Source organism: Delphinapterus leucas, chromosome 3 (assembly GCF_059928025.1).
Source record: "Delphinapterus leucas isolate spDelLeu-1000000601 "Yukka" chromosome 3, BTC_Dleu_Yukka2, whole genome shotgun sequence".
Classification (NCBI taxonomy): Eukaryota; Metazoa; Chordata; class Mammalia; order Artiodactyla; family Monodontidae; genus Delphinapterus; species Delphinapterus leucas.
In genome coordinates, this window is record NC_143131.1 from 29,327,580 (window position 1) to 29,471,330 (window position 143,751).

Here is a 143,751-nt window from a genome sequence, read left to right on the forward strand (position 1 = left end):
GATGTGGGCCTTTTTGTCCAGTCACACAGGCCTCCTGGACAAGTCACTCCTCTCTTCTGAATTCCACCTCCACATGACCTGGAACACTGGTCCACAACAGGGACAAAGTCAGGTAAAAATCACATGGTGTCATTTTCAGAGATAAAGGGTAGGGACGTGTCTTTTTTCACTGTATCTTCAGTGCCTGACACTGCACCTGGCAGATGTGAATATTCAGTAGATGCTGAATAAATGTTTACTTTATTTAGAAAAAATACTTGACAGTTCATCTCTAGTTCCACACCCTGTATGTCAACCCATTCCCCCCTAATTATTTAGTAAGAGGGTTCTTTTTTCCTTTTTCAGTTTGGAAATAAAAAAATGAATGTTTCAGGTAAGTCTGGAACAAGAATTTTTTTTCTATGACATATTATTAAGTTACAAAGATATACATGTATATAGTATAAAATATAACCTATCTTTAGAGCAGAAATTCCCATGATTACTGAACAAATATTCATGATTACTGAATATTTCAGGTGGGGATTAAAAAATCAGTTTGGTAATCACTGGTTCAGCATTACTTGAGATAAGGCCTAGCTTATTGCAGTACATCACAAAGTTGGTAGCAAGAGTTAGGCCCAGCTATATTAACTCCAAATCTAGGTAGCTTCGTCTAATCACCAAAACATGTTCCTAGTGTCTGTCTGAATTCACAATCATGTGTATTTAGATGTTTTTCATCAAAGTATGCTAGAATAAAGAATTTAGATTGCCAAAACAGCTATTATTAATTTTTAAATAAAGAACTCAAGACAGAAAAACTCAATAGAATTATGTTTTCTTTAAATGCTTTTACTATTATTTTTGCTGTGCACACTGTTATTAAGAATATGAGTATCTCTATTGGAATCTGGAACATTTGTGCCAGGTTCCTTACAGTGACCACTCTGTCATTTCAAATGACAAAGGTGAAACAAGCCCCAGGACTCAGCCCTTCCACCAGCAGGTAAGCTCCAGACCCGGACCCCACAGGGCCCACTGCCACCCGCACTGGAACCTTGCCCCAACCACCAGTGGGCCAAAAGTAGCTCCAAGATCACCAGGCCATGCAGCTAGCCATGTTATAAGCTGGCCCTTCCCATCAGCATGCCAGCAGCCACCAGATGAGGCAGGGCCTAGGAATCAACCAGATCAGGAAAAAGCCCACCTACCAGAGCTCCTACAGTAGTTGGTCCCACCACAATAGAAGGGCCCATGCAGCCCACATAGGGGGCACCCCTAGAGCACACAGCTCTAGTGACCAGAGGTGAGTGTGCTCTTGCCCCACTGGACATATCGTACATAAGGCCACTTCTGTAAGATTGGGAAATGTAACCAACCTACCTAATACATAGAAATAAACACAGAGAATTAGGCAAAATGAGGAGTCAGAGGAATATGTTCCACATTAAGGAACAAAACAAAATCTCAGAAAAAGAACTAAATGAAGTGAAGGTAAGCAAATCTACCTCATAAAGAGTTCAAGAGTAAAGATCATAAAAATGCTCAACAAACTCAGGAGAAGAATTAATGAATAAGGTGAGAATTTCAACAAAGAGTTAGAAAATATAAAGAAGGACAAGGCAGAGGTAAAGAATACAATAACTGAGATATAAAGTACATTAGAAAGGATCAACAGTAGATTAGATGATACAGAGGAACATAGCAGCGAACTGGAAGAGGAGTGGAAATCACCCAAGCTGAACAGAAAAAGGAAAGAATTTTTAAATATGAGGATAGTTTAAGAGACCTCTGAGAAATGCAAATCAAAACTACAATGAGGTATCACCTCACACTAGTCAGAATGACCATCATCAAAAAATCTACAAACAGTAAAGGCTTGAGAGGATGTGGAGAAAAGGGAACCCTCTTGCACTGTTGGTGGGAATGTAAATTGATACAAGCACTATGGAGAACAGTATGGAGGTTCTTTAAAAAACTAAAAATCGAACTATCATACGACCCAGCAATCCCACTACTGGGCATATACCCTGAGAAAACCATAATTCAAAGAGTCATGTACCACAATGTTCCTTGCAGCTCTCTTTACAATAGCCAAGATATGGAAGCAACCTAAGTGTCCATCGACAGATGAATGGATAAAGAAGATGTGGCACATATACACAATGGAATATTACTCAGCCATAAAAAGAAACGAAATTGAGTTACTTGTAGTGAGGTGGATGGACCTAGAGCCTGTCATACAGAGTGAAGTAAGTCAGAAAGAGAAAAACAAATACCATATGCTAACACATATATATGGAATCTAAATTTTAAAAAAAAGGTTCTAAAGAACCTAGGGGCAGGACAGGAATAAAGATGCAGACATAGAGAATGGACTTGAGGACATGTGGAGGGAGAAGGGTAAGTTGGGACGATGTGAGAGAGTGGCATGGACTTATAAATACTACTAAATGTAAAATAGATAACTAGTAGGAAGCAGCTGCATAGCACAGGGAGATCAGCTTGGTGCTTTGTGACCACCAAGAGGGGTGGGATAGGAAGGGTGGGAGGGAGAAGCAAGAGGGAGGAGATATGGGGATATATGTATATGTATAGTTGATTCATTTTGTTATAAGGCAGAAACTAACACACCATTGTAAAGCAATTATACTCCAATAAAGAAGTTAAATAAAAAAAGAAAATTACAGGGCTTCCCTGGTGGCGCGGTGGTTGAGAGTCCGCCTGCCGATGCAGGGGACGTGGGTTCGTGCCCCAGTCCAGGAGGATCTCACATGCTGCGGAGCGGCTGGGCCCGTGAGCCATGGCCGCTGGGCCTGCGCGTCTGGAGCCTGTGCTCCGCAGTGGGAGGGGCCACAGCAGTGAGAAGCCCACGTACCACAAAAAAAAAAAAAAAAAAAAAGAAAATTACCGACCAATATCACTGATCAACATAGATGCAAAAATTCCCCAAAAAATATTAGAAAAAAATATCTAATGATACATTAAAAGGATCATACACCATGATCAAGTGGGATTTATCCCAGGGATAAAAGGATTGTTTTTGATTCAAAATCAATGTGATATACCACATTAACAAACTGAATAAAAATAATCATGATCACAACAATAGATGCAGAAAAGGCTTTTCACAAAATTCAACGTCCATTTATAATAAAAACTGTCAACAAAGTGGGTACAGGGAACATACCTCAACATAATAAAGGCCGTATATGACAAACCTATAGCAAACATCATACTCAACAGTAAAAAGCTGTAACCATTTCCCCTAAGATCAGGAATAAGACAAGGATGCCCACTCTTGTCACTTTTATTCAACATAGTATTGGAAGTCCTAGCCACAACAATCAGACAAGAAAATAAGAGGAATCCATATTGGAAAGGAAGAAGTAAAACTGTCACTGTTTGCAGATGACATGATACTATACATAGAAAATCCTAAAGATGCCACCAAAAAACTACTAGAGCTCATCAATGAATTTGATAAAGTTGCAGGATATAAAATAAATATACAGAAATCTGTTGCATTTCTGTAACTAAAAATGAACTAGTAGGAAAAGAAATTAAGGAACAATCCAATTTACAACTATATCAAAAAGAATAAAATACCAAGGAATAAGTCTAACCAAGGAGGTAAAAGACTTGTACTTGGAAAACTATAAGACACTGATGAAAGCAACTGAAGATGACACAAACAACTGGAAAGATACACCGTGCTCATGGGTTGGAAGAATTAATATAGTTAAAATGACTATACTACCCAAGGAAATCTACAGATTCAGTGCAATCCCTATCAAAATACCAATGACGTTTTTCGCAGAACTAGAACAAATAAGTCTTAAATTTGTATGGAAACACAAAAGACCTCGAATAGGCAAAACAATCCTGAGAAAGAAGAAAGGTGGAGGTGTCACATGCCCTGATTTCCAACTATACTGCAAGGCTATGGTAATCAAAACAGTATGGTACTGGCACAAAAACAGACACATAGTTCTATGTAACAGGATAGAGAGTCCAGAAGTAAACCCATACTTATATGGTCAACTAATCTATGACAAAGGTGGCAAGAATATACAATGGGGACTAGACAGCCTCTTCAATAAAAGGGGTTGGAAAAACTGGACTACTTTTTCACACCATATACAAAAATAAACTCAAAATGGATTTAAAATTTAAATGTAAGACCTGAAACTATAAAACTTCTTGAAGAAAACATAGGCTGTAGATACACTCTTTGACATTGGTTTTAGTTTTATATATATATATATATTTTTTTTTTTTTGATCTGTATCTTCAGGCAACAGAAAGAAAAGCAAAAATAAACAAATGAGACTACATCAAACTAAAAAGCTTTTGCACAGTGAAGTAAAATATCAACAAAATGAAAAGGCTGCCTACTGAATGGGAGAAGCTATTTGCAAACAATATATTTGATAAGGGGCTAATATACAAAATATACAAAGAACTCATACAAGTCAACATCAAAAAACATACAGCCTGATTAAAAAATGGGCAGAGGATCCAAATAGAAATTTTTCCAAAGAAGACAGACAGATGGCAAACAGCAATGTGAAAAGATGCTCAGCATCAATAATCATCAGGGAAATGCAAATCAAAACCACAATGAGTTATCACCTCACAGCTGGCAGAATGGCTAGCATCAAAAAAGACAACAAATAACAAATCTTGGCCAGGATGTGGAGAAAAGGGAACCCCTGTGCCTTGTTGGTGGGAATTTAAATTGGGGTAGTCATTATGGAAAACTGTATGGAGGTTCCTCCAAGAATTAAAAATAGAACTGCCATATGATCCAGCAATTTCACTCTTGGGTACTTCCTGAAGAAAACAAACACCAATTCAAAGAGATATATGCACCTCAATGTTCACTGCAACATTATTTATAACAGAAGGTATGGAAGCAATGTAAGTGTCCATTGATGAATGGATAAAGAAGACGTGGTGTGTACATGTACACACACACACAAAATGGAATACTACTCAGCCATAAAAAATAAAATCTTGCCACCTAGGACAACATGGATGGATCTAGAAGTGAAATAAGTCAGACAAAGAAAGACAAATACCGCATGATCTCACTTACATGTGGAATGTAAAAACAAAACAAACAGACAAAACAAAATGAAAAGAGACACATAGATACAGAGAACAAATTCTGGTGTTTGACAGAAGGTAGAGGTGTGGGGTAGGGGGGAAAATAGGTGAAGGGGATTAAGAGGTACAAACCTCCTGATGTATAATAAATACGTTATGGGGATGTAATATACAACATAAGGAATATAATCAATAATATTGAAATAACTTATTATGGGGACAGATGGTTACTAGAGTGTGATGATCATTTCATAATGTATGCAAATGTCAAAGCATCATATAGTACACCTGAGATTTACGTATTGTTGTATGTCAACTAAATTTAAGTTAAAAAAGAGTCATCAAGACCTGAATTTAGGGTGGATTATTAGGAACACATTAACTAAACAACCGCCACTACAACAACAACAAAATTCAACCTTTCACACTGCCAAGATACATACCCTGCTAGTATCTTTGCTATGCTTGTTATGGGCTAAATTGTCTTCCCCCCAAATTTGTATTTTGAAGTCCTAACTCCCCAGTACCTCAGAATGTGATGTATTTGGAGGAAGAGTCTTTAAACAGGTAATGAAAGTAAAATGATGTCATTAGGGAGGGCCCTAACCCATTATGACTGGTGTACTTATAGGAAGAGGAGATTAGGACACAGACACACATGGAGGGAAAACGACAGAAGACAAAGGAGAAGACAGCCATCTACAAACCAAGGAGACAGGCCTCTGAAGAAACCAATCCTGCCAACACCTTGATCTCAGACTTTTAGCCTCTAGAACTGTGAGAAAGAAATATTTTTGTTGTTGAAGCCAAAAAGCAATAACAGAAACAAAAACAGTGGTGAAACAAGACTTAAAGAAAGGAGACTGATAAAGGAAATTCTGGGGATAAGAGGAGGGGAAAAAAATCAGAAGATGCTAAATAGTTCAATATGTCAAATGGAAGGAATTCTGGTCTAGAAACCAAAATGTAAAATGTAGATATTTTTATTCTGATTAGTTCTGACAGCCCTAATGGACAGCATACTTCTACAATGCAATTTTGTTCATCTATTAAAACAGGATTCAGCCTTCTTTCCCCACTACATAAAGCTTTAGAATTAAATTTGTCCATCTTTGGAATAGTGATGTTGGTAGGTTTTCTAAAGGTCTGATGAACTGGCTGTAATGCTCACAAAATAAGTCCGAGATGACAAGTTGGATTCCTGAAGGGATATAATTCAAAAACATGTCAAGTTTTTGCTCACTAGAATAATTTTCTAAGTTGTATTGTCTCATTTTCCTGAGGTTTTTAAGAGGAAAGTAAATAATTCACCAAGAATCTTTGAAGAATGCTTTTGAGTACTTGAAAAGTACTTTGAAAGATCTTAGTACTTTGAAAAATCTTAATTATGACATGGTAACAACAAAACAATTATGATTCTCAATATCATGCCCATCACGACAGGCACTGCATGTGTGATGGTAACCATAGAAAAGAGGGAAATTATATACAATTAACATTTTCTGCTCAGTAAAAGAACTAATCTATTGCTTTCACAGTATTCCAACATGGATCTTTTCCCACTTATTCACTGTTTTTAACCCTATATGAGGAGGGAAGGAGAGGAATTCCACACTTGGGATCCTGTTGCATACCTACATTTGTGCATATAGATCCAGGGCCACCTGGCCAAGTAACCTCCAGGAAAGGGGGGATAAAGAAGGTATGAACTAGTGGTTCTTAAAGTGTGGTCCCCAAAGCAGCAACTTCAGCATCTCTGGGTACTTGTTAGAAATGTGAAACTTCAGGCCCTACCCCAGACCTCTGAACTGGACACTGTGGGAGTGAGGTCCAGACATCTGTGTGCTGACAAACCCTCCAGGTGATGCTGAAACATGCTAAAGTTTGTCAAAGTTTGAGAACCAGTGGAGACATTTCTACAGTTGAAATGCATGTTCCATTGCAAGTAGTCTGGACTGGCTGACATTCACTTCAAGGCCCCAGAACATTCCCACGAAGGCATCCATTAGATAGTATGTACAGAGCATCATCATGATGGCTCAGGGAAAGCACCTAAAGGCGTCCAGTCCCTAATAGTCCCTCAACATTCCCAGGGAAATGTTCAACCAACTTCAGCATTTTCTGTCTTTACTGCTCCTTCAGAGGGAAGTCTTCCAACTTTGTGGTTTGCTCAGAACAGAGCAATTTAGAAAGGAGGACGTTGGGAGGCCTTCAGGAAACAGGCTTATGATTGGGCTCCCAGAAGCTACTGAGGAAGCATATAGAATACATCTTTTTCACAACCAGAGAGCATATATGATTGCTCATCTTGGATAACTTGCAAATGCAATTTCTCTGACAAGGCAATCTAAGCGCCTCTGCAAATTCCAGGATTCTGGAAGCTGTCACCAGGCCCAGCAAACATGGAGGCCTAAGTTCAAAGCATGGGAGTAGCAGGTACTTTATGTCCTCCAGAGCTGGACAGGGAAGGAAGCAGAAGAGGGGACAGTGGCGGTTTTTGCCCCAGAAAACACCAGGTATTGACCCAGGGCCTCAGGAATCAACATGGCTGCTTGACCCAGCAGACAGTAAGAAGCTTGAGGGGGCTCAGTCTTCCAGGGTTGAACACTAATTCTGTATCCTACACTTGTGGTTCTTTATCTTCCCTTCCTTGGCATGTGGTAAGTTTTCCCCCAAATACTTATGACTCACTCTTTCTCCTCAGTTCGCTCTTTGCTCCATGTCCACTGGACTAAATTCTACAGTAGAAAGAGTACAGGCATCAGAGTCAGCCTTAAACTTGAATTTAATACTCCACCATTTGTTTTCTAGTTGTGTGACCTCATGTATGCTTCTTAACCTCTGAGTCTCAATTTATTCACCTATAAAGTGGAATTAATAAGGCCTACCATCCAGGTTGTTGTCATAATTAAAACAAGTATTGTAGGTAAAGTGTCCAGTGTATGGACCCACTCAAAACACGCTGCATTCTTTCTTTCCCTCTTCTTTCCACCATGCATGGGTACAGTTGGGAGTATTTTTTTTTTTTAAGCTACTGAGGCCAATAGGCAAATGAAATCATTATATCTCACCAAGGAAGAGTAATTTGTTTTCATGTACTGAAGTAGGACAAAGACGCAGCAGAGCCTCAGCCCTCACAAAACAGGATGGACACACACACACACACACCCCTCTTTTTATTTGTGTAAACGAGGATTTGGGCATTTAACTGAGAGGTGGAACTCTGAAATTAAATACTGTGTGTGGAAAGGATCTGACCATTACCCTCAGCCCCACTGCAGAAGCCTAAGAGGGGCATGTGATGCTCTGTCCTAAATGCCTCTCACCACAGTGGTACACGTACATCTCCCCAGAGGGACCCCAATTCCCCAGTATATCCATTGAGACTAGGTTGTAATAAACCATTGAGCAGTCACAGTTTAAAGCACACAACATAGCCTTCAAGTTGCTGGACCTGCCCAGCCTCCCCACCTGTCACCGAGCAGGACCCTATGGGGCTTTCCCAGAACAGCCTTGCCCCCTCACCCCATCATGTTCTCCACCTGCCTCTTGTCTATAGAAACACTTTAGCCTCCTAGGCCTTCCCCGATCTCCAAAGAGTAAATTTAATCAGCGAGGTGAGAAAACTCAGAAAGGAAAACAGTCAAGCAAGACAACATAATAATAGTTTAGCTATTAAACAAAGTCAAGGACCTTTAGTTCCTCCTCAAGGACTATAGATAATATTCTGAGCCACATCTTTTGAGCTGTTTTGCAGAGACTGAAACACCCACCAGGTGGAAGAAGTTAACTGTATGGCGTCCACAAGCACGTAGACCTCAGACGGGTTGGAACCAGAAGGTTCGTGATGCTGATGTTGTTGACTCCCCATTACCGCACCACCAACCAATCGGAAGAATGTCCACAAGCTGATCACAACCCCCCTCCCTCACCCTGTCTTTAAAAACGTTTCCCTGAAAGCCTTTGAGGAGTTCAGGCCTTTTGAGCACTAGCTGCCCTGGACTCCTTGCTTGGCACCTGCAATAAACGCTGCACTTTCCTTCACCACCACCTGGTGTCAGTAGATTGCCTTTACTGTATATGGACAAGTGACCCAAGTTTGGTTCAGTAACACACCCAGTGGAAGGTGGCTGAGTGGAGGCCTGGCGCTGGATTGATACATGTGTGGTCTTCCCCGACATCTAGACTCACAAGGTAACACAGAGATTCATGGTTGCCAGGTTGTCCGGTTGGTGTACAAGGCACCGTACCTGGCTCCAAGGCTCCACCTGCCACTCCTCGCAGGGCTCCAGGTTACAGCTCATGCTCAGTGGAGGAGGAGGGCCAGCCAGGAACTGGCAGTGAAATGGCCTCAGGCTGCGGTGGTCCCGGCTGTCCACACACCGAATATCCCGGATCTGGAAGCCCCCGCTGCAGTTTCTGGAGCACTGTATGGAGAGCGAGAGAAAAGGGGACACCTGAGTCCTTGGCATCAGACCGTCCACGCCTGGATTCCCAGTGGTTTCACAAAGCATCACGAAGTTCCAGGCTTCCAGTCACGAAGAGGGGTTAGTAAACTGTCTTCCCTCAGAAAGGGAGTCACTTGAGCAGCTCCCCAAGAGGGGCCTCCCAATGTCAGAAAATGCAGGTGTGGAAGGGTGAAAACCAGGTGAAAAGTCCAGTTCTGTCACTCACTCATAGTGAGCCCTTGGGCGAGCTGCAGAAACATTCTGAGCCTCAGCTGTCATATCTGTAAACTGGGATAGTAACCGTTACCTATGGGACTGTTGTGAAGATTACAGCCGCAGGGGTGGGCTTGGGGTGAGGGTGGCGCAGCATCCACTCAGTGGGTGGATGTTCCCTAAGATGCCTGTGTCCATTTGAGGCAAACGGAACCGCTGTTGGGGGAGCCCTCTGCAAAGCCACAGCCAACTGTCCCTCAAAATCCTACTGAAAACCCATTTTCTCCCTGAGTGTGAATGCAGGTTGGGTTACCTTGTTTCAAGGGAAGGGCCTCTATAAGGAAAATAAACTGAATAACTGCTCAGTGGTTTGATTCAGGGAGTGGGCCAACCCTGTCCTTTCCCCTACTGCCAGGTTTCCCCCTACAGCACCATCGCCCACCATCCTTCCTTCTATAGCCTCCATTACCAAGGGTTTTCTCAGCGTGTGCCTGCAGCAAGCCCTTACAGAGGCCCCCCTCACGCCCCCTACCCTGTGCCCGTACCTTGCGCAGCGGCCCCTGCACCCTGCTCTCAGTAAAGGGCACTGTTCACTCGCAGGCTGCTGATTTCCTTAAGATCATGATAAACACGGCTGAGCCTGGGTCACCTAAAACCAGAGTTTACGTGGCCTATTCTGGAGGACTTCTTTGGTTCACTCTCTGACCTCTTGGATTCTGGAAGCTTCTCCATCCCCCACCTAGTTAGATTTTACTTAATTGTAACTTGAGCTTCCAAGACTTGGTCTGTCTGCAGTCTGTGTAGAATGCTGGTGCCATCAGTTTCCCTTCAGCTTGTCTTGCCTGTGCATCCTAGTCTCTCAAGGCCAGTCCTGGCCTGTCTTGTCACTGCCCACACAGGTGGGGACCCGAAGTAGGTGGCATGGGGCCTGATCTCTGTGCTCCTCAGCCCCTCTCCCCCAGATTCTCCGTGGATTAACAATATGTCCTGTGGTCCTTGTGTCCCAAATATTCCTTCCTCCACCCTTCGCATTACTTGCTACTGCCCCTCCTTTAACTTAGCATAAATGTCACATTCTCTGCTGCGCCTTCCTTGAATACCTTCTCCAAAGGATACCTATCCCTCTTGTTATTTATCTCAGATCCTTCCTTGTTTCCATCAAAAGAACTTGAAATGTGAAACAACTTTTATTTATTCTGTCCATCCTTTCTATTAAACTATCACTGCCCTGAAGTTGGAAGCCTATCTGCCCTGGTCACCATTGTGTCTTGAGCATCTAGCATGGGGCTAGGGGCAGCATAGATGTTCCCCACAGCTTGCTGAATGAATATATGAATTCTGAGAAAAGAGCAACTGGGGGCTCCCAGTGGACTAAAGAGATCTGTGGTCGCTATAAAGAGCATCCTTCTTCACTCTCTCAATCCTTCCATTGATGATCTCATTACAGTCTTGGCTGAGAAAATGCACCACCACCAAGGTGTGCGCATTGCTGTAAGGTATATTTTCATCTGGCCCTCTCTCTACATGGTAAAATATCATGCTTTCTGGTTATGGTGGCATAATCATAATTGTAAGGTTGTGGATGGTGAAAGGAAATTCCTCAAAACCTTTCAGTAGAGGTATATCCCAAAATACTGATCCCCATCCTTCTGCCACCAGGCAGATTGCACAAGTCAGCTGACATCAAACCTTGGGCTGTAACATAGAAGATGTGGGCCCATATGACAAGGGGGCAGATTGATGCTCTAATGCTTCCATAAATCAAGTGTGTTTAGCTTCTCAGAAATAAGCAACACTTGCCAGACAGCCCCCACAAAAAATTCAAAATTTCATTTGCCTGCCATGCTGTAAGTACACAGAGAAAAAAGTAACTGCCAATTTAAAATCAGTCACAGAACAGAAGCTTCTGGGTTGGTGAACACATGGAGGTGCTGGGAGAGTGGCGTGCCTAAAGAAGGCATGGGAACTCTGCTCCCATTCCCCGTGCCTTGCCCTATGCATCCCTTTCATCTGGCTGTTCCTGAGTTATATCATTTTATGATCAACTGCAGATCTACCGTGTGGATGACAGGGTCTTGGTGCTCCGACTGGGGGTCAGGCCTGTGCCTCTGAAGTGGGAGAGCCGAGTTCAGGACATTGGTCCACCAGAGCTCCCGGCTCCACGTAATATCAAACGGCGAAAGCTCTCCCAGAGATCTCCACCTCAACGCTAAGACCCAGCTCTACTCAACAACAAGCAAACTACAGTGCTGGACACCCTATGCCAAACAACCAGCAAGAAAGGAACACAACCCCACCCATTAGCAGAGAGGCTGCCTAAAATCATACTCAGTTCACAGACACCCCAAAACACACCACAAGCCCAACAGAAAGACAAGATCCAGACTCATCCACCAGAACACAGGCACTAGTCCCCTCCACCAGGAAGCCTACACAACCCACTGAACCAACCTTAACCACTGGGGTAAGACACCAAAAACAATGGGAAGTACGAACCTGCAGAATGTGAAAAGGAGACCCCAAACACAGTAAGTTAAGCAAAATGAGAAAACAGAGAAACACACAGCAGATAAAGGAGCAACGTAAAAACTCACCAGACCAAACAAATGAAGAGGAAAGAGGCAGTATACCTGAAAAAGAATTCAGAATAGGGAGAGTAAAGATGATCCTAAAATTGGAAATAGAATGGAGAAAATACAAGAAACGTTTAACAAGGACCTAGAAGAACTAAAGAGCAAACAAACAATGATGAACAACACAATAAATGAAATTAAAAATTCTCTAAAAGGGATCAATAGCAGAATAACTGAGGCAGAAGAACGGATAAGTGACTTAGAAGATAAAATAGTGGAAATAACTACTGCAAAGCAGAATAAAGAAAAAAAGAATGAAAAGAATTGAGGAGAATCTCAGAGACATCTGGGACAGCATTAAATGCACCAACATTCGAATTATAGGGGTCCCAGAAGACGAAGAGAAAAAGAAAGGGACTGAGAAAATATCTGAAGCGATTATGGTTGAAAACTTCCCTAATATGGGAAAGGAAATAGTCAATCAAGCACAGAGAGTCCCATACAGGATAAATCCAAGGAGAAACACGCCAATTCACATATTAATCAAACTATCAAAAATTAAATACAAAGAAAAAATATTTAAAGCAGCAAGGGAAAAACAACAAACAACATACAAGGGAATTCCTATAAGCTAACAACTGATCTTTCAGCAGAAACTCTGCAAGCAAGAAGAGAGTGGCAGGACATACTGAAAGTGATGGAAGGGAAAAACCTACAACCAAGATTACTCTACCCAGCAAGGATCTCATTCAGATTCGATGGAGAAATTAAAACCTTTATAGACAAGCAAAAGTTAAGAGAATTCAGCACCACCAAACGAGCTTTACAACAAATGCTAAAAGAACTTCTCTAGGCAGGAAACACAAGAGAAGGAACAGAACTACAATAGCAAACCCAAAACAATTAAGAAAATGGTAATAGGAACATACATATCAAAAATTACCTTAAATGTATATGGATTAAATGCTCCAACCAAAAGACATGGATTGGCTGAATGGATACAGAAACAAGACCCATACATATGCTGTTTACAAGAGACCCACTTCAGACCTAGGGACACATACAGACTGAAAGTGAGGGGATGGAAAAAGATATTCCATGCAAATGGAAATCAAAAGAAAGGTGGAGTAGCAATTGTCATATCAGACAAAATAGACTTTAAAATAAAGACTATTACAAGAGACAAAGAAGGACACTACATAATGATCAAGGGATCGATCCAAGAAGAAGATATAATAATTGTAAATGTTTATGTACCCAACATAGGAGCACCTCAATACATAACGCAAATGCTAAGAGCCATAAAAGGGGAAATCGACAGTAACACAATCATAGTAGGAGACTTTAACACCTCACTTTCACCAATTGACAGATCATCCAAAATGAAAATAAATAAGGAAACACAAGCTTTAAATGATACATTAAACAAGTTGGACTTAATTGACATTTATAGGACATTCCATCCAAAAACAACAGAACACACTTTCTTCTCAAGTGCTCATGGAACATTCTCCAGTATAGATCATACCTTGGGTCACAAATAAAGCCTTGGAAAATTTAAGAAAATTGAAATCATATCAAGTATGTTTTCCAACCACAACGCTATGAGACTAGATATCAATTACAGGAAACAACCTGTAAAAAATACAAACACATGGATGCTAAACAATATACAACTTAATAACCAAGAGATCACTGAAGAAACCAAAGAGGAAATCAAAAAATACCTAGAAACAAATGACAATGAAAACATGCTGACCCAAAACCTATGGGATGCAGCAAAAGCAGTTCTAAGACGGAAGTTTACAGCAATACAATTCTACCTCAAGGTACAAGAAACATCTCAAATAAACACCCTAACCTTACACCTAGAGCAATTAGAGAAAGAACAAAAAAACCCCAAAGTTCGCAAAAGGAAAGAAATCATAAAGATCAGATCAGAAATAAATGAAGGAAACAATAGCAAAGATCAACAAAACTAAAAGCTGGTTCTTTGAGAAGATAAACAAAATTGATAAACCATTAGCCAGACTCATCAAGAAAAAGAGGGAGAAGACTCAAATCAATAGAATTAGAAATGAAAAAGGAGAAGTAACAACTGACACTGCAGAAATACAAAGGATCATGAGAGATTACTACAAGCAACTCTAGGCCAATAAAATGGACAACCTGGAAGAAATGGACAAATTCTTAGAAAAGCACAACCTTCCAAGACTGAGCCAGGAAGAAAGAGAAAATATAAACAGACCAATCAAAAGCACTGAAATTGAAAATGTGAATAAAATTCTTCCAACAAACAAAAGCCCAGGACCAGATGGCTTGCCAGGTGAATTCTATGAAACATTTAGAGAAGAGATAACACCTATCCTTCTCAAACTCTTCCAAAATATGGCAGAGGGAGGAACACTCCCAAACTCATTCTACGAGGCCACCATCACCCTGATACCAAAACCAGACAAAGATGTCACAAAGAAAGAAAACTACAGGCCAATATCACTGATGAACATAGATGAAAAAAACCTCAACAAAATACTAGCAAACAGAATCCAACAGCACATTAAAAGGATCATACGCCATGATCAAGTAGGGTTTATTCCAGGAATGCAAGGATTCTTCAATATATGCAAATCAATCAATGTGATAAACCATATTAACAAATTGGAGAAAAACCATATGACCACCTCATAGATGCAGAAAAAGCTTTTGACAAAATTCAACACCCATTTGTGATTAAAAAAACCCTCCTGAAAGTAGGCATAGAGGGAACTTACCTCAATATAATAAAGGCCATATATGACAAAACCACAGCTAACATCACTCTCAATGATGAAAAATGGAAACCATTTCCACTAAGATCAGGAAGAAGACAAGGTTGTCCACTCTCACCATTATTATTCAACATAGTTTTGGAAGTTTTAGCCACAGCAATCAGAGAAGAAAAAGAAATAAATGGAATCCAAATCGGAAAAGAAGAAGTAAAGCTGTCACTGTTTGCAGATGACATGATACTATACATAGCGAATTGTAAAGATGCTACCAGAAAACTACTAGAGCTAATCAATGAATGTGGTAAAGTAGAAGGATACAAAATTAATGCACAGAAACCTCTTGCATTCCTATACACTAATGATGAAAAATCTGAAAGAGAAATTAAGGAAACACTCTCATTTACCATTGCAACAAAAAGAATAAAATACCTAGGAGAAAACCTACCTAAGGAGACAAAAGACCTGTATGCAGAAAACTATAAGACACTCATGAAAGAAATTAAAGATGATACAAATAGATGGAGAGATATACCATGTTCTTGGATTGGAAGAATCAACATTGTGAAATGTCTATACTACCCTAAGCAATCTACAGAGTCAATGCAATCCCTATCATATGATCAATGGCATTTTTCACAGAACTAGAACAAAAAATTTCACAACTTGTGTGGAAACACAAAGACCCCGAATAGCCAAAGCAATCTTGAGAAAAAAAAACGTAGCTGGAGGAATCAGGCTCCCAGACTTCATACTATACTACAAAGCTACGGTAATAAAGACAGTATGGTACTGGCACAAAAACAGAAATATAGATCAATGGAACAGGATAGAAAGCCCAGAGATAACCCCACACACATATGTCTACCTTATTTTTGATAAAGGAGGCAAGAATATGCAATGGAGAAAAGACAGCCTCTTCAGTAAGTGGTGCTGGGAAAACTGGACAGCTACATGTAAAAGAATGAAATTAGAACACTCCCTAACACCATACACAAAAGTAAACTCCAAATGGATTAAAGACTTAAACGTAAGGCCAGACACTATAAAACTCTTAGAGGAAAACATAGGCAGAATGCTCTATGACATAAATCACAGTAAAATCCTTTTCGAACCACCTCCTAAAGAAATGGATATAGGGCTTCCCTGGTGGCGCAGTGGTTGAGAGTCTGCCTGCCGATGCAGGGGACACGGGTTTGTGCCCTGGTCTGGGAAGATTCCACATGCCACGGAGCGGCTGGGCCCGTGAGCCATAGCCACTGAACCTGTGCGTCGGAGCCTGTGCTCCTCAATGGGAGAGGCCACAACAGTGAGAGGCCCGGGTACAGCAAAAAAAAAAAAAAAAAAAAAAAGAAATGGATATAAAAACAAAAATAAACAAATGGGATCTAATGAAACTTAAAAGCTTTTGCACAGCAAAGGAAACCATAAAAAAGACCAAAAGACAACCCTCAGGATGGGAGAAAATATTTGCAAGTGAAGCAACTGACAAAGGATTAACCTCCAAAACTTACAAGCAGCTCATGCAACCCAATATCAAAAAAACAAACAACCCAATCCAAAAATGGGCAGAAGACCAAAATAGACATTTCTCCAAAGAAGATATACAGATTGCCAACAAACACATGAAAGAATGCTCAACATCACTAATCATTAGAAAAATTCAAATCAAAATTACAATGAGGTATCACCTCATACCAGTCAGAATGGCCATCATCAAAAAATCTAGGAACACTAAATGCTGGAGAGGGTGTGGAGGAAAGGGAACCCTCTTGCACTGTTGGTGGGAATGTAAATTGATACAGCCACTACGGAGAACACTATGGAGGTTCCTTAAAAAACTACAAATAGAACTACCATATGACCCAGCAATCCCACTACTGGGCATATACCCTGAGAAAACCATAATTCAAAAAGAGTCATGGACCAAAATGTTCATTGCAGCTCTATTTACAATAGCCAGGATATGGAAGCAACCTAAGTGTCCATCGGCAGATGAATGGATAAAGAAGATGTGGACATATATACAATGGAATATTACTCAGCCATAAAAAGAAACGAAATTGAGTTATTTGTAGTGAGGTGTATGGACCTAGAGTCTGTCATACAGAGTGAAGTTAAGTCTGAAAGAGAAAAACAAATATCGTATGCTCATACATATATATGGCATCTAAAAAAAAAAAAAGCGTTCTGAAGAACCTAGGGGCAGGACAGGAATAAAGACGCAGACGTAGAGAATGCACTTGAGGACATGGGGAGGGGGAAGGGTAAGCTGTGACAAAGTAAGAGAGCGGCATGGAGTTATATACACTACCAAATGTAAAATAGCTAGTGGGAAGCAGCCGCACTGCACAGGGAGATCATCTTGGTGCTTTGTGACCACCTAGAGGGGTGGGATAGGGAGGGTAGGAGGGAGATGCAAGAGGGAGGAAATATGGGGATATATGTATATGTATAGTTGATTCATTTTGTTATAAGGCAGAAACTAACACACCATTGTAAAGCAATTATACTCCAATAAAGATGTTAAAAAATAAAATAAAATAAAATCAGCCACATAACAAATGCAGAAGCATGCTAATAATTTCCACACAAAGCAGCCATTTGTCTGACAGATTTCCAGGAAATAATCCATGGTTAAAACAAGAGGGGTCTTTATTAGGAAGAGGAATTTTCTAAGACATAAGTGTACAATGGGGTTTTGTTTTCTTATTTTTCATTTGTTGCTACTATCTGTTATTCCTAGATTTTTGAAATTTGCATTACCTTTTTGTCAAAGCGTACATTCACATTCAGTGGGAAATGAAGTTTATTAATATGGTGAAGTAAATAATAAGGGAAGATACTAAATCTGTGACTCTTCTGTTTCATTTTCAGAAGGGCCTCTGATTCAGTTAGCAGGAGTGAAGTGGCAGGATATAACTGTTTTGCCTTTGTTTGCTGAATGCCAATTATCATATTCATTTTCTTATTGCCCTAAAGGAGGGTTATTTGTATTCAAGTTTTCCTAACCTGGAGTCTGTGGACCAGACTGAGGACAGGAGAGCCAGACTGAGGAGAATGGAAAGACTGGCTAATGCCCAGTTGTGTCCAAACAGGCCTAACCATTTTCTGCTTCTCACACCAGTTTGTTTAACTGATGTGATCAGCAAACCAGACTGAGTTAGAAAGAAAATTCCTCTTAGCTTACAGGAGCCCCTGGCAGAGAGAAAATGAAATCACAACCATTTCTTCCTTGTGTTGATTCTGATTTATGGAGTCATCCTGATACAGTTTCCACGTTAGACTGCTACCAAGTGTTCAGATGAGCATAATAAAGTTAACCAACGTGGGATTGGGAGGTCAGCAGGTTGCATTCAAGTACGACCCTGACACCAAGTGGCTACGTGACTTTACCTGTCTAAGCCTCTGTTTCTCCATCGGTATTAAAAGGAGGATAAGCTGGATGGTTAAATTCTCCCAGCATTCTAGAGTGATATGTGTCTGGGATCACTGGACTTGTATTCTGCTTTGATTTCAGAATACTTTCTTGCTCTCCAAGTACTAAACCAGGATATGGAAATAATTCTTTTCTGTTCCTTTCCTTATGTTAAACAGATTCATAAGACCCTTAATATCAAATAATTCATTCCAAAAATTCTGTGTTGAACAGCACCCAAATTCATCTGTCCGTCTTCCCCCCACCCCATTCACACTTCACTTCCTCCCTGTTACTGGGCCCTTAACTATATTCCAGCTCCTGTATCCCAATCTAGCAGAAGGAAGAAGTCATGTAATGAGTAGAAGTCGTAAAGATTGTATGTTCAAAAGTCATTCATGATCTAGTGAGGGAACAAAGGAGGAGGCGGTCAACTTCACCTGAAGAAGCCAGGCAGGGCTTGAATAGAGGAGCCAAAGCTTGAGCTGAATCATGTAAGATGAGCAGATGCTCACTCAGCAGGCAAAATAGCACGGGGGACATTCAAAGTGGGGGTAATGGCATATATGGGCGCAGTGCCATGAAGCAATAAGGCTTGTTCAGGAACATGTCCATCAGAATGCTAGAGCAGCGGGAAGGGGTGGACAAAGAGAGATGGGCAGGGGCCATGATAGGGCCTCACGGTCTGGACATCAGTCCTCAGCTAGAGTCGTCTTGACTTCATGCTTTCTGTGGTCCTAAAGGTTTCCATTTGATTGCTGTTCTTTTCTCTACTTGTGGATTCCTTCATCTAAAACACTTGGGACTTCCAAGAGTGGGTAACAGTTTAGATGTACAACAAAGTATATCAAGAGAAAATAAATGCAGTGGTTTTGAGTGCATTATTCACCTTCCAGCTGGTCAGTTTTTGCTTTCTGGGCACAAAATCTCCCCTATAACATGCAGTTCTGTTTTGACTTTTGCACATCGGGCTTTGATGTATGTTTCTGGGAACACGTTATGTATGAGAGTCAGGGACTGTATTTAGCAAGACGGGGCTCTTTTTCTATCTTATGCATTTGTAAAAGTTCAGATCTAAAAAAAATGTAGCACTGAATATAATGAAACTCAAAGCCATAAGAAAAGGCTGCCACTTTTATTTTCCAAAAAAAGCTACAGGTAATAAGGTCAGCTACTGCTAAAATAAAATTGCAACACTACCTAGGTGGGAAGACAGGGCATTCCAAGGAAACGTAAAAATCTTTGATTCATTTCAGAAATAATCAAGATCTGTCAGACTTAACTACAAAAAGTTATTATCATTCTAAGGAAGATAATAAAGTTTACAAAACTGCAGGAGGTACAGGCAAAATGTTCAATCAGGAAGTGTGTGGGGCTGTGAGGATGCATAGCTTTGGTGTCAAACCCAGGTGAAGGTTTTTCAAGTTCATCTTTGTCACTTACAGCATTTCTTCCAGCACAAGAATCACTTCTTTTCTTATGCAAATTTTAATGTTCTGTAATTGGCATGTGTCTTACAACTGATGTACATATTTACTGTGTAGTGTTTCCTTTCTTTCTGAAAGGCTGTCATTAAATTGATGACCCGTCCCCCAGTTGATGGTTTCTCAGAACTGAGAGTATTAGTACTAGCTGATCATGTGTTAGTGGCTTAAACCCTCCAAACCTTCATTTCCTCAGTGGGAATTATAAAGAAGGTCGTTTATTGGATAAAAATAAAACTGTTTACCTAAAATTCTTGTGCGGTGTCGGGCACTTGGTGATATTTGGCGAGTGCCAGGATGCAAGGTAGGTCAAGTCCTCCAAAGCTCATGGTTCACCTTGTCTGCTTAGTCATGCGGAGTGGAGACCTGATGGATGGACAGGACTTACTCCACTGCCACCTTTCCACAACACCCCTGCCCCAAGTCCAGGAAGCCAGAAGTTAGCAAACGCCTGAGAACTACTCCTAACCTTTACCCAGAGCTCAAAGTTTGCCCAAGGCTTCATCTGAACAGTCTTTTACCATTTACAAAGTTGTTGCACACACACTCTTTTGATCTGTACAACTTTATGAGATTAGTAGATGCCGTAGGATCCACTCCATTTCTTTAGAACACTAAAGCTCCTAAGAGGTTGGAAGAAAGGACCAGTGTTCTATACCGGTGACAAAGTGGAGCTGCCAACCCAGACATGTCTGATCCCAGGCCCAGTGCTGCTTCCAGGATTCAATTCTGCAGAACTACGTTTTCTCAGGTACACTTCTGGGACAAACTTCAGGACTAGGCCCTGGAATTTGTTTCAGACAGATCAATGCATGAAGAAGCAGCAAGCCATTCCAAAAAAAAAAAAAAAAAAACAACTTCTAGACTTTTTAAAGGTAAAGATCTGAATGTACAGGCTCATTGTACTGCCACATGTATGAGAAAATGTCCATAGCGGTTGCATCAGGGCTCCATCATGGAGATGAGTGGTGCTCGAAACAGAAGCCCGTTAAACAGCTACAGTTCAGACAGCACACACAGCAGTGGGGAGTTGTTGATGAGTAACCCAGCGCCTCTGGTGTGATCCCTGCGGGTTCAAGGGAGGCTGCAGAATACCCTTAGTCCTACAAGATTAAAGTGCCTCTGGATCTGGGGTAGTGGTCAGTGGGATAATGCAGAAAGATTCATGATCAAATTAGAATTCTTCCCTCGGAGAAAGTATTTGTGAAAAGGTAAACCATCAAGTTGGCAGAATCTAAACCCTCTGGATAGTTAAAGGCAAAACCAGGGGGTCTATTTTCCTACTCTAGGGTTTGGAGGTTGGCCACTGAATAAGTTTAAGAGTCCCGGTAGAATAGTGAAACTAAGGAGGCCTTCAAATATTTCCTAGTGTATGATTTGGACTTTAGACATGCATATGAACTGGTTAATAACGTGGTAGTCAAAAAGCTGTATCATTCAGTCACCAAAAATTTAAGATAAAATTTAAATCAACATTCCTAGGAAAAATGGAAGTCATGTATTCAATGTCCCTAATGATAGAAAAAACAGAAGTCAGGGCAATTGACTATCAGTAGTTAAATAGTGTCTTTGACATAAGGTTTATCTATTATCCTGAGAGAGGAGATATTTTCCTTACTGATAGGAATGGAGTAACTTTGAGGGTTTGAGTTTAGATGGGTGGTTACCACATTCTGGAAGAACTTGGTGATGTGTCAGAGACAGCTTCTACAAAACACCAGGAGTCTACAGGGGTTAATAAATACATCTACAAACCTCCTGACCATGAGAGAGAAGAGACCCAGAGACAGACACGGAAGGGATGAGCAGGCAGAGCAGGGCTTTCTTTAGGGGGTCTGACCCCAGAGAACAGCTACCAGATCTCCCATGCAGGCTTTTATATCAGCTAGAATTTTACAGTGGAGGGACCTTTTTAAAAGTGTGAGCTATTTCCCACATCTCTCCTTTCTATGAGCCATGTAATTTCCAAGGAAAGGATTAGTCCCAGTGATGGGAAAGTGGAAGTTCAGGACTTGGTCAACATTTGGCAAGGTCAGGGATAGAAATGTTGCTTGAGATTCTTCTGGATATGGAAGAGAACTTGTAGCCAGACATTTAGTCCTTTTTTGATCTTGAGTTTGTTATGAGTTGGAAGAGAAAAAAAAAGAACCAGCATTTGTTCCTGAAAGAAAAATGGTATGAAAACAGAAAAAGGGAGGTTGGCAGGCATCAAAGAAATGCGTGGTGATTTTCTCAGGGACTCGCACTACTTTCTCTCTCTTGCCAAAGATCAGAGCCTTTCTTTGGGAAAAGGGGCCTAATGCAGCTAAATGACATTCCACACTCCTGTCTGTCAGATAAGTCTGCCAGGAGAACCAGAGATGTCCAGTGGGACACCTCATGGCCCTGCTTGTCTGGGGATGTGAGCTTTCTACAAGATGAGGGTGCTAACCATCTAGAGGGGATGCCAGCCTCCCCAAATTTCTGGGTAGCTCTTTTCCCTTCTGTGTCAAGGCCATCAAGGGAAACTGGCTCCCCAGAGAGAAGACAGGAGCCTGCAGGGTGTCTTACAGGTGGGTGTGCTTCACAAACAGAAGGTGTATGCACAGCTCATACCTCTCACCCCTTCTGCCAAGCAGCTCTTAACCCCACCTCTGACCAATGTCTCTACGACCTGACTGCATCTGTATCCCCCAGGGGCTGGCTCAGCCCGCATCAGGGTGACAGGCAGTTTGGGCCTGATTGGTGCCCAGAAGAACCAAGCCTGACTAATCCTAAAACCTGATAAAGCCTTTCATGAGGGACTATGCAGGCAGCACAGAAGAATGAGTAACCACAGCTAGATTAGCAAGGACAGGAAAATTGCACTTCCGAAAGATCAATATAGGACATACACTTTTGTTTGTTTGTGGTTTTTTTTGCGGTACGCGGGCCTCTCACTGTTGTGGCCTCTCCCGTTGCGGAGCACAGGCTCTGGACGCACAGGCTCAGCGGCCGTGGCTCACGGGCCCAGCCGCTCCGCGGCATGTGGGATCTTCCCAGACCGGGACACGAACCCGTGTCCCCTGCATCGGCAGGTGGACTCTCAACCACTGCGCCACCAGGGAAGCCCAGGACACACACTTTTAAAGACCAAATGTGTCTTTATGTTTCCGTTTTCTTTTCATTTTGAGTCTGACAGATTCAATGTTATACTTGCTTTGTGAGCAGCTACTGAAGGATGATTTAATTACACTTGTGCTAATGTATCATTATTAATTATAATGCTAAACTTAAGCAATTTAGAAATAGTGTTGCATGCTGGACAAGCAATTAATTACACAAATTAAATTTTTTTTTCTCAGTTTATCTGGTAAGGGAAGACAGGCAGATAAAAACTTGTGGGCTACTGAAAACTCTGCTTGTTCTCAGGCTATTGTGTAACTTGAAGCAGGCCTATGGTAACACCTGATTTACGCATTCACCAGTTTATCAAAGCAAAGGGCAGAAAGGAGGCAGGAAGGGAGGAAGGAAACCTGCTTTAGCAAATGACCTCGTATAAATCCCTCCCCGCCCCCGACACCCCCAACACTGCTGAGCCTGATCAGTTACCTTGCTCCAGTTTCCCACTTTCCAGCCAGCGCAGGGACGGAGGTGGCACCTCTTAGCAGGGTCAGGCCTCTGCAGGGCAGCGCAGTCGGAATCCACGTGGGTGCTGCACTGCACGCTCCGCCAGTAGGCCCCCAGGCCACACGTGGTGGAACACTGCCGGGGGGGGGGGGGAGTGGAGGGGAGGAGAGAGAAGAGGCTCAGGGCCGCTTTCTCAGACACACCCCACCCCACCCTGGAGTTGGGGGTCCTCAATCTCGGCTACTCACTAAAACGGCCTGCAGAGCTTTTGAACAAACCAGCGCTGAGGCTCCAGCCCCAAACAATCTGAACGCCTGTGGGTAGGGCTCAGGCAGGAGTATTTAAGAAACAAATCCCAGGTGATTCTAATAAGCAGCCAGGCTTGCGAATCCCTGATTTCTCTGTGGGAGGAAAACCCAGTGCAAATGGAGATGTGCTTCCCTTTAAAAAGTATCCTGGTGGATAGACCTAGAGTCTGTCATACAGAGTGAAGTAAGTCAGAAAGAGAAAAACAAATACCGTATGCTAACCCGTACATATGGAATATAAAAAAAAAAAATGGTCATGAAGAACCTAGGGGCAAGCTGGGAATAAAGACACAGACCTACTAGAGAAAGGACTTGAGGATATGGGGAGGGGGAAGGGTAAGCTGGGACAAAGGAAGAGAGAGGCATGGACATACATACACTACCAAATATAAGGTAGAAAGCTAGTGGGAAGCAGCCGCACAGCACAGGGAGATCAGCTCGGTGCTTTGTGACCACCTAGAGGGGTGGGATAGGGAGGGTGGGAGGGAGGGAGACGCAAGAGGGAAAAGATATGGGAACATATGTATACGCATAACTGATTCACTTTGTTATAAAGCAGAAACTAACACACCACTGTAAAGCAATTATACTCCAATAAAGATGTTAAAAAAAAAAGTATCCTGGCGTGAAGGCCTGGGGAAGGGGGTGAGCTGCAGGCACGCTGCCGCATTTCACCAATGCTGCTCATAGAAAGGGAAGAGCAGAAAATAGCCTCGGTCAACATTTTCTCAACTGGCTCATTTATGGAGGTCAATTCTTCTCCTTAAAATTCTTTAGGATTGGATTTGAATCTCTCATAAGTTCCTAGCTTTTCTTCCTCTGTACTATATTATGTGTGTATATATATGATATACATATATACACACATTAGAGATTATAACAGCTGAAGTGAATAATAGACTGATTCCACTAGTGGCCCCATTGTTCACACCCATGCTTTTTTCAATGGACTTCAGAGCTCCTCTCATCATATGGTGGAATGTATTTCCCCAGCTGCTGAATCGGGACTGTTCTTGCAACTTTCTTTTGCCAAGACATTGCAGTGGGTGCTGTTGTGTCAGTTCTCAAGAGGCCTTGCTTGTTCTGGTTCTCTCTTGGACCCTTGTCTCTGCCATGAGAGTAAAACTGGGCTAGCCTGCTAGAGGATGAGAGATCATGTGAAACCCAGCTGGGTGACCCAGCCGAGCCCATCTCAGACCAGCCAGCCTTCAGCTGACCCTTCAGCAAATGCATGACAAGCCAAGCTGAGGTCAGCTAAGCTCAGCCCGGGTCAGCAGATACTCCTAGCTGACCCAGAAACTCATGGACAAAAATTAATGTTTACTGAGATTTTGTGGTTGGTTGTTATATAGCGTTATTGTGGCAATGGACAACTGATACAACTACACAACAGGTACCTTTCCTATATTTTCTCTAACCTCTGAGACTCAGGATACGATTACAATTCTGCAGTTGACTAATTGTGCAATCTTTCTTAGTTTCCTAACGTCCCTAGCATGTGAAACTGGTGATAACACTAAGACCTCATTTATTAAGTTGCTGTGAGAACAACAGAGGTAATTCACACACAAAGTGAGTGCTCTACAAATGTTACCTATTGAACATAGTATACCTGCAAGGTCAGCGTTATGAGTCCCACTTTCCAGATTTCCGGGGCCCAGAGAGCTTAGCAGTCATGCTTAAGGTCACACAGACAGTACAACGTTAATTTCACATTAGGACATGGAGAAAAACATGACATTTGCCCCAAACCCAGGACAGAGCTAGTGAGACCAAATTCCCAGGCTACTGATGACCCTGGTACATCACAAGTGATGTCTACAGTTCTTTGTACCATATTTATGTTGTAAAGAAACACATGTCTCTGGAGCTCTGAATCTAGTCCTGTTAGATTCAGATGTTGTGAGTAGACATTTGTTTAATTCCTTTTTGACAATTTCTATTTAGACAGCAAATGAGTCCAAAGGTGAAGCTGACAGGAGGATGTCCCTGGAAGGCAGTAAGTAAAAGGGGATTCCACTGATTGTCTCTTTAGTTAGTTTCAAATTAGGAGTGTGGCGGGTGGGGGGGGGGGCTGGGGGGGGCTGGTCAGAGAAGAGAGGAGGACCCTAAGGAGGCAGAAGGGACAACTTGCTTGTTCTGGGAACCTTCTCCCTCCTTACAGCTAGTGACCCTGTGACAACCGATTTACCAGGTCAAGGAGCAGGTTTGGGGGTGGTCAGAACTGGAAATGATGTGCAGCGCTACATCAGAATCCTGCGAAAACGGCTGTGAAAGGCTGCGGAAAATTTTACTGTCACTTCCATTTACAGGACTGCACAGCATACATTTCACTGACTGGCCCAAGGGATCCGACTGAATGATGAGGCAATTTGACGAGAGGTGACCTTCCGTCAGAATGCGATCCATACCCATGCATATTGCGAAGCACCTACATTTTCTGTCTTATAAACAGATATCAAAGCCAATGCTTACTGAGTACTCCTATGTGCCTGACACTCTCCTACATAGAGTTATTCCTTTTATCTCGTAACAATCTTATGAATCAGGCATCGTCATCATCCTCATTTTAAAGTTGAGGAAATGGGTGCAGTGAGAACATACAGTTAGTAAATGATGGAGCCAATACTCAAACCCAGAACATCTGCTTTCTAGATTTATGTCTATTTACAGTGTTAACTCGGTTTTTATATCAATTCTTTAGTAATTTTCAAAATCACAGGTAGTTAGAGGAACATGCTGTGTATGCTGGGGGACATGAACACCCCTTCAACACAGGACAGAAAGGGAGGACACAGAGAGAGAAATTTCAGATCCAATGCTAAGGAACTTTAGAAATGACAATGCTTCCAATCTTAAAGAGCAGGAAAGGCTTTATGGAAGAAGAAGCTCAAAGCTTGATACTGAAGAACAGGTAGAACGTAAAGGGACAAAGGAGAAAGAGAAGGAAGTTCCAGGCAGAGGAAACAGCATAAACAAAGGCATTGACCTGAGACGAGCAGAAGGTTTAGTGGAAACTGAGCAGTTTCGATTTGGTGAAGCTTACGATGGATGACGTCATAGGAGGCAGTATGTTGAAGGCGGAATTATTCGAGGACCTGAAGGCTGTTGGATATTAGAGTGGATTTTATCTGGTACGTAATGGAGAGACATTAATGATTTGTGATCAGGAGTTTGGAATGATTAGAAAATTCCGCTCAGAAGAGTAATATGGCAGTCTTACATCTCTCGTGACGAGGTATGGAAAGCATTGGGGAGGGGAGAGATTGGAAGTGCCCAGACCAGTAAAGGTAAAGGGAAGAGTCCTAGGGTTCTCCATTCTCAACTATTGGGGCACTATTGGTATTTTGGACTTCCCTCAATGTCACAGGACCCTCATTGTCTTTGGCTCTCAGACACTGAATGCTGGTAGCAGCCCCCATCCCCCATCATTGTAACAAACAAAAGCATCCCTACTCTTTTCCAGATGCCTCCCACTGTTAGATTGGAAACTCCTGAGCCTAAACTGACAGGAAACGAAGAGGAGATGACAGAAATGATGAGATGACACAGACGTGAAAAACTGGCAGGGTTTTTCTAGTAGGACAAGGGAAGACTGATACCAGTGGTGATCCTGGGGTTCCTAAGGTGTGGTGACTGAGGGGCCAGCGATGCCATTATAGGGAGGGACAATCCTAAAGAAGCAACTTCAGATACGGGTAGAATAAAAAATCAGGGGAGGGTGGGAAACTCAAAACCCAAAGTTTTCATTCTGTATCCTGATCCTCTCAGACAGTTCTGTGTATTAAACATTTTGTCTCAAAAGATGCAGAAAGGGAGCAGGCACCAAGCCCTGTCATGAAGGGGACTCCTGCCAAACGTGGAACTCTGTTCTTGTAATATCCTTGTAGCTTTACAAACCTCTGCAATCTGGGCCAATTCCCCCTTTCCAGCCAAATTGCCTAGAATTAATAGCTCTCAATGACTCCACCACGGTTGCCAAATTTTTGGTGAGCTATGATGTATTCAATAAGAGACTTTATTTCTGTCAAAGTCAAAGATATGACATGAGATAGAATTAATTTTTGTATCTTGATCAAAATCAAAATGCATCAGTTAACCTCTGGGCTCAAACAGTCATCAGGATTGATAGGTACGTTTATTTAGGTTTAGTTTATTTGGATATAGTAACTTCTCAGATCAATTAACATTTATCAATTAATTCACATGTATAAAATATCCTCAGGACAAATGCATTAAAACACATTTACATAAGAGTATGGGAAAGGAAACTAATTTCTGGGTCATCCTAAAGCTACTTTTTTTTTTTTTTTTTTTTTTTTGTGGTACTCGGGCCTCTCACTGCTGTGGCCTCTCCCGTTGCGGAGCACAGGCTCCGGACGCGCAGGGTCAGCGGCCATGGCTCACGGGCCCAGCTGCTCCGCGGCCTGTGGGATCTTCCCGGACCGGGGCACAAACCTGTGTCCCCTGCATCGGCAGGTGGACTCTCAATCACTGCGCCACCAGGGAAGCCCCTAAAGCTACTTTTTAATGAAACTTTTGTATGAATTTGTGGACTGAGAAGAGCTGTCCATCTTTATTAACAGTCCTAATGTGGGGACTGTCCCATCTGAGAACTGTGATAGCCTCCAAAAGGGTCTCTCTTTTGGGCTGCACTTTGGTATCTCCTTCCATCTCAATACTATAAATGTTCTCCCCAAAGTCACCAGTGACCTTCTAATTGTAAGATCCGTTAGGCCCACTGTCAGTCTTCATGTCCCTAGACATCTGTGGCACCACATTTCTTGATTTAAGCCTTAAATATTAGACTGTTCCTTACCAGTCTTTCACATGGAATCTCATTGTCAGCCAGCTCCTTAAAATGTTGGTGTTTTCCAGTGTCCCAACCCTGGACAACTCTTTGCGGCCTACAGGCTGTGCTTGGGTGACCTCATTCACTTCCAAGGTTCTAACTTCTACCTATTGATCATGGCTACCAAATTTTATCTCCAGTTTTCATCTCTCTCAAGAACCTCAGACCCATACACACAAACATCTGCTGGTTATCCGTTGGATATCCCACAGGTCTTACCAACTAAACTTGATCTGTAACTAAACTCATCATCGTTCCTTTCTCTGTCTCTTTTGAAACTTACTCTTTCTATACATTGTACTATATCTCAGTTTATAGGAGCATCACCTAACAGACACCCAAGATTCCAACAGAAGAGTCATGACATGCTCCTCTCCTCTCTCCTCTTCATACCCCACATTCAATTCCCCACAGAGTCCTGCTGATTTTAAGTTCTCAGTGACTCCTGAATTTATCTTCCCTTCTTCATCCCAAGCATTCTTTTTTTTTTAAAGCTTGTCATTTTATTTTATTTATTTATTTTTTTACATCTCTATTGGAGTATAATTGCTTTACAATGGTGTGTTAGTTTCTGCTTTATAACAAAGTGAATCAGTTATACATATACATATGTTCCCATATTTCTTCCCTCTTGCGTCCCCCTCCCTCCCACCCTCCCTATCCCACCCGTCCAGGTGGTAACAAAGCACCGAGCTTATCTTCCTGTGCTATGCGGCTGCTTCCCACTAGCTATCTACCTTACGTTTGGTAGTGTATATATGTCCATGCCTCTCTCTCGCTTTGTCACAGCTTACCCTTCCCCCTCCCAATATCCTCAAGTCCATTCTCTAGTAGGTCTGTGTCTTTATTCCTGTCTTACCCCTAGGTTCTTCATGACATTTTTTTTCTTAAATTCCATATATATGTGTTAGCATACAGTATTTGCCTTTCGCTTTCTGACTTACTTCACTCTGTATGACAGACTCTAGGTCTATCCACCTCATTACAAATAGCTCAATTTCGTTTCTTTTTATGGCTTAGTAATATTCCATTGTATATATGTGCCACATCTTCTTTACCCATTCATCCGATGATGGACACTTAGGTTGTTTCCATCTCCAGGCTATTGTAAACAGAGCTGCAATGAACATTTTGGTACATGACTCTTTTTGAATTATGGTTTTCTCAGGGTATATGCCCAGTAGTGGGATTGCTGGGTCATATGGTAGTTCTATTTGTAGTTTTTAAGGAACCTCCATACTGTCTCTCACCACTCTTATTCAACATAGTTTTGAAAGTTTTAGCCACAGCAATCAGAGAAGAAAAGGAAATAAAAGGAATCCAAATCGGAAAAGAAGTAAAGCTGTCACTGTTTGCAGATGACATGATACTATACATAGAGAATCCTAAAGATGCTACCAGAAAACTACTAGAGCTAATCAATGAATTTGGTAAAGTTGCACGATACAAAATTAATGCACAGAAATCTCTGGCATTCCTATACACTAATGAAAAATCTGAAAGTGAAATCAAGAAAACACTCTCGTTTACCATTGCAACAAAAAGAATAAAATATCTAGGAAAAAACCTACCTAAGGAGACAAAAGAACCTGTATGCAGAAAATTATAAGATGCTGATGAAAGAAATTAAAGATGATACAAATAGATGGAGAGATATACCATGTTCTTGGATTGGAAGAATCAACATTGTGAAAATGACTCTACTACCCAAAGCAATCTAAAGATTCAATGCAATCCCTATCAAACTACCACTGGCATTTTTCACAGAACTAGAACAAAAAATTTCACAATTTGTATGGAAACACAAAAGACCCCGAATAGCCAAAGCAACCTTGAGAACGAAAAACAGAGTTGGAGGAATCAGGCTCCCTGACTTCAGACTATACTACAAAGCTACAGTAATCAAGACAGTGTGGTACTGGCACAAAAACATCCCAAGCATTCTTGTCCTAGTTCTCATTCCTCATCTGGACTACTGCAGTATCCTCCCAACAGGTCAAATCCCTCATCCTCACTGCTTCCAGAATGAGCTACCTAAAACACACAGTGGGCCATGTCATTCAGTGGCAGAGACTGCTAGATACTCACTACAATCCTTTTTCCTCTTCTTCCTGGGTATACAATTAGATTACATTTTCCATCCACCTTGCTATTTGGTTTGGTCATATGACTGAGTTCTAGACAATGGAATGTGAGCAGAATTGATAAGTGCCCCTTCTAGGCTTGGCCCATAAAACCTCCCATGGGAGTGCCTCTGTGCTCTTTTCCCTTTCTGACTGTGACTAGGATGGTGACCCCAGGGCAAATTTGAAGACAGGAGGATGGCAGAGCCATTTTCAGACTGGATTCCCAGCATCATTTTCTACTACCACCATTGTAGACATGGAATCACCTTGTATTATTATGCTGAGTGAGAAATCAATTTCTGGCGAACCATAACTTGTTTGGCTCTATTTGTTAACAACAGCCTAGCCTCTGCGTGTGTGTGTGATTTCTAATTACATAGACATACTGTACACATGTCATTCATACTTTATTCTGATACTGATCCCATATATATGCCTTTTATCATCTACACTTTCACACTCTGTTTGACCTAGCTTGTATTCTTCTCAAGGCCCACAGTGTCTTTAATGGTAGGTACTTTCAGATTTCATCTCCATTGGCTAATTAACAAAATCCTACAAATTAACTAAGTAGCCTCAGTTTCCATAACTTGTTCTCTTTGTCTTTCAGTATGGACACACTGTCCAGACTGCTTTCTTGGGTGCAGAACAATAAGCCTATTTATCTGTCCTTAAGGGATGCCCCAAGCTTTTGGAAAGAAAGATACCTTTGGGTGGTACTACTTAAAAGGATATCATTCATAAAACCTAAATGGAACATTTTTATTTCAAAATATCTAGTCTGAACCCACTGCAGTGACATTATAGGCACCATTTGCCCCTGTGAACTCAAAAGTAACCATGGAGCCCTCAATGTTATTTTAAGTACCTTCTTGAGAACTATGTGATTTTCTCATCTGTCTACCCAGGGTCACCACATAAATGGCATTGTTTTTATGTCATATGACCAAAGAAGAAACAAAAATAGCAGAAGGTAGAGAGAGTGGTGATGTTTTCTGATTTGCAAAGCAATGGATCATAGGCTATGAAGTCTGTCTGCTTGGGTTCAAATCCCTGCTGTGTCACTCATGAGTATGTGTGATTCTGGCTAGCTACTTCACCTTTCAGCTCCAGTTTCCTTATCTCTACAATGGGAGGCAATATTACCAGTCTCCTTGGGCTGTGGTGAGGATTCACGCATTCACATGAATGCATGTGAATTAGCATAAAATCATGCTGTAAAGCATGGCACACACTTGATCGATGTTCATTGTCAACATCCTCCTCACCATTAAGAGCCCATTAGGACTTTCCCAATGGAAAGAAACCTGACTAAAATGTCAGGGACCATGAGACCCACTCCTCTCCTTTTTTTCAACAAATTGGATTACTCTTAAGCATGAAAATCTTTTCTCCTCCTGAACCTGGATTCTTTACTTCCAAATGGGGATAATAAGATGCCCCTCCATTGACAGAAAATGGAATGAATGTGATTTCACTTTAGAACTTAAAGTAAATCAATGTGAAACATAGTTCAAATGCAAACAAAAAATTTTGGAAGTTTGAATATACCTATTTTTTTTGGCCACTATAGTCAATTTCAGGACCAATGATGCTGATTAATTCATACAAAAGAATTTTATATAGCTAAATTGTCGATTGGTACTGAAATTCACTAGAGAGACAGCAGATAAGAGCAGAAAGTTTTAGAAGATTCATCATCCAACGGACATGTCCATAGACAAGTTACTTACCTGTTAAAAATCTTAGTTTTTCTCTACATAAATTGGTATAAACAAGACCCTACCTACTCCCCAGGACTGTCAAAAAGATAAAGTAGTAGACTACATATGGAAGTGGTTTGGAAATTAACATGCTTCATAAATGAAATATATTGTTATTTTATATTAGCTGTTAACACTTCTTTTTAGCTAGAGAGATGAGTCATGCATTGTCATCAAAAATGCTGAATGACATCAACATGTGATCATTTTGCCACAAAGTCCTCTTTTGCATTGTCAAGTTATTTTTAACAAGTTCAAATACTGTGCATTTGAAATTCAAGTGGGTGAGAAATGATTTTGATGCTTCGGAGGACGTAATTAGTTCTAGAAATGAACAAACAAATATCTAGCCAAATTCCTCAGACCTGAAAACAGGGACCAACACTTTGTCATCATGTTTATTTTCTTCTTCCTCTATCTTCTAATCCTTCTAATAAGCCAAAAAGATTTTTTTTTTAACGCAGGCAAACACTGAGTCCAAAAAGAAAAGAAATGCTTGATACAGTGAGCTATAGAATTCTTTTAAAGAAATTTGTCTTAAATTTCCATTCCAATTGTGATTGCTTGACAGGTTTAAACCAGAGTCTCAACACTGGCTTTCTGAATGAAATATGAACCCATGTCCTTCCAGTGGTCCCTCTTCACAACATCATTACAGTCTGTAGCTGGAAGGGACACTGGAGAGGAGCGGTGATCTACACTAGTTCCACTGTTCTGTAGATTAAAAGCAGGCTCAGAGAGACAGACTGAATTCTCCACTGTCACACAGCTGGCTGACCCAGGTCTCCTGATTTAGTTCTAGGTTCTTTTCACTGTATCTCACTACATTTTTTCTCCTTCCCTGGATTTTTTTTTTCTTTCATTTTTGGAGTTAAGGAGGTGAAGTGGGAGGTGGGGGCATGGACCTGATTGCTTCACTTTTTTGTACATTAGACTATGTTTTACACAAGTCCATTTTGAAATTTGCACAGGAATGCAACACCCCTAGCTAATTTCCATATAGAATCAGGCCTGGGTAAGAAACAGAACTCTTACCTCGCTCCAGTTTCCAACAGTCCAGTACACAGGGCTGCGGCCCGTGGAGAGCTGCTTGTAATCCGAGGCATTCAGCAAAAACCCTTCAGCAATCAGACTTGTTGCGTCTTCCTCGGTCAGGACTGGTCCGGAACTCTGTGTTAGATTCATGTTGCTTGGAAGTTCTTGGGGGTGATGGTTTACTGGCTTTTCTGAGTATGCTGGCTGGTGGTCTCCTCCCGGAGGGAGTGGAGTGTTAGCTGGCTTTTCGGTGACCATCCCCTCAGCTCTGGGTGCACCATTTTTGAGAGTGGTGGGCCTTTGGCTGGGCACCAGTCCTTCCGACACTGTGCTGAAGGGTGGCCACAGGGATGCCCCTCTAAGATAAGGTGTTGGTGGAGGTCCAAGGGGCATTTCTGTACTTCTTTCCACGGGAGCATCACTTCCAGGTACTCTGATCTGGGTCCATGTCACAGAGTTGCTCTCATCTTTGTTCTCAGGTTGTTCACCGTCTTCCCCTGAGCCACTATGAATCTCCATTTCTGGCTCTTTGGTCAAGGGATTATGAAATGGAGTCACCTGCCATGCCACAGGATTGCTGGAGGCTGACAAATCAGAACCACTCATTGTTGTGACTACAAAGTCTCCCTCTGAGATAGGACCAGTGTCTGGACTGGAAACATTCTCTTCATTTGGCTGGGTACTCAAAGACCAGGAATTGAGGATGGGCTGGGAAGTACTTCCAGTGGAAATGACATAATGGGAGTCCAGTTCAGTTTGGGTTGAACTATTCTGCCACTGTTTCCCATCCAGGTCTCCTTCTTTGGAGGCTGTGGTAGGACCAGGGCTGTGAATCGTCAGAGCACTTGTGCTCATAGGCTCAGGCACTGTGGGCGTAGTCAGCACCCTAGGACTAGGTGTAGTTGGAGGGATGGGCTTGAAGGGGTCAGTTGTTGGTAGCTTTTTCCCATTGGAAATTGTGCCTTTGTTGGGTTTTAGAATTCTCCGGCTAGATGGGCACTGCTGGAGACCACATAGAGCTCGGCTATTGGGTTTCCTTGTCACGTTGCAGGGCTCATTGTGGTTCTTGGCACACGTGACACTGCGAATCCGCACTCCGCCACCACAGGAAACAGAACACTGGGAAAGAGAGGCGGCTGTTAGTCTAGTTTGGTGGAAAGATGTGTTGGTTCTCATGCTAAGGTTTATGGCAAATCAGGACAGGCCCAGTAGAAACTGAACTGTGCAGCTAAAATCGTTCTCTATCTTTGTATAAGGTTTCTGTGCAATTTTAGTTTCCCATGGAAATATGTATCTCCGGGAGACCACCTAAGGCTCAGGACTAACCATTTACCCTTCACAAACTGAAAATGCAAACCACGAAATAGTAAAACTGAAGTCTCCCTGGGCTATGACCGTTGGATAGTAGTTCCACAAAGAGTGCAATGATTTAAATGGATCACCTAATTTTTTAAAAAAGATAGTAATATTATCTTCCCTAGGGTTTGATGCTATTAAATTAATGTAAACTGTTTACGTTTTTTTGGGAATCTATTAATTTAATGATATGAGCCTTTCCCTTTATATCCATATAGCCACATAGCCTCACTCAGGCATCCTAAGCTCCATTTTCTTGCCTGTGTCAGATGGACTCAGATTAAAAACTAGACAATAACATACTCACACATGTATACAGATCCAGGACCTTTTATGAAATTTAAAGATGGGTAGTTAACCAAAGGTGGGGAGATACCATTTCCAAAGAGTTAGGGGAGTCCTGTAGCATGGCACTGATACACACGTGGACGCCGTGGCAGGTCCCCCTCCCTAGTGGTCTCTCCAGGCTCTGTAGGGCACAGGCAGCTAGATTGCCTTCCGGGGAAACCTAACAGGACAGTTATTTCTCAGGATTCATGGTAAAGACTATGTCATCAGTCTTAGCAGCTGCAAACCACACATAGTTGCTACATAACACTAAATTTCTTGATATTTTGAAAAAAATCTGTAGTTTTACCAAACTGCTGCATTTTTAGCCTTCCTTTCCAATGACATTTTAAGTTAACCACCAAATATTGGTTCTTGAACATGGACTGTCCAGGAGTCTGTGCTGACTGTTTCGCATTCGTCTGTCTTACATCTCTGACCCTAAAGTAGGTTTCTTGAAGATGGGGACTACATAATGTTTCCTGGATTTCAAAGGGCTTCAAAGCCATTATTCTGTGTGATACCCTGTGAATATGAGCCCTGCGAGATTTATAGGGCTGTGAGATTTACAAGGTTGGAATTATTATTCCATCTCTTACAAGAGAGGAAGCTGACACCCAGGAACCTGCCTGAAAGGCTGTAAGTCAGTGGCAGAGTAAGAATTAGATTAATTCCATGCCCCTCCCCACCGACCAAAAAAAAACCTAGCACAGCACAGTGGAAAGCGGTTTGTCTACTGAATTTACTTATTGACTTAACCAAACTTTTGATTTCTGAAAACGTACCCAAAGGCAGAAACTGTTTCTTATCCATAACTGAATTCCAGGATAGTTCTTGGGATACAATGATCACTTACTACATATTTATTACATGACTGTTCTACTTGGAAAATAATCAGGAATGGGAAAATTCTTCTCCCTGTGAACTTATGCATTTTTCAGCTTGAATTTCTTGCCTTCTCAAGTCCTGTTTTCAATTTCCTTTCTATTGGAGAATAACTTCCCCCTTTATTTTGCTCCAATCCAGCATAATCACTCACTGATGTATGATAGCTCTGTTGAAATCAGCATCTTTGAAAAGCAGGAGAGACACGTGAGCACAGAAGACTGTGCAGCTCAGGGAATGTTCAACTGCAGGTTTGGGGTCAACCAATAAAGCTGTGAGTTTAAGATGTCAACAAACACTCAAATGCCCAGCTCTAAGACTGAACTTCCAAGTTCTGATATAATAATATTAATCTTTGGTGGGAACAGTGCTTCACGGACCAAGAAATGCACACTTATTTCCAACCAAGTGGAGACTACCAGCTAAAGCTCTCAGAGCCCAGCAGTGAGGAGATGGTTTCTTCCAGCACTTTCCATGACTCACTTCACTTTGGAGCCTGGGACAGGCAGGCTGGGGGTATTTATTTTCCTGGTTTACTACAATATTTCTGCTCTTCTTGTGTATGGAGACACTTTATACTCCATCCATTTCAGTCATCCTGAGTCACTTCTCCACTTGTTACATTCTGATCCCATCTCCTAGGGTTTTCAAATCTCCACTTTGTAAAAATGTATCAGTCTAACCAAATAATCTTCCATGTATGTCTGAACATATTTCCACGATGGCAACCTCAGGTAGGCTCTGATCCAGAGGTGATTCATAAATGAGGACCCTGCTAGCACTAACGCCAGTTATTCTCAAGCTGCAGATGTATTCTGCTTTGGGTTTTCTTTACAAGAAATGTCAGATTAGACAAAGCTCGTAGTAGGAGACTCTTTGATTTTTCTTTTCTTTCTTTTCATTGCCTTTTTTTTGGTTTATTTTGATTTGCAATACCCACAGACTTTCCTGTACAACTTTACAAGCATTTCTAAAAATCCAAAAATATATGGGTGTGTGCTCTCCCCCCCACATTGAACTATGAAGTTAAAGAGCTATAAAACCTGTAAGAAATAGCTTAAAGCCCTCAAGCCCATTATGAACTCCATGCATGGTGCAGGGACTAAGCCTCAGAGCTTCCTCATCTAGAAACTGAAAGTAATACTCATCTTTCAAGGCTGCTGTGAATATTATATAAGAAAACAACCTTAACATAGTACATAATATATAGAAGAAATTGGGAATTGGAAGTTATTATTATCACTGTTATAATATTGGTGCTGATAATAACAATAGTAATAATAATAACAAAGGGCATGGGGGTCCCCAATTTCTACTATCCTCGTGAAGCACAGAGTGGCGCATGGACCTGTCTTAGGGCATGCTGTGAAGTGAGCAGGTGTCTGAGTAAAGCAGTTGTTGGCACAAGTCTAGAAGACACCTGTAAAGGCCCATATATCCCACGGGTTTATTGCTGGATTTTCTTTTAGATTCAGGTTTCCTAGGACTAATAGATGGATAAGTTTTTTATTTTTAATTTACAAATTACAAGTATTCAATAATCTTATTCACTGTGAACTTGTTCAGCCTAAAAGAATAAAGCAGGAGTAAATAATCACTATCTAGGTGGTTGCTTAATTAAAATACATTAGCTTTCGATCTTTCAAAACAGAAGGTTATTCTAGAACAGAAACGCCAAAGTGGCAGCCTAAGGGCTACATGTGGCCCATTGGCGTGTATTCTTTGGTCTGCTCAACCTCAAAACAAACAAGCAAACAAACAAAATACAAACACCAAATTAGTGGCCAACGTTTAAAGATGAGCAGATATCATTTGAAAACTCCAGGTTTTTAGCTTCTCTTGAAAAAGAAGATGATCTGTAACTAGCGCCCCATTCCCAGCTGGCAGTTCAAAACTTCATGAATGGATACCTGGGTCTGGGAGAGTTTATATGTTTTCCACCTACCATTCATCCCCATCTGCTTTCCTTACTCAGGAGACAAAGAATCTTTCACATAATCGGTGGATGCCATTCCTTCACATTGGGGCATATTGTGCCCAGTGAGAGAGTCAGTGTCAACTATCTACCAAGTATATTGGGCCTAAAAACTCAGTTGCCTTTTCTCATGGTCACAGCAGAACAAGCAGTGTTGTTGTGCCTTCAGCCATGCTTCTTCCAGTACATCTTCCAACTGTGTTTATCTCCTTAGAAGCTGTCAAACCCTTCAGATGAGATAAATGCAGGACACAAAGCCACACTTAGAACTCATCTCAACGGGTAGTTTCAGGATTCTCAAAACCAATTTCTGCTATGATTACCTTACCCCCTTACCTTATAATTTTGACCCCGGTACCAGGCAAATAGCTTGTCAATCTGTTAATGTCCTCCCTGGGAGTTATCTTTCCCTCATTTGCCATCAGTCTTAGATTAAGGTCTCTGGGGGGAGCCCGCTGAGAAAGAGGTCTGCTGCTAAATTAGTCAACTCCACCCATCCGAGGTGCACTGTGCAGTGGGGGGGGACCCCCAGTTGGCTCAGAGCTGTAGTGCTAAGAGAGAGTTTATTCAAAACTACAGTTGAGGTTTCTCAGAGAGCTTGGGCTAAAGGGATGAGCAGGGAAACAGCTAATGCTTTGGGCATAAAAACATTTAATGCATAGTCTCAGGAATTTATAAATGAATGATTGGACCTCATACTAAAACCATTTTGAAAGTAAGCTAAAACCCTTAGGTACCTGTTATTGGCTGAATTGTGTCCCCTCCAAACAAGATATACTAGAGTTCTAACTCCTGCTCACCCTCTTCACTCGTACGTCAGAATGTGGTCTTATTTGGAGATGGGGTCTTTACAGAGGTAATCAAGTTAAAATGAGGTCACTAGGTTGGGCCCTAATCCAAACTGACCATTGTCCTCATGGAAAGGGTAAATTTGGATACAGAGACACACATATAAAGACAATGCCACGTGAAGATGAAAGCAGAGATGAAGGTGATGCATCTACAAGCCAAGAAACACCAAAGATTCTGAGCAAAGCACTGGGGGTTAGGAGAAAAGCATGGAAAAGATTCTCCCTCACAGCCCTCAGAAGGAGCAAACTCTGCCCACACCTTGATCTTGGACTGCTGGTTGCTGTGAATGAAAAATGTTGCCTGCCATATCGGTAAACAAAGGATGTTGCAGCCGTCAAGCCACTACAGCCCCCGATGGTGAGCCCTGAGGGGACTCAGGATGGGGAAGAATAGGATCCTGGCCTGATAGCTAAGGTGCACATCAAAGGCATGATTTCAGTGAGCCCAGACTCTTGCATCTTCCCATGCATAGAAAAGTGCTAAATTCCTTAACTTGAGATATCTGGTTTTCTTTAATTAACGGTAATCTTTAGATGTTCCAACTACCTGGTCTTTGTCACAAAAACCCCTATATATGTCAATCCCAGTCTCCCAGTTTATCCCTCCCCCTCTCCCCCTTGGTAACCATAAGTTTGTTTTCTACATCTGTGACTCTATTTCTGTTTTGTACAACATCATAAATCAACTATACTCCAATAAAAATTAAAAGAAACAAACAAACCCTATATATCCTGGCTCATCCCTTACCTCTTTGGAGCAGTCCCTCAGAGCTATCTGAGAGGCCGTGTCCCAGGCTTAATGCCTCAGTTTTGTCCACCAAATAAAACATAACTCTCGACTTTTAGGTTGTGCATTATTTTTAGTCAACATTACAAAAATGGTGAGACAATACATTTCTACTGCTTAAGATACCCAGTTTGTAGTACTTTGTTATGGCAGCCCTAGCAAACGAATACAGTACTCTAGATAATTAAAAACAAATCAGACATGATGTAGAGAAGCAGCATGGCTCCAGATTGGTTTTCTGTGAGCAGCTGTTTCAGACAAGGGTGCTCACATGTGTTTTCCAGGAAACCTGGCAAAGCATGGGCTGCTGACATCTGGCAAGGACTGAGATGTTGGCACTTGCAGAGGTCCCATGCTAAAAGAGCAGGCGATGGAGGCTAAAGCATCAGGTGTCCAGCCTCACAAGAGTGTCCTGGACCTTGAATGAAACTAGGAAATACTGAGGGTAAGCGACTCAGCGATGTCTCCTCACCTTCCATGCTCTGTCTCCCTTCAGTTTGCAGGAATTCCTAAGGCCTTCACATGAATTTTGTTTGCCTGTTTGTTTTGCTTTTCATTTAGCTATAGATAAGCCATTGGCACTTGCTGCAATGCCTTCTGTTTGAAGAGCCAGGAGAGCTTGTTTGTGAAACATTTAACCTATCTGGTCACTTGTGCAAGCCAACACCCGAGTGAACAGCTTTGCACTTAATACATTCTTAGTAGCTGGGCAAATTAATTGCTTTGTTCATTTGTTTGATTGTGTGCTTTGGTCAGGCACAAAAAGGGTGGATTAAAGATCTTTGCAGACCCTGGGCAGGTCTGCTTTCGGGGGTCCCACCCTACAGCCCATCAGATATATTAAAAAGCATCTCTAGTTTCAAGTGAAATATAATCTTCTTCTGTAAAAACAATTTGAAAGGCTTCTTATTCTTTTGCTTTTGAAAATAAATATTTGGTGAGGCCAACTCATTTAATTTATGAGTGGCTCTCATTTCTCAGGAATCATTAACGCATAGTCTGGAATTCCAGCAAAGTGAGAAAAGCTGATCTACAAATTGTTTCCAAACATAATACATTTTTTATGAACTGAGAGCTGTCAAATTGTTACATTTTGCAGACTTCTGAGATGCTTTATGCCATAGTGTTCAGAGTAAAAGCTCTGCTGCCTGCCTTCAAACCCTAGCTTCAACACTTGGAGGCTGTGCGACCTTGGACAAATTTCTAAATATCTCTAATGCCTCAGTTCCTTCACCAGTAAAATGGGGCTAATCAGGCCATTGTGAGATATTGTGCTAATACCCATAAAGGTGCTTAATATACATACTAAATGTTTTATAATTCTTTGCTTTTAATATGTAATTTAATAATGATTTCTGATTTTGCAGTGTCCTTTGCTTTACTAGAACAATACATTAGTTTTGTTTTTTTTTTCCCCCTCAGGTCTCAAACATTTTTGTAGGCCCATGAAAAACTTGCAGGCTCTAAGCCCTGTGCTTACAATGCTCCCCACCTAAAATGGCCCTGAGCTCAGGGAGGGAGTTAGATGAAAATGCAGGGGCCACCGATCAATTCTGTCAGGGGACTTGGGTGTCACTGACTGGACAAGACTTGCAAAATTAGAGTAGTGTGGAAAACAGACCATTGTCTTCTCGCCTGATAATAAAGTTTCAATTTAGTGAACGCTTACTATTTGCTAGGCACTATGTGAAGGGCTCACATGGATTATCATCAAACCTTACAATAACTCTGTCTTTCTAAATGAGTAAAGGCTGGGAGAGGTTTAACACTAGCTCAGTTAGGGCTTGCCAGAGCTGGAAAACCTTGACAGGGAAGGGCAGGTCATGGATTCCCCTCTTCTGCTTTCCACCTTGGTCAGCCCAGGGAGGACAATTCTACAGGATTCTAGGAGCCTCACAGTTCTTGGGTCTTTTGACCCAGTTACATGATAGCTTTAGACTCATCCAGAGTGACCCAAATAGCCCAGTACAGACCAAGTGATCAGGTATTGCTGGAACACTACTTTTCATCAATTAATGTTGATCTCAAGACAAAATCCAGACCATAAATACTATGTGTAGCAAGAATCACTATATCATCTCTTAAAAAAGTATCCCAGCATAGAATGTCAAAGACATTCAGCATATTTCAGCAAAGCTCATTAGAGGGCTAATGTGTACAGACATTAGCAAGACAGCAAAGGGAAGAAAGGAAGACCCATTCAATGAATATTTTGATGCTGATTTAACTAAAAGCACCTCTCTTGACAACATCTCTTGAATGAAGGCAGCGGTTCAGCCTCTCTGTGGACGCTGGAAACTGTATTCCATGTCTGCTGCCACTATACCATGCAGTGGCCTCTATTTGGAACAACAGACTTGAGTACTTGTCACATCGTGCCAACTTTTCAGGCCCTTGTTCTCCAGTTAGGCACATCATTTTGCTCCCCAGAAACACAAACACAATGAAAAGAATTCCTCAGCCAAATGTGAATTGCAGTCCTTTGAAAATACATGAAGATTCTGGGAATTAGTAAATTCTACATGACAAAAATTATTAACTGCTTTGGATACAGCTAAAGCACTTTGGGTAAACAGATTTGATGGACCAGTCACAATACCCCATTCAGCCTTATCTTGACAACACTGTAATTTACGGCAGTCGAGGTTGGCAGTGGACTAATAGGTCAGGCCAGCCACAGGCTGTGACTGTACCTTCCAGGAACAGCAGGGGGAGATATTCTGGCCTATTAGTGATGTGTGCACATGCATCAGTAACACGCCTGTATTAGGTTGTAGGTATGTTTTCTTTACATGTATACCTTTGTCTTTTCTTTCTTGGGGTCTTAGCTCTCCCATTTGATAAGTTCTTACAATAAAGGGACCATATCTTTTTTATTTTCACCCAGGTGCTCCAGAGAATATTCTGTACAGAATTAGAAACTAAATAAACCTAAACTGTGACTCTGAGCTAATGAAATAGTTTTGGAAATGACGTTATCAAAATGGCTGTATTCAAATGAGTGTTTTCTGCTTTCAAATAGTTATCTTCAGAAATGGAACCTTTGCTTATACAAAATTTTGAATTCTTCTTTAGATAATACTTTATAATCTATGAAAAGCAATTGCATTTATTTATAATCAAGTATCACTTTAAACACAAAGGTTTTATCCATATGGATCAGATTACTCCTTTGTCCATCAGACTTAATTCTAATTTCTGTGGCATTCTCCTGAATCAAATATTCTCCATTTCTCTGAAGGTGAGTCTAAGAAGAATTCCTAAGACTCTGGTCAATGGTAGCATTATTGTGGAGACCATGTGGCTTCCCAAGGAAGCTCATAAGAAGTCAGCAACCATCAATAAATTCTGGCCTGTTGGTTTTACAAAATCATTTATTTTCTAGTCATTCCTTAGGTAACTGACTGAAATATGCATAGGGAAGCAGAGCAAGGCCCCTGGAGACTCCAGCACCCTTGGAGAAAGCAGATGTCTACTTCTACTACAGACTCTGGGAGCACAAGGCCTGATAGTTCCGGGTCCCATGGTGACCCAAAGAAAATTAAAGCCTGGGAGTCTTTTGTGACCTCCTAGCCCATGAATTTCTAATTATATGCAGAAAATTAGATCAGATTAATCTTGGGGAAATGCAACACTATTTGAATTTATGTGGCTAATACTATTACATGTCCTAAGCCTTGATCAGGATTGAATAGATGGATGATGTGAGGGGCTTCTCCAAGTGACAAGTAAACTTACTGTCTATCATGCCAAGTAGAGTGACCCACCTTTAGTGTTTTTTTTTTTTTTTTTTTTTTTGCGGTATGTGGGCCTCTCACTGTTGTGGCCTCTCCCGTTTGCGGAGCACAGGCTCTGGACGTGCAGGCTCAGCGGCCATGGCTCACGGGCCCAGCTGCTCCACGGCATGTGGGATCTTCCCGGACCGGGGCACGAACCCGTGTTCCCTGCATCGGCAGGCGGACTCTCAACCACTGAGCCACCAGGGAAGCCCCACCTTTGGTTTTCTAGTATGAAGCATAACTACCAGTAAATGTTTGACAAACCAACTCTTGGGGTAGGTTGGGGAGCCCTGATTTGCTACCAATGGTTTAATAATGGGCCAGCAAAAATCCTGAGGGTTTTTCAATTATCTGTCGTGAGTCTGAGCGAGCAAGATCCAGCTCATCCCTGGCGGGTATTTGACCACTGGGCAGGTGAGAGGAAGATCTTGTGAGAACGGAAAACAAGCACGATAGGATACTGGGAGGTGGGAAATGCAGGAAGTAGGCCAGAGGTTATAAACTCTGGCCATCGTGCACTTTTACCCCGGGTCACTTTGGATTAGTTAATACAGAGGACTGGGTGGGGGGCTGACGAAGCATGAGTAACGCTGGCCTTCCTTTTGACCCCTGAGCTCACCTGACTCCAGTTGCCCACTGTCCAGTCTGATGGACACAAGACGTCTCTGTTGCAGGAGGTGAGGGTCTTGGGCTTCAGCAGGTGCTGGCAGTCTTGAGCCGGGAGAGCCTGCTGCTCATCAGAGCCCATGGTCTGGATGCACAGCACTGTTCGCTTCTTCTCTCCGTGGGGCCCACATGTCGCCGAACATGCTTCCCACTCCCCTGCCCACCACCTGCAGACACATATGGATATGTCAGAGAAGATCACCTGGAGGAGACACACATTCAGTTCAGCCACTGGCAAGAAACTGGGAGCAGACGCTCTGATTACAGAACTGGGAGGTCCCTGAAGATGCTCCAGCCCAGCAGAGGGAGCTCTGCGGACAGGGCCACAGCTAGCTTGTTCAATCACAGCTCCGGAAGCCAGCAGACTACTTGGCATAAGTAGATGCTAAGTAATAATGTCTGTAAATGGAAAAAAGAAAAAAAAAATCCCTCTCTTTTCAGTCAAGAAAACTGAGGTCCAGTTTTCTGTTGTGCAACCTCAGGAAAGTTTAGGCCTTACTCTCCACATCTGTTAAATGGATGTAACGGCACTGAATTTAGATGAGTGATGTGGATGCAACAAAACAGTAGTTTATGTACAGTGCATAGTACAGAGTCTGACATAATACAAACTCAGTCATTTGTAATTATTGTTCTTTGGACTTCTGCTTTTGACCAAAAGAATCCAATCAGAATCTAAGTCTCCTGGCTCTTAATTGAATGTTTTTCTATTTCAGTGTGAAGCAGGTACTTAAACACTTACTAATTTTCCATTATTTAGGAGATGATCAATCAGGGGCATGGCCTTCATTGACCCCCCTCCCCCATCTCCTTCAGTCTACCTGTTAACATTCTCACTGGTCCCTTTAATAAGAAAGGAGTAGAAAAACAAGAAACTTATGAAATAATTTCGTTTTTTGTCAGCTGTTCTTGATAAGTTGAATAGTTGAAACTGTTGGCTAAATTAATATTCTGGATTCTCCATGGAAAAATGAAGATGTGTGCTCTTCCTCTACCTGTTATCATGGAAGACTGGCTCAAGATTCTGGGATGTGTGCCCAGTGGTTTCACAGAAGTTGCTTTTGAAAGTGGCGAGGAGCCCTCTTTGGGGCCCCCTCTTTTCTTCCTTCCCCATCATTGTGCAAATCTTCCTTAACACAAAATACAGAACAGGTGTCTTGACCCAGTGTGGTTTGGGTCCACCGTTGCTATAGACGTATGGTCTGTTTATTCATCCCTCTATGCAGGAATAAAATGGAATATTTGTTTTTCATGGGAAAACAGTACCACATGTGAATTCCTTCATTCCTAATTTTAAGGAAACCTTCTGACCTTGAGACAGTATTGAATTTTGAAGAAGATTAAACTTCGTACTATTACTTATGTTTACAAAATATTGGATTTATTTAGGTAGAACTTCTTTGATTCTTATACTTTTTTTTTTTTTTTTTTTTTGCGGTACGCGGGCCTCTCACTGTTGTGGCCTCTCCCGTTGCAGAGCACAGGCTCCGGACGCGCAGGGTCAGTGGCCATGGCTCACCGGCCCAGCTGCTCCGCGGCATGTGGGATCTTCCCGGACCGGGGCACAAACCCGCATCCCCTGCATTGGCAGGCGGACTCTCAACAACTGCACCACCAGGGAAGCCCTGATTCTTATACTTTTAATCTCTGGTTAAAAATATTAGAAGAAAGCTCTTCCTCAAGTCTGTTATACTCTTCAGTTAATAAGTAAGATTACTTATTGATTCTTTGGTGCTTAACATCTGGGCATCTGGTGCGGATAAAGAGCTAATATTGGAACCATATGATATGACACCAAATAAATGCCCACTCTATTATTCTAATTACTCTGTCCTACCTCTGACCTTTCTAAGGGAGGCCAGACACACTATCAAATAGATCAAATGTCATTCTGGAAGGGCCTTAATGTGAGCTGACTGAAAGTCTAATTTATCTAGTTACTTGCTACAAGGCTTTCTGCTATGTCACCACAAGGTGATAACAGACTTCCTTGGTTCTCTTTCTGAAATTTCCTCCACAGTCTCCTGAGGACATCTTGCATATGTTTGTCCCTAGTTTAAAGTGAAACCCATCCTCTTTATTTTCCAGGCCCAGGACTCAGGAGCTATTGCCAGATTGTTCTCTGTTGTCCATCTCATTGTTTTCAGTGTCTGCCATAACCACACCTCTTCTAGGAGATTTATAACAGAAGACTGTTTACATGCTCTGAGTGATTGGTGAGAAGGACAATATAACATGCAAAGAACTCAGCAGGACAAAAGGCCAAGTGCACCCATTTATTCACCCCCAATAAGACAACCTTTCTGGCTTCATCAGCATAGAATCAACAACAACTTAATAGGACTTTTTCCATTTTTGCCATTGATTTTTCTCTTGCCAAAAAGTCCATGACACCTGTCAAACCTAACGTACAATTGGATAATTGATCATGCATTGTCTTGGATTGTTCGTTAGTCTCTATAATTAGTCAATCTTATCATTCCATTTACTTTGTAAAAGTCCTAAGGACTGGGGCTCTATCAGTGATTCTCACTGTACCATCACCTGGAGAGCTTTAAAAAAGTTATCAGTGTTCAGGCCCCATTGCTATATTGGATGGCCAGAATCTCTTGGGCATAGGGCCAAGGTATCAGTGTTTTTTAAGGGTTTTTCAATGACTTTCATATGAAGTCAGGACTAGAAACCACTGGTGTTATGATACCAAATAAATGGATTTGATTGTTTATCTTTAAATTTTCCCACCCCCAAAAATGGACACTGTGGTTTTAGTATGAATTATGTGTAATACAGAAGTGTGTGTATGTGTGTGTCGAGACCCTCAAAGAACATGTAGTTGCCCTAGAAACGTTTACTATAGTTTGGAAATCAAGTACAAAGATCTGTATCTTCTACCCACACCCATACCAGTGCTTGCTCAGGAAGCTCTGACTACCAATAAACCAATAAGCTACAAAAATTAACTCTTTCTAACTCTCATTACTCAGAAAACTGAAAGTCCTAATCTGAATTTGTTAAACTCTTGCTCAGAATAGTAATTTCCTTAAAAATATCAATTTTTATAATTACTATCTTTGTACTAATCTTTTCCCTAATAGCACTTACGTACATCCCCAAATCCAATTCAATTGGCATTCCACATTCCAACATAACAATCCTTATTACAATATAGGCACTATTGCTTCCTTGATCTTTATACACAGTGTATCCACATTCTCACTGTATCCTGTTCATTCCACCTCATTTTCTCTAGCTTTCTTGTTGTCTCCCATGCACACCATGCTCATTCCTCCCCCACCTCTCATGGACTTTTCCCAGTCTCAGTGACCCCATTCCTTTCATTTAGATGCGTGGTTCTCAACCAATGGAGATTCCCACAGCCACCTCCCCAGGGGACATTTGGGAATGTCTGAAGACATTTTTGGCTGTCACAAATGAGGGTGGAGGTGTGCTCTTGGCACACCTCTAGTGGGCAGAGAACAGGGATGCTGCAAAATATCCTACAATGCACAGGACACCCCCCACGGCAAAGAATTATCCAGCCCAGAGTGGCTCTAGCGCTGAGGCTGAGAAACCTGGATTTAAATCATGAGCCATTCTTTTGGCATTGAAACCTACATGAAGCTTCAGGGTGGAAAGAGTTTATGGAGTTGGAGTTTATGGAGCATTTGGATATGCTGGGCACCATCATAGCTGTAGGCTAGCAGAGCTTTACTTTGTTGTAAACCAAAGTTCAGAGAGAGGTCCATATAAAGAAGAGACTCAAATGACCTCTTTCTGGAGTCAGATACACTTTCAATTCCAAAGAATTTCTTTATGACAGGCTATCCCATCCTGGAGTGTGCTGCACAAGACTTTCATTCTGAAAGCCATTGACCGTATAACACTTATTTCTTTACATATATATATTTTAATTTTTTAATTTTAATTTTTTGGCTACGTTGGGTCTTTGCTGCCGTGCGTGGGCTTTCTCTAGTTGCAGGGAGCGGGGGCTACTCTTCGCTGCGGTGTGCGGGCTTCTCATTGCCATGGCTTCTCTTGTTGCAGAGCCTGGGCTCTAGGCACACAGGCTTCAGTAGTTGCAGCACGCGGGCTTGGTAGTTGCGGCACGCAGACCATACTAGTTGTGGCGCGCGGGCTCTAGGGCATGCTGGCTTCAGTAGTTGTGGCGCATGGGCTCAGTAGTTGTGGCTCACAGGCTTAGTTGCTCCGCGGCACGTGGGATCTTCCTGGACCAGGGATCGAACCCGTGTCCCCTGCATTGGCAGGTGGATTCTTAACCACTGCACCAACAGGGAAGTTCCCAACACATATTTCTTATGTTTAGATTACCAGAAGCGTTTATTAAATCTTTAAAATCTGTCTTAAGTACCCATTTGGGAAAGAACACAGAATGTCCAAATTGGATGTAGAGACAAATTATTACTGAAGGACAATAAACCAGAAATAAAAGATTAAATCTTACACATGAAATCATTTTAGGAGGGGGAAATGACAGCTCTGAATGATGGGTATGAACTTTTCAGATAGCATGAAAGTTAGGTGATAGAGGAAGATATTTCAACTTGAAATTCATATCCAAGGAAACTACTGGACTAAGCTTTCAAAGACAAATAATATTAACACAGCCATCGACATTTATTATTTATTCTTTAAAAAAGCAAATTAACTTAATTTCCATTCTTTAATCCCCTTGTGAGTTTGCAGGCACGATTTAGCTTTGAAGTTAGAACTTTCTGCTTGTTTATAACATTTTCATTGTGTTTTAATGTGTGAGAAATATTGTAAATTTTGGGAATCTGATTTTACCAAAACCTGTTCATCCTGAGATCCTGGACAGCAACATGGTGTACTAGCACCAGCATAGAATTCTCAGTAGACCAATCTAGGTTCAAATCTAGACTCTACCACTTATTGTTAAGTGACTTGGGAAAATTTTTGTGAAGACTTTAGTGTCCTCATCTGTACAATGACATAAAAGTATCTACCGATCAGGATTGCTAACGTGAATAAATTGTTTGGTAATATGGAAAGAGCTTGAAACAGAATGGGTTCTCAATCCAGAAATCACGCTCCTTGGTATTTACCCAGAGGAGCTGAAAACTTTTTGTTCACACGAAAACCTGCATATGGATATTTACAGTAGCTTTACTCATAATTGCCAAAGCTTGGAAGCAACCAAGATGTCCTTCAGAAAGTGAATGGATATTCCATCCAGACAATGGAATACTATTCACACTAGAAAGCAATGAGCTATCAAGCCATCAAAAGACACAGCGAGGGCTTCCCTGGAGGCGCGGTGGTTGAGAGTCCGCCTGCTGTAGTGCGGGATGCGGGTTCGTGCCCCGGTCCGGGAAGATCCCACATGCCGTGGATCGGCTGGGCCCGTGAGCCATGGCCGCTGAGCCTGCGCGTCCGGGGCCTGTGCTCCACAACGGGAGAGGCCACAACAGTGAGAGGCCCGCGTACCGCAAAAAAAAAAAAAAAAAAAAAAAAAGACACGGCGAAAACTTAAATGCATATTACTCAGTGAAAGAAGACAATTTGAAAGGTTATATACTGTATGATTCCCACTATATGGCATTCTGGAAAAGGCAAAACTATGGAGACAGTAAAACGATCAGTGGTGGCCAAAGGAGGGAAGTAGAGATGAATAGGCAAAGCACAGAGGAGTTTTAGGTAGTGAAAATACTCTGTATGATAAAATAATGATGGGTACATGTCATTATATATTTGGCAAAACCCATAGAATGTACACCACCAAGAGTGAGAACCCTATGGTAAACTATAGACTTTGGGTAATTATGATACGTCAATGTAGGTTCATCAATAAAAAAGTAAATAAATAAAGCAAAAGAAAAAAGTAAAAATAGTGGGTTCTTAAAAATTGTTAGTTACCTCTGTACCACCTGGGAATACTAACCACCCTCTACCCCCTGACTTTATCATGAATCTTTTGGGAAGCTGAAATGCAATCATAAGTAAGAAGGACTTCTGTAAATTAACCATTATGTGGGAATATTTCATGGCATTCTACTTAGCTTATCATATGCTACTTCAGAATGCATTTTCAGAAATTGTACCTGTTATGTGCTGTATTTACTTAATATTTTCAGGAGTCAAATATCTCTAACCAAGTTACAGAGCCTTATCTATTTCAACAGAAATGAACTACCTAAGAGAAGCACCATAGGTGAATTTGCCAGTTGTTATTTTGGTAAAGATTTAGTCCAGATGCATTAAATAAACAAATACAGATTCAGGGAAAAGAACACATATACAACACTAGGACAAATAAATATTAAAGATGAAATTTCAATAAAATTACCTAGCTGGGGTCAAGTACAGGTACCATAAATTTTAAACATAAATGTATGTATGTATGCATGTAATTTTGTGTGTGTGGTGTGTGTATCACCTTCAGTATTTAAAAAAAACAAAACAAGGGCATACATTTTACTTTCCAGTTTTAAAAAACCACTACTGGGGGACTTCCCTGGTGGTCCAGTGGTTGAGAATCCACCTGTCAATGCAGGGGGCATGAGTTCAATCCCTGGTCCAGGAAGATACCACACGCTGTGGAACAACTAAGCCCGTGTGCCACAACTACTAAGCCTGTGCTCTGAAGCCCGCGAGCCACAACTACTGAGCCCACGTGCCACGACTACTGAAGACCGCATGCCTAGAGCCCGTGCTCCGCAACAAGGGAAGCCACTGCAGTGAGAAGCCCATGCACCGCAACGAAGATTAGCCCACGCACAGCAATGAAGACCCAACACAGCCAAAAATAAAAATATAATAATAAAAAAATAATAATAATAAAAATAAATTATTTATTAATAAAAAATAAAATTAAAAAAAACACAACACCACTATTGGGATCATTAATATCCCTCTCTGAAGGCTGTGCCTTTAGCCTGAGGTCTGAACTGAGTAAATTCAGGCTTGATCTGCTAATTTGTTGATCTTGAAGTATCACAAGCTGGAGCCCACGCATTAATCATGTACAGAAACTCAAGAAACTCAGAACTTGGGAAATAGATACCAGACAGAGAGAAATCAAAACAAAAATGCTACCAAATAATAAGGATTTTAAAAACTTGTCAAATTGCATGTACTTCGTTCTTCTTCCATAAGTATAATCTTCAAATTGTTTAGAGAGAATTGGAGGAAATTATGTTTCCGACACAACAGCAGAAACTGGAAATAGGATGGATTGTTTTCCTCCCTTGAAGTACAGTGGTGTAGAACGGCAGAGGCAGCAGCTGCAGAAATGATCACCAGCTCACCAAGAAAACCTGGGCACCGGATGCCACATTTGTGCTGATTGGGACAGCACAGTGACTGCCTGGTAACCTGGTTCCAGGTATTTGTGGCCAGCAGCACTTCCATTCTAACTGCCGGGGCTTCATTACTGATTTTGTGGGAAGGGGTTGTGTAATTGGTCCATTCCAAAATTTTGCTCTGAATCAACAAACTGCATCCATGCACTCAGCTTAGGAAGCCTTCCAGGAAAACAAAAACCCAAAGTATCGTTTACCTTGTTCTAACAATGCCGCTCTTAGAACTGAGAGATAAAGAGATGTGAGGTAACCACAAAGCCCCAGGGAGGACAGGGACCATAGACAGCGAGGAGGGAAGTCGTTAGGAAGTCATCCAGGTGCCTGCCTGCTGAGCCCTGACAGCAACAGCTCCGTCTTGCTGGCGTGCGTGTATCTCACGTAGCCCTCCTGGCTGTTAGCTTCCTTAGGAAGTGACATATTTGTGTTACTTCAGAAAATCCTTTGCCACATCCTCTGAGGAAACCCTAATCACATGGTTTTCCAAGTTTTGGTGCTTCTATGACTTGGTGGAAGGATTGCCTCTGCTCTCCCCCTGCTTTTACATTATGCTTACATTAATTAGTATGCTGCCTGTGTTAGTTTCCTAGGGCTGCTGTAACAAATCACCACCAACCTGGTGGCTGAAAACAACAGAAATCTAGTTTCTTATAGTTCTGGAGGCCAGACATCCAATTCAGTATTACTGGGATGAAGTCAAGGTTTTGGCAGGGCTGTACTCCCTTCGAAGGCTCTAGGGAAGATCCATTCCTTGTCTCTTTTCAATCTCTGTTAGCCGCCAGCACTCCCTGGCTTGTGGCCCATCACTCCAATCTTTAGGCCAGTGTCTTCAAATCTTTCTGCTCCAACTTCATATTGTTTCTCGTGTGTGTGTGTGTGTGTGTGTGTGTGTGAGAGAGAGAGAGAGAGAGAGAGAGAGAGAGAAAGTTCCCTCTGACTCTCCTATAAGGACACTGTGATGGAATTTAGGGCCCAAGTGGGTAATCCAGCATAATCTCATTTCAAGACACTTTAACTTAATCACACATGCAAAGACCCTTTTTCTAAATAAGGTAACACTTGCAGGTTCTAGGGACCAGGATGTGGATATCTTGGGGGCTAGATTTTAGCCACCATATGACTACACTCAGGGCCAACTTCAAGTCCCCAGAGCTCAGCCTGTATCACTTAAGAATTCCTCTATCAAGGCTCCTCCTCTGTGTCTACCAGGCTTCAGCCTCAGCTCATCTCCTGTCTGCCAGCCTCTGGACTCTTGCCCCAGTATCTGTCTCCTTCTAGTGCTGGTTGTATCTTTTTTTTTTTTTAAATAAATTTATTTATTTATTTATTTTTGGCTGCATTGGGTCTTCATTGTTGTGCGTGGGCTTTCTCCAGTTGCAGTGAACGGGGGCTACTCTTCGTTGCAGTGCATGGGCTTCTCATTGTGGTGGATTCTCTTGCTGCGGAGCATGGGCTCTAGGCACATGGGCTTCAGTAGTTGTGGCGCAAGGGCTTAGTTGCTCCGCAGCATGGAGGATCTTCCCGGACCAGGGCTCAAACCTGTGTACCCTGCATTGGCAGGCGGCTTCTTAACCACTGCGCCACCAGGGAAGTCCCTAGCACTGGTTGTACCTTATTATAGAGTCACCTTCAACTAGAAAGTTCTGTAATTAGAGCGCAGAGGTACGTAAAGATAACCACCCTCTGGCAACTGAATTCTGAAAATAGTGAAGCCAAGATTTTAGCTACAGGTGAATAAGAAAATGTCAGATACCGATTGATGTCTCTTCTAAAATAGAGAGCTGCTACAATCTTCAATCCACAATCTTCTTTGACCGTGTTTCTTTTATGGACACGGCTAATATCCCCAGCTATACCTTGGCCCCAGCAAGTGAGTGCCCACATCAAAATCTTCTGGTGCCCACCACACCTAGCAGAGTGCTTGCTTTTCCTCAGACACAGATTGAGAAAGGAGTGAGGTGCATGCCTCTTTGAGGAGTCTGCTGTACGTCGACCTGCTGCAGGCTTAGAGCTAGTTAGCCTTGAGTATTAGGAGGTCTGCCTGGAACCAGGTACCCAGACACGTATCTCTTATTTTTTTTTTGCGGTACGCGGGCCTCTCACCGTTGTGGCCTCTCCCGTTGCGGGGCACAGGCTCCGGACGCGCAGGCTCAACGACCATGGCTCACGGGCCCAGCCGCTCTGTGGCATGTGGGATCTTCCCGGACCAGGGCACGATCCTGTGTCCCCTGCATCGGCAGGCGGACTCTCAACCACTGCGCCGCCAGGGAAGCCCCATATCTCTTATTATATCACAATATCACAGTGCTCAGTAAATGGTAACTGTTACATGGTTATTATCACTGTCGTATCTCTCATGGAAAATAATGAATGCTTAACAAATATTTGCTGGTAATATTAAGGCCCAGGCAGACTAAGTAAAGTAATAAAAATGAGAACCTGAACCCCAGGGATAAAATTAGCTTCAAGAAATAAACAGCTGTGGTTTTAAAAAGGTAGCCACTCACCAGGGAGGGTGGCTTTGAAAAGTGAGGTGAGAATCCCAGGCGTGTATGTACTGGTAGTCAGCTGGTGAGGGCAAAAGGAAGTGATTGATGACAGCCTTTAACTCTGAGGGAGAATAAGTATGCTGGGAGCCCATAAGCTCTGTGGCGTGATAGGCTATCGATTAGATAAGGCTAGCGATAGGAAACGTTCCTCTTTCCTGGCTCGTTCTTCCCTAAGAAGGATTTATAGAAACTGCAATTACATACAAAACCTAGAGGGGCCAAATCCTGTGCTCAAGTCCCTAGTTCTTCCCAGCAAGAGAGTTACAGGGAAGAGCAGCAGCTCTGTCCTGCCTCAGTGGAGGTGGGGTCCAGCTCTGGACCTCACAGTCCACTCTGTACCTGGAAGAAACCACAGAACTGGGTAGAGAATCAACTTGACTCTGAGATGAGAACTCCCTGGCCTCTGGGACCTCGCTGTTTGGGCCTATAAGAGACTGACACTGTTTGACTTAACTGACTTGTCTAGACACTTCTTTTTGACCTAGTTCTCTGGCATTTATCCCATTCTTCCAGCTCTTCTTTAGAATTCAGCCTGTCACTTGGTAGATTGATTATGCCAACTGGCTCCCTCCTGTTAAACTAAACTCTTCTTAATATGTCTTCTCGGGACTGGAATGAATGCCTGATGGAATCTGCAACCGAACTACATCCTGTTTAAGGACAAGAGAGAATGAAGACACTCCCCAGAATTAATTCTTTCTTTCCTTTCCTCTCTCTTTCCTTTCTCTCTCTCTCTCTCTCTTTCTTCCTCTTCCCCAGCTAACATCCCAGCTACCTTCTAGAATCTTGAACCAATACGATTAGGAGCAAGTGAATACCTGTATAACAGTGGTTCTCAACCAAGGGTGATTGTGCCCCCAGGAGACATTTAGCAAAAAATGTTTGGAGACATTTATGGTTGTCACAACCTGGGTGGGGAAGATGGAGTGCTACAAACACCTAAATAGACACAGGCCAGGGATGTTGCTAAGCATTCTGCAATGCACAGGACAGCCCCCTACAACAAAGAATTATCCAGCCCCAAATGCAGCAGTGCTGAGTTGGAGAAAGCCTGGTCTGTAAGTCCACTCTTCCAGGCAGCGACCTGAACGTGTCAGCATGTTATCTAGAAGCTTCTGTTGCACTGGTTGGTAAGTGCTCTTGGAAGAGCCAAGCCCAATTAGCTAAAGAATTTTTGGATGATTTACATACCATTCTCTTCAACAGCGCTTTGGGACTTAAGTCTTACCAAATAATTAAACACAGATCACACAAGCTTTGTAAGAAATACTGCTCTCTGGGGAGAAAATGTCCCCTTCACAGCTTGTCACAGGTTCCAACAGCATAGCCACAGAAACTTGTGACAGCTTTCCCGTATTTATTCTAATAACAAAGCCACACAGTCCTCTTGCAGCACAGAGCCCTGGATTACTGTTAAACCAGCCACCACTGCAGGTAGACACACAGATCTCCAGCTGTTACCGACGCTTACCTGGGTGGACAATCCTTTTCATGGCACTTCTTCTGTCTCCCATTGGGTTGTGTTTCTGGGTCACAGAACGTAGCTTTCACCATCCCGCGACCCTTCTTCACGCAATGGGCAGTCTGGCGGCGTATACCTGGGGGTCGGGCAGAACGGTTCACATATATTAAATCCCGAGCCTACATTCTCAGTGTCAGGTGAGGCCCCTGGTCATGCCTACAGCTGATGGGAAGGTTGTCCATAAAGTATTTGGTTTTAACATAGGGGTGAGGAATGGGGACCTCTTATTCTCTCTACTCATGCTGCAGGAGGCAATGGGTGGAAAAGATCTTGCTTAGGAAGGATCATGGATAATATAGGCAGATTAATATATAGTCTAATATAAAGATTACAATCTAGCTGTGGAGACTAGACTAACACACATATGCCCACCCCCCAAAAAAAAACAGAAAAAAACAAGGTGAGATTTATATAGTGAAAGCAGATACCATCACCAGTTGTTATAACACAATCATACATTACTATTTTAATGAAGGAATGGAGGAGCTGGGAGCTTTATATTAGTTGTTTATAAACTCTGAAAGACAGGAATAAAATTCAAAATAATGTTGTGAAGTTTGAGAGGTGATGTTTTTTAAAGTAGAGGGTTTTGATAGCAGGGATTGATAATACTGCTGCTTTCTGAAATCGGGTTGGTAAGTAAGTAAGTAGGAGAAGCACACGGGAATGGCCAGGTCCACAGGAAAACAAAGCACATGTGTGGGCTGGATGTGACTTTGGATATATAACAGTAGTTAACACATGTGGTGCTTGCCTTGCCCAGGGCACTATTCAAAATTGTGTATGTGTATGTGTATGTGTGACTACCTATATATGTCCCCGACAAATATATATACATATGTAAGTGTGTGTGTGTGTGTGTGTGTGTGTGTGTGTGTAATGTAGTACCTATTATCCACCATGATAATATAATGACTGAAACCTCACAACAGCTCAATGAAGTCAACACTGTCATTACTGCTATTAGATGAGGAAATGGAGGCAAAATGAAGTCACATAGGTTGAGAAAGAAGAAAGGACCAGTGGCTTTGCTAGCAGCTAGGATATCATTAGCAAGAGAACGCAGAGGAGTGGCCAGAACCCCACGGACTAGGAGGTAAAGGGCAGTGGGAAAGAGAGTCATCAGCTCTCCGGAGAGGACTAATGCTTCTTTCCATGAGAAGTGTGCAAGGCTGGGTGAGAAGACTGAAGACGGAGGCCCCGGGGATGGAGCCATCAGTCTGCACGGAGTGGGGGCGCCCTGAGCTCTCAGGGCATCCAGGACTCGAGTAGGCTCACTGGTGAAGCCCAGAATTGGAAAGGCCATGAGTGCACCAATAAGCTAGTCACCTCCTCACTTTAGCGCCCATGACCTGGAGGGGCTTCCCCACAACCACAAGGCTGGCGGGACCTGAACTTGGGCGGCTCCCCTACCACCTACTGCCTCACACTCCCTCACGCGGACTCCTCCAGTCTCCCGGGCTGGCTGCATACTCAGGTGCCGGACGCTGCATCTCGCCATTTAAAAATGTCAGAGGGAGTTGCAGAACAGTAAGTGAAGCCTTTAAAATAAATCAACAATATTTTACTGTTAAATTAATGTTATTTTATTCTTGTAAAGAGATAGGTAATCTTTCAACCACTCAGGCTTTCTCAACTGATAGACTACATGTTCTTTTTCTTTTGTCATATAAATAAAGCACTACGAACAGCTGGAAGCAACATTATGAAAGAAGCTTTCATGGCACAATGAGTGAGTCATTGTCTGGAAAGACATGAACACCTACAGAGAAGTCTTAGACAATATGAGTGGAGTGGAGACCAAAATGGTTGAAGCCAGAAAAGCTGACATGTATCTGCCATCATAGAAGAGAAAAAAGAAAAAGCTTAGCTCTTAGACGTTTCATTAAAACTTCAGGTAGTTTGGCAAATGCTTGATGTCAAAAATAAAAGGCAACTCTCAGGTGACTCTCAAAGGTTGGAAACATCCCCCAAAAGCCTTGTTTCTGCGCATGGATAGCAAAGATAAGCATACTCAGGGCTTGACTCCAGAAGTAGTAGGAGGGCACAGAACATTATAAAAAGTCTCCGCCAGGAAGTTAATAACATTTCATGGGTCGATCTGCTGGACCAGCAGCCAGATGAACAGATGGAGGGGCCAGGCAGATGCTGCCAAGTGCACGGAGGAAAATTAATAGCAAAGCGTCAGTGTTTTTCTGTTGGGATTAACGGTCGTGGTGACCACTAATCTTCTATTCTTCTAGCTCTTGAGTTCTCACTTGACACATACAAAGCTAAGCCCAAACCCTCCATTGAGGGGCTCCAGCTCAGAAGATTGATTTCTCCCGTGTTATAGGAACACAATACCTGGCCAGGTGCTTCTGCCTCTACTTTGATGCTTGTGGGTTCATTTGGTAAAATTTAATCTATAATTTCATTCCTTATCAAATTCTGGTTAAATAAATAAAATCCAAGGGTCCTGGGTTCTAGTGTCTACTTTTCCTTCTACCCAATCACTTGGCTAACTGCAGGAAAATGAGAATAATGACATTCAGACTGGTTAAGGGCAGGATGCTGAGCTAGTTGATTTCTGGGAGTGTCTTCCACATTTAAAAATCTATAATCCATGAAGGGAAGATAAAGTTTAATCACTGAAAACATTGGCTAATAAGAGGATTCTGGTTAATGTAATTTTACCATTAACTTGGAAAATAGTTTGTTGCAACTATTGTCAGAAAGTTTCAAAATTATTAGTTCATATTGCCTTAGTAAATGTGAATATGACAAGTTGTATTTTCCAAAGATGGCTGCAACAATAATCTCTCATCTGGCATGTTCTTCTACAACGTGACCATGATATCACTCCATCATGACACGGAGTCTAGTTACCGTGGCCTGGGACTGAATGCAGAAATGAAGTTGTGTGAATTCAGAGGCTAGGTCATAAAAGACCATGCAGCTTCTATCCGATTCTTTCGGAACTGTCACTCTCAGGAGCCTCCACTGCCATGGGATAAGAAGCCTACACCCTTGGAGAGGCCAGGTGTAGGTGCTCCAGTTGACAGTCCCCAGTGAGCCATCCAGGCCAGGTGCCAGTCATCTGAGCACAGAAGCCTACAGATGACTCCAGCTCCCAGGCATCTGAGTCATTCTTAACCATCTAGGTCTTCCTAGGTGAGATGCCAAACACTGTGAAGCTAAGACACACCATCCCCATTGCATTCTGTCTAAATTTCTGACCAGGAGCATAGTAAAATGATGGTTGTTTTACTATACTAAATTTAGGTTGATATGTTATATAGCAGTAGTAAGTGGAACAGTACTCAATAAATGCTAGCTTTCTTCCTTTCTCAAGACAAGACCCAGAGCTACCATCCAGCTTGGCTTGCTAGGATACTAACCACTACTGATTTTATTGACTTTTCATTTCATCATCTCCTGTGTTACACTTTTTCTGTTTCCACTCCAGATCCCTTCTGCAGCTGCTCGGAACCCTGGGAAGCTGATGCTATAGATTGCTGTGGCTTCCAGTTGGATTCGGGGAATGGAGGCGCTGTCTCTTAGGATAACTGCTCCTTCTTTTACTTCTTCAGGCCTAGGATGGTAGCCTTGTTCCCCCAATCCTCTACTATTAATGGACAGAGGTAATGAATCATCTTTCTTGGTTTCCCTAAGTCCAACTCACACCTTTGAAAGTAGTCAAGGTATTCTGTTTGGGTGTGCAGGGCACCCTAACTGATAATGTCTCCTTTGTAGTAAAAAAAAAATCAAACCATCAATCTCGAGTGACATAGTCATTAATTAACTCTGTAAACCAACTGCTGGAATAACAGAATCTTTCTTTGACATAGCATATTGTAATACCTCTTGTGGAGGGGGTTAGAATGAGGTCATCCTATTAAGAGCAGTGATCATGATGTAACACTGCAAATACAGAAAGTAGAAGAGCTTAAGGCTGAATCTGTATGACCTTGAAATTTCCCTGGAATTCAAAAAAGACAAATGATATTGGCTTTTAATCTGGCTTTGCCTTTGGCCCCTTTCTCTTACACATTGAACACAGCCCCCAAAGAAATTCTAGTTAATTAAGGATGCCAATCAATATATTGGCCCAGAACTAAGTTAGCTGCTTATCTAGAAGTATTTACTTGAAAAGGGCATTAAGTGGAAATCAATCACATTCTAAAATATATGACAATCAAATTCAAAATGTTATTTATAGAGGATTCTGAGTTGCTTTCTCCACATAGCAATGAGAGTGTCACCATGTACCTGTAAATATTTGGTAAATCTTATTAGATACTAGCAGTGAGAGATCAGTTAAAACCTTCTACTTTTTAAGAATTATCTTCAGGAATTAATCACCAATGCCTAAGAATTTAATCAACCATGGCTGTGTAGTGAATCCACCATTAAAATACAAAAGGAGGGGTTTCAGAGAGCTTCCAAGTTGGTGAAGCAGAATGCCTCCACGTGCCACCGTGCTGGGCTCCAAACTCCAAGAGGATTGAAGTTTCTTTGTTCTCGACCTAATGCTATGAATCTCTTCATCCGGCTATTGGTACCTGTGCTTTAAAATTCTCGGTAATAAACGACTCATCTGCCGCGTGGCTAACAGGGTCTTGGCTCTCTGGCCGAGTGTCAGACCTATGCCTCTGAGGTGGGAGAGTCGAGATCAGGACACTGGTCCACCAGAGACCTCCCAGCTCCACATAGTATCAAATGGCAAAAGCTCTCCCAGAGATCTCCATCTCAGTGCTAAGACCTAGCTCCACTCAACAACAAGCAAGCTACAGTACTAGACACCCTATGCCAAACAACTAGCAAGATAGGAACACAACCCTACCAATTAGCAGAGAGCCTGCCTAAAATCACAATATGGTCACAGACACCCTAAAACACACCACCAGATGCAGTCCTGCCCACAAGAAAGACAAGATCCAACCTCACCCACCAGAACACAGGCACTAGTCCCCTCCACCGGGAAGCCTACACAGCCCACTGAATCAACCTTTGCCACTGGGGGCAGACACCAAAAACAACGGGAAGTACGAACATGCAGAATGTGAAAAGGAGACCCCAAACACAGTAAGTTAGGCAAAATGAGAAGACAGAGAAACACACAGCAGATGAAGGAGCAAGGTAAAAACCCACCAGACCAAACAAATGAAAAAGAAATAGGCAGACTACCTGAAAAAGAATTCAGAATAGTGATAGTATAGATGATCCAAAATCTTGGAAATAGAATGGAGAAAGTACAAGAAATGTTTAACAAGGGCCCAGAAAAACTAAAGAGCAAACAAACAATGATGAACAACACAATAAATGAAATTAAAAATTCTCTAGAAGGAATCAAGAGCAGAATAACTGAGGCAGAAGAACGGATAAATGACTTGGAAGATAAAAGAGTGGAAATAACTATTACAGAGCAGAGTAAAGAAAAAAGAGTGAAAAGAATTGAGGACAGTCTTTGAGACCTCTGGGACAACATTAAATGAAAAAACATTTGAATTACAGGGGTCCCAGAAGAAGAAGAGAAAAAGAAAGGGACTGAGAAAATATTTGAAGAGATCATAGTTGAAAACTTCCCTAATATGGGAAAGAAAATAGTCAATCAAGTCCAGGAAGTGCAGAGAGTCCATACAGGATAAATCCAAGGAGAAACATGCCAAGACACATATTAATCAAACTATCAAAAATTAAATACAAAGAAAAAAATATTAAAATTAACAAGGGAAAAACAACAAATAACATACAAAGGAATCCCCATAAGGTTAACAGCTTATCTTTTAGCAGAAACTCTGCAAGCCAGAAGGGAGTGGCAAGACATATTTAAAGTGATGAAAAGGAAAAACGTACAACAAAGATTACTCTACCCAGCAAGGATCTCATTCAGATTTGACAGAGAAATTGAAACCTTTACAGACAAGCAAAAACTAAGAGAATTCAGCAAACCAGCTTTACAACAAATGTTAAAGGAACTTCTCTAGGCAGGAAACACAACGAAGGAAAAGACCTGCAATAACAAACACAAAACAATTAAGAAAACGGTAATAGGAACATACATATCGATAATTACCTAAATGTAAATGGATTAAATGCTCCCACCAAAAGACATAGACTGGCTGAATGGATACAAAAACATGACCCATATATATACTGTCTACAAGAGACCCACTTCAGACCTAGGAACACATACAGACTGAAAGCGAGGGGACGGAAAAAGATATACCATGCAAATGGAAATCAAAAGAAAGCTGGAGTAGCAATTCTCATATCAGACACAATAGACTTTAAAATAAAGACTATTACAAGAGACAAAGAAGGACACTACATAATGATCAAGGGATCAATTCAAGAAGAAAATATAACAACTGTAAATATTTATGTACCCAACAGAGGAGCACCTGAATACATAAGGTAAACACTAACAGCTATAAAAGGGGAAATCAACAGTAACACATGCATAGTAGGGGAATTTAACACCTCACTTTCGCCAATGGAGGGATCATCCAAAATGAAAATAAATAAGGAAACACAAGCTTTAAATGATACATTAAACAAGATGGACTTAATTGATATTTATGGGACATTCCATCCAAAAACAACAGAATACACATTTTTCTCAAGTGCTCATGGAACATTCTCCAGGATAGATCATATCTTTGGTCACAAATAAAGCCTTGGTAAATTTAAGAAAACTGAAATTGTATCAGGTATCTTTTCTGACCACAATGCTATGAGACTAGATATCAATTACAGGAAAAAATCTGTAAAAAATACAAACACATGGAGGCTAAACAACACATTACTTAATAACCAAGAGATCAATGAAGAAATCAAAGAGGAAAACAAAAAATACCTAGAAACAAATGACAATGAAAACATGCTGACCCAAAACCTATGGGATGTAGCAAAAGCAGTTCTAAGAGGGAAGTTTATAGCAATACAATCCTACCTCAAGAAACAAGAAACAGCTCAAATAAACAACCTAACCTTACACCTAGAGCAATTAGAGAAAGAAGAACAAAAAAACCCCAAAGTTACCAGAAGGAAAGAAATCATAAAGATCAGATCAGAAATAAATGAAAAAGAAATGAAGGAAACAATAGCAAATACCAATAAAACTAAAAGCTGGTCCTTTGAGAAGATAAACAAAATTGATAAACCATTAGCCAGACTCATCAAGAAAAAAAGGGAGAAGACTCAAATCAATAGAATTAGAAATGAAAAAGGAGAAGTAACAACTGACACTGCAGAAATACAAAGGATCATGAGAGATTACTACAAACAACTCTATGCCAATAAAATGGACAACCTGGAAGAAATGGACAAATTCTTAGAAAAGCACAACCTTCCAAGACTGAACCAGGAAGAAACAGAAAATATAAACAGACCAATCACAAGCACTGAAATTGAGACTATGATTAAAAATCTTCCAACAAACAAAAGCCCAGGACCAGATGGCTTCACAGGCGAATTCTATCAAACATTTAGAGAAGAGCTAACACCTATCCTTCTCAAACTCTTCCAAAATATAGCAGAGGGAGGAACACTCCCAAACTCATTCTACGAGGCCACCATCACCACGATACCAAAACCAAACAAAGATACCACAAGAAAGAAAACTACAGGCCAATATCTCTGATGAACATAAATGCAAAAATCCTCAATAAAATACCAGCAAACAGAATCCAACAGCACATTAAAATGATCATACACCATGATCAAGTGGGGTTTCTCCCAGGAATGCAAGGATTCTTCAATATATGAAAATCAATCAATGTGATAAACTATATTAACAAATTGAAGGAGAAAAAACATATGATCATCTCAATAGATGCAGAAAAAGCTTTCAACAAAATTCAACGCCCATTTATGCTAAATACCCTCCAGAAAGTAGGCATAGAGGGAACTTACCTCAACACAATAAAGGCCATATACGACAAACCCATAGCCAACATTGTTCTCAATGGTGAAAAAATGAAACTATTTCCTCTAAGATCAGGAACAAGACAAGGTTGTCCACTCTCACCACTATTATTCAACATAGTTTTGGAAGTTTTAGCCACAGCAGTCAGAGAAGAAAAAGAAATAAAAGGAATCCAAATTGGAAAAGAAGAAATAAAACTGTCACTGCTTGCAGATGACATGATACTATACATAAAGAATCCTGGGCTTCCCTGGTGGCACTGTAGTTGAGAGTCCGCCTGCTGGTGCAGGGGACGTGGGTTCGTGCCCTGGTCCAGGAAGATCCCACATGCCGTGAATCGGCTGGGCCCATGAGCCATGGCCGCTGAGCCTGCGCGTCCAGAGCCTGTGCTCTGTAATGGAGAAGCCACAGCAGTGAGAGGCCCGCGTACCGCAAAAAAAAAAAAAAAAAAAAAAAAAGAATCCTAAAGATGCTACCAGAAAACTACTTGAGCTAATCAATGGATTTGGTAAAGTAGCAGGAGACAAAAATTAATTCACAGAAATCTCTTGCATCCCTATACACTACTGATGAAAAATCTGAAAGAGAAATTAAGGAAACACTCCCATTTACCACTGCAACAAAAAGAATAAAATACCTAGGAATAAACCTACCTAAGGAGACAAAAGACCTGTATGCAGAAAACTATTAGACACTGATGAAAGAATTTAAAGATAATACAAACAGATGGAGAGATATACCATGTTCTTGGATTGGAAGAATCAAAATTGTGAAAATGACTATACTACCCAAAGCAATCTATGGATTCAATGCAATCCCTATCAAATGACCAATGACATTTTTCAGAGAACTAGAACAAAAAGTTTCACAATTTATATGGAGACACAAAAGACCCCGAATAGCAAAGCAATCTTGAGAAAGAAAAACTAAGCTGCAGAAATCAGGCTCCTGGACTTCAAACTATACTACAAAGCTACAGTAATAAAGACAGTATGGTACTGGCACAAAAACAGAAATATAGATCAATGGAACAGGATAGAAAGCCCAGAGATAACCCCACACACATATGTTTACCTTATTTTTGATAAAGGAGGCAAGAATATACAATGCAGAAAAGACAGCCTCTTCAATAAGTGGTGCTGCGAAAACTGGAGAGCTACATATAAAAGAATGAAATTAGAACACTCCCTAACACCATACACAAAAATAAACTCTAAATGGATTAAAGACCTAAATGAAGGCCAGACACTATAAAACTCTTAGAGGAAAACATAGGCAGAACACTCTATGACATAAATCACAGCAAGCTCCTTTTTGACCCACCTCCTAGAGAAATGGAAATAAAAACAAAAATAAACAAATGGGACCTAATGAAACTTAAAAGCTTTTGCACAGCAAAGGAAACCATAAACAAGACAAAAAGACAGCCCTCAGAATGGGAGAAAATATTTGCAAATGTAGCAACTGACAAAGGATTAATTTCCAAAATTTACAAGCAGCTCATGCAGCTCAATATCAAGAAAACAAATAACCCAACCCAAAAATGGGCAGAAGACCAAAATAGACATTTCTCCAAAGAAGATATACAGATTGCCAACAAACACATTAAAGGATGCTCAACATCACTAATTATTAGAGAAATGGAAGTCAAAACTACAATGAGGTACCACCTCACACCAGTCAGAATGGCCATCACTGGAAAATCTACAAACACTAAATGCTGGAGAGGGTGTGGAGAAAAGGGAACCCTCTTGCACTGCTGGTGGGAATGTAAATTGATACAGCCACTATGGAGAACAGTATGGAGGTTCCTTAAAAAACTAAAAATAGAACTACCATATGACCCAGCAATCCCACTACTGGGCATATACCCTGAGAAAACCATAATTCACAAAGAGTCATGTACCACAATGTTCACTGCTGCTCTAATTACAATAGCCAGGACATGGAAGCAACCTAAGTGTCCATCGACAGATGAATGGATAAAGAAGATGTGGCACATATATATAATGGAATATTACTCAGCCATAAAAAGAAATGAAATTGAGTTATTTGTAGTGAGGTGGATGGACCTAGAGACTGTCATACAGAGTGAAGTAAGTCAGAAAGAGAAAAATAAATATTGTATGCTAACACATATATATGGAATCTAAAAAAAAAAAAATGGTTCTAGAGGCATGACAGGAATAAAGACGGAGACGTAGAGAATGGACTTGAGGAGACAGGGAGGGGGAAGGGTAAGTTGGGATGAAGTGAGAGAGTGGCATGAATTTATATATACTACCAAATGTAAAATAGATAGCTAGTGGGAAGCAGCCGCATAGCACAGGGAGAGCAGCTCGGTGCTTTGTGACCCCCTAGAGCGGTGGGATAGGGAGGGAGGGAGGGAGACGCAAGAGAGAGGAGATATGGGGATATATGTATATGTAGAGCTGATTCAATTTGTTATAAAGCAGAGACTAACACACCACTGTAAAGCAATTATACTCCAATAAAGATGTTAAAAAAAAGAATTATCTTCATATACCCCTGAACCTGATCATCTCAAGTGGAAATTATATCTTGATATAAGAGCAAGTAAAGTTTCTTATGTCTAAAACCAAAACGAAATAAAACAGTTACATAGCTCATCGTATTCTCAATTCAATACTGAGATTGTAAAATAAAGGGAGCCTGTTATATGGTTAATTTAGTTCATATAAGATTTTCCTTGCTCAAAAATTCAAGTTAGGAAGGGTATAGAGAAAGCAAGTAAAGACAACTTATTGTAACCACCTACAGCAGAAAATGCAATATTTCCTACTATATCAAAATTTAAGATCAAAGGTACTCAAGCACTGAATATTTAATCACATCACCTGAAAGAGATTCACAGTACTGTATACCTGGTTTTTAAAATACTGACAAATACCAAGATCTCTTTTTATAACCACTTGAGTACAAGTTAAGCAGTATAAGTTAAATTTTACACTAGGACATAATCTATAATTCTCCTAAAATGGGATATAATATTGATTTTAATAATGTGAGATGATAAAAATTCTATGACTCAGTAGAGGGCACTGCCACAATTCCCTTACAATATACAGAAATAACATGTAACTTCATAGAAGATGGCAAGGGTAGGAACTGTATAACCATATATCTTGTTGACAAGTCCATCCTAAATCTACCAACTTTCAATTTCAGTTCCCACTAAATATTTACTTTGTATTTTCTGGCTCTTTGACCCCCTTCATCTCTGATTTCCTTGATCAATGAGTTCAGATCTATCCTTCATAATGAAGGCTCAGTCAAGAAGAACTTGAGTCCCATCACTGCAAGAGCTCAAACACATTGATTCTCTTATCCATTGCTGAAACCCATACTTCTCACAACATTGGTAAGACTCAAAGCCGATAGTTTTTTCCTCCCTGAAATCCCAATGAACTGATTACAGACATTGACTGTCATGGTCAGAAAGAAATTATATAAGAAATACGTAAGAAATGCTCAAACAGGAGCATCGCTGGTGCTTGAAGAATGCTTAATGGAACCAGGTAGGAGCCATTTTCAAAATTTACCACGATCAAGAAGTATTCTTTCCTGCTTATAACTCCTCTTCTGCAGCCACTGTGTACAAATCAGGCAAAGCACACACTTAAAGAAAGTCAGAGGCCTGCAACATCTCACAAAATTCACAGGGTTAACAAGAAAAGCAAACATTCAGCATTTTGCAGGGTACATTGAGCAAAGCAAGCCTTCAGAGAAACCAACTGAGAAATCCCCAGCAAGTGCACTGTTAGGGAACAAAACTAAGGCCCTGGAAACAGGGGAGGGACTAATCTCTGCTGGCTGCATGTGATAAAAGTGGGATGGGATGGAAGTAAGATGACCAGTAGAATAAGAGAATATTAGATTAGCCACCTTGGAAAGAATTCCGGTTAAAGGTTCCACATATAAGGAACTTGGAAGTTGCCACTCTGTTGTAATGACAAGTAAATAGGTGAACAGACTGAAAAATCAACAATGCTTCTTGGATATGAGAGAGGAAAGGGCACAGGGCAAACTGCTGCTCCCAAGACTGGAGAGACAGACGAGTGAATAGAGGGAGTCAGAACTTCCCAACTTTCCAGAGTAGAGACTCATAAGCTGACTATCACAGGAACCTGAATTTCGGCAACTTAATATCAGATACCAAACCGTGGATCCAGGATACCCCAAAACAGCAAGTATAATAAATGCCCCCCCAAAACCCCAAAAAACTACACCTAGGCATATCACTTTCAAATCACAGAAAATCAAAGACAAAGAAAAAGTCCTGAAAGAAGCCAGAGGGAAAAAACACCTTACCTACAGAGGCACAAAGAAAGAACTGCATGCGACTTCTCAGAACTCACGCAAGCAAGAAGAGAGCAGAGTGAAATATTTAAAGTGTTGAGAGAAAAAAACCCACCAACTTAGAATTCCACACCCTGTGAAATTACCATTCAAAAGTGAAGGAGAAATAATTTCTCAGACAAACAAAAACTGAAGGAATTCGTTGCCAATAGACCTGCAGGAAAGAAATGTTAAAAGAAATTCTTTAGAAAAAAGGAAAATATTAAAAATCAGAAACTTGGATCTATATAAAGAAAGGAAAAACACTAAAGAAGCAATAAATGAAGGTTATATAAAATCTTCCCTTTTTCCTATTCTGAGTTGATCTAACAGAAAACAGTTTGTTCAAAATAATAATATCAATAATGTATTCAATTATTTTGATTATGATGCTTATGTATATATAATATATATATATGTGTGTGTGTGTATGTGCTTAGGTACACATACAGAAATGAAATGAATGACAAAAATGATACAAGGGATGAGAGGCAGGAACCAGGATTATTTTGTTATTATAAGGTACTCATACTGCCTATAATTTTGTTATTATAAAGTACTCATAACACTGAAGTGGTACAGTGTTATCTGAAAGTGGATTTGGTTAGCTGCAAACATATATTGCAAACTCTAGGGCAATCACTAAAAAAAAAGCAGATTAGCTACTCTGGGCTAAGAGTTTCCATTAGTTTATTAGTGAAGTACAACTGGAAGGTTGTCAGGTCTCCACTGTGTATTACTTGTAGTTTATTTTATATATTTATGCATGTGGTAAACTATATAATCCTCATTCCATAGCATATGTTAAAATGCATCTCAATAAATCCTACTATTTTTATGAAGTCCTACATATTAAAAAAAATCCTCCAGGGCTTCCCTGATGGCACAGTGGTTGGGAGTCCGCCTGCCGATGCAGGGGACACGGGTTCGTGCCCCGGTCCGGGAAGATCCCACATGCCGCGGAGCGGCTGGGCCCGTGAGCCATGGCCGCTGAGCCTGCGCGTCCGGAGCCTGTGCTCCGCAACGGGAGAGGCCACAACAGTGAGAGGCCCGCGTCCCACACACACACACACACAAAATCCTCCAGATAATTTTAGAGATCAATATCTGGACTTGGTTGATCCTACCTGACAGTTACAGAGGACAAAGTCAGACGGATTAGCGCCGAGTGCGATTTTAAAAAGTCAAGGAAGTATCTGATTCTGATTTTCTGTCCTCTAAACATCACTATATGGTCACTCATCAGGATGACCATCAGGATGAAATATGTGCCCTTATTATTCTCACGCTTTATCAAGGATATGTGGACATATCTCAAATGCACGTGATTATTTTGAGCCTTACTAGGAATACTGTCAGACTCTGTAAGAACTAGTTTCAGTGATGTAAGTATCTGTTCTACATGTACTTATTTCTAATGAACATGATCTAGTTTCTAAGGCAGCTTAGAACAGTTCAAGCAATCTCCAGGAGCTTCGCATGGTCTTTGGAGTTTTCTTTTTTTTTCTTATAATTGGGGTATAGTTGTTTTATGATGTTGTGTTAGTTTCTACTGTACAGCGAAGTGGAGTTCCCTGTGCTATACAGCAGGTTCTCATTAGTTATCTATTTTATACATGTTAGTGTATATATGTCAGTGGGGTTTTCAGTATTTGCCTTTTCCTATCAGAATGTGACATTCCTTAAACAAAGGAACAATGACTACGCTCCAAAGAGAATTCAGCCAAGCAGGGTGACGTCCAGGATGGGGCAGGAGAAAATGTTCTCCCTTTTGTGCAAGCCATTGTTGTGCTTCTAGACCAAAAACACAGCACAGAGGAGACAACAGAGCACACAACTGGCAAAGGTCACATTCAGAAGTGATGATAGTCTGACAGTAGTGCCATTGCTGTAAGTTTTATAAGACACATGGGAATTCTGGTTAGAATATATTACAACTGACAGATTCCTGCAGTACTAGGGTTGCCATGGGGCAAAACTATGATTTTTAGGAAAGTGATCTTGAGGTTTTGTCAAAATATTTTTTTTGTTTAATAAGGAGTCCTGAAGCTTCCTATTGAGACCAGCATCTGTGTCAAGCCATTTCTGCAGCTGTTCCTTCACAGATAATCCATTGGCTGCACTTTCATGGTTGATCTTTGGATGGGTGACTGGGGTAAATTTTCTTCAACAAGCCTCTTGTAATGAATGGTAGCACTTGCTATTCCATTCCCTTCCAACCTTTCCCAAGGGACAGCTAGTCCTAAATTCTCCCAGAGTCACCCCAAAGTCATGCCCCACAGATAAGGCAGGAGTGAAAGCAAATATGGTGGAGAGGACAGAAGAACGAACACTAGTGGAGAGGGAGGCCCGTTGCTGGTATACTCTGAGCCCTCTTTGCCTTGGAAAAGCGGGCTGTGGAAAATAAGTGGGCTGGCTTTGATGACAGTTAGCTAAATTTATAAAATACTCTTGCCAATTTTTCATATGGATTTCTGCTCTTGAACAAAGATGATAAAAATGTTTAAATAGTCAAACTAAGGAAATAACATCTTGGTGAATTTTTTTTGAATCATAAATTTTATTTTATTTTAAATAACTTTAACTACCTCAGCTGTTAATAAAATAAAAGCAGAAAGAACAGGCTGCCTTTTTTCCAGATTTAATCACAAAATTGTGTCTACAATAATCGACATAACTCGCTTCTTGTCCTTCACCCATCTCATCAAAAATTATTGCATTTTCCCTCAAATTGTAATTTTTGGATTCTTCTGTAAATATACTCATTTTGTCCTCATTCCTGAAGGCATCTTCATTTAAATCCATGCTTTAAAAAAGGAGAAGGGGTGCATATGTGGAGGCAAAATATTCTCTTGAAGCAAACAGATACAAAGTTGCTAGAAGAAGCTGATTGTAAACACAAGCTGCCTGGTTGGGAAGGGGAGGGCTGTTGACTTAGAGACGTGTGACAGCCTTGGGTGGACGGGCACAGGCAAAGCCCCACCGGGCCCTTCTTCTTTGGCAGGGTCAGGACTGAGCCAGCGGAGGCAGAGCTTCATCTTCCCCTTGGAACTCATTGTTTTGATTCTCCTCCAAAAGCCTTCATCTAGATAAGAAGCCAATGACTGATTACATCTTTTTTTTTTTTTTTTTTTTTTTGCGGTACGTGAGCCTCTCACTGTTGTGGCCTCTCCCGTTGCGGAGCACAGGCTCCGGATGTGCAGGCTCAGCGGCCATGGCTCACGGGCCCAGCCGCTCCGCGGCATGTGGTATCTTCCTGGACCGGGGCACAAACCCATGTCCCCTGCATCGGAGGTGGACTCTGAACCACTGCGCCACCAGGGAAGCCCCATCTTCTTGAATTTATACGTACGCAGCTCTTTGCTCCAAATGCACAATGTAAATTATAAATTATAAAAGATATTAAATTATAACTATATAAAAAGGGAAGACCAAAATGTCACAATGCTTAAATGTAGGTAAACATCCCAGCAAAAGGGTGAGCAGGACTTAGGTGAAGGGTTTGCCGGGCTCTCAGCCAGAAGCTGTTGGTGGGTGGTGGCCATGTGCGCAGCCCCCATGAAATATGAGGGCTTTAACTGCTCCGCCTGAGATGGGAAGGAGACCACCATCACCACAAACTTCTTAGAGCCTTAACTCTTGATGACTTTCAGGCCTAGGAAGGTTGCAAAGTAAGGACTCAGCTTCTCAATCTGCCAGACTGGCTCTGTGATAATTCCTAATGTATTTTCAATGTTACTAGGAGAGGCAATTTTGAAGCACCTTAGCAAGTCCTGTCCTGAAATGAGGTCCCATGGTGTGGTCATGAAAAAACTGCAAAAACTAGAAAGAGTGGGTGCACACAGAGAGAAAAAGGGAGGAAAGGGACAGGAAAGAGAAAAATAAAAGAAACTAAAAGGAAATCACGCTCAAATCAGGCCTGTAAATTACTATTCCAAAATCCATAAAGAAATATAATACCAAGAAAGACAACAAAATAATTACAACAGGAGTTCACTCTGGATAAAATAAGTTTGTTAGGACAGTGCTATGGAATGAATGTGTCCCCTTAAAATTCATATGTTGAAGCCCTAACCCCCCAGTGTCATGGTATTTGGAGGTGGCACATTTGGGAGGTAATTACGTCGTGAAGGTAAGGTCCTCATGACGGAACTGATGCCTTTATAAAAAGAAAAAGACCCATGAGATGCGAGGATACAGAGAGAGGGTAGCCATCTACAAGCCAGGAAGAAGATTCTCACTAAGAACCGAATCTTCCAGCACCTTGATCTTGGACTTCCCAGCCTCCAGAACTGTGAGAAATACATGTTTGTCGTTGAAGCTACCCAGCCTATGGTATTTTGTGATAGCAGCCAAACTGACAAAGGTAGGCAGTCTGACCTACTTTTTAAAATAAGCATGTTACTTACTGCCTTTGGGCATTTTCACCTGGAAATCTCATAGGCACTTTAATTGAACTCATATAATCATAAACTCCTCTTGGGATCTGTTTCTTGTCACATGTTCCCTGTTTCAGTGAGTGACAGTACCATTTAGCCAGTTATGTGAAGGAGAACACGGGGGGGGGGTCACCCTTCAACCCTTCCTCATGCACAAACCACTCTCTATCAAAAGATAACTGGAATCAACCATTAAGTTCAGTCTGGTACAGCTCCTAAATATGTCCACATTTTCATGGTTTTTCCATCTGTACCACCTTAGCTTTAGTTCAAGCCACTATTATTACTGTCCTAGACCACTGCCAAGATCTTCTATCTCTTTTCCTTCCCTTCCAGTGTTTCTCCCACATGGAAATAAAACATTGACCCTAGTTAACTCCGGGGGAAAAGGAAAGGGAGTGGAGTTAGGCAGTGCTCTTCAAGTGTATTTGTGCAACTTCTTACTCTTTAAAAATGAAGATTGAAACAAACATGACATAATAAGATCTGATGAAGTTGAGTGGTTGATTTACAGGAATTTGTTATTGCATCCTCCTCTTTGCTGGGGCCTCTGTAATATTTTCCCGTGAAAAAGTGTAAAACTAGAATAACATGATAACAAAATAAAATAAAGTAAAATAAAATAAAATGATTGCTACTACCTGTTTGTAACCTTGGGAATCAATGGGAATCAACTGATGGGAATCAACGTGGTAATAAGTTTCTTAACATTTGGTATAAGTATGTTACTTTTTGAACCTAGAAATTCCATCTACAAATTAAAATTTAATGAGATCATTCTTTACACGGGCCCAAAGATGCTCATCAGAGGATGATCAATAAGGAACCGGCTAAGGGAATTTTGTTTTGTCTTGCCAGTGAAATATAATGTATCCACAAAAATGATAGCTATGGAGACTGAATAACACATGGAATGGTACCCACGTTATGATGTTAAGTGAAAACATGTGTATATGTATATAAATACATCCATATGCACACAACTATATACATCTATGATGAGAGAAAAGAATATTGAAAGGCAATAAAGCAAAGTACCAAAGTGCATGTATGTTAGGGTGGTGACTTCAATTTTTCAGTAACATATTTAACTTAGTTTTATAATATAGAAAGTTTTAACTTAAAGGAAATAAAAATACATCATTGAATGATTCAGTGTTTCGGGCAGTCTTCCATCTTTATATTTAGCGGTGGGTGTCTTATGTGAATATTAACATTTCATTCTCTATGTCTGAGAGCGTGAAGGTAGATATGCTGTCATCTTTCTCTGCCAGAATTAAGAGAGCTCACTGCCACTCCAATAGATAGCACGGCTGAAATTCAAGTAAGCACATGGGCACTATGATAGCTTCTGTTAAGGTTTAATAACCAGAGTGACATTTGCCCAAGTCAGGCAGAGATGCTCCTGAAGGATCAGGTTGTATCAAAGCCAAACGCCCGCTGTTTGGTAAGGCTGTTTCATTTCCTTGCTAAATACGAATATATCTTTATGATCACTGCACAAATCAGCCATTTATATTGTATTTCCCACGCTCTGAAATACTACACAAGCAATGCAAAGGGTCCGGCCCATGCTGAAATAGAAGGGGGTGTAGGGTGAATAATCTCGTGTTTCTCTGAGAAGGCCCTGCTCAGGCAGGACTGGCTGAGTTTCTCTCCGTGGTGTCCTGGAATAAATGATTTAAACTTAAAGCTTAAACCTGTATGTCACTGCAAAAAAGAGAACAAAAGGGATGCAAAATCGTAAAAGTATTTGTGAACTACAGTCCCGATGACCTCATTTTCCTCCCAACTTCTCCTCAGGGAAATATTTTTCACCTACTTATTTTCTGCTTAAATTGCTTTTGCTTCTCAGCAAAAAGATCCCAGCCCTCCTGGGCAGCAGTGGGAAGAGCAGGGCTGACTCTTACTGATGCCCTTTACGGCTGCTGCCAGATTTGACCTAGACAGATTTCCAGAGGTTCAGGATTTTCAAGATGTCACACAGTTTGAAATGAACATAGGATTCCTGTGATTTCTAAAAGGGAGCTGTTGGTTTTCTATACTGAAGGAGGGAAAGAAAGAAATCAGTAATACGAAAATTGTTCACAAGGCTGATGGGCCACGACTCAATGTCTGTCCCTGGATCTCTTTCCACGGCTACTTCCTGGGGGGTGGGGGTGGGCGGGTGGAAGGAGCAAGTGAACAAATGGAGCAAAGTACATGAGAGGGAAGCCAGGGAGGTGGAGGCTGTGCTCTCCTGACCCCTTCTCTCCATCACTTTGATTCCCTTTGCTACATTGCTGATTCTGGCACTTCAGCCAATAGCTGTCCTAGTTTTATAGGCAGCAGTAACAATAGAGGCAGAAAGTTCCCGAACAGACTTGGACAGGATCCAAAAGGAGAAAGAGAGGCCGAGTCTACTATTAAAGCCCCCAAATGAGTGAAGAGCCCCAAGTACCAGAACAGCCCTGACTCCTGCCCCCAGAGGCCCCAGAAATGTTCATCTAGCACTGCAGCCACAAGAGTCCGCACTCTACAAGCACATACTCCTTTACAGTTCCCAGCCTCTCTCTGCAGTTGGATTGTGCCCGCAGGGCTGAGGCCAACCAATGAAACATGAGCAGAAGTGGTTGGCGTCACTCCAGGCCAAGGCCGTTATTAAGGGCCAGTCAGCCTCTTCAATTTCTCCCTTCCCCTGTGGGGCAATTTCAGATGTCTCAGCTACAAGACGAAGCAGGGCCATCTAATCTGTGCCAGATTTAGACTGGGTTAAAAATAAACCTTCATTGTGGTCTTAAGATTTTGTTTTCTTTGTTACCATAGCAGAACTTGTCCCATCCTGACACACTTGACAGCAAAGGAACCTCTCCAGTGCTTGATTTATGAGAGAAAACTGTTTTTCTTGTAGCTATGAAAAACTGGTAAATTGGAGACAGAAGAACACTGGGCTAGGAATTAGGAGAGACAGTTATGGTCTGGATTTGGCCGTGATTTAAAGGATACCTCTGGTGGGTGGTTTGACTTCTGTGGTCTTCAGGTCCTCAACCAGAGAAGTTATAAACCTTTCTGGTCTGCTTTTTTTAAAAAGACATGTAACCCTTTCTGCAAACAAAACCTTTCACGAAGCACAGCATGTAAAACTGATAAAAGAAAAAGGGCCTCTTTCCTTAGACCATGACCAACACATTTACTCCCCATAGAGGCCCCTGGGCCATCTTTGTGGAACCCTGCAGACCTAGGGGCGAGAGTGCAAACTGCTGGCTTAAACTTCCTCCATGGCCTATTCTGAAGCTGACGTGGATTCATAGAGAGAGGAGCTGTTCTCACCCGTCCCACACGTTACACTGCACTCTGTCCAGCGGCCATACTGCCAGAAATACACCAGCTTTTCCACGTCATTGTCAAGGCCATCTTTCCGGATTGTGTACTCATACTTGATGCCAGGGTTAGTCACCTGGAACAGAAGCTAAAGGACAAGAGCGGGGTCATGTCAAAGTCTGTTGTGACTTTATACCGCAAACCACAGTCATATAAAAATATTGTACAATGTCCATCATCTTAAAGTAGTCATGGAGGTGTGCACTGGAATACATACCATTACAGAAATACCTCTACTTCCACCTGCATGTCTACATATGTCTATAGTTAATCTGCTCCTATTCTATTATTGCTTGACTGAATTCTCATGGGTATTCATGGGAGGCCTAATCATACGGGAATTACTCTGAGGGAATGACCAGAGTGCCCTTTCCAACAATAGGCTGGTAAGTCACCTTGTGCCCTTGCGTACGTACTAACTTTGTGGTTATGGGTAAGTTACTTAATCTCTTTGTGCCTTACTTTCCCCATCTACAAAGTGAGGATAATCACAGCATGAGTAATAGGGTGCTTTTAAGGGTTAAACAAACGAAAGTAATGTGACTAGATATGATTAGATCGGTGTTGGCATATAGCTAGCACTCAGTAAACAGTAACTTTTGTTGCCGTTGTTGCTGCTTTATGGTGCCCTTCTCTAGCTCTCAGGCTGATTAGTTTTCTTAAAAGCATATAGTTCTGGGATTAAAATGGTCATGGGTTTTAGCCGAGGCATAAAATTGGAGACAGAATTTGGGACCCTCCCCTCACTTCCCTCTCATGCAGGCAATCTACTTACCACATGTTTGAAATGGATTAATTTCACACTTAGAGGTGGTAGACTGGTTGCTCCATGGGGCGGGCCTATAAGATGTAAGGTCTCCTGACATTTACGGATCATAGCTGTCAAGCATTGACCTCCAGCTTCTGTGAATGCTCTGATCTCTGGCTCTGAAATGACTTCCTTCTAACTGCTGAATTATAGCTAGATGTGACTGTCTTGGGCCATCCATCAGCCCCAACCTGCCTTGCTCTGCTGCTATAATTACCCCGCTCCTTTTCTACAGTTCTTTGCTAGTATGAAAGACAAATCACTTGTGCCTTTGAAGAGCACATGCTACATCTTTACCCCTCTCTTCTCCAGGAGTTTCACGAAGTCAAACCTTTTGCCTGAGGACAACCGCATGATAACATGTGAAAGAACCATGTCAGTTCATCACCACTGCTGGAAAGCTGTTTGGAAACTCATGCCAGGCTGACATAGACTGGTAGCATCCCTTTTATACCTGAGGAACACACACTCTGAAATAAATAGCCTGTCAACTATACTGAAAACTAAATTCAACAGATGATTTTAGGGCCCGTGGCATTTCATCACAAGGGTTTTGCCAATTTTAGGCAATAAAGGATTAGCAGCATAAACTAATATCTCACTTCCCTCCCTGTTCCTTGCTAAGAGAAGGTTTAAGGATTCTTTTTTTTTTTTTTTTTTTTTGTGGTACACGGGCCTCTCAGTGTTGTGGCCTCTCCCGTTGTGGAGCACAGGCTCCGGATGCACAGGCTCAGCGGCCATGGCTCACGGGACCAGCCGCTCCGCGGCATGTGGGATCTTCCCGGACCGGGGCACGAACCCGCGTCCCCTGCATCGGCAGGCAGACTCTCAACCACTGCGCCACCAGGGAAGCCCCTAAGGATTCTTAATGAATATCCCCTAGCAAACACCTTGGTAAAGAAAATTAGAAAGATCCTAACTAGTGCACACATCAGCAGTTTCCTTTGCTTCTGCGTTACCTGGATCCACACTGACTCATTGGTGGGACCTGTGGCCATCAGTTTCTCCAGGTCTCCTTTCCTGTCGTATTGAAAGACGGTCCCTGCCAGCTTGTAGTTCCCATTCCACTGGATAATAAATCCTCCATTGAGGTAATATTTTTCAGGGTCTTCACTCCTGATGGCCAGAAAGTTTCCAGCTCCCTCAACCTCCATTACCCGTATGTCCCTGGCTCCTTTTGGAATTATTCCGATGTCAACATAACCTAAGGAGAGAAGAGAGGCATGCAAGCTTAGCTGAACAAACACAGTCTGTTTCTGACTCATCATCCATCCCCTTCCCAGCATCTCCATCAGTTAGTGCCCTTGTCTTCCTGCTGGGTGGTTACTAGGACTGGCAGATGCACTAATTACGGGGAACTTTAAAAGCTTGGCCATGAGTAGAATTCTCAGGAGCCTTGTGACTCATTACGTAATCAGTTTCATGAGAGGAGAGGCGAAATAAATGCAGATTGAACTCTGAACCTTTTGTGGTTGATCCAGCATTTATTTTTCTGTGATTTTCTGTTGACAGTTCAAACTGTTACAGCCCCTAGCCAGCTTTCCATTAGCATTTCTGCTTCTGCATTTGTTGCTATCGGATTAATCTCCCTAAACATTGCAGTGGCTACATCCTTTTGCTCACCCTCATTGCCTGAAAATTAAAGACAGACTCTTAGAAGTAATTTAATCATAGCTTAAATTCATTAAGAGAATTCTGGAGGGAATCTTGGATTGATTGCCACCTGGCGCTCTTGAATACAGCTTGTGATGAGAAACTCAGCTCTGAGCACAGCTTTTTATATTGCTGGACAATTATATTCATTAGAAAGGGTTTTTTTCACATTTTTTCTTACGTTTTGATGAAACATAAACTTATGTTGTTCTCATGTGTTCTAATCCAACATTCTGAAAAAGCACAGAGGACATCTACTTAAAGACCATGATCAATTCTAGCTACAGTCTTATACTTGCTTATTGGTTGTTATGGTAGGAGACCTACTGGGGAGAAATGGAATGAACACATAATGGCTTCCTCTCTTTGCCAGGCTCTAGGCTAAATCCTTTATGCATTCATCCTGTTTATGCTTCAAAAGAACCGTCATCTCATAGCTGTGATAGAATGGAAAGACGCTGGGGCTGGCATTGGGCAAGGAGTACTGGGGCATGGGAGTCAGGCATCCAATTCTAGTTTCTACACTGCCACGAATGAGCTCCATGATGTCCATTGACTTATCTAACTTCTTTGAATGTCATCTGCACAATGAAGGACGTTGAATGAGATGAGAGCTTGAATGAGATGATGTCTGACATCCCTCCCAGCTAAATTTTCTCTGTTCCTTTACCTTTTCCATACAAAACTTGATTTTAAGACCTCGATCATTTTCCACTGGATATACACTAAGGTTTTTTTTGACTAACAAACACACCCTCATCTCTGTCACCTAAAAGTGCCCTGACTGCCCTCTTTCCCTCAGACATTAACATAGCATGGGATCCTAGGAGTTAAAACCCACGTCTGGCCAGCAGGAACGATTTACTCAGAAGCTGGGTACAGGCCACAACCTCAGCTCTATTTTTTCGAACTGGCAGCTCCCATCCAAAGGAGTGATGTATGGGGCCTGAAGTACTTGATTAAATTCCACTGGGCCCTCACACACTTGCCTGAGACAGCTCATTGAAACTATTAAGTTACAACTAGCTCAGGGAAAATATTTAATCACATGTAATTGAGGGTGATGCAATTGTTTAAAATGCCTTTGGAGCATTGCCCCTGCAGCATAGCAGAGCTTCTCATAGCAGAGCTCACGCATAAAGTCAACTAGCATTAAAGAATATGGCAACCACCATATGCCTTGTTTAAAAACAAACAAAAAACCAAGCCAAAACAAAAAACAGTGAGAACTAGATGAGGAAAAAACCCAAAAGAGTTTGCCTTTTATCTTCCACTTAAGAAAATCTAAAATTAGAAATATTTTGTGTAGATTCTGTCTTATCAAAAGGCGAAGTATATCAAATTTAAAATAAAAGCTTTCATTGAATATAATTGCTGCTTCCGAACAGTTTGTAGAAAGAAGATGTAAACGGAGGCAGATTTAGCCATGAGCAAAAGCAATACATATTTGTAATATATTTTTGCAAAAGAATACCTAAGAGGAACCCAAAAGATAAAATTGTGGTGTTTGGAGTCGAAAAGAACCATAACATAGCCACCAGACTCCTTTACACATGACAAAATAACCCACAATAGAGAGGAGTATAAAATGAAAAGTAAAAGTTTCCATTTCCCTCCACCCAGAGTCCTATGTCCCAAAGATAATTACAGTTAACAGTTTCTTGGATTCTCTTCCAAAACCTTTCTTTGCATGTATAAACACACATACACATACTTTTTTAAACAAGTGAGATCATACTATGTGAACTATTTTAACTATTGCTTTTTAAATTTAATATACCTTCCATATCTTTCCACATTTTTTTAGCATTTCAACAACTGCCAAAATGACATAAACCCATCTATTTAATAAGCCAACTGTTAATGGACGTTTAGGTGGAAGGGAATGACCATCAATCTCTTTATCTATAAAATGAGGAAACTGAGTTCCCAAGAGAGGAAGAAATCTATGCCATCACACGGCCACACACACACACGCACAACACACGCACACGCGCACACACACACACACACACACACACCTCTATAACCAGGCTTTGCTAACCAACTCCTAATACAGCATTTTTAATGAAAAAATGTGATTGGTAGAACAGAGATGAAAAAAAATCCCCTTGAATGTCTCATCCTCATGGGTCTTCTTTACAGAAATGAGAATCATATTAAAAAGTTTTAGGGGGTGAAGGGTTATTGAGACATTCATTCTATGTCAAGGTCAGATTTTCAGGGTTGGTAAGAATATCTCCAAAGTATTAAGAACGATGAATATATTCATTCAGTAAATCAGTTTTCTTCCATTTTCCTCAGTAAACACGATTCTTTTGCACCAGTGTTGGGGGGAGTGGAAAACATAATCTTGACCTCAAAGAAGGAGCCTCTAGGCCCATGGAGACCACCTGGAGAAACCATCCCATTACTTAGTCTTGAACACCTTGAGCTAAAAGAATATTCAGGGCCTTTGAGGATGGAGCAGAAGACTGGTCTCACTTCTGAAGACATATCATAAGAGTGACAATGGATTATTGGTGCTAATGTGCATCTTATTCAACTATTCTAAAAAAAGGATTTACCCACTGGCATATTTGGTTTCTAGTCTGTCACTTCAAATAAAAATGTGTTTATAAAGAGGTCATACTATTAATCCAGGCAATTTAACTACAACTACCAGCTTGTCTTTTTTTTTTACGATTTGTGCCGCTACCGTGTGGCAAGCAAGACAAGCCTCACTGCAGGCCAAGATGCCATGGTTTCTGTGAGGGGGCTCCTGGGAAAGACAGATCCATCTTCTGAAGCCTGGCTTGACAGCAGTGACACATTGCTGTCTGGTTCAGACCCAAAACTGCATTTGACCTGCTCACAAATCACAGTGAGGAAGAGCTACGTACAGATACATTCGCCAGGCAGATGTACTGAGAATTAAACTGCCCTGGATTTGGAGTTTTAGCCTCAAAATTATTTCAAAAGAGGGTTGTAAGGGGTCTGGAGTCTTGGAACACATTGTGAGCAACCATAATCCTCTTGCTGGAAACTAGTGGAGACATAGCAGAGGGAATAGACACCGACAGGGGCTTCCTGACCCTAAATGCTTCCTCACAGCCCTGAGCCCTGGAGGTCTTTCAGCTCTTTTGATGGGAAAACTCCCGTGTAAAGTGTCCAGTCACTCTCCCTACCCCTTCCAACTCAAGGTTTCCTGGACGCATGACATAGGACAGTCTCCAAGTAAGGTGGTATTTTGGTAAACATGGTTTCAAGAAAGCCATGTCCTCTCTTATCATTATGTCCTACCTTCTGCCTCTGATTCTGTCTCTGGAATGTTTTCTTATATGATTCTCATCCCCTTTACATGAACTTCTTTAGTCCAGGCCCTTATCTCCTGAACCTGGGTTAATGTTTGGGTTCCCAGCACTGGGCTCTCCTATTCTGGGCAACTTTGTATGTTGCTGGCAAACTAGTCTTTCTATGACACTGACCTCCTCAGGTCATTCACCCTCCCTAAAATCTTAGAAAGGTCCCTATTTTCTCTTGAATCTACAGCAAAGGAATTGAACCTTACGGAACAGCCTAGGAGCAACTCTGAGTCATGAAGTCGTATCATTTCTTCCTAAAAGGGTCTCATGTCCCACCGCCCAGACTTGTATAGACCCTACACCCACACTGCGGCCACAGCCCTCCAACCTGTGCTGTGAGTGTTCTTAATGGATTCCATTCGTTCATGATCATTTTCATTTTGTCACAGAGCCTAGGGAGCCGCAAGCAAAAGTCCAGAACATGCCTCATTATGGGATTAAGATGGTAATTTTAGCATAATTTGTAATTGTTGTCAATTCCTAACTCTATATGAATTTAATCTTTTGACCATAAAGATCAGTGGCAGAGTCTAGGGAGCTACAGCCGGAAGAACTAAGCACATAAACACACAGAATCAATAAGTAGATGGGATCCAGGTGGTCAGGTACACACATAATTCCAGGCAGCTGCTGCTTTTACTCCATTTCAGGGATCTCCTATTCTAAAGATATGGATACTGGCAGCAAGAGTTGAAAAACAGGGACATTGTGTCTTTCCTCTGCTTTTTAGATTATAGACTTTTTTTTTCAACATGCTGAATTGTAAAAGTGAAAAATTGTACGTGAGATATATCAGACAGTGGAAATTAAATTAACTTCTTGTGCCAAAAGACTTAAAATTACTATGTGCATCAAATCTACTCAATAGATATAAAAATGTAAAAATTACTATGTGCATCAAATCTACTCAATAGATATACAAACGTATCATTTAAAATATAAAATTAAAGGTGAATTTTATATGGTAACTGTTCTAGTTCCATAAAAAGATTTCAAACAAAAGTTGTGCACATTCTGGTTATGATTAAATAAAAGAGGTAGGAATCAAGGCTGGTGGTTTGGGCACTGAGTTAAGTGACACAATTAGTCGTAGGAGAGTCCCAGAATGCTCAGAGAATGTGGTCTCTTGTTCCCAGCATCAAAACAAAGCAGGCCAGTGTGAATAAGACCAGGACTTGATTCAGTGGTCAGAGGGCCTGGCATTGGTGAGGTCTAGAGAAGCCAATTAAGGCCAGAGGAGTCTAGAGTGGTAGTTTTAGGAAGTCAATGGATTAAGTCCAAATTTTGGTGATGTGTGCTAGGGAAAAATAGGTCATTTAATGACCACACCTGATACTCAGGGGCATACTCAGTAACTTCATCCCGGGTGTTAAGCAAGTCTAGAAGGGAGGTGCCCCACTATATCTGACTTCCACCCTAGGCATCACCCCAGCCCCAGTGTGGGATACTGCCCCATCCCCTCTGGCTCTACCTGGGTGGTGCCCCCTGGCCACCCTATTTCCAGTACCTCCATTCCTTGGAATTTAGAGAATTAACAACCAGATCCCCCCACCTCCCCAAAGCAGCGTGAAGCAATGGCTAGTGGGAGCTGGTGTGTATTCTCAACGCCTTCCCTCCTGGGCGGGAAAACTTTGGAAGCATAACTTCTACACTGGCTCCTATATAATAACTGGCTTAATGACACTCCCTTTCTGGCTGCCTCCCTTTCTCTGTTTCACTGCCTCCAATGCCCTACTGGTGTTTCCCAGGTTTCTCCGACCTCCATACAAACTAATGGTACCTGAATTCTTGTCTCAGGGTATCTCTTGGGGAGGAGGGGACGAGGGAGACTAAAGTAAGATGCTCTCAGTTGTCTTCATCATCTCCAGGCCTAACTTAGCCTCCTCCCAAGATGCCTTCAGCAACTGCTGGTGCCAAGGGATCATGGGAACTGTCTTTACTGAAGACAGTCTGCGGGGTCACAGCTGATTTGGGATGAAGATGGGCTCTCCATGCCCCGAGGATTATCAACAGCCCAAAGATGCACAAGGAAGAAACCTCGAAAAAGGTAATCATGGGAAAGGAATAGTGCGATGTGAGTAAGGAGGGCATGTTAGGTGGGAGAAGCCACCTGGAGAGCCTTAAGGCACCACTGGCTGGGACTCCCTTACAGGGAGGAACTGGGAATAAGAGCAAATTGAAGCAACCCTGCCTCGCCTCTCCTCTGGTCCTGAAGCTACACCCCAACTCTTCTGCCTTTAAACCCACTGTTGGCTTCTCTGCCCTCAGTTACAGAACCTGCTCCTAGGTCTGCACCCTCCTCAGCCAGCTCTTCATCCCTTCTCTCCCCCAGGTCTCGGTCCATTGGCCTTCAGCCCTGGATCCTCTCCAGCGATCACACTTTTTTTTTTTTTTTGCGGTACGTGGGCCTCTCACTGTTGTGGCCTCTTCCGTTGCAGAGCACAGGCTCTGGATGCGCAGGCTCAGCGGCCATGGCTCATGGGCCCAGCCGCTCTGCGGCACGTGGGATCTTCCCGGACCGGGGCACGAACCCGTGTCCCCTGCATCGGCAGGCTGACTCTCAACCACTGCGCCACCAGGGAAGCCCGGACCACACTCTTAAACCTGGTCCTGTGCACAGCCACTAAGCCATCTTAGATCCCTAGTGCAACGTGATGCTTCCTGTAATTGCTTAGCATTCAACCCCTTTCCTAAAACTGCCAAGGAACCTTTATCTCTTTGTAGTGAAGGCTATACCCATTTTGAATTCTGTGAAAGTCACAATCTGCTTAAAAAGAGTAACACTCCATCTTGACCTTCATTCTCAGTCCCCTGCCACCTCAATTATTTATGTGTTTATTACCAGATCCTTCTTTCTGTTGAAACACCTTCTTCACGGTCTGACAGGCTGAGCCATCCCCAAGGCACACACCACAGCGATCCTCCGTGGCGTTGGAATCGATCTCATAGTCACAGCCGACCATCTGCGGGGAAGAGAGGTTGAGGACGAATGACTCAGGCGGGAGAGGCCACACCTACCCTGGACTTTTGACTCCTCCTTCCCCCCACTTTGCTCTGGATGAGACTGTGGCGGGGGCAGATACAAGATAAATGTTTCCTCTTCCTGGTGGTGGCCAGAAGAATACCCAAAGCACCCACTGATGCTAAAGGAAATACTTGCTTTGAGGGGAAAGAGGTACACACTGAATGCATCTGCAATTTTCCCTGAGTGAGAAGCAGAATTGAACACACTTCCAAAAGTGGAACCATGAAAATGTCTTGGAATCATTGTCGGTGGAGCAGCAAAATCCCTTTCAGATGTGCAAACCTCATGCCCCCTCCTCTCTAATGAGATTCCCAGGGATGACGGAATGACTCCACCTATACTTAGTCGTTCATTCCCTTTACATTCCTCACTGGGGATATTCTCTCTGGTTCCTGTCTGAACTGGCAGCCCTGGGGGAAAACCTGGCTTCATGCTGAGACCATTCCAGTCCCGTGAGGGATGAGATCTCAGATCTGCAGGCCCATCAGCAGGTGCTTTGGAGCCTCCTATGACCCCAGCCCACCGCCTGTCACATGTAGCCGTATCCCAGCCATGCTGACCTCCTTCCCTCCAGCTGCAGAGGAGGAACCGCTCATTTCTCCCCTGAGCCAGGCCTAATCATGTCCTTGTGCTCTGGACCTGACCACTTCTCCGTGTTCTGTCCATTGGTCCTCCCAAGTCATCATCCTTCCCTCTCCACTGGTTCCTTCTCCTCCACCCCCCAATATGGCCAAGCCTTTCCCATCCAATTCCCATTCTGGAAAAGGAGAGTAATTAAACTTGGGGTGTTTGGTAGCATCAAATACCAGAGAATCGTTAACGCTCAGATGGAAAGTCATGGAAAACACGTGAACATCCACTGAAGTCTTTTGTTCCTTGCTCTCTTCTACGGCCTATATTCCTTAACCACATTTCAGTGGTAGAATAAAGAGGAAAGACTACACCATATTATATATTTTTTAAAATTTCTATTTATCTATTTATGTATTTATTTATTTATGGCTGTGTTGGGTCTTCGTTGCTGCGTGGAGGCTTTCTCTAGTTGCGGCAAGCAGGAGCTACTCTCCTTTGCAGTGTGCGGGCTTTTCACTGTGGTGGCTTCTCTTGTTGCGAAGCACGGGCTCTAGGCGCGTGGGCTTCAGTAGTTGTGGCGTGTGGGCTCAGCAGTTGTGGATCACGGGCTCTAGAGTTCAGGCTCAGTAGTTGTGCCACACGGGCTTAGTTGCTCTGCGGCATGTGGGATCTTTCCAGACCAGGGCTCGAACTTGTGTCCCCTGCATTGGCAGGTGGATCCTTAACCACTGTACTACCAGCAAAGTCCCTACACCATTTTATATTAATTGGATTTTTCTTTTCTGTTTGGGAAGAAGAGTTGTGCCCAGGTAGTTTTTTCTCTCTCAAAGATAATTTCCTTTCTTATTTTAAAGCCACCTCAGATCGACTGAAAGGAAGAACCATTTAGGTCTTTAAATACACCCTCCCTCCACCTTAATTCTAAACAGAGAATTAAGGCCCACAGACAAAAATAGCGCCTTTACTCAGGTTAACCATGTCTAACTTCCTTTAGATCCAAAGACGGTGCTACTTGACCCAGTTGGGAAAAATAAACTGCTAAGAGATTAAAAAAAACTAAACAACACTAATCACAATGGAAAAGAAAGAAATTGTCTGGATGTGTGCCTTCACTGGTTATAAGCAAAATGTCAACCCGTCACAAGTGATATGTTTACATCAAGCTTGAGCATCCTCTAATAAGGTGACCTTTACAAATCCTATTCTCAGTGACCATCATTCCTTCACTGATTTGGAACCAGCCAGGGAAACATACTTTGCAACATACTGAAGTGTTTAAAAACAATCTCTACCAGGAGGGGATGGATAAAACATGTGAAGGAAAAAGGAAAGAAAGACAGAAAAACAAATACCTTGAGCCCATCTTTCTCCTCCATCAATATTTGCCTGCATCCCTGGGGGGCAGGGGCAGGGAGGGAAACACACACACCTCAGTAGGCTGGCCCACAGTATAGTGTGTGGTTCTTGTGGAGACTTCACCCTTCTGTTCCTCCATCAGCTGTGCACAGCACACTCAATACCAAACTGAGTACATAACCGAAGGCGGCAGAAGCCCGTCCTCCTTGCTATACATAAAATGTAAGGCTCTCAGGGGAAAATGAACAGACATTCCTCTCTTCCACGTCCTGTGCTCTGGCAACAGGGCCACAGCAATACTGTCTTTCTGCCTTCAGCCGGATCAGAGGGGCTCTGATCCAGTATGGCTCTCCTCCGATGCGCCTCTAAGGCAGCCAGATAGCCTCCCAACAGGCTGCATTTCTTTTTAAAAAAAGAAAATCCCTTTAATTTCCTATCATTATTTCTTTCTTTAAAAAACAGCTTTCTTGGGGGTGTAGCTGATATATAAAATACTACACATATTTAATTTTATAATTTGATGAGTTTGGACTCATACAAACACCTGTGAAACCATTGCCACAATCAAGACAATAGACATATCTATCAGCTCCAAAAGTTTCCTTGTGTCCCTTTTGTGTATGTGTGTGGTAAGAACACTTACCATGAGACCTACCCTTGCCACAAAATTTTAAGGGCACAATATACTGTTGTTAACCACAGGCAATGCGTTGTACAGCAGAGCTCTAGGACTCATTCATCTTGCGTAAATGAAACTTTATACCCGTTGAACAGCAACTCTCCACTGTTCCCTTGACAACTACCATCCTCTTCTCTGCCTCGATGAGTTAGACTATTTTAGATTCTCATATAAGTGGGATCCTGTAGCATTTATCCTTCTGCGACTGACTTGTTTCACTTAACATAACGTTCTCCAGGCTCACCCATGTTGTCAAAATGTCAAGATTTCCTTCTTTTTTAAAGTTGAGCAATATTCTATGGTATGTATATACCACATTTTCTTTATCCACTTGTTGATGAACATCTGGATTGTTTCCATCCGTATCTTGGCTAGTGAATAATGTTGTTATGGACACGGGCGTACAGATGTCACTTCAAGATCCTGATTTCATTCTCTTGGATACATACCCCAGAACTGACATTGCTGGGCCATAGGGTAAAAATTAAATATTTTAAATTTAATTAAAAAATAAATATTTTAATTTAATTAAAATAAATATTTTTATTTTTTTGAGGAATCTCCATACTCTTTTCCATAGTGGCTGCACCATTGTACATTCCCACCAACAGTGCACAGGTTTTCAATTTCTCCACATCCACACCAATACTTGTTATCTTTTGTGTTTTGGTGATGGCCATCCTAACAGGTATGAGGTGATATCTCATGAGTTTCACTTGTATTTCTCTATGTTTAATGATGTTGAGCGCCTTTTCATATACCTGTTGGCCATCTGTATATCTTCTTTGGAGAAACGTCTATTCAAGTCCTTGGCTCATTTTTTAAATCAGGTTATTTGTATTTCTGCTGTTGAGCTGTAGGAGTTTCTCATACATTTTAGATATTAACCTCTTATTGTATATATGGTCTGCAAATATTGTCCCCCATTCTGTAGGTTGCCTCTTTATTCCGATGACTGTTTCCTTTCCCATGCAGAAGTGTATCATCAATTCTTGACCCTGTCATTTGAACTGAAGAGCATCCTATCTTGAGTATTACTTAGAGAAGTCAGGTCCCAGTCTTTCACTAGGCTTTCAGCCCTACGTGAGTGAATGAGTAATACGTATTCTTACCAATTCTCATTTCTTCTTTATGAGTTTTACTGTTTTACTTAGTAAATTCTCAAGTAACTGAGGACTGAAATACCAACTGGCGCCTTGACCTAAGCCACTTAGAATGTCGTCATTTCTTTCTACAGTCTGTTGGCAAAGGTAGAGACTGGAAAGATGCCTGATTCCAAGAGGAGATTCAGTCCCAGCTAATGAAACTTTAGTGTGAAGATAATGCCAGTTATGTTTAACTGAGAACAGGTAAATGATATTGTCCTTTAATAAATGGGACAGCAGCAATAATGCTTTCCTCACCATAATTTTAAGGGCCAAGAGATAGGATGTGGCCTTCTAGAAAGACATCTGGCCCAGAGAAATTGATTCTGGGGTGTTCAGTCAATCACTGAGATGGCCAAAATGGCCTTGAGAGAGAACAAAGAAGGTTCAGGAGAGTTTCTGAGAGCAACGAGAAGGGGAGCTAACTTAGGGCAGGTAGGAAGATTGTTGAGTAAGGTTAAGGACTCAGCTGGGGTTGAAGACACTGACTTTGTAAGGGCATAAATTCATAAAGTTGAATTATTATTTTAAGAAGTGTATAGTAGACTGCTTGTCAGAACAAAAAAATCAATGTGGTTGGGTTGGTCAGAATCAGGGTCCTGGGAAAAGAGGTTGATGGAAGGCTGAGAGGAGAAATCTAGGGGATGGCTGATGTGCAAGTTCAGGGCATCCAGGCTGCTTGGGGAAGCAATGAAGCCAAAGCTTTGCTGACTGGGAGAAAAGGGACGAGTGAAGGAACTGAAAGTCAAAGAACTGGTTACCAAGAGAAAGGCGTGAGCAAGTTGGATGGTTAGCAGCCTGTCTTAAGACAGCAGGTAAGACTGCAGAGCTGGGACAGGTGGAAGAGGGGTGGGAATATCTGCTCATATATTTAAAAGCTTACCGCATGTTGTACTTGTGATTAAAAAAGGAAAGGAGAAAATAATTTAACTGTAAATACCACTTTACTTAAAAACCTTGGCCTTGTGTAGATGCAGTTAATAAACGAAATAGTAGAAAAAAATTCAATAAATAGAAAAAAGCAGCTTAGGGGTTCAGTACCAGTTAAAAAATTGGGGGAGGGGCACAGACAGATACTTCCTAAAACAAATTCAGTTCTGATCAACGTTCGATAATTTCCTCGATAACAAAATCTACAAATCTAAGATGCCAAAATGTTGGCAAGTATCATAATTTCCAAATAGACAGCTAAGTATATGAGTATAAGCAAATACAAGTATTTATATGAATATAAGCAAATATTTTCATATCCACAAAGAAGATGAATTAGGCACATATATATCTTTTTCTGATGGTGTAACTTTTTATTTCAATACACGTTCAATTCCCTTTGAAAAAACTGTGGTAAATGAATAAGAAGACTAACAAAAGCTGAAAATAACTACAATCTGGATCTTTAAAAGATAAACTGTATTTAGGCTATTAAGGTAAACTTGATTTGACATATTTTTTTCTGCTTAAAAACTTAACTCAGTGTGGTGTAGACAGAAAGTAATTAAAGCTTCTAAAAGGCCTTAACTGGTTTCCAGAAAGAAAAAGGCAAGCTGAGAGAATTTGGCTTATTCTATTAAGCTGATTTAACTGGTTTCAAGAGAGATACCCAAGACCCCTTATGTTTTGTTCAAAATATCTGTTTTTTCCATCACAAGCTAAAGATACTGTCTCTATGCATGCAAAGGTATTTAGGTCTAAAAGATAATTTTAGCATCACATTGATTTTTTGATGACTAAAGTTCTCAGCCCTAGCAGCATATGGCAATCACCTGAGGAGTTTTAGAAATACCAATGCTCAGGACCAAATCACATCTATTCTGAATTAATAGGGTGGAGATAGAGCCAGGCATCAGTAGGTTTTAAAAGCTTTCCAGGGCTTCCATGGTGGTGCAGTGGTTGAGGGTCCACCTGCCGATACGGAGGACGCGGGTTCGTGCCCCGGTCCGGGAAGATCCCACATGCCGCGGAGCGGCTGGGCCCGTGAGCCATGGCCGCTGAGCCTGCGCGTATGGAGCCTGTGCTCTGCAACGGGAGGGGCCACAACAGTGAGAGGCCCGCGTACTGCAAAAAAAGCTTTCCAGCTGATTCTAATAGGCAGCCAGGCCTGAGAACCACTGTATTAAATGGCAATGGGGCTAAATAAACTTTTTCCTGCTCTAGGGAACAGGTCTAACCTAAAATATATTAATTATTTTTGGCTCTTTGTAGCTACAGTGGTAATTAGCGTGTCAGGAAGAGAATTCTGCCTGAGCCCTTTCCAATTTAGAGTCTGATTATGGCTTGTTGTTAGCTCACTCAGTCCGGGGAATCATCATGTTGCCTCCTGTGCCTTGGTCGCTACTGGAATAAGTCCATCAGTAACTGCAAGGTGATAAATTCACCTTCCCAGCGTGCTAACAGTTTATGGGCAGGAGCTTTTCATGGCAACAATTCGGTCCAGTGGAAAAAATTGTGATAATTATTTGCAAAAACAAATAAAATATATTAAGAGTTTATTGTGTGCCAGGGGCTCTGTTAAGGGCTTAACCTATATGACCTTATTTAATCTAAAATGTTAATATCTCAATTTTATGAAAGATAACTGAGTCTTAGAAAGATGTATAGAGTTATCCAGCTAGGAAATAGTGGTATTGGGTTCATATTCTAGAGCCTGAGCACTAAGCCATTATGCTTTACTAATAGTTAATTGAGTATTTTTATGTAGTTTCTTTTTCCACTGATTAAAAACACCTTCTCTTTAAACTGAGATTTATGCCTGAGTGTTGGATCACAAAACTTGTTCATCAGTTTCTTGCAAAGCAGACTGTGAGCAATGGGGATAAATTCTTCAATGTTTGTACACATAAAAGCATTTAAAAATCAGATCTAAGTACTTTATATAAAGGCAGAATTTTTTTTTTTTTTTTTTTTTTTTTTGCGGTACGTGGGCCTCTCACTGCTGTGGCCTCTCCCGTTGCGGAGCACAGGCTCCGGACGCGCAGGCTCAGCGGCCATGGCTCACGGGCCCAGCCGCTCCGCGGCATGTGGGATCTTCCCGGACCCGGGCACGAACCCATGTCCCCTGCATCGGCAGGCAGACTCTCAACCACTGCGCCACCAGGGAAGCCCTAGGCAGAATTTTTTAATGGAGTCAATGTGAAAAAGTTAAATCGAAATCAGAAGACCTGGTTTATAACTACCTGCCATGCCATCTCTCTTCCTAAGGAGCTCATGTTGGTGATCAATGGAGAATGAAATGTCAAAATGCTCTGTGAAAAACACTATACAATTATTAATTTCAGTTTTTCCTCGAATTTAACTAACTCTGTTGGCAAGCAACCAACAAACAATTCAATATCACTGAAATAATCCGAGTTGCCTTTTCCTAGTAATTCCTCCTTTAATTTGGTTCTTCTTCAACTTGACCCAGCTTCATGCCTAAAATAATATCACAGAGCACATCAACAGATCAAGAAACGAAGACGACAGCAGGAGGACATTCAGCTCCTAACTGTGATTTTGATGAACACTGAAAAGTCTTGTCTCACAGACCATATAAAAATACCAGACCACATGCAAATACCGTGAAAGCAAAAGATTAGCACATCTGACTTCCCGAATTAATAAAGATCATGGTTTTATAAAGTTGTAGATTAAGGAAACATACCCAATACCTTACATATGCCATTAATACAGACATTTCTGCTGTTGCCGCCTTCAAAGCAAGGGGTACCATCAGTGACAGCATCCAGCATTTTCTCGGAAAACTGGCCATCTATGGGTCGGCAGTAGAGCTCACATGGACGTGCTGAAGTGAAAAAGAGAAAAATCCTTGCAAGTTAGCTTTCTTGCTCAGCACCCTTCCCCCAGGATTTTGTATGTATGAATCCCCAAGTGTCATTCATCTGGAGAGTCCCATCTTCTCCCTTTCTGTGACACATGCTGTAATGCAGGCTTCTTTCTTTTAAAGCGTTTTACAACAAATTAAACTGGGAAGATTGCTTTAAAATGCTACGCCTTTTGTTACAAATGATGAGACCTTTCAATCCCATGTTGAACTGTGCTTATAAAAATAGGGCAGTGAGCATCTGGGGTTAACCTAGAAAATAAGTCATAGCAACCAGTGATGCAGGACTCCAGACAAGCATCATGTTTGCCTGGTATTTTGCAGCAAAGTAAGCAGACCACCAGGGGAGATGCTCCCATGGGGCCAGCTCATTACTAACACCACTGCTACTATCATAAACCACCCCCAACAAATATTCTCCCTTGTTCTCAAGTCCAAGAAGTCCTTGGACATAGGTTTACAACCACAAAGAAACAAAAGATCTGCTGTTTTGCTAAAGCAGAAGCCACCTTGCTTATCATAGTGGTCCATCCCATCATGCTGGGTCCTGCACTGAATCCATTCTAAGGTTCAATTTTCTGTTCCCAGGTAAGTGATCTCCTGCACAGAATCGTTCTAAAGATTTACTTAATAAAATGTGTATCTATACGTAGGTACTTCGAATAACCAGAAAAAGAGGTAACTTTTAAAACAAATTGTCCTAAAAATTTTAATAGGTAATATCTGTATATGATAAGAATTCAAATAGTTAATTTTCTTTGAATGTTACGTCGTCTTCTCTTTAAGTGAAAAATTTGAGAGTATCCTCTTCAGAAAAATCCTTTTGGGGTCTCTTCTGGGTCTGTTTACTGGGGGAAGGGCTGTTAGTTTCTTGGTGGTGTGACCAGCTGAGGGCTCAATGAGACCACCCGTAAGGCCGTTTGCCTTGGACCCACCTCAGTGTGGATGGGCCCCAAATGCAAGGCCAACGTGCACAGCTCTAGGTAGGGCTGCTCAAGGATGCAATGGTCCATGTGGTAAAGAAACAAAAGTGTACAACTTACACAAATATAACTTAGAGTAAAACTCAAACACTGAAACTCTGGAGGAACTTGAGACAATTTCTAAAGCATCTGTTTAAAACTTAAAGGAGAAAGGTAAAAGCAAATAAAGAATGACAACCGATTTTATATAAACTGCAGTGGATAAGTTGTCTGAGAAAATGAATAAAGTTAAAATGAGCTGGAGAGATCACAAAGTGCCGTCGGAAAAGGGCCAGCAGACCCCGGAGACAAGGCGTAATTCAGTACTACTGTAAATCTTCATTCCCGGCAGCATGATTAGCTCTGTGACTGCCTGAACTTGAATAGAAGTGCTTAGAGGGAGCCACCTGGGAGCAATTCTGCTCTCTGAGAGATGAGAGCATCCATCCAGGTGTGCTGAGTCCAGGGAATCACTTCAGGAAACAACAAGTCGAAGGATGGAGGCAGGGGAAACACTTTTTCAAAAGCTTTGATTTGAGCTTTAGAATTTAGATTTGAGATTTTCTATTTGGACACATGAAGCACAAAGATGAAGCAGCCCTGAATTAGTCTGGAGCTTTTCTAAAGGAATTACCTGTTCCAGCCTGCTGGGGAGGGCTGGGACTAGAGGTGCCTGAGGGTGAGAATTCTAAGAAGGCATTCACTCTCAGGGTTGTAAAAACGGGTCCTCACAGCAAGTAAACCCCCATCCAAAGGCAAGCATTGCACTGAATTCCAGAATGATCAAGTTCCAGTGTCTGCCTTAGTTTTACTCCCTCTGGGCTTGTGCTGTTTGACTCCCTCCCTGAAGGATGAAACTACCCAGAGGCTTTTGCTAGTCTTGTCTATTTAGTGAGCTAAGGGAAAGTTGCTTTGTTAAAATAACAGCCAATGTATTACTTGAACGTTATTTTCCAGATCTTCTTGTGCTTTGCAGTGGTTATCTGATTTCATTTTAACCATCACAACTACCCTATGATGTTAGTTCTTTTATTATCCCCATTTAGAAGAGAAGATTTAGGCGCAGAGAGATTAAGTTTTCCAAGATCTCACAGTATGGGTGGTGCAGTAGAAGCTGATGGTTTAGCTTAGAGCTCACGCTATTAACCCCTAACGTACAGGCACAGAATTATTTTTAACAAAAAACAAATGCTTTGATGAGATATTTAAAGTAACCACTCTTCGTGTTATTAGACAATGCATTTATTCATGGATCATATCTGAGAAGCAAACTTGGTAGAATACCCACTGGACTCCATTTTAATAATCTTTCATGGGTCTTAAATATGGTGAGAATCATTAGCCTCTGGAGCCATTACTTCTACAGAGAGCAGATGTAGCAGATTCTAGCTCATGAAAGTCTAATATTACCTTGAGAAAGTTACTTAACCTTTCTGTGACTCAGTTTCCTTGTCTGAAAAATGAGGATAATAATACCTACCTTGCAGGGTAATTAATAGTGAGGATTAAGACAGAGACTGTATGTCAAGCACTCAGCGTGGTACCTGGTATACAGTAAGTGCTTGACAAATGACAGTGGTTATGGTTGCTGATTTCACCTCCTTATCATGACCTGGTGAATTCTAAAGGTCCTTGCAGTTACCCCATAAGCTGTGCTTCTATCATTCCAATCTTCTTTCAGAGCAGTCAAAAGCTGGCTCAATTCTTTTTCCCACACATATACCAACCTTTCCTGAAATATCCTCTTCTCCTTCAGATTATCCCATTGTGCCATTTCTAATCAATTCTGCACTGATTTCATGCTTTGTTTTACCATTTTCTAAATAATCGCTGTCTTGTCAGTTTAGCAGAAAGAATTCTATATCCTGCTAGGTCAGTAGGTGGTTCCATGACTTTCCTTTTCTGTGACTATGAACCTAGTTCAAAGCTGGTACGATGCCTACTGAGGTCCTCCCGGCTCTATGCTTCCAAGACTATGGATTTTACAAGCTCCTCAACCAAACTGCGATGTCCTCAAGGGCACCCCAGTCATCTGCGCATTGATCAGCTGCTACTGGCGCCCACAGTGTGAGAAGGAGGAAACAGACACACAGTGGTGAGGACTGAAAAGCACAGGAGGAGGCTCTCCTTCACATGAGCGTTGGCGTTAGATGCATAGGGGTTCAGATCCCAGCCCTGACTCTTACATCTTGCCCAAGGCCTTCTTGGTCTCTGCACAGAGGGGGCTGTCAGAGGATAGCACACTGAAACCTCTAATAAGGTATCTGGTTGTTTTAATGTGGTAGTTATTACCATTAACCTTTCCTTACACTCAGCAAAGGCTCTTAACCCATGTTTACTAATGAACTGACATGGCAGTGATCCATACTGTTAGGTAGAAACCTTTGGACCAAATGGCATAGAGATCAACTCGATCCTAAGAGGTTATCAACTCATTCATAAAAATGAACCTTGACCTCAGTGACAGAGGTCAAGGATGTTCATTGCAGCAGTTAACTTTTTATCCCGGAAGAAACGGACAAATGACTTAAATTGCGTTTACATAATGGAAGGCTATGCAGTCACTAAGAGGAGCGAGGTGAGCCGTAATGCCATGGTGTTCTGCTCGTGAGTCAAAAAGTTGCAGAACTGGCAAAGTATGAGCCCGCTCGTGCGCAAAAGGAAAACTGCAGTTAACAACGCTCGCCTCTGAGGGATAAGTGTGGCTGGGCTAAGAAGAATCTATTTTTATTTCATTCTGTTGTATACGCTTGCATTTTTATAAGAAGCATATATTCATTTTATAAATAATGTCTTGGCCCTCAAACAAGAAAACTGGAAAGGTCTCCTTTCCCCTGTGATAATCATGACACATCTCTATGAGGAGAGGCCCTTATTTTGAGACTTCCCTTCTAGGGAATGTAATTACAGTGGTCTATGGAGCCTTAGGGACACCTAGTAAATAATCTGTGCTGAAAACAACAGCAGCACACACACCTGCTGCTGTGACCCCCAGCGCCTGCACACCTACGACCCACAGGCGCGCCCAAGGCCAGAAGGAACGCTGTGCTCGAAAGCGGCCATTGTGAGTTGAAGGTTCAGGGCTACTGAAGAAGTTTACAAGGTGGACTCTGAAGTCCTGCTTCCCTGCCCTTTTGTCTGGCCTCTCTGTCTTTCCTGGCGCTCTGGGTATGTCATTAGGTGGGCCTGTGGGACACAGGGCGCTGCCCCAAGAGGCAGGAGGAGCAACGGATGGTCAGTCCTCAAAGGTCAACCCGACTATCAGAGAGTCTCTCTCCCAGATACCAACCTCATCGGCTCCATAACATCCACAGAGTTGAGTGTTTCACCGTCTCACGTACACCCATCTGCCTAGACACATCCTTTCGTCGGGCTCGCGTGATTTTTTTCTTCTAGCTTTTCAATCCAGTTTTTCAGCTGAGTGAAAATTCTAAAACTAATGGAGTGGTGAACTCTCCCCTCACACTGCCTGATTAATCCTCTCAAAGGAAGCTTAGGGAACTGAATGAACTCACTGAATCAAAGGCTGAATTTTCAATTCTGCTAAAATAGGGCGGCCCAACATTTTTGGATAATGATCTTACGAAGTGATCGTTAGAAGCGAAAGCTAAAACTTGCTAAGAAGGATAAAAATTATTTCTTAGGTCAAGGAAAAATTTGGGTGCATTTCATGTTCTGTGAGTAGATTGCAATTTGAGTTTCACCATTTAAAAATATCTAGTTTCTAAAATCCATTTACATGCAGGACTCCTTGGGTGTGAGTCCTGTGCAGTCACCCTGGGCCTCACACTTGGTTGAATGCTCTGTTGTCACTGTCTTAAGACTCTTAATAATTTTACGTCTGAACTTGTGCCTTATAAGTGAAGTCTGATTGGACAATGGAACACGTGCATGAGCAGAAGAGATTTGTGATGTGCATGTGTGCGGTTCCTTGCCAGATTTTAAGAAATACTAAACCTTAAGCAAAAGGCATAACTTAAAAATGTTTTATTGCTTTAATAAGTAACATTTAACTTAAAAAAGAAGCCCAGTTTAATGACCAGGCTCAGATCAGCTTGAGGGAAAACAAACAAACAAAAACAAAACCAAACAAGAAGTCCTGACCGAAAACCCAACCAAAAATCAGTCAAATAATTACCAAAACTCTGTAACTTCGGCTGGTCTAAAATAGTATGTTTTTTACTTTCTGATAAGGTAATATTGCAATCTCCAAATATATCAAAATACACATCAAACATAAGAAGGCATTAAAATTAATATATTCTACCATAACTATAGAAAGGTATGAAAACAGGAATAGAATTGTTAAAAATGAATTAAACCCACTTCATTGATGTTTTAGACTACGCTAAATGTAGCAATGTTGGCTATTTACTGTACGTTTATGTTCTGTCTTTTAGTTAAAATGGTTAGGAACTGTGACACTAAATTTGGAATTGCAACTTATTATAAATTGTTTACTAAACGTAATAATTTCGTCAGAATGCTTAAATGTTTAAAAAATTGATTTCCAAAGGCAAGATACATAAGTTTAATAAACCTAGCATTTGTCATAATACAAACAGTTTTTGGGGCTCTTCTCCTCCCACCAGAGCTCCTTGGCCATAAAATCATCTATTTTTTTAAAAAAAACATGAACATCATCTTAGGTAAAATTCAAAATTCAATGCATTTGTTCTTAAGGTAATGGGCCTATCCCAGTCTCTGTTTCTATGGTTAATATTTAGTCTGCAGAGTCAGGCCAGGGCTAACTCCTGGCTTTATTGTACAGTCTGAGTTTAAGAAGTTACTCATTCTCTAAATCTATTAGCATACCCATAAGAATTAGATCAAAACCTTAAATTTCCATGTAGGATTTTCTTGTGGAGATAAAATTAGGGAAATGCATACAAAGTGTTGAGTGTAAGTACCTACACGGAACAGATACTGATATAAGTTTAATATAACCTATTCTCGTTATCAGTTAGAAGTGAATTTCGTTGCAAGTAGCAAAAAAAAAAGAAAAAGAAAAGAAAAAAAACAGAAAAAAAATGTCGCTTCCCTGTTTTAAACGGACAGGAATTTATTTTTCCCACATAACAAGAAATCCAGGGGCTATACTCCTTCTGTCTTCCTCTCAGCCGTCTCAGCATGGTTGCGATAGGACTGGTGTACCCCAGGCAGCACGAGGGCAGAGTGAAAGGCAGAAAGGCAGGGGGCCGAGGGCAGCTTGGTCAGTACCAATTAAAATCCTTCCCAGAAGCCTGACCCAGTGAAGCTGCCATCTTTATCTCTTTGGTTGGAACTGGGGCTCCCTGGAATACAGTTTAGCAAGTCTTCTAGCTTTCCCTCTTCTCTTGTAGAGGATAGTGAAGGGGTTGTGAATGGCTTTGGGGTGTCTGCAAACATCATCCTTATTATTCCGTCATTTTCCCTCCTGAAGCCACAGATTCCTAGTCTGTGAAATGAGAGGCTTCTGGCTAGAAGATCTCCCAGGTTGCTCCCCGCAATGACACTCTCTTTAAAGGCTGTTTCTTTCTAAACACCAAGTACTCTTGTAATAAACTATGCACGGCGCCCAGGTCCTCCCAGGTGTCCAGCTCCTGGGAGTGCTGCCAGCACTGGCCCTCAGTTGTCACCTTGGCCTAAGAGAGCTTCCTTCCCCAAGGACACTCACTCCTTCCTGAGGCAGACCACACCCAACGTCTGGGCCACGTGGGGCCTCAAGGACTGGCTGCCCCACCTCAACTGCAGCAACTCTGAAGGTCCTTTGAGCTGTAGAGCTTCCCGAGGGGTAGAGAAGCCCTCTGCTGAGACTGTGCTCTGCACCCCAGCTTCTCCCCCCGCCCAACCCCTCTTCCTTCCCTCTCCTTCCGCACCTGTTGAACTTCCCACACACTAGCATCTGTCTTAGAGTCTGTTTCCTAGGGAATGCAATTGCAACAATTCCTTACAGATGTCCCTGAAGGATCCTATCCCAGGAGGAGCAGACTGTTGTCTGACCTCAGGTCAGACCTTCCACATATGCTGCAAACCTCACTGGCAGCAAGCATTGATAGGGCTGAAATATTCAGAAGCAACAACTAAAAAATTAGCCTTAATGAGGTGTTATTTGGGGGTTCTGAGAAAAACATCTAAAAAGGAAGAGAGATTCCAAGAAAGTGATGGCACCAAGATCAGGTTCTGGCCATTTCCTAATAGACGATGCAGGATGTAAACATATTTCTATTCACATAGGCTAATCAAGTCCCTAGGAATATAAGTTAGTATAAGTATCTCAGCTTCTTAATCAAACAGACTGTATTCTTCAATTCCAGCTCCATTATATAAGACACTATAACCCTGAATAAGTTACTGTCCTCCCTGAGACTACGTTTCTTCATCTCTGAAGGATGGGGATGGGGGTGAGAAAATGTATAGACTCAGCTCTTCACACTGGTGCTTCCATGAATATGATCAAGTGGAGTTTGGATGCCTTTTTTTTTTTTTTTGCCAGGAGCGTTGGTAAATGGAATGCCTATATTGGAAAGTAAGTTGATTTAAATTAGTAGTTTTCAAACACTTTAGGCAGAAGAATTATTTTTCTTTCATCAAGATATTGCAAATAAAGCAGATAAAAATCAGGATTTTATTAAGCAGAAATTTTATAAGTTCAAGTATAGAATGCTTAAAAATAGTTCAGTGGGATCAAAAGAGACTATTAAGATGAACAGAAAATTTTGAAATCAAGTTTACAGATGGCAGTTACAGACATATGGCTGCAGCACCTAATTTTTTTCTGTGGGTTTTTTCGTTTGTACAGCATTGAAAAATCTTGACTCACACAAACAGCTATAAATGATAACAGTTTAGAACAACTTGACCTGTAACCTCAGGATATTTCTCAGTTAAATTGTGTTGATGGGAGACTTTTATTCTAAGGTCTGTAGAAAACCAATTAATTTGTGTAAGTTAATGTACTGGTGTTTTTTGATATGTTAAAACTCATATACTGTTTTTGAGTGTAAGCATTGTTCTTTATTGCACTTTTAAAAATAGTTTAAATAATTTCTTTTGGAAAATGAAATTATAATAGAATCAAACATTTTTGGAAGCCCTGGAACAGAGTTTGAAAACTACAAAGTTTGATGGAGATTCTATGCTTATTCCAAATGTTTGAATCTATGATTCTTCTTCTATCATTGGCTACTTAGCAAATCTGCCAAAGGTCACTTACTAAGACACTTCACACTGTCTACTGAGTGGGTAGAAAGCTCTGCTGTAAGTTAGTTTATCCTCTGGTGGCTTCTAAGGAAAGGCTGGGAGGGTGTAAAGTGCTCAATGCCTCGCACAGATTAAGCGTTCTGCACAGAGTTATTGCCATGAGTGCCACATTGCTGTCACCCGGGACGCCCAGAACTAAGAAAATAGCAGCTCTGTAGGATAGAGGTTGATGGGGGAAAGAAATCAGTGTGTTGGTCAAGGTGGTAGTTACTTGGGTTAGCAGGTAAGTCATTATGCTCAAATAATAGCACAGGAGCCTGTAAGAAAACCCCTGGGATGGAGAATGGAGGCTTACAGCCCAGGCAGACGGTGAGTTAAGCAGATGGCACTCAGCTAAATTCCCTCACATGGTTTATACAGCCTCAATGCAGAGGCAAACTGATCACTCCAAAGTGAGTGAAATCTGTGTCTACTTTTATAGCTCTCATTTCTTTAATACCTATTGCTAGGCTATGCAGAAAGTGGGCACACGATAAATGTTTGTAAATCAATGAAAAGTCAAGCTGAACCAAATCTTTTAATTATAAGTATAGCTACTTGGGCCATCAGAGTGCAGCAGACACAAATTCAACCCTGACTCTGGCAGGTGTGGGTATCCCAAACTAAGCACCTGTCACAACACTGAGGCAGCTATGCCATTTTACTCCTGGAAGAGTGCTCATTCAGAGTCTACAGTACTACTGACTCAACTAGTTCCAACAAAACAGAATGTCCAAAATACAGGTATAGGTAGTACCAACTGGCTATACCTTTCATAACTATCTTTTTTTTTTTTTTGCACCCATATGAGTATATACACGAGCTTTCCTGTATTCGAGTGCTTGGATCATAAAGTAAAATTGCACCAAAAACCAAATGACTCACTCCCCTAGAGCATGAATGATGCTAAACAATGGGCGACAAGGAGCAGACGTTGCCCATGACAACCAACAGCCATCAGGGTATTTTGGAGACACAAAGAAGAAAAAGCACTATTTTTTCCAAAAGCAATTGACTATATCATTTTCCTAACAGTCCAAATATGTAATTTTCATTCATTGGCTGACATCTACAAGTCCTCTTCTGTTCTATCATGCTGCATTTCAGAAACTGAATAATCACAAAAAACGTGGTTACTTTTCACTACCTTGTCTCAAATCTCCTTAACTCAGGAAAATCTTTCTTTCATTCTCTATTTGAATAACAAATAGCACAGATACTCTCTGAGGCTAATCTATAGCTGACAGTCAATGATTCTTCCTCATTTTCAGTAGAGAATGTGTCACTGGTGCTGATTCAAGGGAAGCACTGCCAAAGCTGCTGCTCCATTCTCCAACTCTGTTTGGAGAGCCCCCATCCTCTGATATGCATTCTTTAGATGCTTGATTTTACTTTTTACCCTTCTTATACTGTCCTATACATTAAAAAATATTGATTTCTGGCCCAGAGCTGGCTTTTACTCATTTCTGATCAAGTTTCTCATTCATTTTCTACCATCTTGTCTTTCCTTGTGCTTTTCTCCTCTCACTTGGAATTGATGACTCTATTTTGAATGCCTTCCCCTTCCCTTATGCCAAGAGAAAGACTACTCATGCTTAAGAATCATCAACTACTTCCTTGGAAGACTTCTTTGAAATAACTCCAAAACCATAATGATCTTCTTTTCTGAATTTCTGCCAAAATTACATTCATTTCCACATGCTCATCAACAAGCACTTTCATCAGTGATTAGTTTCTGAATCCCTACAAGCTCCACTTATTGCTTAGTTGCACCTCAGCTGTTTTGAAGTGAGCCATCATGTTTGATAAACTTCTCTTTTATCTCCAATATAGCTCAGCATGGAGTTGGAATATTCACCTTCAACATTTACTGATCCACTTAACCAGGTCAGTGTCTCCACCTCCTAAAATATAAAACTCTTGATGGCACAATTCTCTTTTTGTTGAACTTTGCAAGGCATCACAGGTACCCTGACAGATAAATGCTTTCTGATAATGGCTGTAGTCTTAGATCTGGAATATACTCTCATAGCTCCTTACCTGGATTAAAAACTGGAAACCAGTGGTAGAATTCATTCTTGTAGGGAACAGTGTCAAACTCACTGCACTGCATCTGCCGAAATGTTGGTGTATCCAGGCGACAGGGGTGAATGTTGCACAAGCGATAGCGTTTTCTTTCTCCAGTGCAGTACTTCCCTCCAAACTTTGGTCTACACATGAAATACACAAACTCTTCTTTAATTTCCTTAAAGGCCAGTATTTTCTTTTAAAAATCCTCTGGCATCTGGCCATGCCCCTTCCTTGCCAAACCTTGTCCCTCTCTAGCCTCAAAACTCACCGTTTGAATAAATTCTTCAAATTTCCCACATTTTTTGCTGTTGCCCATGAACATTCAGTCCCAAGTATATAGTTGCCTGTTTTGAAATAGTTTGACTCCATGGTCGATTAGTTGCCTGGTCATCAGTTGTGACTTTAGTTTTGTTTCCTCCTTTTCATTCCCACAATCACCAAACTAGTTCACCCCTTATCTCCATTCCTGTCTGCCCTCTTTTTCCTCATGTAACCTGCTGTACACACCCTTCTCTGGCTAATTTTTATGATTGCCTTAATTATTTTAGTTTCCTGTTTAAAAATCTTTAATGGCACCCCATGGCCACAGAATCCAGTCCAGCCTCTTGAGCTTGGCATCCAAGGCCCTCATGATACTGACTTACCTCACCTGAATAACATTTCTTCCCACACTCCTCCTTATTTGCACACTGCTCCCATGATACAGGCTGACTTATTTGCTATTATTTTTTCTGTGCTTCTAGAAAGATTTCTGCTCTCTTAAGTCTCTAAACATCTACATACTGCCTGTGATTTAAGGACCAATAAATGCTATCTCCATTTCTATCATGAATTCTTCCTGAAGTCCTGTCAGAAGTAATCTCCTTCTCCTCTTAAATGACACTTTATTATCCTACTGGCACTTCCTGCATTTATCACACCCAAAGATAATTCTTTGACCAAGGCAGTTCACATTCATTAACTCCCTTTAGGCGGGACTAAGAATTGTCCTTGAGAGTTGAGGGTAGGCTGGCTTCCTATCTGTGATGATGGAGTGACACTCTATGACTTGGCACCTCTCCAAGTCATTTCCATCCAAGAGCCTTTTGTGAGCCAAGCCCTGCTGGATTCTCACTAGACAGCTGACTGATACATATCAAGGACGCACTGACCTGAGTCTGTGACCTGAATCACAGAACTGAATCTGTTACTGTGTTTCCATTGTTATGGTTCTCAATGAACTTAAGCAAACCAGCTACTGAGATCAGACATGGTCACTCATCCAAGGAGACTCTAAGACAAACTGTAGCCTCTGAGATGGGAGTTGGGACCATTTTTTCCCCCTGAAGCCAAGTTAGAGGATCATCTTTCATTTCCTCAACAAGGATGTCCCTTTTCTGACAACCATGGATCACTGACCATCCTCCCAGGAAGGCTACGGACTGGTAGTGGCTGATACAGAACACTGACAATAGGTCCTAGAACTAATCACCTGTATTCCCTGATCTCTGAAATGGAAATCACTTTTCTGATCACATTGAAACAAACTATAAAGATATTCTGTAAAAATACTTTTTAAGGGATTTCTGGTTTTGAATTTTTGAAGTCACAGGAACTTTGTATTTAAACAAAAAGGTAAGATTTAAAAACAATTTTGCCCAAATTCCTCAAATGTACACTTACTTATATGCATGGGAGATGGTAAAGATAGCATAATAACTACCATTTACTGACAATTTTATGTAGTAGATATTATGTTAAACTCTTCATAGATGTTAATTTATTAACCCCTAGGATAAATTTTATATATATATAGTTTATATGTATCTATCTATATATATATATACATGCAGATATATATAGAAATATATTTATTATATAAAGGAGAAGTAAGATTTGGAACTGAAACACTGAGAGAATTATAACCATATTTATCACTTTTAAAAAATGTGACTGACTCTTACTCTTTAATGCAGACTAATGTAAATCTAGGTAAAAGAAGTTTAATACATTTTCTACTTACAGGAGGCATTGTATGTACACTTTTTAAAAATTATACTTGGGAACTAGTATACTGAGAAATAATGAAATTAAGAATGTAATATATATTTGGAAATCAAGGAAATATATAATATCATTATACAAACTTAAAATATGAAAAAATTAAGCAATTTGATTAAAAAATTGAAAGCCACTTGTGAAATAACGTCTATGGAATCCTTGACAGGCTAATATGGAACTCTGAGGTTTACAAAATCCTAATCTAAAACATTAAAAATAATTATCCTCAAAAAATGTGCCTAGCTATTTAATTAGTCACCTAAGGGAAGAAGAATATTTTTATAAAATTATACATTCATTACGATGGAAAGAAAGCTGTCATCTTATCAGCAAAATTGGGTATAACTAATCCCCACTGATAGAATGGGGTTATTTAGAAGGATTTAATTGTGTAATCTCCTAAAGTCTTTCACATAGATTGTATTTTTTTTAAAAATTTGCTTATTTCTCCAAATGATGGAATCAGCTTACTTACCCAAGTTCTAGTAAGAATCCAGTGCCAAGCCAAAATGAAACAAAGCAAAAAAGAACCACCTTTTTTTCACACTCTGTGAATCTTCCTCCTGGCTCCCTTTCATCTTTGGGAACATATCTGATTTCCCTCAGGAGGCCTGGGGTCACTGAAGTCATGCTGTCCACGACTAGTCTCCCGGTGCTCATGGAAGGAAGGGAAATATCTTTGGCTGGACTTACTCGGGGTTGTTGCAGAGCCTCTCTGCACTCTGGGCTCCAGCTCCACAGGTTCTGGAACAGTGGGACCAGGGTGACCAGCGGCCCCAGCCTCCGGGAATACTCTCTGGTTTCTTGCCCACTGTGATACACTTGCCAGCCATACACCACTGGAAAGGGAAAAGGCAGGAGATGCATAAGTCAGGAAGGTTCCCATAGTAAGCTGAGTCAGGAAACCTAGCAGTCTAAACCCAGTTCTCCCAGAGCAAGCAGACTTCCTACAAGTCACACATCAGATGTAGCACAAAGAGAACCTCATAAAAGAAATTCCCCCAAGAGTCTTGGGTTTTAGAATCAGAGTCTTTCAGGAATTAAAGGGAACTTTACAGTGCCTAGTTGCAGTGAATGCAGGAGTGTTACTCAAAGTGTGACTGACAGATTGCACCCCAGAAGTAAATCAACACACCGCTTCCTTCACTGAGAAAGTCTCGCCATGAAAAGCATGTCAGCTGAATAAGCTTAGTAATATAGCTGTTCAGTAACGTGATTGACTTCCTTTCTGGTGCAAGCTTCTTATCTTGTTGAAGACCGTAACAAACATTTTGCAGACTGGCACTGTGATAACACTTCCCTTTAGCCTCTATGGGTATTTAATGTTTGCAACAGATAACATCCTCCTGCAAAATGTCCACTCATTGCCGGAAAACACAAGTTGTTAAGAAGCTGAAGTTAGGCATCAAGAAAAATTTCTGCTTTCCTATAACTCTACCCATTCTTTCCAGTTCTGGTGTCTCAAGTGGCTCAGGAAAAAGTCCACTCTCTCCCTCTTCAAGGGAATCCTTCAACAACTACCAGTTTAGGAGGGTGAACACAGGAAAAGGGAAACAAGAAATGCAAGTTGGTTGTTAGAAATGGCCACATTTCCTGGAGGATCTGGGCATGTTTCATCTGCTGGCCTCCTCTTTCTCATTATTTCTGGTCACTGTGTATTCTGATTAAGTTCTGTAATCTCAGTGATGGGTCATGCCACACTCAAGCTGTGTAAAGACACCCACTAAACACATAAATCCTAGGCCCACAACGAACCCAAATGGTGTTGTTGAGCAGCACGTATTACCCTGTTCTTAGGTAGTCTGGAGGATATCTAACATCTCTGAGTTCTTGGGTATATGGCTTTCCTGCTTAGTAAGGTGCGTAGGACTTCAAGAAATGCAGGTCAGATGATGAGAAAGAAGATAACAAGTGGTCCAAATTCAGCATCTTTGGAAAGAAGAAGCCACTGGCTTGTCCTTCCCAATGTTCAATATGGAGGGGGGAAAAATGTCAAAACGAAGGTTGATGATAAGCCCAGCAGATGTTACTGACCACAAACTCCACGGAAAGTCATCAGGAAAAGATGGGCCAGATGTTTTATAATTGGAGCGTGGCCCTCTCTCCCTGACTACTTGTTTCCAGTGAAGGCTCAAAAGGAGTCGCAGAAGTGGAATCCTTTCCTTTGGCAAGTCTGACTGCGTGATGATCTGCCTTCACCCAGAGGCAGCTGCTCTCCAGGGCCTTCTCCTCCGCTCTCTCTAAGAACGCTAAGCCCTTCACCCACCACCTTCCTTCCACGCATCACTGACACGTCACGGACACGTCACCTTCTTCTCGCCACATCGCGTCCCGTCTGCAGCAGCGTCCAGCTTGGAGCGACAAAAGCCTTTCACAGAGCACCACAGTGTCTGGCAAACATTCTGAAAAAAAAAACACGAGATCGTACTTTTTTTACATTCAAAACTTGCACAAATACCGCAACAAACAAACAAACAAACAAAAAAACCAAAAAAAACCTTGCACAAAAGCATTTCTACAGTGATGGTAAAATATACACACACTCACCACATACCCACAATAAATGCTGCTGTTGTTAGTGAGTAACGTGATGCAAAGAAATCACACAAGAACCCTCAGTTTAAACTTAACTTGGACTTTGTCATCATTCATAAACAGTGGTCTGTAGGCCAGTCTAGGCAATATGAAAATGGGAGGTAAAACACATTTCCCAAGAGTTGAATTTCTATACCTGTGGCACAATATCCAGTACTCACTGCCCTTAGGCAGGGCAACCGGTGACAGTAGTCATCAAAGAGCACTCCGGACTGTGATGGAAGGTGATCTGATTACAAACAGCTGGGCGGTTATAACTTGAGCCTGCTCATTGAAGGAAAGTGAAACTATTCCATCCAGAAAACCTCAGCTTATTTACTTATTACCCAAAACAGCCAGCTTGTTTTAGCTGCCAGGGAGTGAACTGAATCTTCCCTCACATTCCTCCTCCTGCAGTAGGAACAAGGGAAGGTTGACAAGATTCTTACATAGCATCTGAAATGGCCCAGCTGATTCCATCCACCTTTTAGTCTTGCTTCTATCCACCCATCTGCCATCATTCCATCTACTTACTGTACTCTATATTCAATATGCTCCTTCATCATAAGATCTTGTATTTTTAACTACTTTAAAAAATTCTTAATTTTTATCTTTCTAACTCTTGCCTCTCCATGATTACAACTTTTGCAACTATTCTCTCCCTTTGCAACTCACAATTATTGCTGATAGATCTTCCTATTCCACCCTTCACGTTTCAACTTTACTTTCGTATTTTTTAGCTCTCAATTTTCTTATACATAAAAGTTGAAAAAGCCTGGATTTCTATCAGGAAAAGGCCAGTCTCTCCTCCATCACACAACTCTGAGAAACACTCAAGTGGGATGGGAAGTAATTTTCTCAACTCTAAACTTCAACTGACTGATTTTCTCTTCAGCTCTGTCAAGTCTGCTGTGTAACTCGTCCACTAAATTTATAGTCAATCACGATATTTTTCATTTCTAGAGGTTGTAACTGTTCTTCACATCTACTTTAAATATATCATATAGTGCTTTTTCTTCCCTTTTCTTATATAAAACTTCTCTTTTATGCATCTATTTTATTATCCCTACCTAAAAAATTCAATTATCCAAAGCTCTTGAAGGTTTATTGTCTTTCTTCATTTAGTTGAAGATAGACCGTCTTACATTTTTAATTAGGTGCTGAATTGTGAACTCAACTGAACAAAGCTTTATCTATTGGAGTTTTGTGCATCCTTAGCTGAGTGTTGGCTCCTCCAGGGCAGTTTTTCAACCTTTGTTTCTACCAGGCAGCCCATGGTATTATCAGGTCAGAAATATTTTCATGTGGATTTTTTTGAGGGGTTCTCAAACCATGCAAGAGTATAAATATGAACTCTAAATTGGCATGAGGCTGGCCCATGGTAGGAAGTTTCTAGTGAGGAAGTTATCCACCAGCACTCTTCTCCCTCAAAACTCAGGCTGAGATAAAAGATGCTTCTCTGTCATCTCCCTTTGTTGGTGGTGGATTTCTTCTAATCTGCTCTGTCATGGAGGCGTAGCTCTTAAAGGCTCCCAGCTTCAGATAGGGGTCTCAGTCCTAACTCACTGTGCTGCTCAAGGTGAACATCTCATTGTCTGTTGCCATTCAGAGGTTAAAATCAAAGCCCTTTAGTTATTTGATGCTTATCACTCCTTCTTTGTCCCACCGCCCCCCTGCCCCCCCGGGATAGTTTTAAACTTTCTTATAAGTTCATAATGCATTTATAAAGAGTGATATTCTGGGTGAGGATACACAAGAACTCTCTGCACTATTTTTGCAGCTTCTTTTGTGATGTAAACTATTTCAAGATAAACAAAAGTTATAATAAAGAAGGATGATGCTACATTCTCTAGTATTTTTGGTTTTTTTTTTAAGTATTGAAAATGATTAGGTTATCTTGGCTGCAATATGCAGGGATTTGAAGACTTTATTCACTTATTGATTGAGTGCCTACTATGTGCTAGGTATTGCTGAATGTCAGGAATAAAAATTTCCTCAGAAAACTTACAATATAGTAGGGGAGGGTATAAACAAGTGAGAAGCAACTATAATATAGTCTAGTAAAAGCTGTGTCAGAAATTACATAGATGTGAACAATAGGATGTGAAGTGATATTTAAGCTCAGACTCAAATGATGAGTAGGAGGGATGGTCCAAAGGAACCAGAGCATGTAAAGTTCTGGAGGTAGTGGAGAACCCAGCATGTACAGGGAATGAGGTTGTTCAGTACAGATAAACAGAATATAAAATAAGATTTGACCAGAGATAACCAGAAAAATCCTTACCTCTATAAAACATCTACAATCCTGGATAAAATATTCTAAATGTTTTAAACACATTCCTGAATTGGTAAGGAAGTAAGGGAAATCCTCAGAGGCTAAAAATGTAGGAGAAATTGTTAATCTGAAGATACAAACCTAGTAACTTAGATTTTAGTTTTGATGGTCACTTGGGCACTGGAGAAAATGCCTCACGTCTATGTAGGGTAGGAAGTTGGATTTGATACCTCATATAAGGCCATAACCCCAAAGGACTACCCCCTGACTGAAAGAAACCTCAGAACACAGCTGGGAAATTGTCTGGTTTGACTTTAACTCTAGAAGGAGTGGTAAAATGTTACCCCTGAGAGTTTGTATCCATACTGGCCCTGATCTCACTCATGTAGGTAGTGAAACAACACCCAACCAATAATTTATTTTAAATGGACCCAGGGATGGCAGTGAAATTTCTCTCTGAAAGAATGTGCCTTCCATCTAAACCCTAAAGAATAGCCTGACATGAAGCTTCACAACCGAGAGTTCACAATAAAAGCAGAAATTGACAAAAGGAAATAATACATAATAAGCGAGACCCAGAAGAAACGCCAAATAGGAGAAGCAGACCCACACAGACTCTGGACATCAGAATTGTCCATTATAATTTGCAACAAATGTGTCTTATATGATTAAAGAAGGAGATCATATTGAAAGTCTGAATTAGAAATAAGATCATAAAAAAAGCAGAGAAAATCTAGAAAAATAACAAAAGAAACTGTTCTAAGTTAAAAAAAGTACCATAAATGAGATTAAAAAGTCAATAGGTTAAACAAAGGACTGGACATATCTGAAAAGAGAACTAGTGAGTTGGAAGGGAAAGAGGAAGAAATTACACAAAATGCAGAGATGTGAAGAGATGAAAAATATGAAGGATATGAAGTGATAAAATCCAACATACATATACTTAGAATTCCAGGTTAGAGAGTAGAGGGTTAAAATAATATTTTAAGAGATAAGGCCAAAGAGTGAGAGAGAGGATGAATCCTGAAGCCCCTTTAAACCATTTTAGAGAATTTGAATTTTCTTGTAGGGGCATAGGGAGGCTGTGAAATATTTTAATAAGAGAGGAACACAATCAGATTTCCTTCATAAAGGTCGATTTGGCTGTGTTTTGGAGAGTGGAGCAGAGTTGAGGGGAGGTGGTCAGAGTCTTAGAAAGGAGACCAGTCAGGGGACTACTGAAATCATAGGAACAGGTGGTCTTTAGAGATATTTTGGAGGCAGAATTAGCATAACTTGGCAACCAGTTCGAAGTAAGGTGAGGGATTTTTGCGACAACCTTACCTTCTCTGTTGTCTTGCTTGTTCTGTCTGAGCAGTTACTTCCTCTTCAGCATTCTCTCTATATGTCTCTTTTTGTATTTATCTGACTGCATTGAAATTTCTCTGTCTGCCTCCCCAACCAGAGAATGAGCTCCTCAAGGTCAGAGAATTTACTTTATTCGTTCTTGAGGTCTCATCTTTTTCACCCTGTTTGGTACACAGCACAGAATCTGGCAGGGGTCAATGAGACCTGCCTTGTTCATGTCTGTGTATTAACACAGACACTTGTGCACTAAAAGGCATGAGTTCAGAGAATAGGCAAGATCCAGATCACAAAGGGATGCCATACAAAGGAGTTGGGACTTTATCCTGTGGTCAGTGAAGACCCTAAGAGCAGAGAAGAGCCACAGTTGATTTGTGTCTTTTTGAAATAACTTAAGCAAGAGTGTGAAAGAGGGAGAGGTTGGGTAGGAGGTAATTACAATAGAAGGAGAGGTGATGAGAAACTGAATCAGGAGAAGAGTAGTGAGAATGAAGATGACAGGTTAGAGCCACAAATGCCATCAGAGGCTAAATGTCAGGGCTTGACTTATCACTTGGATGTTGAAGAAAATAAAGGAGAAGAATGAATTAGGGATAAATCTTAATCCTACCTTGGCATCTGGAGGTGCTCTTCAATCAGAGAGGAAATTCAGGAAAGGGAGCAACTTTAGGGATTAAGTTGATTGCTATGGAGCCTGCAGGTGTGAATAACTGTGATTCTTGAAAATCACTGTAGAATTTTCTTTACCACCACTCAGTTGCAAAGGATACCAAGGAGGCGGGTCAAGGAATATAAATGACCTCAACTTCAGTCCTTCTGCCTTACAGACATCTTGCCATGAATAGAAAGTTTCCATTTCTGGATCTTCGGATTTCCAAATATTTCCCTGGCCCTTCCTTTACCATGCTGGATCTCAAGCCCTGCCCATACCCACCAGAGGCACCAATATATCCAACACTTACTTCTACTTCCTGGCAGAAGGTAGCATTGGGGCCATACTGCAACTGGCATTGGTGGTGAACATCATAGATCACTCCAGGGGCAATGACGTTGGACTTCAAGCCTTTCTTTTTGGGGTTGTCATCAAGACAGAACCCCCAGCCTCGGCTGAAAATGAGTTAATAGAAATGAGAGCAGTTGCTTATGATCTCCTCCTAAATGAAAGGTTTAGTCTTTCATTCAAGAGAAACTTCCATTCCTCTAGTGTACTCTGTCCTTCAAGACAACTTTATTTCTATCAGGCCCAAGGTGAGAGTTGTCTAAAAGGAAATGCAAATCGCACCTCACACCATTTGTTCAGATGTGATCTAAGAAATACAAGCAGTGGTAAAGTGAGAAAATCACCATCTTACCCCAAATGGGGTACAATGACCACTGACTTGTCTGGGTTGCTTCTGCCAGTCCCCAGGGACTTAACCCACGATCAGGTCATAAAGAGCCACCTTCAGACAGAAGCAAGCTGAAGGGGGAGTCGGGGGGAGACGGAGTATTCACCTGGCTGAGGCTGGAGGCAAAACCCACCTAGATCTCAGGGTCAGAAAGCAGCAGTGAGGTCCACCCCTTCTGTTGCCACCCTCATACTGTGACCTGTGAGAGGAACCGAGACTTTTCCGGGCCTCGGGTAGAACTCAAAGTGACTTCCGGTTTACAGAGAGCCAAGTGAGGCTGTCCTGAGATGTGCGGTCACTTACTCCAGGAAGCGGGTGATGTACTCCTTGCTGCACTTGGACCACGTCAGTGGGGTGGGATTGTACTGGAGCTGGCGGGACATGATGGACGGGTGCCTGCCCACAGGCTCACAGTCATTCTCCTTCCCGTCATGCTGGATGCCGAAGCTGCAGGGGGCAGAGACACAAGGATATCAAGGAGGCAGGCGTGAAACAAGGAGAAAAGCACAGTTTCTCCAAGGTGAAAATAACCCACAGAGAGCCACCTCTGTACAGAAGGCATCTGATTAAAAAGCAGTCCTTTGAAGTTGGAGGGGTCTAGCTAATTTTCAACTCAAAAGCACAGGAAACATTTCAGGCATGGCTTTGTTTCAAATATGCAACCCTGGGAGCCATGTGGCTAATTCAAAAACTTCTGTTTGGCAGAAAGCTAAAAGCTTCCACTTTGGCTTTGGCTTCTGTGAGACTAGAGTCGGGGGGCAAATCTTGCGTCCAGCTGTCCTCTTTCTCCTGCTGTAGCAACCGTAGCACAAAAGAGCAAAACTTCCTCTTCCCTTTTCATCATAATTTAAGGGAGAGCATGAGAGGGGAAGCCTATGGAAGACTTTGTCAAAGGCCACAAGCTTGGAGGAGATGGATTTCTTTCTAGTATTGTTATGAGTCCTCCAACATCAGACATTAGGGAGACCTTACAGTACAAGGGTTAAGAGTGGGGTATCTGAAGACAGATGAGTTGGATTTGAATTCCAGCTCTGCTACTTAAGGATCTGTGAGTTACTGAAACTTGCTGAGTTTCACTGAGCAGAAAATGGAGTCATCATCATAGTCCTGGGATGAGATTTGAGTGGAATAAAGTTTGAAAATCACTGAGCAAGGTGCCTGGCATATATATATATGTTGTGTAAATGACAGAAATTTTTTATTGCTGTTTTTATCATTGTCTATCTAGCTCATTTTCCTTTTCTAGATAAGTAAGTTGAGACTTTGAGATCTGTCAAAAGTCATGAGCTAGTTTGGGGCAAAACTAGGTCTTCTGCAGATCTTTGTGCTCCTAAATCAGTGCTCTTGTCTGTGTCTTGCTTGGTTGGCTCCCTGACCTCCCACTGCCAGGGATGACCAGGTGAAGCAGTCTTGAAAGGCCCTAAAGTGCTTAAGTGACTCCCATGGCAAGGAGGTGCCTGGGAAACAGGCAGACTGAGAAGTGTCAGTTTATAAGCCAAATCCTCAGGATCACCATCAAGATGACTTCTGAGTCCCCACAAGACCCCTCTCCGCTGGAATCTGCTTATTGGACACTTACAGCCTAGAGATGTTGGCTCAACTTTCCAAATCTGAACACAGGAAAGTATGACCTCTTACACTGCTAGTGAAATTCAATCCCTCTGACAGGGAAGCTCATATCTAACTTTAATAAAATCTCCTGATCAACATTAGCAACTCTTGCAGAAAATAGTCTTTGGGGGATTTAGGGATTTTCTTGTATTATTTTTAATGCATTAAGATGTTATCAACTTACTTACAGACTCTGATCACATTCCACATGAATACAAAACTCACAAAGGAGTCAGGGAATTAATCTACAGAGCTCTCACCACCCAACCACAAAGAATTTAATTCAGTGAAAGTTGTTTCCCCCCACCCCCCGAGCAAGCCTTCCCCAGCCTGTTGCAAATCCAGTCCTACCCAGTTCATAAAGTATTCCACAAGTTCACCTGTTCAATAATTAGGAAAAATCCTAAACAAGCATGGTTCTAAAAATCTCTATGAATAATTGTTTTTCTAGCATTGGCTATTCCAATAAGACAAGTTGGACTTCCCTAGGGGTCCAGCGGTTAAGACTTCACCTTCTAGTGCGTGGGGTGCAGGTTCAATCCCTGGTCAGGGAACTAGGATCCCACATGCCTCGTGGCCAAAAAACCAAAAAGACAAGCCATATGGCTGGATCCTATATACTGGGTGGCTTCAAACCTATACTCTAAATATATTAGTTCCCCAAAAGGAACTGATTTTGTTCCCTCTAAAGTTTTTAATTCACTAAAGCATTCCCCCTCCAGCTTTATCACTCCTCTGTGCTCCCATCCAACAAAAGAAAAGCAGTGCTGCTAAACAAAGGTCCCTCTGGACATGTCTACTTTCTCTATATAGGGGGAACACTCCTGTCACATGGGATCAGTGGGTCAATGAATAATGAGAGACAAGGAAAGCACCTGGGGTCAAAGGGATGGAAGGTGTTTCCAGGAAGCTACTTTCCAGCAGGCGGGATGAACCTCAAGAGCAGCTTGGAGTAAGGAGCCTACTACAGTCTGAAACAACTAACTGGGCTGTTGGATTAGCCTGCTTTACTACATCTTTGTTTTGTAATTCCTGTTAGATGGGTTTATGAAATTATAGACATGAAACAGTAAGCTAAGTCACTGCCTGGGTTTCAGGGTATCACTTGGTGAGACATTCCCTGCCTTTTACTGTTTATTTTATGGTGGAGAAGAACCAGCAGAGAACAAGAATCATCAAAGTATGAATGTGAGCTTTTATAACGCATTCAGAAAATATCAATTTGGTATATGCAACAAGCAAAGCTCTATAAATGAAATAAATGGAATATCACAATCCAGAAGAGTGGGATATATCGGGTGGATACTGCATTTTAAGTGTTCATCTCTATCGTGACATTTTCATTACTTAAAGGAAAAGGATGCTACGTCTCAGAGAGACATTTTAAATTTCCTGCTGGAATTCCATCTTCATTTTTGGTAACTCACCCAATAAGGGATGAGAGCTTAGGTATGGATGATGGATGTAATCCAGGCTTCTCATAAACGGAATTTAAAATTTTCTCAGAATAAAAATCAAACTATTTATTTAGGCCATAGCACAAGTTAGTTAACTTCACTTTCTCTTTTGCATCCTATGCAATCAGTGATGAAACAACTACGTTTTCAAGAACAATGGGGTATCTTTGTCATTGAACTGTAATGAGTATCTTCTTAGGATCGTAGCTTATCGTGTTTTTCTTTTCCGGGCAGCTTCAGGCCATTTCATTGATCTGCCCAGGGTTTCTCGGTTTGGTTCACAGCTAGTTAGAACTTTACACCTAAAGAAGGAACTAAATATCTCAGACGCATCTTTAGCTATGAACAAGTTTCTCAGGACACTCCAAGACACTCCTAATGTCTTCTTCAGGTTTGTGTCTTACCAAAGTATTTTTTTCTATCACCCAAACTCAAGGTTATATGTCTTCCTTCAACTTTGCCTTTCTTATCAGTGACCCAAAACTTTTTTTTTTTTGCCATTTAGAAGACAGTGTTCTATTTAGGTCATCTGTACATGGCCCAAGGTCCTCTTTCAAAAATTAAACTTTTAATTTATTATATTTATATATTAATTTTATAATATTATATCATTATAGATTCAGATGCAAGTTGTAAGAAATAATACAAAGAGGTCCCATGTACCCTTTACCCACTTTCCCCTCATGGTAACATCTTGCAAAACTGTAATACAATATCACAGCTAGGATACTGATGTTGATACAGTCAAGACAGAACATTTTCACCATCACAAGGATTCCACACGTTGCACTTTATAGCCACACTCACTTCTTTCCCTCCCCCATTCCCTCCTCAAACCCTGGCAGCCATTAACATGTTCTCTATTTAGATAATTTTGTTATTTCAATAATGCTGCGTAAATGGAATCTTACAGTATGTAACCTTTCGGGATTGGCTTTTTTCACTGAGCGTAATTGTTCAAAGATTCATCAAGGTCATTGCATGTATCAATAGTTGGTTCCTTTTTCTTGCTGAGTAGTATTCCATGGTATGGATCCATCACATTTTATTTAACCATTCACCATATTGAGTTGAAACAACCCCTGGGTTTCTTCCATTTTTTGGCTATTAAGACTAAGCCTCTATAAACATTCATGCAGAAACTAACACAACATCGTAAAGCAATTATACTCCAATAAAGATGTGCAAAAAAAAAATTCACGTATAGGCTTTTTGGTATGAACATAAATCTTCATTTCTCCAGGATAAATGCCCAGGGGTACAAGTGCTCGATCATATGGCAATATTACCACTAGTTTACTTTTTAAAAACTGCCAAATTGAATTGAGTATATAAAGGATCCATTCTTGACACAAGTGGTGAGCATTTGAGAATGTCTTCTCCACTTTTCCTTAGCTTGGGCATACCGTCGCTGGGAATGTCTTGAGCAATCATTTCTCAGTTTGACCTAGTTGTATGCACTTGACATTCCTCGGTCAGCAGACGCTGCTGATACCAATGACTTTACTGGAAGTTACAAGGGACAGTCCTTCCACATATCAGGATTGAGGATGCCTATCCATTTGCACATACTGATAATTTTCATTTTGCCAACTTATTATCAACATGCCAACAACTATGGCCTGGTCTTTTCAAGACCTAGCATTCTGTCCTCAATCATTATTTAATCATAAGCTAGTCCCTTAACCTCTTCGTATTTGAATTTTTGATAATTAAGGATACTAGAATATATCACATTTATCTCCCAGGGCTTTTTGGTAAGGATCAAAGAAATCACAGTACCTAATTCAACCTACTCACTTCAGAGATAAGGAAATAAGCACAAAGAGGTGAAGGGAATTCTCTAAGGTCATAATACTGGTTGATGGAAAATCCAGAATAAGCACTAAGCCCATACTCTGGTTTTGTACTTCAGGTAAAAGTATTTTGAAAAGTTCCAATATTATATGAGAAAAATGGTGGGGAAGCTCAGGCCAGAGAGGCTGGGCCTTGAATAATCCAGTGAACAGGGCTATTCCTAAACAGGCAGGGGGTATAGTTGAGCCATTTATAATGACTCCCCACTCTGAGTTTCCAATGAGTGTGCTGTTCTCTTATTTGTGGTTAATATATACCCCAATAAATTATGAATAAGCTAAGATCTTTCCTCCATGGGAACTTCTGATACCTAGAGAATCCAGAATCCTCAATATTCCTTTATTCAACCTTTCTGAAACCTGCCTTCAGTCAATTCACCTAATCAAATTCACACATTTGTGTGACAACTTGGACCTTCTGTTAACTGGTGTTTGTCTGCTGGGCTTTCCAAGTTTATAGCAGTTTTCCTTTATTCAGTGTTCTCCTTTAATACATATAAGTAAAATGGGACCAACAATAGTATCTACTTCATAATGTCATTGAGTGGATTCAGTGACACAATGCAAAGCGTCTGGCATAAAGTAAGGACACAAAATGGTAAGGTTTATGACTTTTTAGTGATATTAACAATATTACCATTTCATAAGAAATAATTAGGGATTGTTACTCCTGAATTAATCAATTAAGTTAAAGCTTATCTCCTTGTTTCTGCTCGCTTCATCCTAACTCAGAGAATTGCAGTGGCCTCTTTGATTCTGTGATGTCGATGGTACAAGGGGTCAGAGCAGAGAAGACAGTGGAATCTTTGTCAGGTGTGATTCCCCATTCCCCCCTTCACAGATGAGATTCTCAAGCCACAATGCAATCAGATTCTCCTGACACCCTGTTTAAGTTTCCCTCCATTCCCACTACTGATACTGATGCATGGACATGAGGAAGAGATCTCAGTTTCCTTGGCCCTTTACCTGTGTCCAAGCTCATGGGCAATTGTGAAAGCCAAGGGGAGTCCAGAATCTTCATTGATGTTACAACTCCGGTGAGGCTGGCACATTCCCGACAGGTGGGACAGACCCAGAGTCTCACAGGGGCGATTGACACCAGCACAGATGTCTTTTCTGAAAGTAGAGAACAGAGATGAGTAGGTACATCTGGAAAAAAGAAAAACAACCCTCCTGGAAGAAAACTGGGTATTAATTCACATTCAGTATGGTCTGTAAAGCATGATTAAAATTGTTTTAATAGTCCATACGAATGAGGGAGCAATTTTGAATTCACTAGAATTATTCTGATTTCACCACTTGATGACTGAATCTCACTAACACCTGAAAAAGGTAGGAAAATATGGCAAATGTTTTACTTTGAGTTGTTTTTGCTCTTAATCTCAGGAGGCCAAATTATATTATTTGACCCATAAGGGAAGGATTTGATTGAAAACTGGAATTAATTTGAACTTTTAAATAGGGAAGGGAGAACCATCAGTGGCTGAGGTTTTTTCAGACATGAAACACCTTTTTGGTCGTTCTGAGGTCTGTCATCAAAACTCATCTGAGAATTTTTAGTCATTCATGAAAAAGGGAATTGGTGCAATAAACCCATCCAGAGATCAAATTAATGGTCTCTCCGGTTCCACCACCCTAACAATACTGCATATGGGAGGGGATGGACACACAAACACTCCTAGGATCTTACAAAATACTAGTTACAGCTTTTAAATATAAAAATGTGCTCCCATATCCTAGAAGGGCTCATTTCAATCAGTGACAAGAGTTTTGAAGAGTCGTTAATTAGTCGTTTGGTTTTCTTTAGTTCAAGAAGTCTTTGCCAAGAAAGACTAGCACAAACGCCAACAAGGTTCTGAGCTTTAGCTGGTTGCAGACCTTCAGATCACGGGGTTTGTGTGGGTGTGATTTCTGGCAATAAATGGTCTGCTTTTTGTGTCCATTGGGCCATAGAAAAGGTTCAGGCTCTGAGAACCCCCATAAGTTCTCAGGTCTCCAAGAGGCAATGGCTGGGACAATGGAACAGGAGAAAGCAACTCCCAGCATGAGCAGCAGACGTGAGTCCACACCCCTACTAGCAGTGGTAGTTCCGTGTTGGAGAGCTAGATTGGATCATATAGCCCAAGCATTTCAAATAATTTCTGAGTCTGTGGGAGGACCGACCAAATGCTTTTCCACCCCTACTGTTAGATTTACTTTTTATTATTTCATTAAAAAAAAAAAGTCTAGGTCTGCATGGAGCTGCTGGGAAAAGATGAATGATGCTTTTTGGTAATCTACCAACTTTCTGAAAGTGCAGGAAGTTGGGTCCCTTAAATAACTGTTCATTGAGTGCCTATTAAGTATCCAGCACTAAAGAAGATAAAAGCAGGTAACAAAAGGATTGTAAGATAGGGGTGGTCTTGCAGGCAAAGAGCTCCAGGAGGAGATCAGCTCCACCTCCACCATGCACTGAGGATAGTAAAAGAGAAAACATGCCTTGGCATGCAGCCACCAGCCCCATTTCACAAGGCGTGTTCACACCAAAACCACCTTCTACTGAATGCACCTCTATAGTGAGCTCTGTTGAAGTGGATCTCAGCGTAGTCCTCCAGAAGCAAGTTCAGTCTTATACTTCCCTCCCTTCCTGAGCCTACCTATTTGTTCAGAGCAGAGGTTCTCAACAGGGGTTGATTTTTGTTCCCCGCACCCTCCTAGGGAACATCTGGCAACGTCTGGAGACAATTTTAGCTGTCACAACTTCGAGGAGGGTGCTACTGCCATCTCATGGATAGAGGCCAGGGATACTGTGTTTTGTTTTGTTTTTTTCTGATATTTATTTATTTTTGGCTACGTTGGGTCTTAGCTGTGGCATGCAGGATCTTTTCTTGTGGCCCGTGGGGTTCTCTCTAGTTGTGGTGTGTGGGCTCCCGAGTGCGTGGGGTCTGTAGCTGTGGCACACAGGCTTAGTGGCCCCGTGGCGTGTGGGATCTTGGTTCCCAGACCAGGGATCGAACCCACGTCCCCTGCATTGGAAGGTGGATTCTTAACCACTGGACCACCAGGGAAACCCCCAGGGATACTGTTAAATACACTTCAATGCACAGCCCCTCACAGCAAAGAATTAGCCAACCCAAAATGTCAATGGTGTTGATACTGAGAAATCCTGCTTCAGAACTTGAAATTCTCTCTACTGTCTAGGAGTTGGTGAGGTTCATCAAAGCTTGAAACCTGACCCCTGTTCTAAGGAAGAAAAATTATCACAGTAAGAAAAAAAGGAGAACAGATCCTTCGTATTCTTACTGAGTAATAGTATGGCTATTGGGGTCAAGCTACCGGGATTTAAGTCTCTACTGTACCTGTTAAAAGCAGTGAGATTTTGGGCAAGTGACATAATTAAGCCTCAGTTTCCCCATCTGTACAATAGGAATGATTGACAGTAATGAACTACCAGGGTTGTTGTGGGGATTAAATGGAATGATGATTGTTCTAACAGATGTAGCATAGGGCCTGGCCCGTGTCAAATACTCCCTAAATGCCAACTCTCATTAACTCACTGATTTATGCATGTGAGAATGAGAGGAGAAACTATTTCTGCTTTCAGGGAAAGAAAGGAGACAGTGCTGAGACACAGCTGCCAGGTGGCCAATGCTGGTCTCATGATCCAGGGTTCTTCCCTACAGCCGGGTCCTAGTCTAGACCGAAGTCTTCCCCTGGCCACTTGCCTGGGTCCTCATGTTCCCTGGCTGCCTGCTGGCTCCCCAAAGCCTCTGTGCTTACATTCTACACCTACATCAACCTATTTCCCAGGGCAGCTATGATCAACCCAGGTGTCATAAGACCTAATGAACCTAATGTAATAGGTTTATGCCACGGACTTATTTTGGAACGTATTTGCATTCAACCGAAGTTTTGATACTATCACTCAAAAGAGTGATTCTGATGATTGGAATTTTGGGTCAGGGTAAGACAGAAATTTGGATAGGGTGGGGGCTGCTTATCATCCCTTGCACATAACCTATGCACTGGGATAGCCCTGTCAAAGGGACAGATGACAAGCCAAGATGTTCAGGGGCAGCCTGTCCTCCCCAGGGACAACAAACAAGACACCCAGGGCCTTTCCGCTTATGAGGGTCTCTTCAGCTGGAGGGCCAGGCTGAAAGGCCTCTTCCACTACACATCTCTGGATTTCAGGATGTCTCTGAATGTACATAGGAGTGCCCAGTGAAAACTTACTTTCCCCCCACTAAGAGCTTCATTTGTCTAGATTAAAATAGTGTCTGTTACCTAGTAGGTACTCAAAAAATATTTAATGAATCAATGAGCAAACATAGCATCCCAAGAGCCTAGGTTGATCAGGTAAATTCACTAGTTTTTCAGCTATGAGTCCTAGAAGGTCTGACGGTTCTTCTTCAGCACCATACGGTCACTCTGTAGTCAGAACAAATAGTATCCTCATGAGGGTAAAAGGGAGAAAGGTGCAAGCAAACCACTCTGCCTATTCAGGGGAGGACCTTCTCCCCATATTCTGTCTTCAACATCGGTCAGAGATGGGTTACAAGGAGGACTGATTTCTGTAGTGATAGTTGCAGCTTTCTAAATTGGAGGAAATTTTTAAAAAGAAAGTTAAAGGATGAGAAATTCCATGGTTAAGAGTTAAAGGAGCCTTTAATGAGGATCTGCTAACAAGCTTCCCGATTGTTTATAGAACTGCACCGAAAAGCCAGTTTTAAAGATGAAATCATCACTGGGATAGGAAAGAGCAGATGCGGTTTATTAACACAGAGAGCTGTGCGCATTTAGCAAGTTTGCTGACTGCTCCCTTACTGGTATGGGAGTCAGGAAGTGTCTAGTTGATAGATGCTGCCTTTTAAATGACAAGAGCAGCAAAGAGCAGAAGAATCTCATGAGGTTGAATACCTGGCAACCCTTTCACCTGCCAGCCCTCCCTGCCTTGCAGCCCCTGGCTCTGGGGTACCTGGTGAGAAGGACGGCCACATCATGATGGGCAGGGTTGAGGTCACTCTTGGGATTGATGCTCTTCTGCCACTTACAGAAGCTGGACAGTGTCTTCTCTGCATGGTGAACTATTTTCAGTCCTTGCTGGAGAAAGAAGAGGAAGAGATTGGCATGGGTGATATTTCTGGTCAGAGCCCATCATTTTAGTCTTCAGAAGCAGCTAGGTGAGATGAGCTCTGGGTGGGTGTCCCAGACATCTGGCAAGAATTCGGGGAGGCCAATGTACTCCTCTGGGCCAAACCCCTGCTCTAAACACTATCATTCCCATGACTTCCACTAAAAGAACCTAAAGGGGAGAACTGCAGGATAGAAATTATTACTGGGACAAGTAGCCCTTGAAGAAAAACTAAAAATATATTAGCAAAGACCAAGATCTGTTGGAAGTTCTATTTCTACTGGTTCTCTTCTTCCTAGGCCAATACAATTCCAAAGAGACATTTTTATTTCTAATGCAAAATGAATAGATTTTCAACAAAAAGCATCTTCCTTTCATGAGGTATCTTGCAAGGATGTACTGGGTGTTTCCTTGCCCATGGTTTCCATCTTGGTTTGACATCTGTGGGTAAAGGGTAGAGGGTGACATAATCTCTCCAGGCTTTTAACCAGTTAGGATCATTGATTGTCTGACAACAATTAGGACGCTGGGGTAGATGCCCCAGCCTGCAACTTCAAGGGCTCCCAAGTCATATCTAGCTGGCCCGCAGTTACTATTGGAGATGGAAGGAGAGGGCTTGTTCCAAATTAACTGGATGAACACTTGTCAAATGGGAGAGAAGAGAAAAGGGATAATCAGCCCTAGAAGGGCTCCAGTTTAATTCGAATTTCTAAAGGAGAAATTCCTTTCCCTTGCCTCATTTCTTCGGGATCTCTATGTAGTGCCATCTCTTAAACAGGGTGGATTCTACGTGGAGAATGACTACCTCCCTTGGCTTACTCTAATCCAAGTCTATTACTCTGGGCTTGGCCCAAGATCTTCAGGGCTGTCTCTACATCAAACTATGAGCTTGCTTCTCTATATTCCGTATTTTGCTAAGGCCCACACCCAAATCCAACAAGGCCTGAGAGGCTTCGGTTGCTTGTCAGAGGTACTCCCAGGTCCCCCCACCCGTGCTAATTGACTACCATAGATCACCTTCCCTTCATGAAAACACAGACAGGTGGCTGATCGCTCATAAAAACTCACTGAACTCCCTAGTGTAAAGAATTTAAATAAAAGCAACAGACTTCATTATTTAACAATCCTCATCATTATAGCATCCATTATAGGGTATATGGTGGTGGAGGGAGAGAGGTTCTGGGGACTAGCTGGGCACAGGTGAGTCAGTCTCCTATTCAACTAGTCAAACTGTAGTTAGAACAGGAACCCTACTGGAACAAACATCCCACACCCACCATAAGGAACGGGCTAGGTGGCATGAATTATGAATGGAAAGGAAGAAAAGAGGAGGAAAGAAAAGGAGTGGGGGTGGAGGGTAGAAAGATGGGAAAGGAGAAGAGGAAGGAAAGAAACATTTCTTGATCATTTACTTATGTGCCAGATATTTTCACATAAATTCTCTAATTTAATTTCATCTTCTCAGCGTTACTTGTAAAGAAAGCATTGTTATTTTCATTTTATAATAAGAGGAAGTTAAACCTCAGAGAAGTGAAAAACTAGCTGAAGGTCACTCAGGTCAGTTACTGAATCAAAGACTATGAGAACAGGGGCTCCTTGATGAAGCTGTACTTCTAATCGGTGACCAGCCTCATTAGAAAGGTGCCTTACTTCCCCTTCAGACAAGAAGGCAAGTTATCAGACAAAACATTAGCTATGATTAGATTGCTTTGAGGTTTGTTTTAAACCCTACATTTGCTTGTTTGTTTGTTTGTTTGTTTTGGGGGGAGGAAGTCTCTGAAAGAATACTCATTAATTAAAAAATCATGCCATTTTGCATTGTTCCAAAGAAAATGAAAGTGGTATAAATCTAACAAAACATGCACAGGATCTGTATCTGGAAAATTACAAAATTCTGAGGAATGACATGAGTCTTGATCTAAACTTCACACCTTATACAAAAATTATCTCAAGATGTATCACAGACTGAAATGTAAAATATAAAACTTGCGAAAAAAATCATAGGGGAAAGTCTTGGGTCCCCAGGGAAAGAGTTCAGAGACTGGATACTGATCAGATGATCCAGAAAAGGAAAAACCGAGAAATTGGACCTCATCAAAATGAAAAACTTTTGCTCTGAGAGAAACTTGTGAAGAGAATGAAAAGATGAGCTACAGAGTGGGAGAAAGTATTTCTAAGCCATATAGCTGTCAAAGGACTTGCCTCTAGAAAAATCTAAAGATCTCTCAAAACTCAACAGTAAAAGAACAATGAGAAAACAGGCAAAAGACATGAAGAGACATTTCACTGAAGGGGATATACAGACGGCGAATAAGCACAACAAAAAGATGTTGTACCTCATTAGCCGTCAAAGAACTGCAAATTAAAACCACAATGAGATATTACTACCTGCCTATTAGAATGACTAAAATTTTAAAAAGTGACAGCACCCAAACAATGGTAAGGATGTGGTAAAATTGGGTCACTCGTACACTGCTGGTGAGAATGTAAAATGGTATAGCTGCTATGGAAAACAGTTTGAAGTTTCTTAAAAAACTAAACATGCAACTACCATATGACCCAGCAATTACATTCCTGGACATTTGTCCCAGAGAAATGAAGACTCATGCTCACACAAAAGCCTGTAGTGGAATGTTTATAGCAGCTTCATGCATGATAGCAGAAAACTGGAAACAACCAAAATGCCCCTCAATGAGTGAATGGTTAAATAAACTGTTATATACCATGGAATGCTACTTAGGACCAAAAAGGAACAAATTCTCCATACACACAACTTGGACGGATCTCAAGGGAATTACACTGAATGAAAATAATCCAATCTCAAGAGGTTATATACTATACAATTCCATTTATATAACATTCTTGAAATGACAAAATTATACAGACATAGAACAGATTAGTGTTTTCCAGGAGTTAGGCCGGTAGACAGAAGGGAGGTACGAAAGGGTAGCATGAGGGATCTTTGTAATGGAACTGTTCTGTACTGTGGCAAATGTTCCAGAAATCTATACATGTTAAAATTGCATAGAACTAACTGTGAATACACACACACACACACACACACACACACACACACTCACACATCAATTAGTGCTTGTAAAACTGGTGAAATCTGAATAAGGTAGGTGTTTGTATGAATATCAATTTATTGGTTCTAATGTTGTACCAAAGTTATAAGAGATGTTACCACTGGGGGAAACCGGGTGAAAGGTATATGGGATTTCTCTGTACTACTTCTTACAACTGCATGTGAATCTACAATTACCTCAAAAAATTTTTAATATCTTAAAAATAATAACTGATCTGAATCAAGGCTAGAGGGTAGCAATAGAAGGTCTTATAAAGCAGGGCTCCCCAACCCCCAGGCCGTGGGCCGGTACCAGTCCGCGGCCTGTTAGGAGCTGGGCCACACAGCAGGAGGTGTGCAGCGGGCAAGGGAGCGAGCGAAGCTACATCTGCTGCTCCCCATTGCTCCCCATCGCTCACGTCACTGCCTGAAACCCCCTGCGCCCTGATCGCTGGCATTACCATCTGAACCATCCCCCCCCCGCCCCCATCCGTGGAAAAATTGACTTCCACGAAACAGTTCCCTGGTGCCAAAAATGTTGGGGGCCGCTGTTATAAAGCACTTTTCAGTATGAGCCTATGTGGGTTACTTACTAATTAAATATGTGTGAGTTCCCAGAGTTTTGAATCAAAGGAAACGTATAATCTTTCAGATGGGTTACAGTGGGTGGCCCACACATCACAGACCCACATACCCACACACCCACTCTGAGGTTCAGTTAAGTTCCCTATTTAAATAGCCATGAATGTAAAAGCTTGTTAGAGCCAAGGTGGCCACACAGGCAGAAGCAGATGGAGCCCCTCTCAAAATGTCCTCCTGCGGCTCACAGTCCCTGGAGGGGGCACACAGCTCAAGGTGGGATATTGCCAGACTGGAAAAAATAAATTTTTTCCTTTAATATTGTCCTTTTTTTTTTTTTAACATCTTTATTGGAGTATAATTGCTTTACAACGGTGTGTTAGTTTCTGCTTTATAACAAAATGAATCAGCTATACGTATACATATATCCCCATATCCCCTCCCTCTTGCGTCTCCCTCCCTCCCACCCTCCCTATCCCACCCCTCTAGCTGGTCACAAACCACCGAGCTGATCTCCCTGTGCTATATTGTCCTTTTATACATTGGCTGGACTCACAATTTTGGAAGAACTTACATACCAATCCACATGTGTCTCTTTGAGGAAAAGTGAATGTTTACAAACATCCACTGTCCCTGGATTCTGAGCCAAATTCAGTGTCAGCAAGGACATATCTTCACCATCACGGAAAAAGCAGTCATCTTCCAGATGCCGCAGCATAAAATCTGCCTCCAATTTTCCCATCGTTACTACGAGCCCATTTCCCTGAAGGATCTTGGGAACTATAAACCCAATCCTCTCATTTAAACAATGAGGAAATCCAGGCCAGAGAGGGGAGTAATTCAGCAGGTTTTGGCAGAGCAAGGTTGTGATGCAAGGTATGCAGCTACTAATCCAGGAATGGTGGTTTCCAAACTATTGAAGACTTCTCTAACCCTTCTGTTTGAATAACTGCAAAGAATTAGCAATTCACCTATCAATGGTTATCGCTTATTTATCTCCTGCACCTCACACTCCCACCACCAGGAAGGAGACAAACACAGGCAGAGACCCTCTCCTTCCAAGATCCCCAGCTCTCCCTTCGTTTTACTCTCTGGCCACTTCTTGGGCTCCTTTATGGGCTCTTCTGCCCTGCTTTTGGCTCATTGCTAGTTCACTCTCAATCACAGTTGTATTTTGGGAAATCACCTATACACTATTAGCTCTCAAATCTCAATCTCATTACAAACCTCTCCTGGAGTTCAAACTCATGTACCCAAATCTCTTGATGGACACCCCCTTCCAGATGGCACCACAGGTACCCACAGCTCAGCATCCCTGAAATCCTTTCTCTCCACGTTAACCTGCTATTCTTCCTGCATCCTCTTAGTTACAGGAACCACCATCAGTGTCCTCCTGCTGTTCTCTCCTCTCTCCTTATTCGGCATCTCAATCCGTCATGATGTGCTGCTAACTTTACCTCCTCTCCATCTTTACTCCCAACTGCCCTAGCTCAAACCCTCATCATTTTATGCCTGGATTAATTATAACAGCATCTCTTAATTGTTTTCCTTCTTTCTTCTCTTTAAATCTATCCTCCCAGGACTTCCCTGGTGGTCCAGTGGTAAAGAATCCGCCTTCCAATACAGGGGATGTGGGTTCAATCCCTGGTCAGGGAACTAAGATCTCACATGTCGCGGGGCAACTAAGCCCGTGCACCACAACTACTGAGCTCGTGTGCCTCAACAAGATAGCCCGCGTGCCACAAACTACAGAGCCCACGCGCCCTGGAGCCTGTGCGCCACAACTAGAAAGAGAAAACCCACATGTCACAACTAGGGAGAAGCCCACGCACCACAAGGAAGAGCCCACACCACAATGAAAAAACCCGTATGCCTCAACAGAGACCCTGTGTGCTGCAACTAAGACCCGACGCAGACAAATAAATAAATAAATAAATAAAATAAAAATTAGATAAATCTATCCTCCTTGCCATTGCCAAGTTAATCTAGCCAAAATCAAAGTCTGCTCATATCACCATGTAAGACTCAAGACCCTTTAAAGTCTAACCTCCAGGAAGCCCTCCGTTCATTTTCAGCCTCATAGTTTATGTTCCAGCAACATTCAAACTGCCTGTATCACCATTTCCCCCAGGCCCACGCACACGTTATTTCTCTCCTTGCTTTCTTCTGGCTGCTCGCTCTGCCTAGAACACCTCCTTTCTCTCATCATTTACTCCCTTTAACTTACTCAGCATCCATTAATTCTTTAAGATTCAATTGGGGCATTTCCAAGGAGCATTCCCTGCCCCCAATCTGGAGTAGTTTCCTACAAATACATCTTGTGCATCTTGGTTCACAGCACTTGCTGCACTAGGTTAAAATGTTAAAACTGTGTGATGTTATTCTCAGAGCTTTCTGAGAATCTGTTCCTGGATTATAACCCTCAGTTTAGCTCAAACAAAATTCCCTTTTTTTAATCTTCTTAACTTGATAGTTAATTGAATTTTCATTGACATGAGAAAAAAAATATTGGCCCAAAGTCTACCCCCAAATCTTGCTTGCTTTCTCCCTGTTGCCTCTGTCAGTTCCTCTTACAGACAAAGCAAGTGTAATTAACTGAGTTGCTGGTCATTTGTAGCTGGGTGCCTTGCCCTTGTGCAGAACTTTCATCTACAATATGTGGCATTTAACACAAGTTCAGTGCTTACTGCTTGTCTGCTAGATGTCGTGACTCTTCCAGGAAGTTTGAATTAAGCACCACTTTTTTCAGCCTCCTCAGCCTTTTTATCTCCAAGTCTCATAAGAGGTTAAGTCCAACACTTTCTCAGTTTCTTGAATGTACTTGATCCCAGGAGCCTTGGTTAGTGTTATTAGCTACACCTCAACACCATGCAGCCCTCAGCACACACAAGATACAGAAGAGCTTTGGAGAGATCACACTGGCACACAATGAATAAGGGGAGACTTGTACAGTACTAAACATTTCCTATAAAGCATCCTCGTCATTATTTGAGCTTGTCAAAACAAACCCCCATCCAGACAAATTTTTTTCGTATTTCCTTTGAAAACAAAAATAGATTTCCCTTTTTGTTCTTTCATCATTTTTTCTCACCTCATTTTCTGAAACAAGTCCAATTCACTTCCCACTTCCCCTTTCCTATATATTTGAGTATGTGACCTGATTGGACGGGGAGGTGACCTAGAGGAAATCAGTGCTGGCTCGCAGAAAGAGTCCCAAATGGGAGAGAGAAGATGATTTTGCAAGAACATGGCTTTTATCATAAGTTGTCCTTTTTGTAAGCTCTCTCTTTACAATGAAAAAAAAATCATGTATTGATTTCCTTGAGAATTTGCGATTCAACGCACAATCTGATCATGCTCTGCTAGCCAGGCTTAGGTTCCTGGAAGAAAGAGAACAGGCAGAGAAGGGAAAAGCAGTAAAGTGGAGTAACTCATCTGATGATCAAAGGAAGAGATACTTGATTTTTTAAAAAATTAATTAATTTATTTTTGGCTGCACTGTGTCTTCGTGTCTGAGCGTGGGCTTTCTCTAGTTGCAGCGAGCAGGGGCTATTCTTTGTCGCGGCGCGCGGGCTTCTCATTGCAGTGGCTTCTCTTGTTGCAGAGCACGGGCTCTAGGCGCGCAGCCTCAGTAGTTGTGGCGCGCGAGCTTAGTTGCTCCGCGGCATGTGGGATCTTCCCGGACCAGGGCTCGAACCCGTGTCCCCTGCATTGGCAGGAGGATTCTTAACCACTGCGCCACCAGGGAAGCCCGAGATACTTGGTTTTTAAAAAAAGTGATGAATGTATGAATTCATTTACCTTATTTTTGACATTTATCTTGAAAAAGCAGCAGTTCTATAGGTTATAACAGACCCACAAATCACCCTGGGGGCAGGGAAGTCACCAGCCTGAACTGCCGGAGTTAACAGGCTTTTAACCCCAGAGGCTCACAGAAGTGAACCCAACACTAAATCACTCTGAGACCAAGAGCGAAATCCTCTGTGAAAAGTCATCTCCCTCCTTTCTGTCAGCCCTACTGCCGCTCCTTCAAGCCAGCCTGACACCCGCAGGCTCTACCCCTCAATGGCACAGCGACCTGGGGCCCATCTGGCTGGCGTCATCCCAACCCGCTCCCATCCCAGTTTTGTCTCCATCCTGTCCTTAAAAGAAGTCTCCAACTTCTTAGGATTCTAACCTCCTCCTTTAGGTTTTTTTGTCTTCTGTCAAGGACTTTGGCATGGTTTCCTCATCTGTGAAACGAGTATCATAGTAACAAGTTTCCAGGGTTGTTGTGGGACCTGATGATGATGACAACGATAAGAACAAGAACGATACTGACAAGTAACACTGATGGAGTGGTTTCTACAAGACAGATACGAGGCTGACTATTACATGAATTAACATGTTTGATTCTCACAGCAGCCCTAGGAAGTAAATATTTACCAAATGAAGAAGTGGAGACACAGATAAGTAACCTACCAAAGGTTACATGACCAGAAAGAGGGGGGACTGACTATAAACCTGTGCTCACTACAGTGTTAACTGCTCACAAGAGTAGGAGGGAAGGGAGCAATCCTCTCCGTAACCCCAGCCCAAAAGTAGAGCAGGGAGGCCATTGAATGAGTTGGTCTAACGTGGAAAGGGCTAAAGGTTAAGTTTGTGTCCGAGTCCTTGAGGGAGAATGGAAGTTCAAAGGATAGGACTAGGGTCATAAAGTGGAAATGAGAATTTGATTTAGGGCTGGATGGAGGCAGGATGGGACAGAGAGCAAGCTGGCTCATCTCTGAAGCCACTCTGATTTCTTGGCCCCTGATGTCTTTTTTTTTTTTTAATTTTTAAAAACTTTTTTATTATGGAAAATTTCAAACATATACAAAAGTGGAAGGAGTAGTATAATAAATCCCCATGAATCCATCAGTTAGCTTCAAAATTTATCAACACATGGCCAATCTCATCTCACCATGATGTCTTAATATGCTAGACAAATCTTTCCAGCTCATGGTTTTGTGTACCTGAGTTTCCACTGGTCCAAAATGTGACCCTCTATTCTCTGAGACGTCTCCAGGATGCTCCCAAATTAGTATTGCATCCGACTAATTTATTCTCAAAATGTGGTGAAATTCCCCAGTGGTTTTTTACATGGCAGTAACTGACATAGAGAAACTGTATTTTATGTATGTAGGTTAACCACCAAGTCTCTGGAACCCACCACAGAAAATGAAGTCCAAAATGGTGTTAGCTGTCAGGTATGACTTTGAATAAGAAAGATGAGAGCCATAGAAAGTCACTGATGGAAGAGACCTACCTCAGTGTTCCCCACCTCATGTCACTTCCCACAGAGCCTCAGAGCCATCTCTCTAATGCCTTTCTCTCCATTTCATCTCTCAGTTTGGAATCAGCCAGAGACTCCCACAGGATTAGATCCAAACCCCTTTATGGGGCCACAGGCTTGTCATGACTTGGCCACTTATCTTCACCCACTGACTGCTGGCCTCACTCATTCACTCTTTCTCTTATCTGTTATATACCAGTAGGGCTAAGTGGCAAGCAACACCAGACCCAACCTTTGCCAGACTCAGTCTTACATACTAACGGAGGAAAGTGTGTCAGGCAAATAGATGTAAAGTTACAACTCGGATATGTGCTATGAAGGAGAAATGCAGTATTGTGGGAGTATATAATAAAATATTACTGGGCATGGACATCAGGGAAGGCTTCCCCAGCCAAGAGGCACTTGAGCTGAGATCTGAAGGATGAAGGTGTTAACTAAGTAAAGTCAAAAAGGAAGACAGTCCAGGCAACAACAAGACCAGCAGCAGGAGAAAGCATGATAAGTAGAAGACTATCACTCTATCTCAAGAGCAAGGAGGGCATAGTAAGTGATTAGAGAGGGAATCAGGAAAACACTGGATTGTTTAAACCAGGGATGGGCTTTGGAAAGGGGTGTCAGGAGGGTAGAGATAATCAGATTACCATTTTGAGATCATCCTGGCTGCAATGAGAAAACAAGATCAAAAGGAATCCAAGCAGACCAGAAAGTACATACAACTATAGCCCAGGAAAGAGATAACTGTATCCTGAATTAAAGTGATGTAAATGAGACGGTCAGAGAAAACTGTCAGTACATGATGATGGGCTGGCTACGGGGTGGAGGGGGCAGAAGGAGGTGTCATGGATGCCTTCTGGGTCTTTGGCTCCTACAACAGGAAGGATGATGATGTCACGCACAGAGACAGGTAACACTGGAAAAAGACCAGGTGTGAACGGAGGTGGGCAGGTTTCGATCGGCTGTTTTCTCTCCTGCCTGCGACAAAATCTCATTGCCTCCTTTTTTCACAACAAGGTTTCTGAGCCTCCCATTTTGTGGTTCATGATCAGTGGTGTGTTCACAGCCTCTCACAGATAAATGGTCTAGCATATATGCATGCTTAGTGCTTAGTTTAAGCACTAAGGCTATTGTCCCTACTTCTAGGTTCCCCTTCCTGGGATGTCCTTCCTCACAGGTTAATTTCTTCTCGTCCTCTAAAACCCAGCATAGACATCCAAGTATCCTTCCTTATCCCAGGTACTCTTTTTCTTTTCTTTGTATTCATGACAAGCTCAATTTGAAATTTTCTATTCTGTGCCTTTGTGCAGGAGATTCTAAGCTCCTCAGAATCAGAAATACGACGTTGATTCACAGTTGTACCCTCACCAGCTAGCACAGCGTGAGACATAGAGTTGACGTACAACAACGTGCTTCTCATTTACAGATGAAGAAAAAAGGAGGGATGGAGCAACGATGTGACCTTCTCAGAGTTACCTACGGGATGATGACAGAGTCAGGACTCGAACTCAGGTCTCCTTGCTCAAGAGCAGTCACCTTCCAGTACCTCACATTGTACTTTCTGCCTGTGGCCACTACCCTGATATAAGTTAAGGGCTGGAATCATTGCTGTTTGCTGTTGATGGGGTTGCTCATTAGTCCAAGATGTGAAGAATAGTTAGAGCCATGATCTGGGAATCAAGAAAATGAGAATTGTGAATTGCAACTCTCCAATGAGCTGGCCATTCTGTTGTCAAATTATGAACCTTGTACCCCTTGGAGATTCTATAAAAGCTTGAATGAGGAAGATATTTGGCAAGTGGGAGAAAGGAAGCCGTGGATTTTTGCAGCAAATCATTTGTGTCTCATTGCACTTGCGAAATGAGGAAGGGAAGAGGAAAAACAATGTAACTGTGATGGGGTCAGAGAGGTAATGGCCAATCCAATTCTTTCAAAGGATTCCACTGGAAGCGAGAGTTTGGCGGCATTGTTTCCTGGAATGAAGAGCTACAGAGTTAAAAGGGGCCCCAAATCCACAGAAGCCACATGTTGAGCTCCCACTAGTGCTGCTGTGGAAACAGCAGAGGGTAAAGGTTTTTCCTTCCCACACCCAGAAGAACCTTCCTTTTTTCCCCGTGTAGCTAAGCATGCATATATGCTAGGCCATTATACAGTAGTGAAAATTTGTCCTCCAAGGTATCCAGGTATAATTTTCAAAAAGTTAAAAACATAATTCTCAGACAGATATATAGTGAGCGCATGTTCAAGATATATTTAACTCACTAATAAGGAGACAGGCAAGATGGCAAAGCTGGTTCGAAGGCAGATACATGAAACTGATGCAACTATAGTCAGTTAAAAAAAAAAAAAAAGAATGCTGGCCTAAGACTGCTACATTAGATACAAAATTACATAACGTTCCACAGACCAATAAAGCCATAGTCTTTGGAGTTATCTTCTTGCTGGACACAAATCATTTCCATCTCTACTGTCCAAAACCCATTTGTACTCTACCAGTTTCCTGCATGTTAACACCTAACTTTACCATGTCTAGACCCTAATCAATCATGAATAATAATCAAACAAAGTTACATTCCCATAGAGTGAGATAGGTCATGTTAGACACTGAAAGGACACATAGTTTTTGTTTTGCCTGGTTTCTAAGTTTTGGGTAAATTTTCTTAACAAAAGGTTTACAGGAAGGGAAATAATATATCCATCGGTATTCCAAGATACCCAAAGTATATCTTGAGTGACTAAGGGAAATAGCGATGGTAGAGGGGAGAAGAAGGAAAAAGGATCAGGCTCCAGAGATCGTTGTTTTAAAATCTTCTGCCTGGAGGCTTCTACTCCGAAAGCAATCAACCCTGCCCTGAGCATTTTGACCTCAGATCTCTTGCTGATGAAGATCTGAACGGTGCCCTTCTTCACATATCTCAGCTGCTGGCTAAGTGCTATAGATTGCAAAGTCATTTCATCAGGTTGGCTGGTTCAGTCATTCACTAAATTTTACTTCACTCATTTATTTATTCATTCATTCATGGCCAGGCACTTTGTTCAGTGCTGGAGACAAAGCCAAGGATAAAGGGACATAGTTACCGCTCTCATGGAATTCACATTCTGATGGTGGCTGAGATAAACAAGAAAAGAGAAAACAAATACACAGACTGTTAATGAATTGCAAGAGTGGTATCAATAAAGGAAGTAAATCACTTTCTGTGATGGAGAACAGTTAAGTGGGACCAGCTTTGGGTAGGCTGGTCATTGAGACCTCTCTGAAGAGGCAGCATTTCAACAGAGGCCTGAGAGGTGAGAAGGTGCCAGCCATGAGCAGAGCCAGGGCAGGGGTGATGCAGGCACTGGGAACCTCAAGTGCATAGGCCATGAGGCTGACGGGGGCCTTGCGTGTTCTGGAGCCTATCTGAAGTCCAGTGCGGGGGCGGGGGGGGCAGATTGGGGGGATGTGGGGTAAGCGAGGCAGAGAGCGACACAAGGAGAAAATGGAAAGGCGGACAGAGGCTAGACCGTGAATGTCTCTGCAGGACGCAGTAAGAAATGCTGAATTTGTTCTAAAAACAACATAAATCCATTAAATAGTTTTGCTCAGTGGAGCAACTCAATTTGTATTTAAAATTGCCATTCTAACTGCTACGCAGAGATTGGATTAGGGTGCTGGGGGTGTCAGGGAAGGCTTAAGATAGGAAGAGCATTTGGGATCTCACTGTGGTAGTCTAGGCAGGATATGATAAAAGCCATAAACCAACACAATGACTGTGGACATGATGAACAGTGGGTGATTTTGAGATGCACTTTGAAGGTAGGAGCACGGTGGGCCTTGCTGTGGAACGTGGAAGATAAGAAAGGAGGGAAGCAAGAGTGACTCCCAGGCTTATGTAACAGTGCACAATAGCACCGTTTACTGAGATGGGTAAGATGGAGGGTAGGGGAAGGGTGGAAGGCAGGGCTGAGATGATTCGGGCAGGGAGTAATCGAGAATTCCACTTTGGACTAAGTTTCCAAGTTCAAGTGGATTAGAACACATCCAGGTTGAGATGTCAAATAAGCAACTGGATGTAAGTCTGGAGCTCAAGTAGGAGGTCTGGGCTTGAGGTATCAGTTGAGTCTCAGCATACACATGATCTCCAAGTCTCTGAGAAGAGACAGAATCCCCAAGTAAAATTGCGGAGAGACAAGCGGGCCCAGATCCGAGAGACATGTATTAATATGCAAGAGGTAAATAAACGGTGTAAAATGTTCAGTATTTCCATGTCTCTCCTAACTTTTATTTGAATCACCCAACCATAACATGATTTAGTCTGTTTCCACTGTGGAACATTCTTAGTCACTGCTGTCAATCTGATTTGTGAGTTACTAGATACAAAGACCGTCAGGTGATTTCAAGTCTGTATATCTTGGAAACGTTCTCTATCTCCCACTTGACATCCCTGAATTCCCAAGAAAATAACACGGATGGGCTTCCAAACATCTTTCTGGTACCCTCTTTCTTGTCCATCCACAGCTCTTCTGAAGGAAGCAGGTAGGGAGTGTGAAGAGCCAGGTCACAAGACCGGTGGGGAAACTATTCCTTACCTCTTCTTCTTCAAGTAGAATGAGCCGAACCACAACGATGTGAATTGCATTGCCAATGCTTGGGTTATGGAACAACCCGGTGACCTAGAGTCAGAAATGGAAAACAGTTAGCCTCACATGAACAGAGAACAGATAAATGCTGGAGGAGGGGAAGAAACAGAACTGTAATGTACTTGAAATAATTCCTTATCTTATAGATCAGGAATTTTTGGTGGAGTGCAAAGATGAGTGAGATACGGCCACGTGGGAAAGCAGGAAGCATTACAAGGCAAAACGGAAGCTTCAAATTAGGGGTCCTTAACTTTATTCCAATTCTAGCTCCAACTACCTTGAAGAAATCATGTTCTAGTTCTTTGTCTCAGTTTCCTCATTTGTGAACTTATATAAATCAGTGAGGAAAAAATCATACTAAAATGAGTCACTTGATAAGTAACTAGTAGAAAATGTACATGATACATAAGTTTTCCTAGGATACTTGTTTTTAAGAGAAAGAATAATTTGTCCTTAATTATCTAGGCATGGAATATATTTATAAATATAAAAACAAATATATACATATATATATATTAAAAGGACCAGGGAATTCCCTGGTAGTCCAGTGGTTAGGACTCTGCGCTTTCAGGGCCAAGGGCCCGGTTCAATCCCTGGTCGGGGCACTAAGATCCTAAAAGCTGTGCAGCCAAAAAATAAATAAATAAAAATAAAAAAATAAAGGGGGCTTCCCTGGTGGCGCAGTGGTTGAGAGTCCGCCTGCCAATGCAGGGGACACAGGTTCGTGCCCCGGTCCGGGAAGATCCCGCATGCCGCGGAGCGGCTGGGCCTGTGAACCATGGCCTCTGAGCCTGCGCATCCAGAGCCTGTGCTCCGCAACAGGAGAGGCCACAACAGTGCGAGGCCCGCGTACCGCAAAAAAAAAAAAAAAAAAAAAAAAAGGGATCAAAAGAAGGTCTCTTATTTGGGGGATGGAGCATCTCTAGTGGTATCTATTTACCAGCTGCCCCTGTCCCCACGTGGTCTGACGTACCATGTTCATGATGGTGAGGATATAGGACTCCACATTCTCGCTCCCATGGTACTCAATCATCTTCGTGTCGGCCACCACCAGTGTCTCCACCCACCTCTCCTTGCTGATGGAACGCCGAGAGAGGCTTCTGCCTGGCAGCTTGCTCCTCTCCCACTTCTCTCGCTGTAGCTCTTGCTTCTGGGAGGTGCCAAGACTGTCTAAACATTAACCAGAAGATAGGGGGTTCATTCTCTATCTCTCTCACATATTACTCACTTATGTTTATAAAGATGCAAGGCTGTAAGTTTAAGTTATGTTTAATAATGCATGAATACAACATTCTTATCTATTTGACTGGAATGGAAGAAGAGATCAGTTTAAATGAATATGACCCAGATAAGTGAAATTGGAATATGACAGGGAGGTTCAAATATACTGCTCTGAAATAATTATTGCCTGTTTCATTAAATAGGTCCCTCATTAAAAAGATATTATAATCAAGAATGGGAACTTTCTTCTCCTTCTCCTCTAAATTATTCAGGGCTTACTGAACGCAAGGCAGGGTACTAGGCTTTAAAATGCTAAGTTGCAGGACTTCCCTGGTGGTCCAGTGGTTAGGACTCCACACTCGCAGTGCAGGGGGCCTGGGTTCCATCCCTGGTCAGGGAACTAGATCCCGCATGCTGCAACTAAAGATCCTGCATGCGGCAACGAAGATCCCGCGTGCCTCAACTAAGACCCAGTGCAGCCAAATAAATAAATATTAAAAAAAAAAAGCCAAGTTGTTTATCCTCATGAACATCTGAGGTGCCTACTGCTATCTCCATCTTGCAAATGCGGAAACTGATGCTCAAAGTGGCTGGTTAAATAACTCCCCAAAGTCACACAGCCCATAACATCCACGGAAGATCCAGGATTTTCTATGCCCTAAAATCACGCATTTTCATATACACCACACTGCCTCCCACAGAGTAAATATGCATAAAACTGCAGAAATGTAAGCTGGAAAAGCTGCATGTGGTTCAGGATATCCTACTTCACGAAGGTATTTTTAAAAAGCTGGAAAAGATCTAGCGAAGCACAGTAAAACTCTCAAGGTGACTCATAGGTTTAAGTATGGAAAAGACAATATATGAGGATCATAGTCTGGAAGGCAAAACCCAGAAGAGGCTGTAGAATCATGAAGAGGATTAGAATCATTCTCAAACTCCCAGAAGTTTGAGAAGCACCTCCTTGAAACCTGAAAGAGGTCTATTTAAAACCAAAATAAGAATAAAGTGCTACTTCACACATTGGGAAGTTTAACCCAAGTCGTGGTCAAGTCTAAAAGGTTTCAGTGGGCTCAGAATGGTTTAGAGAGTTGACAAAAGATCAATTTACCAAAAGAGTAAATAAGGAAAGGAGCCTGGGCTGATGGAGAAGCAGTCTCAGTCTTTGAAGATTTCTATCAGGAAGACAGCCACACACCTGCTACCTACTCTCATCGGCACCCTGGACCGCTGGGCGGTGCCGAACAGGAGAGCAGAACAGCAAAGCTCACACCCGCTTCCTCCTCTCTGGTGATGGCCACCCAGCCTCAGCCTGAATACTTCCGGTGCTGGGGGCACGCACCAACTCACAGTTCTCTCGTGCAGTGAGCTGGAACCTCCTCCCTGGCATTTCCACTTATTAGTCTGGTTCTGTTCCTCCGAGCCGTCTAGAACCACACCTCCTCCTGAGGCCCTGCCTCAGACATGGAATAGGGACAACTGAAACCATATCCTCTCCTCTCCCCACCCACACCTCCTCCTGAGGCCCTGCCTCGGACATGGAATAGGGACAACTAAAGCCATATCCTCTCCTCCCCCCACAGTGCTCTCTGGATTGTAGACCTGATTACACTGGTTTGCTATGTAACCCATCTTGGTTCCTCAGTTTTGCTTTCTATGTGAAGTTAGAACACACTACACTGAGTAATATTTACAAAAGAAATGACACATGACCATAGGGCTAAATAAATTCAAATTCTATTATTGTGAGTTTTCCTTGAAAATAATAAAGCTGTACTTTGATATGAGACTTTTGAAAAATAATTCAGGATTGCAGAAACCTTAGGGGGAAGTGCTGTGAAGACTTACGAACGCGGAGATGGTTAACCCCTCATCTGCGGTAGAACAACTTTCTATCTTCCTTCTCCCCTTACTTTGCATGGATAAGTATGACTTCCCTAAGGACTCTCCAGAGAGTTGACTGACGGTTTCTAACTCTGAACCCCTACTGACCTCCTGTCTCTCACCCTTTCATCTCTTTTTGAAGCTCATGGGAACATTTTCAAACTACAACCTGTTTCTAAATCTTTCTGCACAAGCCAGGGAACAAGCCACCCTGAGCTCAGGTGGGGTCTGTGCTTCTGGGAGGGGTGTCAGAAGACTGGGCCAAGTAGAGGAACCTTACCAACATGGGTGAGGTGCAATCTCCTTCTCTCGGTCTCCTGTCTTTGCCGTGTGGGGATGGGTCTCCTCCAAGGTGCAAGGATGCTCAGTGCTCTCCACAAGCTCACCTACCCGGGCAACCCAGTGCCCTCACAAAGCCCTTGGTCACACGGTCCCCTCCTCTCCCTTGGCTCCACAGGCTCTGCATCCCTTCCCTGGGTGCTGGCCCCCTTGTATAGCCCTCAGCTCACTGCAGTTGGCAGACACTGTGCAGTGTACAGCCCTTTCATTAAAGAGGACCCTGTGCTCCAGGCTGCAGCCTTGGATCCCTGGCTGGCTGTGGTTCCCCCCTCCCACCTCCTCAGGCCCAAATGTGTCTAAGGTCAGGAATGGCAGGAGGCCGGCACAGGTAAGACACTGGTAGAATAAAGGCGATTTCTCTGCTTCTTCCAGTCCTTTCTTTCTTTTCTCACTTTTCCTTCTCTACTCTCCCTCCTCTACCTTTTATCTCCTTGATATCAAGAAACAGAGTTTAAAGCCCATCAGGTTATCTTCATTTTTCCAGCAAATAGGTGAGTCACTCAGTAAATGGTCTTGCAGGAGGAAACATGGAAGTGAGAGACGGGGTCTGGTAAAGACAAATATCAAACAGCTTTCAACAAGACCTACACCAAGCATGTGCTAAAGGCCAGACCCTGTGCTAAGCACTCTATACACAATGCTTCACTCACTGTGCCAGCGAATCCATCTTATAAGCCCTAATATTATCACCGTAGTACAGATGAGGAAACCAAAGCTCAAAGAGGTTAAATAATTTTCCCAGAGTCACGTAGTAAACAACAGAGCCTAGATCCAGCCAAGTCTGTCTGGTGACAGCAACAACATGGACCAGGCTCTATGCGCAAGCCCTACTCTACCTTCCTAGGAATAGAGGCAAAGAAATAAGTGACATGATCTTTGCACTTATGTGACAGTCAATCTAACTGTGCGTAAGATAACAAGAACATATGAAAATGTCATGATCAAGTTTCAAATAATTCCCAAGGAGAGAGATATCAGTTCTATTACAGATAGTGCCAGAAGTGGTGGGATTTGAATTGGGCCCTGTTGGGACTGAGTTGGGAGACAGGACTGTACATATCTAGGCTGACTTTGCTGAGTCCTGAGGAAGTCATCCCAGACTTGGCTAAGAAATTTTATGAACTACAAGAAGTCAGCCCTACACATTTATCTTCAAGGCCTGATGACAAAGCCGGACAGTGCTTTGGGGGCAGGTGAGGTGCGAACAATTCTGGGAAGTTCCTATCTCCCCACCCCACCGCCCCGCTGCCCTTCAAACACACACACATATTATCTTAGCTCAGACTGCCACAACGAAATACCATCAACAGAAATTTACTTTCTCACGGTCCTGGAAGCTGGAAGATCAGGATGCCAGCATGGTCAGGCTCTGGTGAGACCTCTTTTCCTGGCTTGCAGACAGATACCATCCCACTGTGTGCATGTGGAGAGAGAGAGGGATCTCTTTTTCATCCTCTTCTCATATGGCCACCAATCCAATTGGATTAGGACCCCACCCTTATGATTTCATTTAACCTTAGTTTCCTCCTAAAAGCCCTATGTCCAAATACAGTCACACTGGGGGTTAGAGCTTCAACATGGGAAATTCAGGAGGACACAGTCCATTCCATACCACACACACTCTGTTTAGAGATCCCTCTTCTGGGCTGGGATAGCTTCTGAGCACTTTCTACCCTGCTGTGATATCCTGCTGCTTGGGGAATGTCCAGTGAGGCATTAAGTACCTAAAGGGCCAGAGCTCCATTAGCTTTGTATCCAGTGCCTAATACTGTGCTTGGCAAACAGTGACACCCAGTAAATGCTTGCTGCATGGGTGAAGGAAAAACTAAAGATGAATTGGAACAGATTTATGAATCACAAATAAAGAAGAACTGCAAGAGTTGTTTACTTTTCTCCCTGAGAGGACTGTTTCAGTTAGAGGATTCTCCACACTGAGACTGGGAAGTGTTTGTTTTAAGGGAAGAAATCTAGCCAAGTGGGCAGTGTAAGTACAGATGATTTCCTGTCCTGACACAGGAATGACTTCCCTAAACCAGAAGCTAAGGAAGAGCAGGGATGTGTCCAGGGTCCACTGAGATGTCCAGGACACCCTGAACACTAGCACAGCAGAGGCCCTGAAGATCCCTGGGAAATACAAATAATTCAGCTTTTTTTTTTTTTTTTTTTTCTCCTTTCCCAAATGCTTTAGGCAGCTCTTCACAAAGCTCACTCTCACTTAGAGCTTTCTCAGGTAGCGGAGCCTTTAACTGCCGCCTCTCTCTTAGACTCAGGGTCACCTTCAGACAGGAACAGACCAAGCCTTGAGGAAGTTGCCTGGAGGCAGCTCGAGTATTATCAGGCAGCAGGGAAAGTGAACACAGAGCAGTAGACTCTGGAAATTATAGTTTCTTGTACTTTCAAGGGTGCCTTTTTAGCATGCTGGTAGCTTCAAGAAGCTACCTCTTCTGCTTAGGGAATTGCTCCAGGTTCTGCCTCCTACCCCAACTCAGCTCTTCCCTCATCTGGATTCTCTTCTGCTGCCTCATACGCAGAGCTCCCATGAAGAAGGAAGATTTCTGACTAGCTTAGAACTGTTTACCATTAATTGGAAATTGGCCATGAATTGTACCGACTGCCAGGTTTGAGATCCAGTTTCCCCCAAGAAGATCCTCTCAAGTTAATCTTTGCCAGGCCTGTGGCACATATTCTATAGCTTCCAGATAAGTGAGACCTAGTACCCTTGTTCCCACCTTCCTGCCACCAGCATGAGTGAGTTTCCTGAAACACAACTCAGGAAGAACACAAGCACTAATGCCCACCTCTGACGGAGCACCTATCAAGAGCCAGGCCTGTGATGAACATTTTTTCAGATCTGACATTTATTACAGTCACCCTTCTGTATCCACAGGGAATTGGTTCCAGGAGCCCCTGCAGATGCCAATATCCATGAATATTCAAGTCATTTATATACAATGACATCATATTTGCATATAACCTATGCACATCCTCCTGTATACTTTAAATCATCTCTAGATTACTTGTAATACCTAATATAATGTAAGTGCTATGTAAATAGTTATAAATACAATTACATGCTATGCAAATAGTTGCCAGTGAGCAACAAATCCAAATTTTGCTTTCTGGAATTTTCTGGAGTTTTTCCTTTTTTTCTGGAGTATTTTCCATCTAAGGTTGGCTGAATCTGTGGTTGGCTGAACCTTCAGATAGGGAGGGCCAACTGTATTTAATTCTCAACAAGTTTTGAGGTAAGTCTTATTATTGCCATTTTTAAGTGAGAAAAATGAGATTCGAAGAGGTTATATTTATTCAAATTTGTTCAAAGTCTCATAGCCACTAAGCAGCAGGTGAGCATTTTAGGTGAGTCAGTCTGAATCTTATTTAGATGGGTGGCATAGAGATGGGGGTGGAATTCCCAGGCGCCACTTGCCTGGAAAAGGGAAGAAGAATGCCTTAAGTGTGACAGGCCCTAGACACTTTGTCCAGGCCCACTCCCTATGGGACTCACTCCCTATGGGCCTGGTCTGAACCACTTCTGCACTGAGCCACCGGCAAGTTCTGTGACCATGGACAAATGTTCTCATCACCGGTCCCCCCAACTCCACCCCAATGTAATGAGGAAAATGAACTGAACTCCCACTTTAAAATTTTATTTCACTTATGGAACCCTTTCTTCAAACAAAGATTACGCAAAAAGCAAAGAAAAGAAAGTGGCTCTGATCACTGGGTTGTGGCAGATGACCCTGAGGGGGATTCCACACAACACAACTTTAAGCCACTAGATATCACCATCTCTCAGGGACCTGTCAGCTCTGGTGTTGTCAGAGTTGAGCCAACACATCTTTCCATTGCCCATGCACCACTGTCAGCAGCTGGCTGCCATCACATACTTGCAACCAGATCCCCTTCTTGGCAGAACACTGTGGCCTTTCCTAACAGAGCTGAAGGTCAATGCTGGAGCCATGTCCTTTAGCAATGATGGCTGAGCTGCCAGACCTGTTCATCTCTTCAGGCTGGCTTTGGATAGATTTAAAATCTCCCAGATTTTGCACAGCAAAGGAAACCATAAACAAGACCAAAAGACAACCCTCAGAATGGGAGAATATATTTGCAAATGAAGCAACTGACAATGGATTAATCTCCAAAATTTACAAGCAGCTCATGCAGTTCAATAACAAAAAAACAAACAACCCAATCCAAAAATGGGCAGAAGACCTAAATAGACATTTCTCCAAAGAAGATATACAGATTGCCAACAAACACATGAAAGAATGCTCAACATCACTAATCATTAGAGAAATGCAAATCAAAACTACAATGAGATATCATCTCACACCAGTCAGAATGGCCATCATCAAAAAATCTAGAAACAATAAATGCTGGAGAGGGTGTGGAGAAAAGGGAACCCTCTTGCACTGTTGGTAGAAATGTAAATTGATACAGCCACTATGGAGAACAGTATGGAGGTTCCTTAAAAAACTAAAAATAGAATTACCATACAACCCAGCAATCCCACTACTGGGCATATACACTGAGAAAACCATAATTCAAAAAAAGTCATGTACCAAAATGTTCATTGCAGCTCTATTTACAATAGCCAGGACATGGAAGCAACCTAAGTGTCCATCAACAGATGAATGGATAAAGAAGA

At 41.9% G+C, this 143,751-nt stretch overlaps 2 protein-coding genes across 2 annotated transcripts; both read right to left on the reverse strand.

Annotated features, from left to right (window-relative positions):
- Positions 1 to 7,781: 7,781 nt before the first annotated feature.
- LOC111187753 (A disintegrin and metalloproteinase with thrombospondin motifs 12) lies at positions 7,782 to 84,539 on the reverse strand. The gene is made up of 9 exons (XM_089908552.1): positions 84,419 to 84,539; positions 77,539 to 77,783; positions 75,721 to 75,859; positions 55,651 to 55,777; positions 44,247 to 44,460; positions 33,668 to 34,786; positions 23,566 to 23,718; positions 9,345 to 9,521; positions 7,782 to 7,832 (listed from the first exon to the last, which is right to left on the reverse strand). Exons 1-9 carry the CDS (start codon positions 84,537 to 84,539, stop codon positions 7,782 to 7,784), a joined length of 2,346 nt encoding a protein of 781 aa, XP_089764678.1.
- Positions 84,540 to 112,329: 27,790 nt separating this feature from the next.
- On the reverse strand, positions 112,330 to 118,261 carry LOC149749524 (A disintegrin and metalloproteinase with thrombospondin motifs 12-like). The gene is made up of 2 exons (XM_089908744.1): positions 117,939 to 118,261; positions 112,330 to 112,495 (listed from the first exon to the last, which is right to left on the reverse strand). Exons 1-2 carry the CDS (start codon positions 118,022 to 118,024, stop codon positions 112,348 to 112,350), a joined length of 234 nt encoding a protein of 77 aa, XP_089764870.1. The 5' UTR covers positions 118,025 to 118,261; the 3' UTR covers positions 112,330 to 112,347.
- Positions 118,262 to 143,751: the final 25,490 nt, after the last annotated feature.

What these genes read in the sequence shown, in the direction of transcription:
- LOC111187753 (XM_089908552.1), bottom strand. Translation starts at nt 84,539, where the DNA reads ATGGTCGGCTGTGACTATGAGATCGATTCCAACGCCACGGAGGATCGC. An exon ending in GAAAAGGATTGTCCACCCAG is followed by an intron (nt 44,461 to 55,650) that starts GTAAGCGTCGGT and finishes ATGTGTCTGCAG; the next exon opens with GTGGTGGGCAGGGGAGTGGG. An exon ending in AGGTGGAGCCTTGGAGCCAG is followed by an intron (nt 7,833 to 9,344) that starts GTACGGTGCCTT and finishes TTTCTACTGTAG; the next exon opens with AATTTAGTCCAGTGGACATG.
- LOC149749524 (XM_089908744.1), bottom strand. Translation starts at nt 118,024, where the DNA reads ATGTGCCAGCCTCACCGGAGTTGTAACATCAATGAAGATTCTGGACTC. An exon ending in GCCCATGAGCTTGGACACAG is followed by an intron (nt 112,496 to 117,938) that starts GTAAAGGGCCAA and finishes TGCCCCCTGCAG; the next exon opens with CTTCGGCATCCAGCATGACG.